This window comes from Eubalaena glacialis, chromosome 3 (assembly GCF_028564815.1).
Source record: "Eubalaena glacialis isolate mEubGla1 chromosome 3, mEubGla1.1.hap2.+ XY, whole genome shotgun sequence".
NCBI classification, from domain to species: Eukaryota; Metazoa; Chordata; class Mammalia; order Artiodactyla; family Balaenidae; genus Eubalaena; species Eubalaena glacialis.
The window spans coordinates 35,741,470-35,852,108 of NC_083718.1; the positions used below are offsets into that span (position 1 = coordinate 35,741,470).

The 110,639-nt window shown below is 41.6% G+C and overlaps 2 protein-coding genes and 1 pseudogene across 2 annotated transcripts; 1 reads left to right on the top strand and 2 right to left on the bottom strand.

The window, feature by feature from the left end:
- Window positions 1-49,629: 49,629 nt before the first annotated feature.
- On the bottom strand, window positions 49,630-77,339 carry LOC133086960 (centrosomal protein of 78 kDa-like; annotated as a pseudogene).
- A 1,385-nt stretch (window positions 77,340-78,724) lies between these two features.
- CHIT1 (chitinase 1) lies at window positions 78,725-90,349 on the top strand. Its single transcript, XM_061185515.1, is given in 13 exon segments — window positions 78,725-78,749; window positions 79,814-79,843; window positions 82,070-82,271; window positions 82,856-82,912; window positions 84,283-84,448; window positions 84,655-84,779; window positions 85,449-85,522; window positions 85,525-85,571; window positions 87,539-87,569; window positions 87,572-87,723; window positions 88,034-88,147; window positions 89,453-89,579; window positions 90,105-90,349. Coding segments are annotated over 13 exon segments (1,395 nt in total).
- Window positions 90,350-93,085: 2,736 nt separating this feature from the next.
- LOC133087849 (transmembrane protein 80-like) lies at window positions 93,086-93,788 on the bottom strand. Its single transcript, XM_061185516.1, has 2 exons — window positions 93,696-93,788; window positions 93,086-93,379 (listed from the first exon to the last, which is right to left on the bottom strand). The coding sequence occupies exons 1-2, from the start codon at window positions 93,771-93,773 to the stop codon at window positions 93,086-93,088; spliced, it is 372 nt and encodes a 123-aa protein (XP_061041499.1). The 5' UTR covers window positions 93,774-93,788.
- Between the last annotated feature and the right edge of the window lie 16,851 nt (window positions 93,789-110,639).

A 110,639-nucleotide genomic window follows, 5' to 3' on the forward strand; every position in this document is an offset into this window, starting at 1 on the left:
AAACACACTCTAATAAATTTGAAACATCAGAAATCATATAAAGTCTGTTCTCAGACTGCAGTGAGGTCAAACTGGAAATCAATAACAAAAGCAAAGCTGGAAAATTCCAACTTGAAGATCAAATGGTCTATTCTAAGCAATACATGGATTTTGCTGTCTGTATGTGAACTGAGTAACATGCACAGTGACCAATCACCTACAGACGTTGAAAGAAGGGACCTGATTCTTCACTGACCATGATACACATCTGTTATATCCCAGGTGATTTGTGGAGTTAAGAACTAGCTGTGAAGTTTGTACTTTATGCCCTTCCTCACAGTTAATATGGCAGTAACTGAAATTTGATTGTTTTGTTGTGGTCCTGGGATTGTTTTACTAAATCATGGCAACTGAAATTCATGCATGGGTAAACTGTTCAGAGCGAGGACTGCATGTGTAGCATACATTGGGTAATATTCCATTGCAAGAAACAAATACCTAGAAGAATGTAAAATAGGATGAGAAATCATACTCTTGTTATGAGGAAGTCTGTCCCTAAGCAGAACATGAAACTGAGATATCATAAAGAAAAAGGAGAGTTGATTCGACTTCATAAAAATTAAAGAATTCTTCACGGCAAAAGGCAACCCAAACATAAAAATAACTGACAAACTGGGAAATGTAATATAAACATTTGACCATGGTTTTGGCCAACAATTCCTTTTCTGCACAATAGTATGGGAGGGGAACTCTCAGTGAGCCAAACCTCATGAATCAATAGATGAGAGGTTAGACTAAAGTTCTCATATGGTGTGGATTTAATTTTATGGAATGCAAAGTACCTTCCAACAGAAAATGTGGAGTATTACCAGTCTTATCCAGATCCTTGGCAATGCAAGTAGAGAAACCTTGAGTAACTGTGTGATAGATGAATCTCTTTTCTGTTCTATAAGAGAAGGAGAACAATTAACAGAATGTCTATTTCTCCAGGGCAGAATTCCAATATTGTCTCTGTACCACTGAGCTTTGTAAAACATCGAAACGCACAGTCTTTAGCAAATCACTCTTAAACTATCAAGAGGGAAAGAAATGGAAAGGCTAATGAACGTGCCAATTACCTTTGTAGCCCTGACTGTTGAAAATAGCGATGATGGGAAATATGTGATGCCACGTATGTGAAACTTAAAGAGCACAGAGATTCAAATGGAGTAGAGTAGGGAAGAATGCCTCTGATAGCCCACCCAAGTTGAATTATTTATAGTCTTAACTGGGAAATGTTGATTAAGAAATGAGAGGAAACAGGCAAGAGCAGCCCCTGAAATTGTGCCTAAATACCTCCAATATTCCTAAGGAATCCCGTGGACAACTGTGTCAGAGCGGAGCTGACAAATGGAGTATAGTAAGTGCAGAGATCATGGCCTTGTCAGCCAGCATACGGAGAGCATTACTGATCCTCAGCAAATCATTACTGATCCTCAGCAAATCATTACTGATCCTCAGGAAAATGTACTGCGGCTGGGTCTAAAACCTGACTGGAATTTTCCATAGCTGTGTGATACTGGAGATGGGTTTGCAGCTCCACTTGCCAAATCACCTTTGCAAAGCACAGTAGGTCACAGTCAGAGGAGCAAAGGCTGCTCTGCTCTTTCTCAAGCAGAAAAGGATTTTAGAAGTGCCCCAGTTCTGTCCCACAAAGGATGGGGATAGCAGATTATGAAGTAGTGATTAGTACAATATCTGTGATCCCTCGGCTAATTTCCGTCTTGAAGCTGGGATATAAAGACTCAGGTGTTGGGTGATGAGCCACAAGCTCTCTGAACAGGTGCTTAATCAGGAGTGGATAGGAAGAATTCAGGCCTGGCATCTGGCATCTGGTTCCAGCCCTTTTTCTGGCAGGTTGCCTTTAGACATGTCCCTGACACCTTTGCATCTGTAGCTTTTCGTTGTTGTTGTCTGGTTGTTTAAATACGTAAAATGGCGATAACACTATTTGGTGGCATATTTTATTTTAAAAAGCCTTCCGTTACTCCGTGCACATCAAACAGTAAATGCTTTCTCTTAGTAAACCTGCATAACAATTTTCTGAACTCTTCTGCTCTGGGCAAGATTCATGAATACACCAGGCAAATAAAGTGAAAGAGGAGACAGTACATAGTGTTGTATTCAATTGGGTCTTGATACCTAAGTGTGACTCTTAACCAAGGATTATGCAGTAGTTAAGGACACAGATTAAAGTTGTTTAGAGTGTGTCCTAAAGTCCCACTGGCAGAATTTCAATCTCTACTCTGGAAATTGTAGACCTGAGACAAATTACTTCCCTAAACTTCATTTCCTGCATCTGAGAAAGATGATAGTATCTACCTTGTAGTAGACTGAATAATACCGTTGCCCCCAAATAGCAACATTCTAATCCCCAGAACCCGTGAATGTCACCTTAAACGGCAGAAGGGACTTTGCCAATGGGATGAAAGTAATGGTCTTGGGATGGGGAGATTCTGCTGGACTACCTGGATGGGCCCAACTGTAACCACTGGTGTTCTCGTAAGAGAGAGGCAGAGGGAGTTTTTACTCCAAAGAGAATGTGATGATGAAATTGGGGTTGGATTGATGTGGCCAGAAGTCAAGGAATGCTGGCAATGAAACAGATTCTCCCTTAGAGCCTCTAGAAGGAGGATGGATGGCCCTGTCAACTCCTGGTTTCAGCCCAGGGAAACTGGTTTTGGACCTCTGTCTTGCAGAACCATAAGAAAATAAGTGTGTTTTGTTTTAAGCAAGCACATTTGTAATAATTTGCTACAGCAGCCATAGGGAACTAATGCGTACCTCATAGGAACTATTTCTCCAATTAAAATGTGTGACTGGAAACACACTTAGTGGCATGTCTGACACACGGTAGGTATGCTACCGTAGGTCGTTCTTGGAAACTGAAGCCTTGGTTTTGAGGGATCATCAAAACCAGTACAATGGTTGCCATGTTTCTCCTTGTTCATCCTTGTGACAAACTTGTAGAGAGAGCTCCATCCTTTCCCACAGGACGCCCACCCCTAGTACTTAGAGGGAAGAGGTTATGTCTCACTTAAGGCACCTTCTTCTTTTCCTTTCTACTTTTTTTTTTTTCATTAATCTTCATCCAACTGGCCTTTCTAAATTTTAAAGAAAACAAAACCATTTCTCAATGGATTCAGATACTATCCCAAGTTAATATTCCAACCAAGTTCTTGTTCTTCCGGGTCACATCATCAGAAATTTCTGGGCCTAAATCCTGTCTAGTTTCTAGGATCACTCATTTTCTCATTTCTCCCTTCTCCTTTTAGTTCAGAGTCTTGTCAATTTAGTCGCTTCCCTAAACACAACTTATAATAAGGGGACACAGCAAAGTGATGAAAGTCTAGACGGTCTGGTTTTAATCCTGGGTTTTTGCCACCTACTTACTGTGTGACATTAGACAAGCTATTCATCCTCTCTGGGTCTCAGTTTCCTCCAAAAAAGGTGAATATTATGAATAATACCTACCTATAGGGTTGCCATTATGAGGATTAAGTGAGTTAATATTTGCTAAGCACTTAGAATAGTACTTGTTATAGTCTAAGCACTACAATTGTGCTTGTTAAGAATAATAAATGCAATTCCAAGCATATAAGTTACTCAACTTTCTGTCATAACTTTGAGATATTTATTTGGTGAAATCAATAAAATCGTGTTTCAAGGGAAACAGAAAAGTATTTTTGAGAGATTGTCCACGTGGCTAGCTTAGATATTTCACCACAGTCAGTGTTTCCAAGTTTCTATACAACAGCCTGGGCGAGTCCTGTAGCAAACTAGAAATTGCTGGAGCTCGTGTTTTGAACCCTTTATCTCAGTGTCCCCCCCAACCCCAACCAATCCCCATATCTGTAGACATAAACTTTCATTTGTCCTCTGTCTTGTGAAAACCTACTTCTAAGAAACTCTCTGATCTCCAACTTAGCGTGAATTTAAGGCAAAAGTACTATTTACCTCAGAGAGACAACTTTTCAAGAGTGGCTGTGTTTGGTTTGGTCTTTCTGTCTCTCCCAGCCCCTCAGCCTTGGACAAATCCAGGAGATGCGTATTATGGCTCTACCACTTAGCACCTGTGGGATTCTCCGAGCCTCGGTTTTCCTACCTGGGAGGGGCATCTGAAAACCATCTGGATTTCAACCAGTACTCCAGGTAATTCTGAGGCAGGTAGTCCTTATTCCATATTGAGCCAAATACACTGGTCTAGGCCATCAGTGAGATCTCACCAAGGGCCTCATGTGTCTTGTAAGATTAAAAATTTTGTATGGCACTACTTCAGGCTAAAACTCTGGTTAGTAATAAGCAGGGTATTTTCCCTGCATGTGTCTCTCAATAATTAGAGAAAGTTCCTGTCCTGGGACTGCTGAGAGGACCACGCCCAGGTCTGTCTCAGGTAAAGTATGAACTGCTGGTCAGGCAGCCTCACTACATCACATCAACCTGGGTTCACGGCAGTGACTGGCTCAGGGAGGGCCTGGGCAGTCTCATAACAGTCAAGGGCTGTTTCTAGATCTCTAAAAAGAAAATATTTAGGACAAGAAAGACATGCATCCATGAGTCTGAAATTCTCAAATCTTCCCCAAGCCACCTTCTAATTCTTGAGAGACATATGCAGGGAAAATACCCTGCTTATTACTAATCAGAGTTTTAGCCTGCAGTGCCTTACCAAATTTTTAATCTTACAAGATACATGAGGCCCCCCCTTGGTGAGATCTCACTGATGGGCTAGAGCAGTATTTGGCTCAATATGGAATAAGGACTACCTGCCTCATAATAACCTGGAGTGCTGGTTGAAATTGAGATTGTTAGCTGTCCCACAAAGCAAAGAAATTAGGATGATGGAGCCAGAATTACGCATTTTCCATAATTAGTAATTAGTCATTATTTCCGGCCTAGCCTAAAAGCAAGTTGGTCCCCTTTCTTTTAAGATCTTATCCTTACTTTGGTCTTACAGCTTCCAAACTGAGTAAGGGAGGGACAAGCGTTCTGGCACAGGATGGGACCCAGCCAAGGAAACAATATTGAATTTGAAAATTAAAAAAATAATTTATTATGGGCAAATAGTGCAGGGAGAAAAAAAGAAGAAGGTGGGTCAAATTTTAGGAAAAGTAATGAAATCTTGGGAGAAGATAATAGTTGAAGTCAAAAGCAAACTAAAATATAGCATGAGTTTAAATAATTGATAGTAACGACAGAAGTAGGGGCGTCATACCTAGAGAGAAGAAAATACAGTCCTACCATACTCTTGTCCCCAGGACTGAGCGAAACTTAAATAGTTAATGTAACTTCTTGGTTTTCAACCCTTGTTGTCAACCTGTAGATAAAACACAGGACCCTTTGCTGAGATTGCATAAGAAAATGTAAATGTGATCAGCACAGACAAACGAAACAAACATGGTGTTGACAGAAGGTGAGCTGTACAAGGGGAGAGGAAAGACAGAGAGCTGTGGGGACACAAATAGTCTCAGGCAGAAAGAAAATGATGAGATTAGGGGGAAAGTTGATACCATAAGAAAGTTGAGAGTATAGCTATATACTAGAGCTAATATTTCTTGAGAGCTTCTGGGTGTTGGATACTAAAGGCTGCAAATGCCTTATTATTATTTGCATCGTCATGAGCAACTCCGTGCGATGGGTATCATCCATTTCCTCGGTTTACAGGTGAGGAAACAGAGGCCCAGGAAGGTTATATGAATTACTCAGGATTGCAGAGCTAATTAACTGAGGAAGAAAGCTTCCAAGCCATGTGGTCCATGTCTAGATCCAGTGCTTTTAGCTACTATGCTACCACTTCTCCCATCAATACAGCTAGCAAAACTCCATGAAGTTACAAAAGAGAAGCAGCATGAGTAATGACATGAATATGATGTATTGGAAAAGAAGAGTGATGAGTAGTAGTGGGGGTAGGAGCTTATCTTCCTCCTTCATGTTAGGGTGTTAAAATGGATCTAAAATGGATATAGCAGGATAAGCATAATGTTTAGAATTATGGGGGTGACACTGAAGTAGCGAAAACCTGTCTCTGGAGAGGGGAACTGGGGTTAGACGGGTTGAATTTCAGTATTATTTGAGTTGCTATCATGTTCATGTATTATTTTCATAAAAAATACTTTAATTTATTTAGAAATAGCTTCAACTGTGTAAATGCATCAAAACATGAAATTCAAAATTATCTTTAAATCTCTCATACATTTGTTAAATGCTTGCCTTATCAGGATCGTTCTTATCAGCTTTGAAGGCCATTTTTTAAAAATAAAAAGCCAAGAAGTATGAGTTTTTAAAATTAAAAATTGTCCCTGATAATGTTGCCAGGCACCCCAGAGAGAAGGTGTGGAACTATTAGAAGCAACCTGGATATCAACCCTGCTTCTGGGAGGCAGTTCTGACTACAAGGGCAGGAGATTCTCTGAAGCCAGGTAGCAGGAGTTTGTTTTTTATTTTAACATTTTATTGGAGTATAGTTGCTTTACAATAGTGTGTTAGTTTCTCCTTTATAACAAAGTGAATCAGCTATACATATACATATATCCCCATATCCCCTCCCTCTTGCGTCTCCCTCCCACCCTCCCTATCCCACCCCTCTAGGTGGTCAGAAAGCCCTAAGCTGATCTCCCTGTGCTATGTGGCTGCTTCCCACTAGCTATCTGTTTTACATTTGGGAGTGTATATATGTCCATGCCACTCTCTAACTTTGTCCCAGCTTCCCCTTCCCCCTCCCCGTGTCCTCAAGTCCATTCTCTACGTCTGCGTCTTTATTCCTGTCCTGCCCCAGCAATCTCACTACTGGGCATATACCCTGAGAAAACCATAATTCAAAAAGGGTCATGTACCACAGTGTTCATTGCAGCTCTATTTATAATAGCCAGGACATGGAAGCAATCTAAGTGTCCATCGACAGATGAATAGATAAAGAAGATGTGGCACGTATACACAATGGAATATTACTCAACCATAAAAAGAAATGAAATTGAGTTATTTGTAGTGAGGTGGATGGACCTAGAGTCTGTCATACAGAGTGAAGTAAGTCAGAAAGAGAAAAACAAATACCATATGCTAACACGTATATATGGAATCTAAAAAAAATCAAAACAGAAAAGGTTCGGGAGCAGGAGTTTTGATCCTCTGGAACCGTAACAAACAACTTAGAGTAAATGAATCAGGCGCCTGGGTGCCTGGAGGAGTCTGGAAGCCTCTCTGTGATGGTGTTCTTTGTTTTTACAGGTCTAATCTCATAAATGTTGCATTAGGCTCAGTGCTGTGCATTTTTAGGCTGTTATATTTTTCCACGTGTGTACTTCATAATAGTAAGCACTTTTATGCTTCCTTTAAAAAGGGGATCTCCCATTTGAATTGCCAAGTGAAAGCTTTAGAAGGAATTCATTAAGCATACATATATGTGCAGTATCTCCATCTGTCATTGAAGTGAGTATGAATGTATGTAGATCGATCTATCTATCTATCTATCTATCTATCTATCTATCTATCTATCATCTGTCAATCATTATCTCCCTGTTTACCTATCTGTATCAGTCTGCTTAGGCTGCTATAACAAAATATCATAGACTGAGTGTCTTAAACAACAGATGTTTCACACAGTTCTGGAGTCCGGGAAGTCCAAGATCAAGGCAAATCCAGTTCCTGGTGAGTCCTCCTTTTTTGGCTTGTAGAGGGCCACGTTCTTGCTGTCTCTTCACATGGTGGAGAGGGAAAGCTCTGGTGTATCTTCCTCTTCTTATAAGAGCTAATCACATCATGGCAGCTTCACCTTCATGACCTCTTCTAAACCTAATTACCTCCTGAAGGCTCCACCTCCTAATTCCATCATACATAAGGGGATAGGGTTTCAACATATGAATTTGGTTGGGGGGGGCACAGAAATTCAGTCCTTAATTTATCTATCTATCTATCTATCTATCTATCTATCTATCTATCTACCTACTTATCTATCTATCTGTGTATCTATCTATCTCTCTATCTATCTCTCTATCTCTGTATCTGTCTATGTTTCTATCTCTCTCTATCTATCTCTGTATCTATCTGTCTGTCTATGTATCTATCTATATCTATCTCTCTATCTATGTCTCTGTCTGTTTATCTATCTCTCTATCTGTCTGTCTGTCTATCTATCTCTCTATCTATCTCTACCTATCTATCTGTCTATCTGTCTATCTCTCTATCTATCTGTGTATCTATCTATCTATCTGTGTGTCTATCTATCTGTGTATCTCTCCATCTCTCTATCTATCTATCTGTGTATCTATCTATCTGTGTGTCTATCTCTCTATCTCTCTATCTCTATCTCTCTCTCTCTCTCTGTCTATCTCTCTATCTATCTCTCTGTCTATCTATCATCTATGTATCTATCTATCTACATATCTGTCTATCTATATCTACCTGTCTATCCATCTGTCCTTATGTATAGAACAGTAACAGTGGCTTATAAGTCACTTCCCTACATTATTTTATCCTTCCAAAACTCTTGAGAGGTCAATAGGCCATAGGAAAAGCACTGAGTTCACTGAAACACTTGAAGGTTGAATTAACTGTTTGTGATCACTCAGTCAATAAATGGTGATGCAGGGAATTCTACACACATCTTCTCTGTCCTCCTTTCCTCCTTCCCTCCCTCCTACTTGCTGACTCTATTCCAGCCACATTATTTACTAATTCTTCCCTGAGGACACTGGCATCCTTCCTCTGGGCCTTGCAGAGGTTATTCCCATGATCTGGAATGCTTTTCCCTCAGATGTCTGACTCACCTGCCTCCCTCTAGACTGTTCAAATTCCACCTTCCCAGTAAGACTTATCCTGTCTACCGTTTACGTTGAAAGCCTTGCTCCTCTCTGCCCACAATCTCACCTCACCATATACTGCATAATCTCCATAGCATTTATTCCTGGGGAACCTACCAGATAATGTACATGGGTTTCTGTTCTCCCTTCCAACTGGAAGATAGGCTGCACAGACTCAGGAATTTTGCCATCATTAAACCTAGTGGAGGCCCAGTAGAACTCTAGGGTCAGCCAGAACTGGGCACAATTGTAACTCCTGTGATTTGATATTTTAGTGGGTTAGCTCCGAGCCAAGCCAGTTATTAAAGAGGATCTTTTCTGCTATTTTAAGCAGCATGGTACATTTGAGGTCAACTTAAATTTTCAATAATTACAGAGCAGGTATGAACTCTTCCTTTGTTTCTCTAGACACATGAACCTGGATGCCAAATCCGTCCTCTCTGGGTGTAAAGGGAATATATGAAGATGACTGGCCGAAGTCTCAATTGAATAAAAAGATGCCCCAAAAGACATTTCAACATTTTCGAAAAGTACAGTCATTAAGTGTGGTTCCTTATCACACATCAGGGATTCTCTAGCCTCCAGTGTGGTCGGAGTGGTGAGGGGACAGAGAGACATACAGAGAAGCCAGGGTGAGTCACCCCATCTCTCCCTCCTCTGGATCTTAGTTCCTCCTGATTGTCACTCGTTACACTGAAAACAGATTTCAGGAGTCAGCACATGCAGCCATAATGTGTGCCTAATTCCACATCCCAGTCACTGAGACACAAAATTTTGGTGTCTTAAGTCTGGCTCACACATCACCACTCACATATGTCCGTTCTTCCTCTACAGCTGAGTCAGTGAGTAAAGACACATTAACAGAAGCAGATTAATATGAACAAGGTTTTATTGACATATATATATGTACATAAAGCTAGGAAAGAGAAGGGCCCATTGAGGCAAATGCATAGGGGGAGAGGAAGCATCTGAAAACAGCAGTGGGCATCCCGCCAGTTCCAAGTCTAGGGAAAACTGGCCAGGAGCTTGGGTCCACCAAGTTAACAGTCAAGCCAGGGATGGCACAGTGGATGATACAGCCAGCTCTCTTCCATTCTCCTAACTGGAACTTCTCAAGTCTGGTGTAGTTCTGAAGTGGGCTCATATGCTCCTCACCCTCCAACACACACACACACACACACACACACACACACACTCTTGCACACCCCTGAGGTGTGGTCCTCCGGCTTGCTGTAGGAAGAGAGGAGGTTAAGTTTCACTTAAAGGGGCTGAGCCGCTTTCCAGTGAGGCAAAGTCCATTCATGGTTACACACAGTTTGCAGAATAAGATCTGCTCTTCATTTGTTGAGTTTCTTCATAGAAGAAAGGAATTAGCTGATGGCTCCTATGAAGCCCTGGGCAGGTTATGAGGCTGCCAGACTCCTATGAGCACAGGCACAGCTGCCCTGACCAGGAGCCTCCAAACATAATGCTGGCTCGTCTAAGTCAGAGGGGTGTCCTGATTTGGGGACCCCAGTGTTCTTCCTGAGAGTAGAGGTTCCTCTCTAAATATGGATGGTGCTATCCCCCGTGGCACCACCTGGGTTTTGACCGGGGGGGACCCAGGTGCTTTGTATGAATGTGGCACCAGAAGTGTATCCAGTCACAGCAGGTGTGGTGCTGTCCCCCATGCCCCCACCCCCGGTTCTCTGCACAGATGGGTTCCAAGTCTAATGGCAGTTATTGACACAGGGCCTCCCAGCACCGGTGAGATGTTGTGCCCTCCATCCGCACCACCTGTGTATTGGCCAGGTGGGTCCCAGTTGTAAGCGGGAATACCAGGTCCTCCAGTCATGGGCATGATGTTGTTCCCTCCTAGATGGCCACCACCTGGATTGTGGGCAGGTGGGCCCCTTGTGTTTGGAAATAAGGTAGAACTAGAAGTGTGTTGAAACCCACGGGTGGTAAGCACACTTGCAACTCCAACAGATGTGGTGTGCTCTGATGGAAGGTGGAAACTGACATGTCCCTTGACACAGATTTCTTCTCCTTGGTGATGGAACTTTTAAAAGTAGATTTTCTACGTCCAGATGGGCGCTGTGTGCAGTGACGGCAAGTGGAAACACTAGGGCCTCCCATCGTGGGGATGGTGTTGTCCCCTGCCATCACCGTACCCCCTGTATTCAGCCCAGGTAGGCCCCAGGTATTTGGATTTAAGGTGGAATCAGGTATGTTCCCAAATGCTGAGATGGTGCCTGCCCCTCCTACTGCAGCAGCCTTGCCGTGGTCAGGTAGATGGCAGGTTGTCTGGCCCAAAGTAGGAACAGAAGCGGTGCTGCGTGCCCCACTTAGTCCTGCCCCAAAGTTAAGTGGTCTGGATGCCTCTGAATGAGTGAGGCCTGGGGCTGGCACACCAACTCCAAGGCTCCCACCGGCCGTAGGGGCTGCAGGTCCCATGAACAGTGGGCCCGGTGTGGTATCGGCAAACAGTGAGCTACTGTCCCCAGTACTGGGCATCCTGGTGGCAACTCCAAAGCCAGTAGCAATGGACACAGCCCTGGGGAGAATGCCTGGGTTGTCGCCAAAGGCTGGCTGCGTGTTGCTGGTGGTGGCGAATAGGGAAACTGGCAAAGCTGACGGCATGATGCTGACTCGCGGTGGCTAGGCTGCAGGAGCAACTAGGACTTTATCTTGTGCTGAGGCTGCTGCGTTTCCCAATAGAAAATAATCGTTAGGCCTCTGCCCATCGTTGGCCTAATGTGGCCTGAGACGGGAGACCTGGGTCTAAGGAAGCTTGAAGTGTTGGTCTATCTGTTGGCCGGCGTTGCAGGTAAATGAGTCGAGGCATGGGCTGAGTCATTGCTACCACTGGGTGGTGTGTTCCCAGAACTAGGAACAGTCCTGTTAAATGCCTATTGGTTCTGCCTGGAGACAGGGGCAGACTGGAAAATGACAGCCTGGGAAGGAGGTGTAGTGTCCATAGGTACAGTGTCAGAGCTGCTGCCTGCTGAAGCACCGGTGACGGCCGAAGTCGTAAATGGGGGACTGCGGAAAACAGGAGCCGAATGGAAAATGACAGCCTGGGAAGGAGGTGTGGTGTCCATAGGTACAGTGTCAGAGCTGCTGCCTGCTGAAGCACCGGTGACGGCCGAAGTCGTAAATGGGGGACTGCGGAAAACAGGAGCCGAATGGAAAATGACAGCCTGGGAAGGAGGTGTAGTGTCCATAGGTACAGTGTCAGAGCTGCTGCCTGCTGAAGCACCGATGCCGGCCGAAGCCGTAAATGGGGGGCTGGGGAAAACAGGAGCCGAATGGAAAATGACAGCCTGGGAAGGAGGTGTGGTGTCCATAGGTTTGGTGTCAGAGGTGCTGCCTGCTGAAGCACCGATGACGGCCGAAGCCGTAAATGGGGGGCTGGGGAAAACAGGGGCAGAATGGAAAATGACAGCCTGGGAAGGAGGTGTGGTGTCCATAGGTTTGGTGTCAGAGGTGGTGCCTGCTGAAGCACCAATGACGGCCGAAGCCGTAAATGGGGGTCTGGGGAAAACAGGAGCCGAAGCTGTAAATGGGGGGCTGGGGAAAGCAGGACCTGAAGCCATAAATGGGGTGCTGGGGAAAACAGGAGCTGAAGCCGTAAATGGGCGGCTGGAGAAAACAGGAGCACCAGGGAGAGAGGCCCTCTGCTGCCCATCAGAGGTCCCAAATATGGGCTGAGGGTTGGTTTGGGGGCCAAAGGGATGGTTAAAAATTGGGGTGGCACAGGGGACCATCGGCACAGGTGGGCTGATGGACACTGGTACCCCTGCAGGGTGCCTCTGCTCCACCCTGAAACCTGGGGGAGACCTGAAAATGATAGCTTGGGAAGGGGCAGTAGTGTCCATGTAGACACTAGGCTGCAAGGTCAAACTTCCAGATGCCGTGACCACGCTGGTGGAAGGGATTGCCATAGAAGTCATGGGCTGCCCAGTTAAAATAGGGGGATTGATGGTAGGGACTGGAAGAGGGGTAGGTAAGTATAAAGGAGGGGTAGAATCTACACAGATGGGTGTTGGGGGTTCTTTTTCATGGGACGGTGGCTGGACCTTCCTTATATTCTTGGGGATCTTTTTCCAGCGACACTGAATGTTCTTTTCCAAGGTGCCTGGGTTTTTGGCAGCAGCTAAGCACGGAAGCTTAGGAGGAGGGGGCAGCTCACCTCGATCCCATGTCAGTGCCTCGTTCCCCGACGGGGGCGACCTCAGCCCTGGCAGCGGCAGAAAAAGCGGCAGGGGAATCTTCCGCTTGCAGGGCCTACTGCTGGTAGATAGCAGGGAAGAGGAGCTTCTTGTTGGGATGCGTGAAGACTCTTCACGCTGCAGCTCCTTCCCAGACATCAGTGAGCCTGGTGATTTGGGCCGGTGGTCTTCACCCAGCACTTTTTTTGTTGGCCTCTCCAGCAGCAGGGAGCAGCAAGCGGTTGGGGCAGAGGACACCACGGCATGGTATGGGACCTTCACCTCCCTCTTCTCACCTCCTTCCCGGGCTGTCATTTTCCATTCTGCCCCTGTTTTCCCCAGCCCCCCTCTCCTCAGTGGGAGGTGACTGGATGGTACCGGCTTCCTGACGTTGACTCCCTGCTCAGGGCAGAAGGCAGGCGCTGGAGCAGCAGGGTGGTCCCGGTCAGATGTGGCAGCCTCCCAGGAGGGCAAAACCAGCGGGTGACAGCCCACCGGGGCCCCACGGCGGGGCGGGCGGCGGGGCCGGCGGCGGTGGCGGAGCCAGGTACGAAATTTGCATAGTAAATTGCCCATGTAGGACCGGTTGTGCGCCAAGCGATCTGAGAACAGAGTGTGAAACTGGGAGAGCTTCTCCTTAGCTTCACCTCCTCTCAAGGTCTAGCACGCACTGGACACTGGATGGCTCAGCCTGGCGCTTGTGACATGTCCATTTTACCTGTCACAAAGAAAGGGTGGGTGGGGCAGGGGGTGGGGCGGGGGGCGCATGCAAGCCCAGCCCGTGGAGAAACCCCGGCCCAAGGGCAAAGGGCGGGGCCCCAGAGCCCGACCCCTTCTGGACTTTCTAGTGGCTGGGACTTCTCGCTGTGGGTGGCAGGTGTTTAGCACCGGATGGGCCACCATGCAGAGACTGTTGGGGACTGTGGAAGCCTTCTCCTCCAGAGCTCACCCTGCCTGGGCACCGGCTCTGCAGGCCCCTCAGCCCTGCGTATGTATCGGCCAGCCCTTCCCCCACAAGGGGCTCAGAGGCCAGAGCCTGCTCAGAGCTGAGTGCAGGAGGCACCCAGAGCTTGCCAGGCTGTGGCCAGCCTCCTCCAGGGACCTCCCTAGCTTCTCTGCGAGGCCTGATGACGGGAGCACCTTCTCCAGGGCTGCTCAGCTGCCAGCATCACCGTGAGCCAGGTGGCGAAGGTTTCTGAGCAGGGGATGCAGAGCCCTGACCCTACTGGATGCTGCACCCCACAATGTCCCTTCCTGGCAGATAGGTTCTTTCTTCACTTCTTTTTCGAAATTTGGTAAAACAACATTTAAACCTTCGACTGTTCTTCAGGTTATACAGATGGTAGTGGCTTAGCTAGGATTCGAAGCAAGCCTGTGTGATTCCAGAGCTCGTGCTCTGGACTGTGGCGCGTCCTTATCATATATGCTTCATGTGTTACTTTTTTTTTTTTTTTTCTTGTAGCCCTTATGGTACGTAGCCCTAAGTGCCATACGTGTAATGAACACATACACTGCCCTGTAGGAGGTCTTCTTTTGTTCAACTCATGAATTGGTCATCCACCACACTGGGTTCTAGTCTCAGAATATACAGGTCAGGGAGCACCAGTTGTCAGCATAGCAGCATCCCACATTTCTAATTGAGGCTTGCAGCCCAGATTTTCCCTTTGGTCTAGTTTGAAGGATCCAGATATGTAAAGATTATATTCTAGATAAATCATGGGCTATCCGGAAAAAAATTCACCAGTAAATTATTCCAGTTTCTCTGGCCTTCCTGGAGTATATCCAGTAAGGCATCTCATTCATGTCTGGAAAGCAAATATATCATTTATTGCAACTTCATCGTGGAGCGACGTATTGGTTTAAAGTACGATCAACACAATTTGGTCATTGTGAGTATGCCAGCTGGGTCCACTGTTTACTACACATATGTAACTCTAGCGATTCTTATGCCCAAGAGAGGAGACATACTCTTGGGTGTCTAGGGCAAGGGAAACGTGTTGTTATTCAGGAGCTGGAAGCTTCAGCATGACAGGAAAGAATTGAAAAATCCTGGTCTACACATCACTTTACCTTGTTTGAAACTTGTTTCTTTGGCTTGCTTCATTGGAGTGTTTTCTCTCTCCTGGGGCTGACATTGTGTGTTATGTATCACGCATGTGACATGTAGAAGTTTCAGAACCCAGAGTCATATAGATCAGTAAAAATTTATTTATATATTTTAGTTTAAAATCTATTGAAAGTAACACTGGGCATAATTCATATATTCCAAAATTAGTTTGACCCTCTGCCCATGAGATTCTTTTTATGATATGTGACAGCTAATTTGGACTTCCATCCCCAATAAACTTTGAGGTTTGAGGACACAAAAGGTTTTGCTCAGACCTAAATTCTGTCTGAAAGAAAAGGGTAAATATTATAAGCCCTTTCTAACCTCTCCAGTAGCAGAAATGATTTACAGCTGTGGCATTGAACCATAATTCCTTGATCTCATTTGAGAAGAGTTCAGTAAGAAACAATGTCTTGATTCTTGTTTGTTTTGTTTGTTCCCTGTTTTCTTGTCTTGCTTACCAACAATCCATTGTAATTCATGAGTTAGTATGGCAGCAGGCTGAGTGTTCCCTGGAGCTCATTAAATGAACTTTTGTTCCTAAAATGATTTTTGTCTCCTTGTTTTCAGCCCCTCTTCTTTCCTCTGCCCTTTACTATAACCAGAGCTCAGCAAAAGCTGACTGGCTTTGTGCAGACCCTACTTAGGGTAGTCTTTTCTTAATTATTTTATTCATGGCTCCTCCATTTCATTGTTTGCCTTCTCAAAATGTGTTGAAATCTTTCTGTGGTTGATGACTTCCACAATGTCTTGGCTTTTATTGGTTGCTTAATTTTGGTATTTCTACAGTTTTATTTAAATATGGTTTCAGGAGAAACAGAAAGTAAATGTTTCCTAGTCTGCCATCTTGAGCTGAAAATCCCTGTTGATTTTAGCATCCAATGTTCCCATCGGAAAAAACCCAACCTTGGCATTAATAGATGTAACACTCAAGATTTCAGCTTTTCTTGAGCAATCACTAAGGATTTAATATGTGGTCATTTCTAATGGGAAAATAATAACTATCTCATGGAGTTGATTTGAGGATTAAATTAGATAATGAACATGAAAATGCTTTGTAAGGTTTAAAAATCTAAAAAAATGTTTTGTGTTATTATTTGATTTGTTGCTATTTCAACTTTAGCTGACAGTTGTTTATGACCTTGCTTATGTGAGAAAATGCCTTCTGGTTTATTGTTTTGAAAGCCAGATTATATTTTTCAATAGCTCAATGGAAATGGCATCATTTGTGAAGGTTAAGGGTGAAGGCATAAATGTTTCTTACACCTATCACTTTACAATGTTTTCAGGAACTAATTGACTCATGTATTCCTCTTCCAAATTTTGCTGAGGACCTCCTACCAGCCAGATGCCTTCCATCAGGTGTTGGAAAGCATTTTCTGGATTTTAAATGTCTTAGGCTTTGTGGGCCATATACAGTTTCTGTAGCTTCTCCTCCCCTTTCTTCTTCAACAACCTTTGGAAACGTGAGAACCATTATTAGCTCACAGTCACACAGATCCATGCTGAGCGCCTGATTTGATTTGTGGCCAGTATTTGCCGATCCCGGCTCTACATCCTCACTGAGGGGGAGGGGCATTTTTGAGTAAATCACTTCTTTGAATCAACTGTTGGTCTTCTGGGGCTTGTCCTTATTCTCCTACAGTCTCTAATCAACATGGCATCCAGAGAGATCCTGTTAAAACATAAGTCAGATCACGTCACTCAAGTCTCTTCAATGGCTTCTTCACAGGAAAAGCAAAGTCCTCAAAGTGCCTCCACAGCCCTAGAAATCTGGGCCTCTGTTTCCTCTCTGACTGTTTCCTTCCCCTCTCCACTTTGCTCCCTCTGTTTTCCACACACTGACATCCTTTCTGCTCCTTGGATACTCCAAGCCCACTCTTGCCTCATTGCCCTTCCATCTGACTGTTCCCTCTGCTTGTACTATTCACTTCCCAGATATGCACCTTGCTCCCTCTCACAACCTTAAGTTCCCTCTTAAATTTTATCTTCCCCAGAAAGCCCTCATTGATCACTTAGTTTCAGATCGCAGCCTCCTCCTACCAGCTAACAATCTCCATCTCCCTTCCCTGCTTGCTGTTTTTCTCCAGCACTTACCTGATATACTAGTTATTCTACCCATTTATTTAATTTTTATTTACATATTTATACTTATGATTTTATATTTGCTTCTTTACTTTTGTCTCTCCCCTCAGCTCGAGAGAGGCTATATTCATCTGTGTTAATCACTGCTGTGTTTCCTGAACATGCCTATAAAACATACTGAAGAAGGGTGCCTGAAATTTGGTAAGGGATCAATCAATTTTCTTGGCTGAATGAAGAAATATGTTCATAAATTAATGAACAAATCTCTGGGGTTTCTGAATTAAGGACTAATGGGAAGAGGAAGGCAAATGGTTGGGACAGGGTACTGCAAGAAGTAGTATTTGGAGTACTCTGATAGCTATCCTAATAGATAACATTTTGTTCATTTAAATAGTTTTAATGAGAGATCTGGGAACTAGGGACACACAGCATCAAGGTTTTTATAATGCATTCTGTAGAGTTCTTTTTAAGTGTGTACAAATATCATTGAAAACATATGCATGCATATAAACCTCTGTTACTTTATTTAGTGCTTTACAAGAGCCCCTAAATGAAGGGGTAGTAGCAACTATCAGTATCCTTCCTTTATGATGAGCTTAATTTATTTGAAGTTACATCGTAATTTATTTGTAACTGAGAAACCAGACTTAGTTATTGAGTAGACCCTCCCTAGAAACCTATGACATTAATAAAACCAACAAAAATTTGTTCAGTTTCCAATGATACACACACTACAGACTCAATTATGGGTCATCCATTTTAATGAAGGGAAGAAGTGATTTAACAAATACAGAGCAAACAGAATATTAAGTTTTGTCCTCCATTAATATTAGTAACGGATAAAGTGGGTTCCAACGCCTTCAAGATAGCTTGAGACCATCATCTCTGTGTCATGGGCAGGGGGATGTTCAGCCAGGATGTCTTTCTCTGTCACTGAGAAAAATTTCCATAATATATAATGATACTTACTGAAACAGATATGGGGCATTTGGGTAATTAGGAATCCGTTAGCATATTTTTCCGGAAGCCTTGACTACAAAATGAAGATAGCAGATTTGGACACTTTCAGCTATGAAGAAGTTGTTTGGGTATTCATCTTTACGCCGAATGAAATAAGCTTATTTCATCTCTGCAGCTTCCCATATACCATTTTCCAACCTCTGTTTTGTGTTTGGAAAGACTTTTAGAAATTAAAAATCAAGTTAAAAAGTGAGTGACAACTTAAATGATATATGGAATATTTTGCTGACTTACAGGAGCATGCAGAGTTAAATATGACCCAGTTGAAATGTTAATTTTATTTTAATGTGTATGTTGGGGTGGAGTCTTCAAGGTGCCAGAAAACAAGAATTCACCCATCCTGTTTGGAACTGCAGCACACAAACACCTTCAGTTACCAGTTCTGTTCATTCCACAGAATCATCTTGAGAATACATACTGTTTTTTATGTACCTGGTATATATCTCAATTAGTTTGAAGAATTTCCCAGGTACCTGTTAATATGTAGTTCTCTAATTCCAATCTTGCCACGTCCTGTACCAGTGACACAGCACATAGGAATTTTATTTCTCTTTCTTTCCCTGGGTTGTTCAGAACCCAACGAAAGAGCAGTGGAATGGCATCAAAGAGATCAGGGTTCTTGACCCAGATTTACCATAAAATAATTGTGTCCTCTTGGGAAAATTATAGTTATTCTAGGCCCCTTTCCTTTTCTTTACTTTGACAGAGCTGCACTAGATGACCCCAAATAACATTGCACTCTTTCAGTCGTAGCTTAGATGTTATTGGTTCTCTGAAACAAATGAAGACAATGACACATGAAGCTGTGCAACATCTCTGTAACTATGTTTTCTTAGAGTTGCCTCCATTTTACAGATGATAAGATGGCTGAGCACAGAAGTAGATGTTTTGACCAGAGGTTCCAGAGTAAATGGAACTAAACCACAAGTTTCCTTTTTTCCTGACGCTCACTTAGCCAAAACATAGGCTTCTGAATATTAAGCTGTAAAGCATATTATCAGTATAGTTTAAAAGAAGCTATTGTTCTAGGATTTCCAATTAATAGCAGGAGGTTTTGAAATTCTTAAAAGATCATCTAATTTTGTGAGATTTACAGCTCTATTTTCCTGTCAAGCAAGTTGTATTAGTGCCAGACAACATCTGAGCTTCTGGATGCTTCTCTGAACCGCCTGAATTTTTCTTCTTGCTATCTGAAATTCATGCCAGATAAGCCTTTTTGTAGAGAGTATGTACAGACTTGTCTATTTTCATCTAAGAAAGCGATGCAGTGAGTCAGGATGGGGGTTAAGCCCTCATTCTCAGAGTGGTATTGAGCTCCTGGTGAAATATAATCATCATTTCCTCAGAATAGAAAAGCAGTTATCTCAAGTTTTTAATGCCATTAACTATTTATACATTTACGTATAATACATATATTTATTGTACCTACGAGGTGTGTTCTCTTCGGGAAGTACAAAGCTATTTGAGACATAGGTTGTTCATTTTTTTGTTTTCCCACAAATACTGTGACCCTTTGAGCAGGAAGGTCTATATTTTACTAACATCTAGAACAAGCAGCTAACACGGTGTCTAAGATGTAGTTAATAAATATGAAATAGATAAATGAACACATTTTTAAGGAAGGGCCAGGACATGAACAAATAGAAAATTTTCATGTTCAGTCACAAAGCCACAACAGACATAAAAATGATACAGACAACAAGTGCTACGGTCATTCAAAGAAGGCATAGAATAGATACAACAAGGATCTCCTCTATGGCACAGGGAACTATACTCAATATTTTGTAATAACTTATAAGGGAAAAGAATCTGAAAACGGAATCACTGTGCTGTACACCTGAAACTGACACGACATTGTAAATCAACTATACTTCAATTAAAAAACAAACAAACAGACAACAACAACAAAAAAACCCCAAAGAGGTCGTAGAAGTTCTTATGAGATTCCATAAGAGAACAGAAGCCAAATGAGGACAGGAGAGAAGGCTTTTGAATCAGTTCAGAGGAGAAGTCACAGAGGAACTAGTCTTTGACCTGAACTTGAGATTAAGATTAAGATGAATTAATCTTAATTAATTAAGATTGCAACCCAGGGATATTACAGATGAAGGTAATCACATAAACTTACTATACTGAAACTTGCAGAGGTTATGAGTGTTGTTCAAGATCCCAGCGCAAGTGCATTGTGGAATCAGAATTTTAAGTGAGGCCTAATGAACTAAAAACAAACACAAAAACAAGCCCTTCCTGTGATAACCACATTGCCTTTGAAGTCGTTTTTTTTGGTGGGTTGGTAGAAACTGGTTCCAGTGTTTTGCACAACTGTACAGTGTTTCTTGCAGGAATGACTAGTTCTGTCCCCCCGCGGCCCCCCACCCCCGAGTTGATCCTCAAAGTTTCCTTTAGAATGGACTTGCTAAAATGCAGACATGCAAGTATTCATGACGCCTGTGTCCACTCATTTCTCCTGCCATTGCCTACTTCACTTCTGGATTATATGAACAATTCACTGTCTTCATTTATGCTTTTCCCTCCTCCAAGAATTCCTTTCTCCCTATGGGGCACCTGGGAAACCCACTTCATTTTTCAAAACTCAATTTACATATTATGTCTTTTGTGCACTCTTCTTTTTAGTGTTGTGATCACACGCTCCTTTTTGCTACCCTTGCACTTCTGCATGCCTGATTGTTGCACTCGCTACACTGTATTGTGATTGTATTTTTTACATATCTCTGTGTTCTCCTGGGCAACATTCCTTGGGGCCAGGGACTACCTTTTTTCATCTATTGATGCTGCCTTAGCATGTTACTTGTTGTGAAGTAGTTAGTTATAAAAATGAGATTTGAATAAATTAAAAATTGTTATGTACATATTACTTATTATCATTATCACTTTACAGATACAACAGGAAAAAATATTAATGTTGGTGCTGAAAGTTCACTTCTAGTAAATGGTGGTGGTACTTGACTCTACTTATAATATTTTTCCCACTATTTTATATCTTTCTACCTGATAGCTCTTCTTTATTTCCATCTATGTTTCTTTATTGCTAAACCAAGAAAAACTGGTATGAGGGTAGGACTAGGCCATACTTGGCTGGAATAGTAAAGAAATTGTGTGGGGTTTTGGTGAGAAAATCCTGAAGCATACAGGTCTGCATCTTCCCTTTGAGGCATGTGGAGGGGTCTACTTCTAAAGAGTTTTGTTAGCAACTAATCAAGATGCTTTTGCACAAGGCTCCTGATTAGCTGTTGGTATACTAAGAGTGAATCAGAGTTAGCGTAGTTTCTGATTTCTTTTACATTGTCAATGTGGATGATCATTTTTTACTGCTGGGGGTGGTGGTGGTGGGGAGTGAGGGAATGTTCCTTTCCTGCTCCTGATGTTTCAGTCCTGTCAAGAGAGCTCTTAGTGTCATTTCAGCCCTGCTTCTTTACTGACTCTGCCCCAGGGTGATCAAGTGACTTATATAGAAAGCTTGAAAAGAATTAAGTGAGCATGCTTGCCTTGACTAATTCTGTTCTCTCCCTTGAGAGTGTGAGTGAATGTCTTCTGTTTCTCTCATTCTGTGTATTACTAGTTAGTAAATCTGCCCAATTCTGGGGTTCTGTTATGTGATCATTTCATTGAAACTGGATTCTCAAGCCAGGGTTATCAACAGTAACGGAATATTTGGCCCTCCATCTTTTCTCTTTTATCTTATTTCCTAATTTATTCCAAACCAAATGGAATTAAGGCATTGTACTTGCTGGAAGGTAATTAAAAGACCCTAACATTTGGTGCATTACCTGGGAACACTGAGAAGTAAAAAGAAAGGAGCAGACATTTTGGAGAGGAAAATGTCCATGTGGAAAATATTTTGGTACTGCCAAGGAAGGTAGTCTAGTGCCTTGGTCTTTAATGTATGGTGGGAAGTTGAGACCTTTGACTGTTTGAAAATATTTAGGTTTGTGCAGTAAACTGCTGAAGCCTAGAAAAGGTTTAATGCATGCTGTATAAGTGTCCTCCGTGCTTGCTGGGAGACTAATAAACTTGGAGGCTTAACACAATAGAAATTTACTATCTCACAGTTGTAGAGGCCAGAAGTGTGATATCAAGGTGTCAGCAAGGCTGCTCTCCCTACAGATGCTCTAGGGGAGATTCTATCCCTTGCCTCTTTCAGCTTCTGGTGGTTGCCAGCTTCCTTGGCTTGAGGCCACATCACTCAGTTTTTGTCTCTGTCTTCACATCACCCCCTTTCTGTGTCTGTATCTTCTCTTTTGTCTGTCTCAAATGTCCCTCTGCCCTTCTTGTATAATAAGGACAATTGTCATTCTATTTAGGACCCATCCAGATAATAGAGGATGGAAATCCCATCTCAAGATCCTTAATAAAATTTGCAAAACCTTTTTTTTCAAACGAGGTAACAGTCAAGGATTAGGATATGGATATATCCTTTTGGGGTCCACCATCCAACCCACTATACCAGCCGTATGATACTTTGATTTTGGCTGATGGCTGCAGCTTATGGCGTGGGAGAGTGGCTGTTTCTTTAGAGCCACTTAAGTAAAGGTCTGACATAAAGAAAAGGGGCGTTAGGGAGTTGCAGGTGGCTGAGCAATACCTGGAGCGGAATGAATAAGGCACCTGGAGGGTCTTTAGTATACAGACACCTTTACCTGGCACTTGACTTGAGAGTGTGCAGGAGTTTACAGGGCAGGAAAGTCTCAGGCAGCCGTCCACCTTGCCTTACTCTTCAGGTACAGTTTTTCCCAAGCAGGCTTGACTGAGACAAAGACTCAATTGTAAGGAAAACATGTTTTGTAGAACTTGTCGGCATTGACACATATGGTCTACCGTAGGCTCAAGTGACTCCCTTTACATGTGGACCCAAGCTGACACTGGATTTGTCAATTATGTTGGAGAAAGAAATGTTCTCTTAAAGGCAGCCGCCTTTGGTCTATGCAGTTCCATAGCAGGAGGCAGTGAAAATGGCCATGGCGGCATAGGACTGTCAAATCTACGCATCAGAACTGGAGGTGTAATGTCACTCGACAGAAGCCATAATCAGTTCAGTACTGCAGTGTGAACCACAAGGTCATCAAGGAGGAAGGATAACTCAAGAGTCCAGTGTGACAGATGCTCAGGGCTGTGCACTGCACATGGCAAATTCATAGTGACAAATCAATGTCAGGCTTCAAAGATTCCTCCTGGTTCGAAGTTCGCAGGTCAGAAATTTCAAATAAATGGCATAGACTAATGGACATGCTAGTGAGGCTAAAACGAAAGAGACTTTATCTTTCTCTCAAATGCCATTGAGTTTCTGCTATGTTCTTTGGTCAAATTCTGTACTGGATTCTGGGAACAAAAATGTGGCTAGTTTCACTCTTCTAGGAGTGGGGGATTGGCTTGCTTTTGAGATTGTTTTTAAATTTTGGGGATAGTGCTGTAAAATCAAATTGTATCTTAGTAACTCTTTAGACTCTTTAAAAGCATGGTTTGGGGCTTCCCTGGTGGCGCAGTGGTTGGGAGTCTGCCTGCCAGTGCAGGGGACACGGGTTCGAGCCCTGGTCTGGGAGGATCCCACATGCCGTGGAGCGACTGGGCCTGTGAGCCACAATTGCTGAGCCTGCGCGTCTGGAGCCTGTGGTCCGCAACAAGAGAGGCCGCGATAGTAAGAGGCCCGCGCACCGTGATGAAGAGTGGCCCCCGCTCGCAGCAACTGGAGAAGGCCCTCGCACAGAAACAAAGACCCAACACAGCCATAATAAATAAATAAATAAATAGATAGATAGATAGATAGATAGGCTTTACTTTAAAAAAAAAAAAAAAAAAAAAGCATGGTTCGTGAGAGACTTGATAAACTGATAAAACAGCCAAGGCCCTAAGAGACCCACACCCGTGTCAGTGACAGAAGTCCAAGCTACAGATACTGAAGGAGCCCTCAGTCCCATTCAGGCAATGAAAGCCCTGTCACTGAGAATGAACCAAATGTACATTTGGGAGGATTGTTTATGGACATTTAGGACTTTGGATTTTTAACCCACAGTAACAAGGAAACTTGATTTCAAAATTGGGCTTTAATACTTTGGGACCTTAATTCATAAGAGCGTTTAATGTGTGCCCTTTTAACTTCTCTGTGAAGAATTTGATACTGGCAAAGGTGTACTTTCAAATTTGCAACATTTCTATGATTTCTGAATTGTATTACTGGATGCTTTTATGTATTTAACCTTAGTGTGTCATTTAACCTCATCAACTTTCTGTGGTTAGCTGTGCTGTGGATGGCTGGTAGAACAAAAAGTTGTTGCTGATCATTGGATATGAGTAGCCCTGGAGTTAATTTAAATTAATGCAATTTCTCACCCATATCAGAGACTTCTGGGATGAAACTCTAAGTCGTCCACCAGCAGTTCCCGGAGGCCACTCAAATGAGTAGCCCCATAAAAGTGTGAGCAGGACTGTCCTATAAAGGTCTGTTCTTTTTCCTGAAGGGAGAGCGATATTGCGTTAATTACAGGCTTAAAGGCATAGTTGAGTGGGTTAAGAGATTAAAAAAAACAGGGAAGCATTAGTGACAATTTCCCTTCTCGTTCCTAATGGTACCTCCATGTGAAGGGAATTTGATTAGTATAACTTTTAACCTCCCTGCTCTTATATTCACTGACACTGGCTGGGTGAGGTGACCTACTTGACTGGCAAAGTTAGGAAGAATAACTGGCCATGCTTTGCTAAGCTCTTCTTTCCTTCATCTTGGGAGTGAGTCTGGTGATAGAGAGACAAAAGTTCTCTGCTCCACTGTGGACATGCCCCTTTCACATGGGTTTGCCTGGAACCAACTTGCTGCAACAAAGTGGGTAAGTCTGGATAATTCTAGAATTCAGTTGACAGACTCACTTGGCTGTCTCATGAAGCTCCTTTTTCCAACATGGGCTCTAACAGTAAAAAGTGACATAATGTGTGGGCTCCAGTGCAAAATGAAAATATAGTGCCTCTTGTTCAAACTGCAAAGAAAAAGTGTTGTTGAAAGTATTTGCACTGGGGTGCATAGTGTCCTCCCCAAATTCATGTTCACCTGGAACCTGTGAATGTGCCCAAGTAAATTCTTTTTTCAGATAGAATCGAGATAAGATGACATCATACTAGATTAGGGTGAGCCCTAAATGGGTTCTATGGGTTGTTCTCTCTTCTCTTTCTCGTATATGTCATCTTTTTCAGCAGAAGTGTTTGGCTAATATTGGGAAGTAACACGAGTAAGAAAGGATATGATAAGATTCCTTGGACATTCTTGTTTCTTAAAAAACAACTGCTTTCTTTCTGTGTTAGAAGTAAGTTCAGATTCAAATGGAAAGCATGGCCTTCCGGAGCTGTTAACACCTTCACTTAGTCTTGGATGTGACCAGTAGCACAGAATTCTGGTGGAACTCAGTAAGACTCCAAATGGGTACCAAATAAGCATGTCATGGAAAGCACAGCATAAGCAGGGTGAAAACTATATGTGAATGGGGCAGCAGGAATGGTGGCAGACACACATATTGCACATGTCTCCTCTGCTCATGCGTATATTTTATTGTCCCATAAACCTTACTTACAAAATGTAAGTTCAAAGATAAAATCATTAAGAATTTCAAGACAGCAATAGCAGAGCATGAAAGCAAGCAAGCGTGGGGCCCTTCTGAGCATGGTTCATGCGGGACTTGATCAACTGGTAAAAGAGCCAAGGCTCTGAGATACCCACACCATGTCAGTGACAGGAGTCCAACCTAGAGATATTGAAGGAGCCCCCAATGCCACTCAGGCACTGAAAGCCCTGTCACTGAGAATGAACCAAAATGTAAATTTAGGAGGATAATTTATGGACATTTAGGACTTTGGATTTTTAACCCACAATAACAAGAAAACTTCATTTCGAAAGAAAGTGTGAGGTCTTCAAGTTTGCTTTGGTTATTGAGGGTCCTTTGTGATTACATATCAATTTTGGAGTTGTTTCTTCTATTTCTGCAAAAATAGGGGATTTTGATAGGCATTGCATTAAATCTGTAGATAGCTTTGTGTAATATGGACATTTTAACAATAGTTCATGAACCTGAGATGTCTTTCCATTTATTTATGTCTTCCTTAATTTCTTTCAGTAACACTGTAGTTTTCAGTGTACAAGTCTTTCATGTCTTTGGTTAAGCTTATTCCTAAGTATTTTATTCTTTTTGATGCTATTATAAATGGAATTGTTCTCCTAATTTCTTTTTCGGATTGTTCATTGTTAATGTGCAGAAATGCAAGTGATGTGTATATGTTGATTTCATATTCTGCAAACAAACTTTGCTAAGTTGTTTTATTAGTTCTAATAAATTTTTTGTGAAATATTTAGCATTTTCTACATCTTTTTCAATAGTTTCCCTTTCAGCATAAGTGTATCCTTCAATCTAGGGGACATTTTGACCTCCATCTTAGGCTTTCATCTTATTTCTCAACTTATTCAGAGTCTTAGTTGGTTAGTGTTCTCCTTATTGTTTGCCACTTTGGAGAATCCAACAAAATGTTCTTCTCAAGGTGAGACCTCTTTTCTCTTCCACCTCTGAACCTGAATATCACTTATTACTTACTTAATTCTCTTAGAACTTAGCATTCGAAGTTTCAATGGTGATCTTTCTTAAAGGAGGTCAATATGCTCACCGAATTCAAGACCTCTGGTGAGTTGTGTCAAGTGTGTAGGAATCATATTAACTTGTTGGCTGTTAGCACCCCTGGAAACATTTCTAAAGTGGCGTTTGAGCTTGATATTCAGGTTTATTGGACACTGCATTAAAGAGTTTAACAGAATAAGAGTAGGCTGGTCTTTCCTAAAGCAGAGTTTATCCAAGGGTGACCTTTTAGCCACCTGCATCAGGCTCATCCCCGTTGAGTCATTCAGTGCCCTCAACCCCCCTAAACTGTAAACTCCTTATAGACAAGAATTATGTTTTATGGCTTTTGTTCCCCTTCCCTATACCTAAACATGCCTGGAATAGAAGGTGCCTCTATGAACAGGTGTTGCTTTATTTTAAACTACATTAAGTACATGTATATGTTCATTTCCCTGTGGGAAAGGAGGCTACATTCCACAGGATTCAAATATCAAGCCTTTAAACTTCCTTGAACCCATAGATATATAAATAGTTGCATAACTATCCTCCCTCTATACAACTCTAAGATGATCATATCAAAGTAGGGTCATTAATTGTTTTTCATTGCAAACAGATAATAAGCAAAGTGAAAGGAACTTTTTCCACCAAAGTAAAGGCCAAAGTTCAAAAAGTCAAATTAATATGGGATTTGTTACTATTCTAAATAGTAAAGAACACTGACAAGAAATATCACAGTGCTGGTTGCTATTATCATCTTTTCATTTTCCATTACAGTTGTTTATATTATCTTCATGGGATTTCACTGAAGTTATCAAGGTTTTTTAATAGTCAAATTAAAAAACGAAATCCCTTGAAATGCCAATACAAGGAAAAATGAGTCAGAACATGAAAAAATGTTTTAGACAAGTTGACAACATATATTCTTTGCTCATTTCTCTTTTTGAGATAAGTTCCATCTTATTCACACCCACATGTACAATAGACTGAATAAAATACAACCCCATCACTCGATGGTGATAAAAAAAGGAAAGACAAGCTGGTTCCAGAAAATTCCTCTATTTATTCCTAGTGTCTTGTTGCATCTGGCAAAAAAGAGCATTTTGAAATATTCTCTAAAGTTTTGTATTTTATTTTATAATAATTTGCTTATTTATCTCAATGTAAATATTAAAAACGCATGAGAAATATTTTAACATTTGGCATTTGACTATTCCTATCTATTTCCTTAATGTTTCCTTTGCCTCGTATGATGATCTTTTGGGATAGACAGCACATACCACTCTCATACTCCCCAGACTCTACAGCCCCATACACATGCAAAATAGCTCGTGGGGATGTGTTAACATACACTTGGTTGAGGCAGGAAGGCTGTAGAATACATCGTTTTTACACCTCAACATTTTAAGTGTTTTTGGAAAGTAACCCTAGTTTGAGTGCAAGATCCATCGATTTATCAAATGCATTTCAGGTATACCTAAGTATTTCCAGTCAAATGGTAAGGCTATATTACTGGGAGACTATTTACATGAGCAAGTGAAAAGACATCAGTGAAAGAATATATTATAACCAAGAGTCAGATATAATATGTCAGTCAAATAGAATGTAGATCCCAGAAACATATCCACACATATAAGGACAATTGATTTTTCAACAGAGCTGCAAAGCCAATTTTGAGGAGAAAGGATAGTCTTCTTGACAAATGGTGCTGGAAGCATATAGCACACGGATATTGTGCATAGATAGCCATATGCAAAAGTATGACCTTTGATCCCTACTTCACACCATATAAAGAATTAACTAAATGTAGATCAAAACATAAATCTCTAAAACTTGGACAAAATCTTTTTGACCTTGGGTTAAGCAAAGATTTCCTAGAGATGACACCAAAAACAAGATCCATAAATGAAAAAAAGTGATAAATTGGGTTTCATCTTTGGAAGCCATTATTAATAAAAGAAAAACCACAGGTTGGAAGAAAATACGTACAAATTATATACCTGAAAAGATTTGTGTCTCTAACACGTATAGAACTCTCAAAACTCAGTAATGAGAAAAAATTTTTTAAATTAACAATATGGGTAAAAATATTTAAAAAGAGATCCTGCCAAGGAGGTGTACGGATGCAAATAAGCACATGAAGTTGCTCAATGTAATGAATTATTATCTAAATGAAAATGAAAGCCCCAGGAGATGCCACTACACACCTATTGAATGGCTAAAATTAGAAAAGTCCAAGCACACCAAGTATTGGTGAGGCAGTGTAGGAACTGGAAGTCTTTTACACTGCTAGTGGGAAGGAAAATGGTACAGTCACTTCAGTCAACAGTTTGGCTGTTTCTTTATAAGTTGAAGATACATCTACCGTATGATCCAGCCTTTCTGCACCTGGATATTTATGCAAGAAAAATGAAAGCATATGTTCATACAAAGACTTGTACGTGGATCATCATAGCATGTTTATTTTTAATAGAATTGTAACAACCTCGAGCACCCATCAACAGGGGAATGAATAAACATACTGTGGGATTGCCAACGGACACATGAGGGAATGCTCGACATCATTAATCGTTAGAGAGATGCAAATCAAGGCTGCAATGAGGTATCATCTCGCACCGGTCAGAATGGCCATCATCAAAAAATCTAGAAACAATAAATGCTGGAGAGGGTGTGGAGAGGGGGGAACACTCTTGCACTGTTGGTGGGAATGTGGATTGATGCAGCCACTATGGAGAACAGTATGGAGGTTCCTTAAAAAACTAAAAATAGAACTACCATACGACCCAGCAATCCCACTACTGGGCATATACCCTGAGAAAACCATAATTCAGAAAGAGTCATGTACTAAAATATTCATTGCAGCTCTGTTTACAATGGCCAGGACATGGAGGCAACCTAGGTGTCCATCGTCGGATGAATGGATAGGGAGGATGTGGCGCATATGTGCAATGGAATATTACTCAGCCATAAAAAGAAATGAAATGGAGGTATTTGTAATGAGGTGGATGGAGTTAGAGTCTGTCATACAGAGTGAAGTAAGTCAGAAAGAGAAAAAGAAATACAGTATGCTAACACATATATATGGAATCTAAGGAAAAAAAAAAAAAAGGTCATGAAGAACCTAGTGGCAAGACAGGAATAAAGACACAGACCTACTAGAGAATGGACTTGAGGATATGGGGAGGGGGAGGGGTGAGATGTGACAGGGTGAGAGAGTGTCATGGACATATATACACTACCAAATGTAAAATAGATAGTGGGAAGCAGCCGCATAGCACAGGGAGATCAGCTCGGTGCTTTGTGACCACCTAGAGGGGTGGGATAGGGAGGGTGGGAGGGAGGGAGATGCAAGAGGGAAGAGATATGGGAACATATGTATATGTATAACTGATTCACTTTGTTATAAAGCAGAAACTAACACACCATTGTAAAGCAATTATACTTCAATAAAGATGTTAAAAAAAAAAAATACTGTGGTATACTCATACAGTGAAACACTACTCAGCAAAGCAAAGTGATAAACTATTGATACCCACAAAAATATGAGTTACTCTCAAAATAATTACATTGAGTGAAAGAAGCCAGATAAAAGAGTCCTCACTGTGTGAATCCATTTATATAAATTTCTAGAAAACTGCAAACACATCTCTAACGATAGAAAGCATATCAGTGGTCACTTGGGGATGTGGAGGGGTGGAATGTGAGGGGAAAAAAGGGGCTTTATGAATGAGGCATGAAAACACTTGCAAGTGATGGATATGTTCCTTTTCTTGATTGTGTTGGCAATTCCATGGGTATATGCATATTTCAGAACTTAAATTGTGTTCTTTAAGTATGTGCAGTGTACGGTGTGTCCGTTCTATTTAACAGAGCCATTACAAAAAGGCTAAGAACAGACGTTTGTCTCAACAAATAAATGTAGCAAAGAACAGAAAAGTCAAGTACAGTATGATCTCTGTCAGTTGAATTTTCCTATAGTTTATTTCCCTCAAAAAATATATCCCAGTTCTTAAAAGAGATGGGACTCTTAATAAAAGGTAAAAAAACCCGGAAAAGCCATCAGCAGGGTGAGCTCCAGCTACTTTTCAATTGTGAGACCCTAGGTGCACGGTGCAGACATGCTAGGATGTTTGTTCTTCCTGCCCAATATTTTAGAGAGGATATTAAACACCCCCGTTAAATGCCTGCAAGTGATGGCCAGAGTGGAGTTTGGAGAGTGATGGCTGTGATCTTTAACATGGTTGTGCCTTTGTAAAGAGTCTCACTCAGAATTTCCAGGGTAATTTTGGAGTCAACTTTTTTTTGTTTTTTGGATGATATATATGTCTAACTCACCTCAAGAATATATCCACGTAGACTTGAAGTTAGGGACCAGCTGGTGTAAATTTGTGTGGTTATCTCCTGACCTAACCTTTTAGCTTCTCTTTGTTCCTTGATTGTAGTTAAGCTTCATCTTGCCTCAGGGCCTTTGTATTTGCTGTTCCCATGTTTTGGAAATATTATTTCCAGAAAAATTGTCCATAAATGATTCCTTTCTATTTGGCACTCATCTCTTAAAGATATTTTTTCCTTGATTGTCCTACTAGCCTAACTTAGTCCCAATTTATCAGATTACCTTACTTCTTTCACAGAATAATAATAAAAGCAAATATTATCTTTGGTGTCGCTTTGTATTTAGATGAACTTCTTCCCAAAGAACTCAAGCCCCACAGTGACAGAGGTTGTTACCTTTCTTATCCCTTATTCTGTGTCTTAGAACTGTGTCTGGCATGTAGTAATCACTCGAGGCCTGTTGACTGTGTAAAGAATATGTGAGTAGATGAACAGATTTGGAGTTATTTGAGGTCGCTCTTAATGATGGCTGGTGTTGGTGATTAAATTAAAATTGTAGGTTTTAGAGTTGGAAGTGATCTTGCTGAGTCTCACAGCTATGGCAAAACTCTCCCTACTGTAGCATCCCTGACAGATGATCAAGTCTGAGCTTGAATAACTGTATATGAAAGACCCTACTCAGGGCAACCTCCAAGCTTTCTTCCAAGCAGGTCACAACCTTCCATGGGAGTTTGCTCCCTATTATTCAGCTGTAATTAGGAGAAAAGGGTTTGATTTACCCAGAATCATCTTCTCTCAGTCTCCTTGTTCTAGTTCCTAGAGAATAGACAGGACAAAGTTTCCTCTAAATTACATCCTTTGGGTTTGCATTCCTGCTTGTAACAAAATAAGCACCGTGCTATGGCAAAATTCCCCTTGATTGTCTGCCACTTGTTGCTACATTGCTTGTTAGTGTTTAGAAATAATTTGTGTTAATGTTCCACCTTATAATTGATGGAGTACAGAAATAAAAGAGATCTCGGGGTTATGTCAGAAGCAATCAGACAGATATTTTAACTTACCCTTTTAATGTATTTAATGCTGACACTGTGAGGAATTGAGCAGTATAGTCACCGCGTTATTGCCATTGCTGAAAAAATGTATTTATGGTGAAATTTATGGTAATTTTGAAAGCATTAGCTGATGGGGGAATTGTCAGCTACATCTTAGAGCTCTGAGCATTTCTCAAAAAGTTGTGATACGAAACACCTCTGCCTTTTCTTGTATTTCTGTTATGTTCAGCTACTTCACAAAAAGCATTCTTCATATTCCTGAAATAATGATGGGCTTAGTTGAGATTCTTTTGGGTCCTAAGGGAACAACATGTGTGCATAATAGTGTCGAGTTACACAGAGCCTGGATGTTTGGCTCCAGACTGAAAGCCCCATGGAGTCGTTTTTTCACATCTGTTCACCAATGTGTATGAATGGGAGAAAACCGAAGTTCTGGTTTGTTCGATCAAGGGGAGCCACACTCCTTTTACTTTTGTTGTGACAAACAAGTAAAAAGGTGTAAAATATCTGAAAAGAGCCTTTTAGGGTTTGGTAGAATGCTTAAGTGGGATGTAGAGAATATACAACAAAAAGAAAAGCAAGTGAGTACTGCTGGCAAACTTTTTCAAGGACAGCTAACAAAATAATAATAGTAGTAACAACAATAGTAAGATTGATTTTAAAAGACTTAAGAGTGGCATGGATTCCTAAGCACTCTACCTGTATTAACTCTACGCCACAGCTCTGTAAAATGGGTGAGGTTATTAAGCCCTTGTTTTTCAAAGAGGAAGTGAAACACAAAGAAGTAACACTCCTGAAGTCCCACCACTAATAAGCGGTGGAGCTGGGGAAAAAAGATCCAGGCAAATTAATTTCAGAGTTAGTGCTCTTAACCAGTAGGTTATGTCCCACAGGTAATATTTGCACATTTTGAAATCACTTTACAAATACTATTTTTACCCCTAAAGTACACAAGGAATACCCAGGGAAATTGGCATTATAATTATTTTTATATCTTTGCCAATAATCTGTTAACTTTTGGCAGTTCAGTATCCTTCCACAACTTCTTAAAAATTCAGCCTACAATCCAAAACAATAAGGGCTAGTGAAAATAAATGTCTTGTAAATCCAGTTCAAGAGAGCAACTTAAAACTAAGGCCCCCAAGGATGTAAAAGAGAAAGCAAAAGAAAAGAAGAGACAAGAAGCCCAAACCCTATGATTAAGCTCCACGTTGTTAGGTAAAGGGGCATTTAATTAATGCTTCTTTAATACCTTGTGCACAGAGGCATGGCTGTACAGAAGCCAAGGAGTCTCCCTTTCATCACTGATTCATGGTATGCTTCTGGCAGGGTCACTTCCTTCTTTGAGCCTCAAAGCTTTTCATCAAGACAGTGAGGGAATTGGAACAAGGTTAGCTCTCACAAGCCAGCTCTCATGTTCTCTCATGTTACCTGTGAGTCTAGGTAAGTGCCGAATGTCTTTAACATGACAGATTATATTTTTTCTTAACCATTTCTCTTCTCCTGATTTTTATGTAATTTCTAATACATAGTAGAATAGTAGAAAAGAAAAAATACCACACTGAAAAGTAACTGATACACTAACTTTCCATTCTCATTTCACTGCCAATTCAGCCAAAAGCCTTCTGTAGAATTCTGATGCAGACCATGAAAACACACTGTAAGTGTTCCAAAGTCTTTTCCATATTTGGTAGTCCTGTGATTTCCATTGGCAGAACTATCTTGGACTGTCATCTGAAAATCTATCAAAAAGAAATTAAGTAATAGGAATTCATATAAATGGTATTGGAGAAAGAAATCCTTGAACTTATCTTACTGTGTGAACCTTCATCCATGTGCAAAATCAACAAGAAAGGTTAAACTTTAAAGGCAACATATTCCCATGAATAGAAGGGAGAACATAACACAAATAATATACAATGCTAACATTATGTACATACACATATATACAAGTGGTCTTGAAATATATTCCCAGATATTAATTGGATTAAAGTTTGGGGCAATAAAGCATTTTTTCTCATAGAGAACATTATTCTTTAAGGCACATACAGACACACATATCTGCCCTGCTGGCCTCTCACAGTTTCAGCTGATTCCAGTCATGTCCCCAGTTCATTTCCCCATATATTTATTCTCGGATTAGTGATTTTTGAACAGGTGTTCATCTCTTTAGAAATACCTGTGCCATGACCGCAGAGTACTCAGATTTCTTTTTGGCATTTGGTGGCATATGATGGGGAAAGTGACGAGTTGTATGACAGGAGAGGTACAAGGTGAACCTTAGAGTAAGTAAGACTTTATGCATAGTTCTTAATCCCAAAAGGAAAAGAGAAGGATAGCAGCGAAAGTCATTGGAATAAAGGACCTCTCAGATGAATCAGCATTAGGATAATTCATTGGTTACCGACTGTCCAGTCGTTTTAGGTTATAAAGTATTCCTGAGTGACTGCATCACTTTATGAAAGGATCTACCTAACTATAGCTTTCTTTTGCTGGAGTTAGTTTATATGGCAATAATATGCTTAGAGAATGGCAATTGTGAATTCCTGTCTTCCCCAAATTGAAGACACTCGTTAAGGTACAAGTTTCCCCAAGACTGCAAATGATTTATCCGTACTATACTGACCGAGACTGTGTCTTACCATTGTTGTTTGTTAAAGGAGATAACAAGGCTAACTTTGAGTAGAGTAATAGCAAGATACTTAGAAAATACTTTCAGGTTAAGTTTTGTATACAAAGTTCAGTGTTTACCCACCAAAAGGAAATCAGCTCATTTAGTATTGCAGGAAATGCCTTCATACTTTTTCATTGCCCCTAAAGGAATTTAAAACACCTCTTGGATATATTCCCTCCTAGAATGCCATTTGTACACTTATTCCTAATAGGACCTGTTATTTTAAATGCAAACTCATATTAGAAAGCTCAGAATTGACACTCAGTATTTTTAGTGATCACATGGTTTAGGGTTCTCAGATTTGGGCTCAGACTTGCATTTCAAGCATTGCAATCTGGGCTTGTTAAATGATTTCCTTGCAACCAGGAAAAATTGTTTATCTGAATCTAAAGTCCAATTAAAGAAATGTGATAGTGGTGATAGTGGTTGATGAAGCAGACTAGCATAGCAGCTAGGGCAATTATGGACAAGTTACATTTAACCTCTCTGTGCCTCAGTGTCTTCCTCTGAAACTGAGTTTCTTCATCAATGGTGATAAATACAGGTACCCATCTGACAGAGTTATTGTAAGAAATGAAGGAGTTCACAAATTTCCTAAAGGCTTAATGTTTGGCTTGTCATTACTAAATGCTGGTAATTATTAGTAAAACAATATCCCTCTATTATTTATTATATCAAAATCATAATGATAAGGGCCTGTTATTTTAGTAGTTCTATTTTTTGGTCATATAGTTTAGACTAACTCATATTGTTTAAATGTGAAACCAAGAAGAAAAACAGTTTTGTTTTGTTTTTTTAACCTGGTCAAGGAACCCAAATCACCTAATTCAGAAATGTTTCTAACTTGGCATCTGCTTTGAATCTGTCCCAGCCAGAGAAAGTTTATTGTCTCAGAAAGTGACAGCCTTGTATTTGTGTAGCATAAAAAAGAAGATACATGCTAGATAAGATATAGACCCCTTATCATAGTCATGCCACATAGAGTGCAAAACTATTCCTGCTGAGTTCAAACATTGTGATCCAGAGCCTTCCATTGCCTATTTTCAGGAGCAGGAAAGCGTAAGAACCGTATGTGTTTGCCCTTAAGTTGGTCTACAACACAGATACTGTCAATCAGCCTCTGATAGTACCCTCCCCGTGGACAACCTTCTGTGCTCTTTTGAGCATGCTCAGATGGAGTCTACCATCAGTGTGGTGGGAGTTCACTTCGCTTCAAGTGTGTCCACGTTGAAGGGTGAAATGAACAAATACTAACCAAATTTGTGGCTGTCCAAACTAGGAAAATAGTTAAAGAATCAGGACATGAAGAATCAGGCAAATACTCATTTGGCGTCAACCCAATAAAAAAGCTTCTTGGTGAGAAAAAACTTGCCAAAGATGAAAGCCCAGAATAGTGCTACTTTAGCCTAACCACAGTGTCAAAGCAAATAACACACATACACACAAACGCAAAAGGAAACCCTCTTCACACTAATGCCCCAAAGTCCTTTATGGGTCTTCAAATTGAGCAGATTAGGTAGGTTGATGGTTGTCCTTTATGGACTGGGTCCACCTAACAAGACTGCTTACTAACAGAATATCTCTGTTTTGTCATTTAATAGACATCCCAAACTTAATATACCTTGCAATCAAATACACACATAGTCACTCATGCTTTTCCTGTAGACTTTCCGAAACAGAAAAGGGCAGCTCCATTCTTCCTGGTGCTCAGTTACAAAATGTGATTCATCTTTGACTTTTTCCTTTCTCTCTCCTTTCACATCCAATACAGAAGCAAAATGTGTTGGCCCTGTCTTTGAGATAGAACCAGAATTTGACAGTTTCTCGATTTTTCCACTATTACCACTCAGGATTAAGATTTTGTTGTCTGTCATCTTAATTATTATCCCTCTGAAATGTGTCCTTAACACAGTGGCCGGAGAACCCTTTGAGAATCTAAGTCTGAAGAACTATGTGACTTCAGTGTCTTCCCCTTCATCATAGTTGAAGCTGAAGTTCTTAAAATTCTGGAAAGTTGCTACATGATTACCCTCCACATTATATATTTGATCTCATCTCCTCTGCCTCTACTACTTGCTCACTCTTTTCCAAACACCTTATACTCTTTAGTCCTTGATGTTCAACAAGTATAGTAGGCAGACATTTTCCCTTGCTGTTCCCTTTACCTGAATTGCTGTTCTCTTTACTATCTACAGTACTCATCCACTCACATTTTTAGGTCTTTTCTCAAATATCACCGTCTCCATTATGAGGCCTTGCTTGGATTCCCTGTAATAACCTGCAGCCCCACTAATACATGCTACCTCCTTAGAAGCCTCCCTTCTGCTGTAGAATCTGTTGAATGAATGAATGGAGTGAGCTATGTCTAATTTCCAAAAAAATAAACATCAGCCGTAAACACTTGTTGAGAGACGGGTTCAGGGTATAAAGAATAAAAGAAGTGTAAATTCAGGCCTTACCATTCCCCATCCATTCCCTCAGGGTTCTGCTATGGTGTATCTTTGAATAAAAAGCGCAATTTGATAAGACTAATTAATAGCTTAAATTCGTTAGACTCCCAAACCTTTTATAGTAGAAATGTGATAAAAATTGTGTCAGAGATTCTCAACAAAATGTTAGCAAATTGAAGCCACAAAAGTATAAAAACAATTATATACCATGACCAAACGGGATTTGTGTCAGGTAAGTAAGGCTGGTTCAACATTTGAAAATTAATTAATATAATCCATCCAAGACAAAAAAAGGAAAAAAAAACACGTATAAATACATGCGGAAGAAGCATTTGACAAAATCCAGTGTGTACTCATGAGAAAAACTCTCAAGTTAACTAGGAATAGAGAGGGACTTTCTTAACTTGATAAATACGATCTACAAAAAAACCAATAGCTAACATCATACTTACTGGAGAGAAACTCAATGCTTTCCCACTAAGATTAAGCACAAGGCAAAGATGTCCTCCTTTATTATAACTTTTCAGTATTGTGCTGCAAGTCCTTGCTAATGTAATAAGGCAAGAAAAGGAAATAAACGGTGTACAGATTGAGAAGGAAGACATAAAGCTGTCTTTGTTCACAGGTGACATGATCATCTATGTAGAAAATCTTAAAGAGTTGACACAAAACTCCTGTAACTAGTAAGTGATTATAGCAAGGTTGCAGGATCCAAGGTTAATATACAAAAGGCAATTGCTTTCCTATATACCAATAATGAGCAAGTGGAATAGGTTTAAAAAAACCCCACACTATTTACAATAGCACTGCCAAAAATGTAATACTTCAGTATAAATCTAATAAAATAAGTACAACCTCTATAGGAGGAAAACTACAAAACCGTGATGAATGAAGTCAAAGAATAACTAAATAAATGGAGAGATATTGCATGTTCATGAATAGGAAGACTCAGTATTATCAAAATGTCAGTTCTTTCCGACTTAATCTATAGAAATTCAGTGCGATCCCAATCAAAATCTCAGCAAGTTATTTTATGGATATTGGCAAACTGATTCTAAAGTCCATATGAAGAGGCAAGAGACCCAGAATAGCTATCACCTCATTGAAGAAGGACAAAGTTGAAGGGATGACACTACCCAGCTTGAGGACTTATTATGAAGGTGCAGTAATCAAGACAGGGTGGTATTGGTGAAAGAACAAATAGATCAATGGAACAGAATAAAGAGCCCCAAAATAGACCCACATAAATACAGTCACCTGATCTTTGGCAAAAGAACAAAGGCAATACAATGGAGCAAAGATAGTCTTTTCATCAAATAGTGCTGAAACAACTGGATGTCCATAGTAAAAAAAAAAAAAAAAAAAAAATCTAGACACAGACTTTATATCCTTCACAAAAATTAACTCAATATGAACCACAGACCTAAATGTAAAACACAAAACTGTAAAACTCCCAGAAGATAACATAGGAGAAAACCTAGATGACCTTGGGTATGGCAATGACCTTTAAAATATAACACCAAAGGCACAATCTATGAAAGAAAGAATTGATAAGCTAGACTTCATTAAAATAGAAAATTTCTGCTCTGTGAAAATCACTATCAAGATAATGAAAAGACAAGCCACAGAGTCGGAGAAAACATTTGTAAAAGACAGATCTTGGGCTTCCCTGGTGGCGCAGTGGTTGAGAGTCTGCCTGCCGATGCAGGGGACACGGGTTCGAGCCCTGGTCTGGGAGGATCCCACATGCCGCGCGGAGCAACTGGGCCCGTGAGCCACAACTACTGAGCCTGCGCGTCTGGAGCCGTGCTCCGCAACGAGAGGCTGCGAGAGTGAGAGGCCCGCGCACCGCGATGAAGAGTGGCCCCTGCTCGCCGCAACTGGAGAAAGCCCTCGCACAGAAACGAAGACCCAACACAGCCAAAAATAAGTAAATAAATAAATAAATTTATTTAAAAAAAAGACGCATCTTGTTAGGATAAAGTGGCAACTTGCAAGCTTCTTACATGTGCAACTGGTGTAATTTATTTTGGTGTGTAGTGTGAGGTACAGACTTTAGTTTTCAATGGGTGTGTAGTTTTCTAGGCATCAATTTTAAAGATTATAACTTGACTTTATCACAATCAAACTTCCCAGACATACTTAGAACTATTTGTGGATATTCTTTTCTGTTTAATTTGTATATGTGTTCATTCATGTAGTAATGCTACAATGTTTGAATTGTAGTGGCTTTATACTTAAGTTATATAGCTGCCTGCTAATTAACAGATACTCAACTTCTAATAAAATTTATGACTTCTACCTGAATGCCTCCAGATTATGTTCTTCATTCAGACTCTTCACTATTCACTCAATATAAATTCAGAGCTGATATACATTAAAAACTGAACTAAGGTGGCTAACATTTTTTAGTTTTCATCTATATTCCTAGATTTAAAATATGAGAAAGTAATAGAATGCAACATTTTAAAAAACCTCTAATGACTCACATTTTGTATCTCTAATTAAAACAGAATACTCTGTGGAATATCTTTGCATCATTTACCCGGTTTCATTAATTCTGGCTGCTGAAGTTAATTTAAATTCACTCTGGTAAAATGAGAGCTCAGTATAAGCTTTTAGCATACTCAGAGAGACTTACAAATAGTCATCTGCTAGGTGGTAAACAGTAAACAGTCTTGTTTATTGCAAATAATCTTAGCCAATAAATGTTATTTATGCTCCATTTAAGAATAAAGATGTTAATCTGAGATCACAAAACGATCTTTTTGTTAAAGCTAAGAGCAATTCTGCTTTGATTAGTTGCAAATGCAAATATTACCCAACTTCCTTCTCCTTCTTTGATAGTTGTTTAGAAATAAAACTAAACATAAGAATGTAAGCCAAACCCACTACAAATGAAACTGCACTACAGGCCCAGTATCTTCAGTGATTTCTAGATGATTTCTATGCTCAAACCTTCATTCTGTCCTCTCTTCCTAAACAGAATTGGGTTTTTTTTGTTTTGTTTTTTGGTTTTGAGTAACTTTTATTACACAAGGGATTCATATTCTTTATAGAGAAATCAAGTAATCAAATAATCCAAAAATAGATTAAAAAGCAGCCATAATTCCACCTCTCAGATATATTATCACTGTATCTATTTTATAGTATAGCTTTCATATATATATTTTTAACATCTTCATTGGAGTTTAATTGCTTTACAATGTTGTGTTAGTCTCTGCTGTATAACAGTGCATCAGCTATACGTATATATATATCCCCATATCCCCTCCTCTTTGCGTCTCCCTCCCACCCTCCCTATCCCACCCCTCTAGGTAGTCACAAAGCCCCGAGCTGATCTCCCTGAGCTATTTGGCTGCTTCCCACTAGCTATCTATTTTACATTTGGTAGTGTATATATGTCCATGCCACTCTCTCACTTCATCCCAGCTTCCCCTTCTCTCTCCCCATGTCCCTAAACAGAATTTTAAGAAGATAGCCAAGATAAAATGAGAAACTGATTTAGACTTAGGTCCCAAATTTACAGCTTCAATGATTTAGGAAAATTTCTTGACAGCTATACTGAGCCTCAGTTTTCACATTTGTAAAAGGGTGAGGATTACAAAAACTGATACTTCTGGAAATGCCTGTCATTCTGATTGGATATTTTTTAAATGTTAACTGAAATTTAAATGTATAAATTATAAAAAGAAGATGACAAAAAGGCCTATTATCATTTTATTACCCAGATAAACCCTGGTGGTCCACTGATAGGAGAAGGGGCTTCTCTAAGTAGTTTTCTTCATCCTGATTTCTGGACATTCCCTTCTTTAATCTGCTTTTGGAGGCAGCAGGTGACATTTTGGCAAGTTTTATTCAATTTCTTTATGCCTTGCTTTTAGGAAAGAAGAATAGTAGCTGTGCTGAGCTCTGCCAGGTCAGATAGAATTTTGGAGTATTCTTTATCTCTCTTGTAGACAGCCACTGTCATTTGGTAAGCCATAAGCCTTTCTTTGCTTTGACTGTGGTTAGTGTGTTTGCTGGATTTCTAAAATATATTTTTAGTGTTTACTTGTTTAGATTGAAAAGATTGGGCTATATTTTTTAAAGTTTATCCCTTCATTTTGGAAGACCTTTTAAGTTGTGATATTGCATGCAAGAGAGCTAACGGAATTCTGGACTCCATATTTTCATTTTTACCTTTTTTTTTTTTTCCCCCAGACTTTGAACCAACAATGGCTAAGAATGAAAGGAACTCAGACCCAAATATTTTTTTCCCTTGTAAAGCACAGAGAATATGGGAAAAAATGAAATTGGGAAATTGTTTTGCTCTCTTCCTCCTCCTTTTTGGTCAGTTACCTTAGTCGTCCACCTCACTTTGTATTTCTAGCCTGGCTTCAGAAAGACCTGAATTTGATGAACTACACACCGTTGGAGTAGTAGATTGCTAGAAGGAACCAAGATCCAGACAACCTTAAATGGCGGCTTCATGGAATTATATTCAAGAAGGATGGTCCAGCCAATTTCCTCACTTCCATTGTGAAAGGAGTTCCCTATTCCTAAGAAAATGGACCTATGTCCGACTGACACAGAAGATGGAGATTTATCCCAGTGCATTTATATATGTATATATATTAAAATTATGTATATTTATATATATATAATGCCTAATGGAAATATCTCAGATGGTGTATTTTGTGTTTTTTCTTTAATTTTACTTATAAAATTGTGACCATTTTTTAACTCAAAAGAGGAGAACCTTAAAAATTAATTAAAAAGACATTCTCAGTAGTCTAAGGTTCAGAGTGACTTGGCAGAGAAAATTGCTGAATGGTTAGATAACAGTGCTGGTATGCTTGGCTATTGTAACACTTTACATTTGAGTTTCTCTTCCTTGAAATTACAAGAACTATATGACTCAAGAGAAAGATTGATAATTAGGAATATTCTGCTTGCTTTTTATATAGCCGATTGAAGAACATTTTGATTAATTATTTGGAGGTCATAGGAAGGAACCTTCATGATGTAACTTTTGAACAAGTAGTGTTGCAACACAAAGCTATGACTTCAAATTAAAAAGGAAATTTTAAATGACCTATTTCTTTTGGCATCTCAATCCATATATCTGTCAGTAAAATGAGTCACTTTTCAGTCAAATGGGTGGTCAGCAATATAATTTTTTATTGGGAAGCTGAAAGACACCATTGCCAAACAGAGCATCTGCAGTGTTAACATCTATATTTGAGCATCTTTCATTTTCCCAAGGGGTGCGGATGAGAAGAAGGAAGGCAGAGAAATGCACTTGAATAAAGCTTTTCAAGATGGATAGAACAGAGAGCATTCCCAGAGGCAGGTCAAGTTCAACCCAAGAACAACTCAGTGCTTTCACAACTAGTTAACTCAGCTCTCAAATCAGTAACTCAGCTCTCAAGTCAGTGCTGAAATCAAGCAGAAGGTTGTTAATATTGATATGGTTAACATACATCAAATAGGATTACTGAATTTTCTGAATCCAAAAGTTCTCCACAGTGTTGACATTTCCTTACTGAACTCCCAGGATTGTTTGGTTTCAAAGGCTGTTGGGCTCAAGATGCATTTTGTTTTAAATAATCCTTCATAAAAAGTTCAGCTTTCAGTCTAATATGATTGAAACCCAGCTTGAGTGTGTTTTATAATGCACTGAACTGGAAAGACTATGGGCATTGAATTATTCAAAACATGGTAGGCGAAGGAGTGATATGTGGGGAGGAGGTGATCAAAGAAATCAGTGAGACTTGATATGTCTTGTTATCTCATTTTATTTACCTTTTAGAACTCTTCCAAATATCAGAGGAAAGAAATCAATATCAATTTTCACCTGTCACGTTCCACACTTCAATTATTAATGAATGTCAAATTTGACCACAGTTTTCTGTACCCCCTGCTCTGCAATAATATTTCTGAGCCTTTATTAAAAATGTAAAATTGTCATTGGATTTCCAAATATGATTCTGCAGTGGCTAATTCAGCTTGTTTTATTAATAAGCAAGTTCTGATGAGTAATACTAATTTAATACGCCTGCATGTAAGGTTAAAGTGTAAATTATTCCTGCCGAAGGTGATGAGATATGACTGCGATGTGGTGGTAGGGCACTCACCTTCCTGAACGAACCCTGCGAGCACACAGCTCTTGGGAGAAACCAGTACTTCATATAGTAGCAAATCTGATATTATTTTGCATGTCTCCTGTAGCAGTGGAATGCACACACACACACACACACACAAACATGATCATGGGTGAAAAAACACACATGCGCACCTTAGATGCTTGCATTAATTTCTGAATATAGTTCTCTGGAAAGAAAAAGCTTTACTGATGATTTGTATTTTTATAGTTTATTATTTTATCCATACTAAAACACTTCATGAAATCACTTACTGTTTTGTTGTCCATGGAATCCTTTCAATTTTGAGATGCTAAATAGAAATCGAAATAATGATTATAGTCCTTGGCCATGAAAGACTTAAGTTACAGAGAGCCCGGTGACTGGAGGTCAGAGCTGCCACGGAATTATTCCCTGCTCCAGAGACCATTAGAATATCACTGTGTACTCACTTAAGGATAGAATGCTGCTATTGAGAAACTAGCTCTCTTTTATTTATGCTAAAAGGAGAGAACAGTAGGAGACCTTGGCTGTGTGAGTGTATGAGACTTTCTCTGTTTTGTACAATAAGCCAAAAACTATACATGAAATAGCCTCGGGCCTTTTGTCTTTTGTACCCAGCTCTTTCCTGTATTGCTCCTGATCAATTACACTTAAATCAACAAGAGTTGCTTGAACATTTTGACAGTTATGTTCCCCATACCCTGAAGCATTTTTAAAGGGTTACTGAGATAAAGCTATTTCAAAAAATACTCCCTCCAAATTTTTTCAGGGTGGCATCAATGAAAGTAACTTAGAGGAAAAAAACTCCACCTTGAGTTCCTGGCCTACCACGCTAAGGCCAGGCAAGCATAAACCTTCATAGCAAAACCTAAGTTTGCTCCCAGTTGAGAATTTGGTTTCCATGGTCTTATATAAAAAGTATATGGAGACTTTAATTCCCTAGAAGCCCTTTCCAAAGAGTAAATACAGTTCATCATTCGTAAGAGATGATGAAAATTACAATTTTGTTGAATAAGTGGAATATATATTTATATATATATATATTTTATATATATATATATAATATATATAAAAAAATATATATAAAAATATATATATATTTTTTTTTTAAAAATATATATATATTTTTTTTTTTTAAAAATATTTTTTTTTAAAAAAATATATATATATTTTTTTAATATATATATAAAATATATAAAGTTACTATTCAGAGTCCTAAAACATGGATTTTTCTTACTTACCAAGAATGAACAGTAACTTGATCTCTAAACACAATAAAGCACCTGGTCATAGCAGAATCATAACAAATATTTGATATCAGAATGAATTCACTGTTCAGGTGTAAAGAGGGAATACCTTCAGTTTTCCTCTTTCTTGTACCCCATTATTGCATCCTGGACAGGGGATTTTCTTGATTTTAATCTAAAGGAGAAATGTCACTTTTGTTAAGATGGAAATTGACAACCTCAGTAGGCAGAGGCACTGTTTTTATTTGGCTGAATTCATGTTTCTAGTGATAATTCAAGGTGTAATAGGGTTTTCTCTGCCACTCCAAAATCTGAAAATGATAAGCATCTCACCAGAGTTTCAGGACGGCCCATTACCTATTCTGTGGAAAGGATATTCAAAGTACCATGCTTCATCAGTGTCTTCTTTGACTTATTCATCAATGGACAACTACTGAGTTAAGACAGTTCTTATCCTTGCTTCAAAAAAATAAAAACAAAATAAACCCACAAACACAAAAAAACTGTTAACGATGAAAACTTATTATGCCAGGCCTTAGTATGGCCTGACTTGGAAATTTAGTTTCAGAGGCTTTTGTGAATATACCAAGGAAAGAGGACCTAGGTGTATCTTATTCCCACAGGCCGCCAATAAATATTTGCGTAATGGAGAAAAAATTAATATATAGTATAGGAGAGAACCTGACAGATGCTTAACATTATTGAGTGATAGCAATGCCCAAACTCATCTGTGATCAAACACTATGAAAGTATCCTCCTAAGGATAAACTGATTACAAATAAGAAGTGAAAATTCAATTATGGAGATACTTTCAGTTCCAGCTCCGATATGAAAAAGCTTGGAAGTTGTCACTGTATCTTGTCCTTACAAGATAGTGCTGTACAAAATGAAAATCAATGACTTTTCTCAGACATGATTAATAAAACATGTAACTGTGAAAGAATTTTAAAACTGTAATTATGTATGTGTATATATGTGTCTCTGAAAAATCTGTGTCAAAGAAAACTGAGCCTATCAGTATAAACTCATTTAACTTCTATCTCTTCTTACCTTTATTTCCTCCCAAACTTACCAGTATCCATCCAACTCGAAGGATACAAGTGATTTTTATATACTGTGCAAGGTTTTTTTCTTATTCATATGTCCATGTTTCCCCAGTTCTCTAAATTATTATCTACATCTTCAGGATCTCCTTTATTGGTTCCTTCATTTCAACATATAAGATATAAGTCCTTCTCATTCTAAAAAATTCTTTTTTGCTAATTATTTTCTCTTTTCATCCAAGCTCCTTCAGAGTAGCCTATTCCCACTGTCTTCACTAGCCCCACCTGGCCCCCACAGGCAGCCCTACACCCTCAATTTATTGCAATCTGGCTTTCTTGTCCACCACTTCACTGAACTGCTCTAAGGTCACTGGGGACCTAACTGCCCAAATCCAATGGACACTTACATTCTCTGAAGGATGACACTGTCATCTACTTCCTCCTTCTTGAAACTCTATCACCTCTCTCCTTCCCAGAATTCTTTCTCTGCTTATTACTTAAACGTTGTCAGTACTCACAATTCTCTGAAGTCTCATCCATTTTCATGATTTTAATGACTGCTAAGTGCTGATGACATTCAAATTTTTATCTTTCCATGTCTTCACATGCAGGTCCAGTTATCTACCAGTTTGTCTCCTGAATTCTACAGGTGCTTTAAAATTCTACATGTCCAGAACTAAAGTCTTTTCCCCAATTCAGTTCTTTATCCCCTATTTCCGAACTCTGATACCACCACCCAACCTTAGTCGCACAGATGGGGGTTCACCCTCCGCCTCCTACTTCTTCCTTACTTCCCAAGATCAAGTCTTGCTTGTAATTTCCTAAATACAATTAGAACTTATTTCCTCCCTTCATCTATACCTTATTTCAGACCCCTTTCTTCTTGCTATTACCTGGTCTAGAAGTTACCAAATTGCTGTTTGCTGGAACCAGTTGTTAGACACTTCTATTAAAAAAGGACTCTAGAGTCAAATAGCTTTGAGGATGGCTGTGTACCATACGCCTGCTGTGACAATCCAGAATGAACATTAGCCTACAACAGCCCCGAGAAGCTGTGCAGTAAAGAAACCTGATTACCTTTACTTAAGCCAGGTTCTCCCTTCTGCCGGCCTATAAACCTTTCAGTAGGGACAGGAGAGGAGGTGGCAGCGTGAAAGTCCCACTCGAAAATAAAAAACACTGCTCCTCAGAAGAGTGGGGCATAATTGTCTCCAGGCTTCTTCAGATTCCTCATCCATACTGACGTCAGTGGTCTAAAATGCCACCTGAACTTGTCCTTTCCATTCTTAGCTATTTTTTGAGGAAACCAGCTCCACGCACATGGATGGCTAAGACCCGCTCTCCTCCTCCTCGCTGCCTCCTTTAGGGGCGCTTGCCACTGCCTGGTGACACTGCACTGATGCTCCAGAGCCTGTGCCTGTGGCTCCATAACACACCCCTTGCACACTCACGGCTCTGGACTTCCGCTGTCCTCTCTGCCTTAAGTGTCCTTGCCCTTCACCGGCTGACTCACCAGTTTTTCACAAGTCCTTTAAGACTTAGCTTAGGGACTGCCTCTTTCGATGACTTTTCTTTGCCTCACAGCTCCCCCTCTTCTTCCACAAACACTGACGAAACGCCCTGAATGTGCCCGTCACAGCATGTCACGTGCAGGATGAGACATCTGCTGTGTGTCTTCCCCTCTCACTCCACTGCTAAAGGGCCAACGCTACATCTTGCTCATTGTTTCGCTCCTCTGACACTCAATCCATGACTAATGAACTAACTAGTACTGTAGTAGCCCTCTTAGTAACAATCAGGCAGGAACTTCTAGAAGAAATCTGACACTCCAGCTCTTCTCTGATCTCACCTTTCAGTCTGAATGAACTGAAGACTTATCTGTACATGTTTTACCAGGGAGACATAATTTAATCCAGAGATGTGTCATCACATACTCTTACATACTCTGCCGTTTAAAAATTCAGCTCAGATGGGGGAAGGAGACAGGTGTGCTTTCTGATAGCCCCACTCTTTTGCACCTCTAGTGCTCACTGGCTTCTCTCTCGGTGCCTTCCTTAAATCCTTCCTCTCTTAACAAGGAAACAGGATAACAAAGTAATTAAGAGCCTGGGTTCTGCCTATCTGTGAAACAGAAACATAACCAAGGACATAGAGAATAGACTGGTGGTTGCCAAGGGGGAGGGGGTGGGAGAGGGTTGGATTGGGAGTTTGGGATTAGCAGATGCAAACTGGTGTATATACAGGATGGATAAACAAAAAGGTCCTACATGGGACTTCCCTGGTGGCGCAGTGGTTAAGAATACGCCTGCCAATGCAGGGGACGCGGGTTCCAGCCCTGGTCCGGGAAGATCCCACATGCCAGAGAGCAACTAAGCCTGATGCCACAACTACTGAAGTCCATGCACCTAGAGCCCGTGCTCTGCAACACGAGAAGCCACCACATTGAGAAGCCTGTGCACCGCAACTAGAGAAAGACCGTGTGCAGCAACGAAGGCCCAACGCAGCCAAAAATAAAAAAATAAATAAATACATTTATTTTTAAAAAAGTGGATGTATTTAAAAAAAACCAAAAAGGTCCTACTGTAGAGCACAGGGAACTATATTCTATATTCTGTGATAAACCGTAATGGAAAAGAATATGAAAAAGAATGTATATAAATGTATAACTGAGTCACTTTCCTGTACAGCAGTAATTAACACACACTGTAATTCAACTATACGTCAATAAAAAATAAAATTTAAAAAAATTGCCATAAAAATCATCACATAAGGGGGACTTCCCTGGTGGTCCAGTGGTTAAGACTTCGCCTTCCAATGGAGGGGGTGAGGGTTTGATCCCTGGTCGGGGAGCTAAGATCCCACATGCCTTGCGGCCATAAACCAAAATATAAAACAGAAGCAATACTGTAACAAATGCAATAAACACTTTAAAAATGGTCGACATCAAAAAAAATCTTTAAAGAAAAAAATCACATAAATCAGAAACAAATGAAACATAATAAAGTCTGTACATTTTAAAAAAAAAGAGCATGGGTTCGGGTCAAATCGCAGCTTACCACTTACTTATAGCTGTGTAATTCTTGGCAACTCACATAATGTCTCCTCAGACTCCTCATCTATAAAATGGGGATGGTAAATGTACAATAGATAGCTAGTGGGAAGCAGCCGCATAGCACAGGGAGATCAGCTCCGTGCTTTGTGACCACCTAGAGGGGTGGGATGGGGAGGGTGGGAGGGAGGGAGATGCAAGAGGGAAGAGATATGGGAACATATGTATATGTATAACTGATTCACTTTGTTATAAAGCAGAAACTAACACACCATTGTAAAACAATTATACTTCAATAAAGATGTTTAAAAAAAAAAAATGGGGATGGTAATAGTTCCCAACCTCATAGCGTTGCTGTAATCCATAAACATGGTTAAGTGCCTTGGTAAATGTTTGAGGCTCTCTGGTTATTGTGAATTAAAATACGTCAATGGCTTCTGGCCATGTAATTTATAATAGTTTGACATTTAACCAAATGGTAAAACTATTCCATTTATTATTCCCATCTCATTTTACCCCTTACCCTGTTTTGTTGTTTACGTTTTGTCCCACCACAGAGGCTAGTTCCAGGAGAGTAAAGGCTTTATTTTGTTCACTGAAAGCAATAGCACCCAGAAAAGTACTGTACATATGAAGACCTCAGTAAACACTAGCTGAATGAATGGTGCAAAGTGTCACAAGGAAAAATACACCAAAACTTTCATTATAATAAAAAAGTATAGATAAATCTTTCTCTAATGGCTTCCAGTCAAGTAATTGAAAACACCATATGCTATAATAAAAACATAAGTAATTTATTAAAATTTGAAGGCAAAAACATAATTTTAAAAGATTTAGTCCTATGTTAGGCGTGATAGAGTATGGATGCTTTCTTAAAATTCACAATCAGATCCAAGAGTATCACTTTCAGAATGTTCTAGTAGACTGAGTTTACTTTTAGTTGTCTTTGATGAAACAGTCACTATTCTACTCTCTTTCTTAACAGAAATGTGTTTTTTCGAAGACTCACTTTTAATTGGTTTATTAACCAAAGAATTCTTTTGCCCAATTCCTTTGCTTTTCTGCTTTACAGGTGAGTCAGAGCAGGAATGCAGGTCCTTCCCAGGTTGTTTCTTAGCAGAGTATTTTTTGGTATATTCACCTGCTTTGCTCATTTTCTCTGAAGAAGACCTGCTATTTCTAGATAATTCCTCTTCTTTTCTTTGACTTCCAGTTCCAGAAATGACATCTGCTGAAGGGAGAACATGTTCTAGCAATGAAATCTTCAAAAGACTCCTGCCGCTGACAACCCCCAGGTTGTCTTTGGAAGTTTCTAAGGCCTCCTGAGTAGAGACTGGGACATGGAAGGAGTTGAGAGGCAAAGGAAGCCCAGCATCACCTGTAATTTTCTGAAGCTGGAGGGAAAGACAAAAGACAAGACAAAAATTCAGTGATGAACAAAGCCAACCATTAAAAAGTAGAGTTCAAAACTTCAATGTTATTCTGTGATCTTATTATTAACACAGTAATTGATTATTCAGAAGATTTCAGAGCCAGTTTTTTTCTAATTGTATCTTGCCAAGTGATTCTCAACTTAACCTAGCTATATCCAAGGCTATGTCCGCTACATTTTCAGACTTTGGTGATTGGGGTAGTTATTACCCATTTCCTTTCCCTCACTAAAAATGAAACCCTACTCTGTAAGAAAATTAATTTCTTTTCTATCCTCCAGGCACATGTAAACAGTGTATAGTTTGTGACCAGACTGTGTTCTCAAGCTGTCAGTTCCCAAGACCAGTCTGAGATTGGCTGAGGTGGGCGAAGGGGGCTCCAAGTAAGGCTAGAGAAAAAGCTGACAGGTTTCCCCTCCCATTCCCATGACCAGGTGAGTCACTATAATATCTTACGTATTAGCTATGTCAAGATTACTCATTTTTAAAATTCTGTCAGTACGTGTACCTTCATTAGTGTTCCTTCATTGTAAGCTGACTGCATACAAATAGAAACCTAGATAAAATATGAATAGAATAGACATTTATACAATTTAAAATTTGGAATATTTTCTGTAATGTTTTCTTTCTTCATTAAGGAGAGTTTGCTTTAACTCATAAATTTTCTAAAGAACTTCCAGTTTTCTTATATACAACAATACAGTATCATGAAATGGGCCCACATTTACTAATCTCAGATTTGGAGAGGACTCCACAGTCTTCTAGCTCCCGAGCATGTGAACTATTAGAGACTGACCATTATTATTTTCTCTCTGACTTGGTCATTTCCTTTTTGCTAATCACTCTTAGAATCATTAAGTGCTGTCCTGTCCACTTACTTGGAGATTTTGCGTTTGTACTGGGGCACTCTGCTTTGATTCTGATTTATCTTCTTCAAGTGCCTTCTTTTCTTCTGTAGGTGGACTAACAGTAGAATTCATCTGGGGACGACCTAGTAAATGAAATTCATCTACTGCTAACAGTAGAATTCATTACTAGGGACGACCTAGTAAATGAAAATCTGACTGATCTATACCAGCCATTGTGGCCAGCTGCCCAAGCCTGGACCAGAGGAGGAAAGGAGAAAAGACAAAGGTTATTATAATCACATAAGAGCAGTTTAGATTTCCCCAGACCTACAATCATGAAATACTTCTAAAATCTTAAAAGCCAACATCCTACTCCAGACTACAAGCCTCTCTCTCCCCCAAATTCTCAGCCCTTTCCAGATTCATCCTCTAGGAGACATCCCACTGTCTCACTAGCAGCTTCAACAAGTACCACGCACCTCGTCCACTGCCTGTCACACCTCCATTCCCACACTTCTTTACCACCTTTCCTCCAGTTTCCAAGAATGTGTTTGTTCCTTCCTTCCCAACACCAATTCATTCACTGACAAAACACCACTCCATCAACTGTCAATCTCTACTTCCCTCTTTCAGCAAAATTGCTCCCGGTTGAGAACCACTGACCTATATCTTCCCTGAAGATTAATAATAATTTTTATGTCTAAGACAAAAATAACTTTAATTCAAACTTATCAAACAAGCAAAATAAATGAAAGATAGGAAAATTCTTATCCATTCCCGAATATTTTCAATGAAAACTGCCTTCAATTTAGTCTTTACAAAAAACTATACCTACTAATTACTCTGTCTACAGGTTACTCTTTTATAATGGGCTCCCCACTCTACCAAAGCAGGCTCCCCTATTTGCATTTCTTAAAAAATTTAATTCCTCATTTTAAAACGTCAACTATATTACCTATAATTACACTAAATTTGGCTAAATATGGCCACGTAAGTGATGAAAATTGCTCCAGTTCCTCAGCAAACTACCGTTATAGTCACAAAGAGAAGAACGCCATGAAGAGAAATGAACTAACCTAGCATCTTTAAGGAGATCCAAGAAAGCATGGAACTTCTGAAAAGAATTCTCAGTGCTGCCCAAAACACCTTCATCATCCAGGATCATGCTTGTCAATGAGTGGGCATGAAGGCCTTCAGACAAAGAGAAATTTATATTTCTTAACTGGGCGTTTTCATGTTCCAGCTATAAAAGGAGACTGAAAATGTCTGACACGATTTTTTCTCATTGTCATCAAAAGTAGTCTTGTCTAGTTTCAAGGAACAAAACTAAAACACTCAAAACGTAATTAATCTGTAATTAACCTAACTCTCCACCAGTAAAGACAGAGACCATATCACATAATAACCAAAACCCCCAGGCACCCATCAAAGTTTCCTATATAACACTTAGGTTGTATATAAATAAACCAAAGTTATCATTTTATTAATGATATTTCACAAAAGATCACATTTCTAACTGGTTAAATTCATAATGGAGCCTCATTCCACATTAGAAAATTACCTGCTTTAAGTTTCCCTTAAATTAGAAAATGAATTATAGAATCTGATTTGAACAAAACATATTACAACTCTGCTGAATGTTAAGAATTAACTTTAGTGAGCAAAATATCTAATGCTTACGTTTAAAAGTCCTAAATCATACCCAACCCAATTTATTAAATGTACGACCACCAATATTTCCTTTGGCTTCTTGAAAATATTCACTCCCGTGCACTCTTCCCCTTCCGCTCATCACCTATGCACTTAAAACCCCCTATAAGCTCAACTCTAGTATTTCTCAGAAAGGCTGTTATGTTCATGATGCCCCTTTTGCCTTATATTAGCAGGTGCTCCACATTTATTGAATGAGTGTCCGCCAATCCAATGGATGCACTTTGAAAAATTCCTCCCTACGTTCAACCTATGATAAAGTATATTTAGATGGAACTTTTAAGATTGTGCCCTGCTTTCATGCACATTACCTAATGTAATTCTTATAGTATATATTTTTATCTTGCATTGCATTCGTACAAGTTTTCCAATATCTTAAATTTATTTAAATGATTCACTTTCCTAATTCATTGCCAGGAGAGTCTCATCATGTCTTTTATGCTACTGTATATACAGTATATGCACAAAAAGTGCTTTCTTGAATCAAAGAATCATGAACAGAAAATAAGCTAGTGTCATATGAAAGCACACACACACACACACACAAAACGAGATTTTCACATTTTTAAAAACATGCTTTCTGGAATATAGATCATATGATCACTAAATACCAGTAAATGCAAAAGTCCATATGATACAACCAATTTGCAATGTATTACAGTTTTAAAGTTTACAAACTATGTGTATATGGCTTAAAATCAAATCAAAATAAAACGAAAACACTCTCAAAAGTATAAGAAATTGTTTGCCTCATTGACTCATTTATCAGCCTTAAGTCTTATTACTCTTTCCTCCTTTAACTGCTTTAGGCACTCCTCCAGTTTTTCCTAAACAAACAGAGTAAATATTATAACTAATTCGTAGTATAATATCCAAAAGCCTTTCCAGCTATAGGACTCATCAGGATTTAGGGGCAGAGCCAGAAGTGAACTCAGGTTTTAGTCTGCTACTGGTAATATCATACCATGCTAGTGAAATGAATTATCAAAATCTATCAAATTAGCATAGTAAAGATTTATTTAAATTCCACTTTTTCCAACATAAATTTGTGGCAGCCCACCATAAAAGGCATATGCGTATAACATAGCAAGTCAGAAATAAATAGTTAAGACCAAGAAAGAAAACTTCTATTTTTATTTGTGGGTCTCTTTATAGTAGGAAGTCCTATTAATGAACATGCTTAACATACCTGAATTGCATAATTGCAGATTCAAAAGCATTTTTTAAAAAAGTAATCACTTTTAAAGCAATTTACAGTCAAGCACTGTTCCTGAAGTTCCCTGGGCATTAAATAATCTAATCACCAAAACCCTAAGAGGGGGGCTTCCCTGGTGGCGCAGTGGTTAAGAATCCGCCTGCCAGTGCAGGGGACACGGGTTCGAGCCCTGGTCCGGGAAGATCCCACGTGCCGCGGAGCAACTAAGCCCGTGCGCCACGACCACTGAGCCTACGCTCTAGAGCCCCCGTGTCACAACTACTGAAGCCTGCGTGCCTAGAGCCCGTGCTCCGCAACAAGAGAAACCACCGCAATGAGAAGCTCGCACACCACTACGAAGAGTAGCCCCCGCTCGACGCAACTAGAGAAAGCCCGGGAGCAGTATCAAACACCCAGCGCAGCCAAAAATAAATAAATAAAATTAATTAATTTTTTTAAAAAAACCCTACGAGGAAAGAACAATCACTAACTCCATGTTATTTTACAGATGAGGGAAACAGAGGCAGAGAAGTAGAGTAAGTAGAGCAGCACAGCCGAGGTGACACCACCAAGTAGCAGAGCCACACTGTGGACTCAGGAAGCTGGGTGCCATTCCTGTTCACGGAGGTGGTAGTCTTCCCATTCACCAAGGTCAATCAAATAAAATGAACACTGATAAACTCTCTTAGGAGTTTTAGGAACTAAGACACTTCGGTCCTTGAAGTGGGGGACACTGCTTGCAATAGGCTGAATTCTAACAGAGCCCCTAAGACTCCTACTTACTGAAGTACACAAACCTTCCACTTACCCAATCAAACCCTAAATCTGGGTGCTGTAGTGAAGGGATTTTGCAGACGGAATTAAGATTCAAAATCAGTTGATTTTTTAAGATAGGGAGATTATTCTAGGTGGATGTGACCTACTCAGGCACCCCATGAAAAGGACTTGAACTCTTCCTGAATTGAAGTACAAAAGGGACAAGAGGGAGACTCTCCATTGCTGGCTCTGAAGAAGTCCAATGCTGCGGCAGGGAAGGCAAGCGAGAGGCCTCTAGGAGCTGAGACCGTCCCCCGACTGACAGCCAGCAAGGAAATGGGGACCTCTGTCCTGCAACTGCGGAATCTGAATTATGCCAACAAGCCGAAGAAGCTTGGAGGCATTCTTTCCCAGAGCCTCTGGATGCTAACACAGCCAGACTGACATCTTGATTTCAGCTCTGTGACCCACACAAACTATGGTGAACATCCAACGTTTGGGGCTCAATGTTTACACTTAAATTTCACGTGCTTTAACATTCTCAGGAGGGAACCCACATGTTCCAGTGTGTATCTGAGCAGGAAACCCAGTCACGCTGTGCCTGGACTTCTGACCTGCAGAACTGTGAGCTAGTCAAATAGGTATTGTTTTCAGTCAGTGAGAGTGTAGTAAAAGCATTAATATTCTACTCAACCTCCAGGTTCGTGGACAAAATAAATGATTGTAATTGTTTTGGGCCACTGTTTCGGGGTGGTTTCTTATGCAGCGATAAACAGAATACCTATACTTATGAAAACAGTAAGGTATATTTATACATTTTAACTGCTTTGAACAATCACTTAAAGAATGAGGAACTCTATTATATGCCATCATTGGGAGAGGAACTGGTATCACTTTCTGGAGAGTAGCTTTTGGTACCTAGCAACAATCCTACATCAGGAGTTTACCCTAAGAAAATTAAAGATGTGGGCAAAGATTTATCTACCAACATGATGTCATAAGATTGTTTATAACCAAACCCTAGAAGAAAGCTAAGAGCCTCCAAATTGGGATTGGTTTCAATAAAAATAGCTCACCGTATGAAGGAATGCGCTGTGAAGCCACTAAGAAAAGAATGACAAGAGGTCTCAACCAGAGTTAATGAACGGGCTTCAGGAGTTCTACATTCAAAATATATCTGTGCGTTTCTCCTGGGAGATGATGCATAAGCTTAATCAAATTCTCTGATGTAGAAGAGCATTTAGTGACATGGCAAAATATTTTTGATACTTTTTTAAGACAAAAGAGCAGATTAGGTGTGTGTACATGCAGAGGTGGCTTTTATTTCCTTCAATAAGTTGTTCACTGTTTTCAAAGATTTGCTCAATGAACATATATTTTTATATTCAGAACATGTTTAAAAAATTGAGTCTAAGAACTTCAAATTCTTTAATGTTTCATTACTAAAGCCAGTCAAGTTTTCAATGGGGAAAAAGGGGAAAAAATTGCAAAATTCCTCTACTTTTAATATAATGGTTTAATCAATCTTCTAAAACTGATTTCAAAGAAATTCTAAACATGAAATAGTTATTTACATGAAATAGTTTCTCCCTCTAATGGAGGGAATTAGAACACAGCGTGAAATTTTTGTGAAAAAGTGTACCCTCCTCCTACAAAGTATTAATAATTCATGTCCCTTACATGGAAATATGGAACCAAAAAAGTTAGAAAGTAAAATTGCTTGATATTCTATTACTTAAGTAAGACTAATGATAAGGCTTTGGAATAATTTTCCTTCCAGTCATCTGCTCTCCTTCCTCCCTTCTGTACACTGGCTAGGGTGATTTTTCTGGGACAAAGCTCCCATCATATTGGATATCAAATTTTATGTTCAACTTTTCTCCATTTAACATTGAAATCAATCATTTCTCATATAATCAGGGGATTCATAACCTTGATTTTTTTTGTGGGCTACAAAATATTCCACTGAGTGGGTTTACTGGTTAACCATTTTACACATTTAAATTCTTTCCAACTTTTCAATATTATAAGACAAAATAACCGTTTTTATGCATGAAGGCTTTTTTCCATATTGAGAATAACATTCCTACAATAAATCCATAAAAATGAGTTTGAGACCAAAGCAAATGAATGTTTTTAAGGCTCTGAGGTACCTATCTCCAAACTTCTTTCCAAAAGATTTCTGAGATTTTATACTGCCATCAGCGATGTATCACTTGGTATATAACCTCTACTATAACTGTTGGCTTACTTCCTCACCTAGAGTGCAAGTTATTTGAAGATAGGGGGTGTATTTTATTAAGTGTTTATCCCCAGCACCTGTGCCTAGCACAACGTAGACGGCCAATAAATAATTGCTTAATAAGGAAAATCCCTGCCTTTACAAGATGTACGTGTGTGAAAGACAGACTGTGTGTTTTTCCCTAACTGGATAGATGAAAACTTGTCATCTTCTTTAATGTGCAATTTTTTTGCTTATAATTAGTAATTAAATTTCTCTTTTATATTATATTGTAAAAATTCAGATTCTCTGAGGCAAATGGGCCTGGCACTACCCATTAGCTATATAACCTTGGACAAGTTCTAGAACTCTAGGCCTCAACTTCCTCATCTATAAAATGGAGATAAGCTCCCATATCACAGAGCTCTTGTGAGGATTACATGAGTTAAAACACATATAAAATTAGAAGAGTGCTTGGTACACAGCATATGTTCAATTAATGCTGAATGAATGAACATGTGAACGCAAGCAGTAGTGAAGGGCTTAAAATGAAATAGTCTCATCCCACTCCCACATCCAGCACTCAAGAAGCGACCGATTCTGTATGGTTTTTAATTGTAAAATACGATATGTATGGTTTTCTGTAGGTTTTTAATTGTAAAATACGATATGTGTACTGAGAAGTGCACAGGACAAAACTGTCAATGTGACAAATAAAAAGAGAATACTTACATAACCACTACTCGAATCTGAAAGTATTGATACTTGTCAGCATCTCAAAAACCCCCCATATCGTTTTCTCATCACAAGCTCCTTCCCTCTTCCAGGTTAAACACCATGCTCATTTCTCGACAATCATTTCCTTTAACCTGCATGCATCCCTAACAAAAGAGTTTAGTTTTGTCAACATCTAACTTTATGTAGAGGATCATAGTATATGAAGTCTTTTCTATCTTATTTCTTTCACTCAACATTGGTTTAAAAAATTCATCCACATTGCAGCCTGTAGCTCTAGTTCATTCAATTTTATTGCTTGATAGTTTTCCCACTGTACGAATACACATAATTTATTTAATTTTTGACTCTTAATGGACATTTGGTTTGTTTTCAGTTTGTGCTAATGCAAATCATGGACAGGAATCCTGCTGTACCGGTTATTCTGGTGCACTTACACAGGGCGGGGGTGAGGGCTGCTGGGTCACATGCTATTTATATACCTTCAGCTGATGGAGAGTGCTAAACGCTTTCCAAAGTAGTTGTGTCGATTTATACTCCAGTATAAGCAGGGTAGAAGATTCCCATAGTACTCCAGGTCTACAATACCTGATACTACCAGACTTTATTTATGTATTTGTCAATCTGATTGGCATGTAGTTTCATTGGCTTTGACTCACTTTTCTCTTATTACTTAATGAAGTTGTACACTTTTCTGTGTTTACTGGCTGTTTGGATTTCCTTTTTTATGAGGTTTACGTCAACTATTGTTATTTTTTATTCTTATTTTTTTAATTATTATTTATTTATTTTTGGCTGTGTTGGGTCTTTGTTGCTGCGTGCAGGCTTTCTCTAGTTGCGGCGAGCGGGGACTACTCTTCATTGCAGTGGCTTTTCTTGTCGTGGAGCACAGGATCTAGGCATGCGGGCTTCAGTAGCTGTGGCACGTGGGCTCAGTAGTTGTGACTCGCAGGCTCTAGAGCACAGGCTCCGTAGTTGTGGTGCACGGGCTTTGTTGCTTCGCGGCATGTGGGATCTTCCTGGACCAGGGCTCGAACCCGTGTCCCCTGCCTTGGCAGGCAGATTCTTAACCACTGCACCACCAGGGAGGTCCAACTATTGTTATTTTGCATTCTTCTCCATTTCCAAGTAATACTCTTACATGACTATTTCCTGACTAAATTTGAGGCATTATCTGTTCACTTTCTGATTTACTAAGTAAGGATTTAGTTCCTTTACACTCTTTCCTATGTCCACACTGCTCAGTAAAGTTATGTCATCATTAGTTATTCCACTGCTCATGATCTCTTTGACTTGTAGTGATATACTTAAAAACCTACACTGTTGATCCACTATAAACTCTTTCAACGTCACGCTTTGTAAAATGAGGATATTCATACCATCTTCCCTTTTTTCTACCTCCTGTCTACCTTCCAAACCTAGCTTTTACGTTGTCAAAGTTGAAATTTATATTCTATTCTATGTGCAGTTAAGTCTTCTGTTATTTGAGAGTCAGTAGGGAGTAAGGTTTAAGAGAACAGGCAGAGAGCCTAAACTCAAAGCCTCGATCCAACCCTAAATTCGGTACAGCCTGGGCAAGGTCCTTCCCTGTCTCAGCATCCTTTTCTCAAAAGTGGGAATGATATTAGCACCAACCTCATAAGGCTATTCAGAGGATTAAATGAGTTAATATATGCAAAAACACTTAGAGCCTAATATATACTAAGTACATACTAGTACACAATACATTTCAGTACATACCAAGTTAATACTAATACATACTAAGTATAGTTTAGGTTAGTTATTTGTTATTACATGCAAGTTGACAATAAAAGCTGCAAACCAAGACAGTATTGCCATTATTACAATTAAATTAATATTGCCCACTGCAGATGTACTGTGTCTCTGTGTACAGACTACACCTCGTTCCATACTGTGTCAGTGTCACTGCCCTTGTGAAGGGTGACCACATACCCCAAGCCGTCTTGGGCTGTTCCAGTTTATACCTGTTGTCCTGATGTTACAGCATTAGAGCGCCTCCTTACACTATTGAAGTGTAAGGAGTTTGGACAAGTTCTGGTTTGGACAACAAATTAGATAGGTGGTCATGACCCCTGTGTGTCACTGAAAACGGGGGCATCTATAGTGTCAAGTTTAAGTGGATTCTTCTCTTCCTCACCAATAGTAGGTTAAAAATCAACCATAGTTTAGTTTGCTTCATGTTTATGTCAGTATAGCCTTTTCTCCTCTGGAGTTCAAGTTCCTTCTCCTCTTCCTCTCCCTCCTCCCTTCCAACAGTGCCTAATACCTAGTAAGTACAATATGCCTCAAGGTGTTTCTAAGCTCTCAATCACGCAATCAATAGAAGCCTCTCCAATCTAGACTAGCTGCTCTCTGCACTGAATCCCCTATTACCTTCCTTCTTGGTTTATTGCCTTATTTTGCTGGATTATTTCTATAAATAGCTTAAGGTGTAGCACAGGAGGTAAATTTTTCAAATTTCTTTGTGTACAAAATATCTCATTCAGCCTCCACTTATGACTGATAGTTTGGCTGGATACAAAACCCTAGGGTGAAAATTATGTGCTGGAAAAATTTGGAGGTATCTTCCAGCATCCATGGTGCTGATGACAACTATGATAAAGTCAGATTTTAACTTTTTTTTTTTAGGTGACCAGTATTTTTCTCTCTGGAATGGATGTATCCTCTCAGTATTTTATTCTATTTTAATTTATTTTTTCAGTATTTTAAAGTTTCACAATGAAGGGTGCCTAGGTATGAGTCTATTCTTGTTCATCTTGCTCAAAACTTGAGTAACTATTTTCAATCTGAGGCCTGATGTCTAGTTTCAGCTGTGGGGAATTTTGTTGCCCTTTGACAGCTTCGCTCCATTTTTTGTCTGGGTCTGGAGTTTCTAATAGTAACATGTTGGATCTCCCAGATGCAACCTCTCTAACATATTGCTATCACATTTTCCATTGTGTCGTTCTTTTTTATATACTGAGAAATTTTAAAAATTCCTACTGAATTTGTTTCAGCAACCATATTTTCATTTCCAAGACACCTCTCTTGCTTTCTGACCATTCTCTTTTTAATTAACACCCTAGTCTTATTTTATAGTTGCTAGCTCTTTTTAAACCTCTCTCAGGATACTAATTAGGGTTTTTGCTTAAATTATTTTGTTCCCTAAATTGTCCCCTGTCCTCCCAGGATATGTTTTCACTCTTTTCCCCCCTCTCTCATGTTGTAAGCTTTACTCAACTATCAGGCAAATGACAGTTATTTTCTATTTAAGAATGAGCGCAGAAAGCTCCCTGAAGTCAACGATTGATTGGCTTCTTATGCAGGAAGAAGTGGGGAGTGACTGTAATAGGATCCCCCCCAAACACTCTTTTCTAGGGTGTAAAAACTCACACTAGCTGCCTTAGTTCTCCCCAGTTTCACTGTTTTCAAAATGAAATCATCTCATTTCAGGAGCGTGAGGGTGGGGCTGGGAGTCCACTCCTCCAAACACAACCCTTCAATGAGCTCCCCTATTTCAGTGACACTTTTAACTAGCTCTACCCTCTCTCCTACATGTGCATCTAAGCATGGGGGTACTTCTGCAGGTGGGGTCAGAATCCTCCTCAGTTGCAGGTGGTCCCTGTACATATTCTAGGTGATGCTTTTCCTCTGTTCTACTGCTTCAGTTTCACACTCTTCCACTTGTCTTCCGTCTTTCAAAACTATGTTGAAATCTCTTGACTGTTGTTGGCTTATGTACTTAAACACTTTGATACCATCCTTGTAGTGTCTTGTCAAAACGGAGAAGAGCTGCAAGGGTTCTCAGTGCATTCTGAATCTGCTATTCTGTGGTCCCAGTGTTGTTTAAAGTTCTTGGTCTTCCCCAGTCTATCACTGCTTTTAGAAATACAATCTCCTGTTCTACTCATGAAGGAAATGAATACAACACATCTAAAATGACAAGGAATGCGGCTTAGATGCTCTAGGGTCTTGTCGTACTCTGCAATTTACTAAGAAACCACTTATGTGCTACAAATTGTAGGTGCTCATTTATAAAACGAAAGGGGGTAACTCTACATGAACTATAGATTTCTCCTACTGTAACATTTCATAATTTTCTAAGTTTTCTTAAAATTTCTCTATATTATCATTAATTTTAATTAAAAACATAAAAATCTAACTTTCTCTTTTGAAAATCAAAGAGTAATTACCATAGTCCTACAATAATGGGATAATTAGTTCTGAAACCTGTCAAGTTTCATGTTTCATACGAAAAAAGAATCATATTAAATAATTTAAAAAAATTAAACGTGGACTTTGTAGCACAAAGACAAGGTTCCCCCAAATGGTATTCCCTTATTTACTAGAAATGTTCAGCTCTGCATTAAAGTTGAAATAAAACAAATATATTATTTTTGAGGTGCAAAAGTTTCTTATGAAAATCAATTTTTTCTTTTCTGTCCATACAAACAAAAGTATGGAATCACATTAGATGTCAGGTTTATTAGGGAATATAATGTAGCTTCTTGATGTTTTTTATTTTAGGAAAGGAGAATATTAACATCAAAACTTTTTTCAACCTTACTTTTATTTAAAATGAGACCATATTTTCCTCTTATAAAAAGAGAGTTCAACTAGAACTGTCAATTTTCTCATTTGTAAAACAAGAGCACTGAATCAGCTGACTATATTCATTCAGAACTCAATTTCTTTACCTTATGATCACTAAGGTTCTCCCTAAATCGAATATCCTAAGGTTCTAAGGAAAGGAAACTATATTACTAACGACATGTTTTGATTTTTATTTCTTAGAGTTCAAATGTCCACCATTCACCTTGGTCTAAGCTTAAGGAACCATTCAAGGGGATACAATGCAGATGGGAGGAGAAAACAGAACCCTCACTCAAGCTGTGCAGTGTTGCAATCAGGCTTCCATTTGAAAAATAATCTTCTCTATAGCTTTAAAGTGATAACTTTGTACCGGCAATGCTTCTTGTTTCAAACGGATTTTCTCTGGCTCTTCCTGAACACCTTCTGAGGAAGCACCAACCTCTTCGATTTCTGAGGAGGAAGGACTCTCTACTGTCACAGTCACAGGAAATTCTGATGGACCTGAGTGTCACAAGAAGAAGATAGGAAACCACAGAGTTGTTAAACTGAAGTGCAAAGAAAGAAGACAAGATTGTATAAAAGATAACACAAGCCAGATACCAAATATCCAAATATTAGAGGACATTTAACAAAAGTGATCTGAAGTATCATTATTTATAAATGTCTCTCACTGCTCCTTAGTCTAAAACAGGCAATGACTAAGTAAAAGTACAGTAACTTATTTTTGCTATGTTACTGTACAGACCTCTGTTGTACATGGTTAGGATTAGTAATGGGAATTGCCCATATTATTTTATTAAGTTTCTTTCACAGAAGCCAAGTGAAGAGCCAAGGTAAACATTTTTTCTCAGATCAACTTTATACTGCAAATGAAAAATTTATTCTTTACCATCAGACGAAAACAGTCTGGAAGAAAATGTAGTTTTTCGGAGGAAAATACATCAGTAAAGGGACTGATGAATAATCAGAAAGTCAACATATCTAAGCTGTGAATAACAGACTTTAGAATTTTAAAAAATAAATCACATACACATACACAACTAAAACTGACCCATCAAAAATTTCATCTTCTCATCACCCTTAAGCCAAAACTAGGGTAACAGTAATACAATTCTCCTGTCAAGCTTCACTGCCACTGCAATGTTGTTCCATAGGACATTTCCAAACATTTAAAAACTGACCTGGCCACAACCCCATAAAAGTCTACAGATCATACAGAAGTGTGCTGGGATTATATAACTACGCAGAAGACAAGTCACTAGGACATCATTTTCACAACAAGCAGCAAAACTGCAGCATAGGAAATTCCCAACAGGAGAGCGAGGCGCACACCCCTCCCTCTGGGCATGCAAGGGCAGGACTGACACCCAAGGTGCTCTTCTCTCAATCTCAGCAGTGGTGCCTTTCACAGAGCAACTATGCAGTCTCCCAAGACCATGGGAAGGAGAATCTGATACTGACAGTATTAGCTTGCCATGAGGCCATAAGCGAGGGAATGTGTGTGGCCTTGGTGAGAGAGCAGAGGTTTGGGAGATGTTGCTTTATATTGGCTTTCAGATCAGGAATTTGTACATATAGCCTGCAAACAACATTTCTTGAAAACATATGAACATTCTTGAGTATGACAGCTCCATGTGAGGGGTCAGAAATGGCAGTCAGGTTCGTTTCACTGGGTAACAGCTGATTTGCGGACTGAAGAACAGGCTTCCTTGTTTACAGACATAACCACAAGGCTGCCAGTTGTGTGCAAAATCCACACAACTACACAGTTGCATTGGGAGAGCGACCAGACAAGTTTTACATGGATTTATTTCAGAGAGGGAAATGCTTCTTGTAAGGCTCTGTCAGTTTAAAAAGCAAAAAGAATGACCACCCACCTTTCCCAATTCGACCCCTACATATCATAAATATGATAGCTACATACCTGCACCTGACTACATACATCACGAGTTTGATGAATGGAAAGCCGCTAAAAGGATATCAGCAAAACGAAGTTAGATCTTGATGTAAATACATCACCAGTTAAATCCAGTTAATACAACTATTTAGTATTATGTACAGTATCCATACAGAATTGTGTATAAAAATAAATAAGCTCAAAAGAAGGACCTGGAGGGCTCTGCTACAGAGAAAACTGAACAGAATTCAGCCGACTGGCTTGGTGATAATTCTCTGAACTGCTGAGAGGCCCCTTCTGTTCCTATGTTCAGGATGGTTGAGATTTCAGTCTCACTTCTTTAAATGGTGATATTAATCGTTCTCTAATTTACCACTCTGTGTGACGAGGATGGACCTGAGATTGTCTCACCAAGAAGATAGAAAACCACAGAGTTGTTAAACTCAAGTGCAAAGACTGGGGATTCAACACTATAGTTTATGCAACAGCAATTCACATTACCATTTGCAAAAAATTAGTTGGTTGTCCAATAGGGATTATAAACATGTATTTAACATGAGCTACTGAACAGATACTTTACACAGTAACTCCTTCAAGTACTATTTAAAATCAATTCTCTTTGTTTTCTGAAGCAATTGTTAACCCCCAATTTTGTGAATACTACCAAGTAAGTCACTTGAAAATCATCTAGAGCAATCTATTTCACTTAGCAAGACTAAAGCTATAATTCAACAATTTTATTTACTGTTCTATGACAAAAATTACTATGAACAGCTATCCCCTGGATAAGTAATCAGCTAAAGCTAGTTTGACTCACTAAATCTGATTTACTGAGTTAATAAGCCAGTTGATTTAGAATAGGTCTAATGCAGATTTCTCATCCATTCTGCATTAAACTACTTCCCATGCCTAAAATGTCTTTTTTCCCATTCGTACATATCCAAATTCCTACTTCTGTGCTGTAGGGCTTGGCTCAACTACACCTGCCTTTAGTGAAACTTTTCTCACCTGAACAATTGGAGATAATTTTAGTCTCCTCATTACTCCCACGGGGTTACCTCTGTTGTGACATTTGAGAAACAACTTGAAACTCCCAATTACTTTTTGTTTTTCTTCCTTAGAGGGCTCATTAGGCAGAAGCCATGTGTGAGTTATCTTTTTTCCTCTATAGAAAGCACCAGAGACCGCCCACGTAATAGAAGTTCCAAAATAAAGAATTCTGAACGATTGAAAAAGACAGGGAATGCAAACACATTACCTGTTGCTTTTTGCACGTTCTGCAGTACTCCACGGCAGGAAACCAGACACACCAGGTGGTAGAGGTTCAGGACCATAACACTCTTTACCAGCAGAGTGTTTCCTTCCATTACTTACAGGTTTCTTTGTGGCCAATCCTATGTTTGACAAAGCACGAAAGAAGGAATCAAGATGCACCAAAGGTCTACAGAGCAACTCTCAAACGTGTACAGTTTGAAAGGAATCAAACAGGCACTGGACAATGATGCCAAGGCCATTAAAAAAAGGATCGTTTTGTAAAAAGGTTTTACATAAGCCAGCATTTTTAAAAAATGTAAGTTCTCTACAGTAACAAGTTATTTTAACTAAAACAAAAGTATTGAGATGTGCAGAAATGGAAAAATAAATTTTTAAAAAATCCCAAAGTATGATACATTTTATGTATCATGCAGAAACACTCAAGTTTATTGAATCTTAGAACACCTTTGGCATTTCTGAATCTCAAGGATAGCGAAACACAGGTACACCCATGACTTCTGCCAAACAGAATCTTCAGAATTAGACCAAAATTTCAATTTAAGATGAATTTTTCTGTGTAAAAACAATAAAAGTTATAAGACTGCAAGTTGCTGGGTGGTAGGTGAGTCAATGTTACTCTCCTATAAGCCTGTCAACCTTCACTGCTCCTTTGATTTCATATAGAAAACACACAAAAAAACAAATGAAACCCACTGGATAAAAGAGTGAAATGTGGAGACTTATCCTATATTTCAGTAGTAAAGAGGCAAGTATCTTTATATGAAATATTTGGTTGCAAAAACTAGACCTACGTGTTAATATTTTATTTAGAACAAGCCATATATTAAAATTCACATTTAAATATTTAATTTGAATTTACTGAAAACAAACATCATAGGTTAAAATGGTTATATTTATCCTTCAAATCTACTATATTTCATGTTATTTTATTTATTTATTTTAATAGATCTTTATTGGAGTATAATTGCTTCACAATTCTGCGTTAGTTTCTGTTGCACAACAAAGCGAATCAGCCATATGCATACACATGTCCCCATATCCCCTCCCTCTTTAGCCTCCCTCCCACCCTCCCTATCCCACCCCCTAGGTCATCGCAAAGCACCGAGCTGATCTCCCTGTGCTATGCTGCTGCTTTCTACTACATTTTAGCAGCATTAGGATGGAGTGTAAAATAGAGTGTATGTGGTAATATAGGATAAATATTTCATAGAGTGTAGCTTATTGATAATCACCACATGATCCTGTGTGATTTAACATGCCTCTTAAAAATATATAGGAGCTCAGTTCATTTTGTGCTATTTTATTTTGTTTTTTAACTTAAGTACCCTCCAAAAAAAAATGTCTGTATGCATGTGGTTTGTATGTGTATACCCTTCCTTTACTTTCAGAAACTAATGCAAATACATTTGTATTAAAATTTTTTTTAATTACACTTTTCGTGTTAGGAGATAAAAAAAAATTTCTAACAAAAGTTCCCATCTTTTTTAAGCATACATAATTACAATATAAATGTGACACAATTCACACCATTATCTTACCCCTATACTCACCTGGATCTAAGTATATACCCAGCTATTGATTTGGCTTACCTCTATGTCTCCAAATAACTGAGGCAAATACAAAAAATAGCCCAAGAAATAAAATTACTCTTAAAATAGCTCAATGAGCTTGTATACTTCAGTTACATTTCCACTTTGTTTAATCACGCTAAACAACAACAAAAAATTTTTAATTGTTTTATTCTCATTCCATGATGCTGTATTATATACCACCAGGTACTAATATTACAGAATTCCTAATATGTTTTACATATACATGTTTTATTTATATATATTTCCATTTCTAATATTATAGCAAAAGGCAACTTAGCTATTTTAAGAATGCTTTACATATCATATAAATTTTAAATGATAATATGTAATTAGTGTGATACCACAAATCTTAACTTCTTTGTATGTACTATTTGATTATTAAAATATCACTGTCTTGAAATAACAATTGGCAGACAAATCATAAGCTTTTTTTTTTTTGACTTCATAAACACTCTTAACAACTTCTATTTAATACACTATTGTCCAAGCAAGTTGATTAATGGAGAATCAAAAACATACAGCTTTAAGTAGAAAAAGAAAAGTTGTATTTATGAAGATGTTTACAATAGTTTATTTTAGGTTATTTCCAATTTTTAACCAATTTAAAAAATGGACCGGGCTTCCCTGGTGGCGCAGTGGTTGAGATTCTGCCTGCCAATGCAGGGGACACGGGTTCGAGCCCTGGTCTGGGAAGATCCCACATGCCGCGGAGCAACTAGGCCCGTGAGCCACAACTACTGAGCCTGCGCGTCTGGAGCCTGTGCCCCGCAACAAGAGAGGCCGCGATAGTGAGAGGCCCGCGCACCGCGATGAAGAGGGGCCCCCGCTCGCCGCAACTGGAGAAAGTCCTCGCACAGAAACGAAGACCCAACACAGCCATAAATAAAAATAAATAAATAAATAATTTAAAAAAAAAAAAAAAAAAAAAAATGGACCAACTCAATGAAACCTTCTGAATCCAATGTTAAAAAGTATAACTATGAATCATAAAATTTAAATTTAGTATGAAAAGATAAGAATGGCAAATTATATTGAAGCTATGTGGAATTATGTTTATAGACAACAGGAAGTAAAAATAAAAATGTAAACAATGGGAGGAACCAAGATGGCGGAGTAGAAGGACATGCTCTCACTCCCTCTTGCGAGAACACCAGAATCACAACTAGCTGCTGGACGGTCATCGACAGGAAGACACTGGAACACACCAAAAAGGATACCCCGCATCCAAAGACAAAGGAGAAGCCACAATGAGATGGTAGGAGGGGCGCAATCAGAGTAAAATCAAATCCCATAACTGGTGGGTGGGTGACTCAGACTGGCAAACACTTATACCACAGAAGGCCACCCACTGGAGTGAAGGTTCTGAGCCCCACGTTGGGCTTCCCAACCTGGGCGGTCCGGCAACGGGAGGAGGAATTCATAGAGAATCAGACTTTGAAGCCTAGTGGGAATTGATTGCGGGACTTCGATGGGACTGGGGGAAACAGAGACCCCACTCTTGGAGGACGCACACAAAATAGTGTGCGCATCGGAACCCAGGGGAAGGAGTGGTGACCCTGGGGGAGACTGGATCAGACCTACCTGCTAGTGTTGGAGGGTCTCCTCCAGAGGCAGGGGGTGGCTCTGTTTCACCGTGGGGACGGGGACGCTGGCAGCGGAAGTTCTGGGAAGTACTCCTTGGCGTGAGCCCTCCCAGAGTCTGTTATTAGCACCACCAAAGAGCCCAGGTAAGCTCCAGTGTTGGGTTGCCTCAGGCAAAACAACCAACAGGGAGGGAACCTAGCCCCACCCATCTACAGTCAAGTGGATTAAAGTTTTACTGAGCTCTGACCACCACAGCAACAGTCAGCTCTACCCACCATCAGAGCCTCCCATCAAGCCTCTTAGATAGCCTCAACCACCAGAGGGCAGACAGCAGAAACAAGAAAAACTATAATCCTGCAGCCTGTGGAACAAAAACCACATTCACAGAAAGACAGACAAGATGAAAAGGCAGAGGGCTATATACCAGATGAAGGAACAAGCTACAACCCCAGAAAAACAACTAAATGAAGTGGAGAGAGGCAACCTTCCAGAAAAAGAATTCAGAATAATGATGGTGAAAATGATACAGGACCTCGGAATAAGAATGCAGGCAAAGATCGAGAAGATGCAAGAAATGTTTAACAAAGACCTAGAAGAATTAAAGAACACACAAACAGAGATGAACAATACAATAACTGAACTGAAAACTACACTAGAAGGAATCAATAGCAGAATAACTGAGGCAGAAGAACGGATAAGTGACCTGGAAGACAGAATGGTGGAATTCACTGCTGTGGAACAGACTAAAGAAAAAAGAATGAAAAGAAATGAAGACAGCCTAAGAGACCTCTGGGACAACATTAAACGCAACAACATTCGCATTATAGGGGTCCCAGAAGGAGAAGAGAGAGAGAAAGGACCCGAGAAAATATTTGAAGACATTATAGTCAAAAACTTCCCTAACATGGGAAAGGAAATAGCCACCCAAGTCCAGGAAGCGCAGTGAGTCCCATACAGGATAAACCCAAGGAGAAACACACCGAGACACATAGTAATCAAATTGGCAAAAATTAAAGACAAAGAAAAATTATTGAAAGCAGCAAGGGAAAAATGACAAATAACATACAAGGGAACTCCCATAAGGTCAACAGCTGATTTCTCAGCAGAAACTCTACAAGCCATAAGGGAGTGGCATGATATACTTAAAGCGATGAAAGGGAAGAACCTACAACCAAGATTACTCTACCTGGCAAGGATCTCATTCAGATTTGATGGAGAAATCAAAAGCTTTACAGACAAGCAAAAGCTAAGAGAATTCAGCACCACCAAACCAACTCTACAACAAATGCTAAAGGAACTTCTCTAAGTGGGAAACACAAGAGAAGAAAAGGACCTACAAAAACAAACCCAAAACAATTAAGAAAATGGTCATAGGAACATACATATCTATAATTACCTTAAACGTGAATGGATTAAATGCTCCAACCAAAAGACACAGGCTTGCTGAATGGATACAAAAACAAGACCCATATATATGCTGTCTACAAGAGACCCACTTCAGACCTAGGGACACATACAGACTGAAAGTGAGGGGATGGAAAAAGATATTCCATGCAAATGGAAATCAAAAGAAAGCAGGAGTAGCTATACTCATATCAGATAAAATAGACTTTAAAATAAAGAATGTTACAAGAGACAAGGAAGGACACTACATAATGATCAAGGGATCAATCCAAGAAGAAGATATAACAATTATAAATATATATGCACCCAACATAGGAGCACCTCAATACATAAGGCAACTGCTAACAGCTATAAAAGAGGAAATTGACAGTAACACAGTAATAGTGGGGGACTTTAACACCTCACTTACACCAATGGACAGATCATCCAAAATGAAAATAAATAAGGAAACACAAGCTTTAAATGAAACAATAGACCAGATAGATTTAACTGATATTTATAGGACATTCCATCCAAAAACAGCAGATTACACTTTCTTCTCAAGTGCGCACGGAACATTCTCCAGGATAGATCACATCTTGGGTCACAAATCAAGCCTCAGTAAAGTTAAGAAAATTGAAATCATATCAAGCATCTTTTCTGACTGCAACACTATGAGATTAGAAATGAATTACAGGGAAAAAAACTTAAAAAGCACAACCACATGGAGGCTAAACAATACGTTACTAAATAACCAAGAGATCACTGAAGAAATCAAAGAGGAAATCAAAAACTACCTAGAGACAAATGACAATGAAAACACGACGATCCAAAACCTATGGGATGCAGCAAAAGCAGTTCTAAGAGGGAAGTTTATAGCCATACAAGCCTACCTAAAGAAACAAGAAAAATCTCAAGTAAACAATCTAAGCTTACACCTAAAGGAAGTAGAGAAAGAAGAACAAGCAAAACCCAAAGTTAGCAGAAGGAAAGAAATCATAAAGATCAGAGCAGAAATAAATGAAATAGAAACAAAACAATAGGAAAGATCAATAAAACTAAAAGCTGGTTCTTTGAGAAGATAAACAAAATTGATAAGCCATTAGCCAGACTCATCAAGAAAAAGAGGGAGAGGACTCAAATCAATAAAATTAGAAATGAAAAAGGAGAAGTTACAACAGACACCACAGAAATACAAAGCATCCTAAGAGACTACTACAAGCAACTCTATGCCAATAAAGTGGACAACCTGGAAGAAATGGACAAATTCTTAGAAAGGTATAACCTTCCAAGACTGAACCAGGAAGAAACAGAAAATATGAACAGACCAATCACAAGGAATGAAATTGAAACTGTGATTAAAAATCTTCCACCAAACAAAAGTCCAGGACCAGATGGCTTCACAGGTGAATTCTATCAAACATTTAGAGAAGAGCTAACACCCATCCTTCTCAAACTCTTCCAAAAAATTGCAGAGGAAGGAACACTCCCAAACTCATTCTATGAGGCCACCATCACACTGATACCAAAACCAGACAAAGATACTACAAAAAAAGAAAATTACAGACCAATATCACTGATGAATATAGATGCAAAAATCCTCAACAAAATACTAGCAAACAGAATCCAACAACACATTAAAAGGATCATACACCATGATCAAGTGGGATTTATCCCAGGGATGCAAGGATTCTTCAGTATACGCAAATCAGTCAATGGGATACACCATATTAACAAATTGAAGAATAAAAACCATATGATCATCTCAATAGATGCAGAAAAAGCTTTTGACAAAATTCAACACCCATTTATGATAAAAACTCTCCAGAAAGTGGGCCTAGAGGGAACCTACCTCAACATAATAAAGGCCATATATGACATCATTCTCAATGGTGAAAAACTGAAAGCATTTCCTCTAAGATCAGGAACAAGACAAGGATGTCCACTCTAACCACTATTATTCAACATAGTTTTGGAAGTCCTAGCCACGGCAATCAGCAAAGAAAAAGAAATAAAAGGAATACAAATTGGAAAAGAAGAAGTAAAACTGTCACTGTTTGCAGATGACATGATACTATACATGGAGAATCCTAAAGATGCCACCACAAAACTACTAGAGCTAATCAATGAATTTGGTAAAGTTGCAGGATACAAATTTAATAAACAGAAATCTCTTGCATTCCTATACACTAATGATGAAAAATCTGAAAGAGAAATTAAGGAAACACTCCCATTTACCATTGCAACAAAAAGAATAAAATACCTAGGAATAAACCTACCTAGGGAGACAAAAGACCTGTATGCAGAAAACTATAAGACACTGATGAAAGAAATTAAAGATGATTCAATGCAATCCCTATCAAATTACCAGTGGCATTTTTTACAGAACTAGAACAAAAAATCTTAAAATTTGTATGGAGACACAAAAGACCCCGAATAGCCAAAGCAGTCTTGAGGGAATAAAATGGAGCTGGAGGAATCAGACTCCCTGACTTCAGACTATACTAGAAAGCTACAGTAATCAAGACAATATGGTACTGGCACAAAAACAGAAACATAGATCAATGGAACAAGATAGAAAGCCCAGAGATAAACCCACGCACCTATGGTCAACTAATCTATGACAAAGGAGGCAAGGATATACGATGGAGAAAAGACAGTCTCTTCAATAAGTGGTGGTGGGAAAACGGGACAGCTACATGTAAAAGAATGAAATTAGAATACTCCCTAACACCATACACAAAAGTAAACTCAAAATCGATTAGGGACCTAAATGTAAGACCGGACACTATAAAACTCTTAGAGGAAAACATAGGAAGAACACTCTTTGACATAAATCACAGCAAGATCTTTTTTGATCCACCTCCTAGAGTAAAGGAAATAAAAACAAAAATAAACAAATGGGACCTAATGAAACTTCAAACTTTTGCACAGCAAAGGAAACCATAAACAAGACGAAAAGACAACCCTCTGAATGGGAGAAAATATTTGCAAAAGAATCAACAGACAAAGGATTAATCTCCAAAATATATAAACAGCTCATGCAGCTCAATATTAAAAAAACGAACAACCCAATCCAAAAATGCGCGGAAGACCTACATAGACATTTCTCCAAAGAAGACATACAGATGGCCGAGAAGCACATGAATAGCCGCTCAACATCACTAATTATTAGAGAAATGCAAATCAAAACTACAATGAGGTATCACCTCACACCAGTTAGAATGGGCATCATCAGAAAATCTACAAACAACAAATGCTGGAGAGGGTATGGAGAAAAGGGAACCCTCTTGCACTGTTGGTGAGAATGTAAATTGATACAGCCCCTATGGAGAACAGTATGGAGGTTCCTTAAAAAGCTAAAAATAGAATTACCATATGATCCAGCAATCCCACTACTGGGCATATACCCAGAGAAAACCATAATTCAAAAAGACACATGCACCCTAATGTTCATTGTAGCACTGTTTACAATAGCCAGGTTATGGAAGCAACCTAAATGCCCATCGACAGACGAATGGATAAAGAAGTTGTGGTACATATATACAATGGAATATTACTCAGTCATAAAAAGGAACGAAATTGGGTCATTTGTTGAGATGTGGATGGATCTAGAGACTTTCATACAGAGTGAAGTAAGTCAGAAAGAGAAAAACAAATATTGTATATTAACGCATATATGTGGAACCTAGAAAAATGGTACAGATGAACCAGTTCACAGGGCAGAAATTGAGACACAGATGTAGAGAACAAACGTATGGACACCAAGGGGGGCAAGCGGCAGGGGGGCAGGGGGGGTGGTGTGATGAATTGGACGTTTGGGATTGACATGTATACACTGATGTGTATAAAATTGATGACTAATAAGAACCTGCTGTATAAAAAAATAAATAAAATAAAATTCAAAAATTCAAAAAATAGTGAGCTATATACACAAAGCTTTGGCAATGCTAATTAAAGAAAAAAAAAAAAAAGGAAAACTCAAATGCCTAGAAATGGGAAGGAGAATTATAAACAAGTATATATGGGCACAGTGTACAATGAGTCCTGCCAGACCAAGCCCAGCTCAGTTTGGAGCCTGTGATAGCGCATCCCATGATGATATTGGGGAGCTCACGGGAGAGGAAGCTGATACTTATAGAGTCCCTCAGTCAGCAGTCAGTGAGTGGGTGGAAGCACCCGAAATAGAAGCCTGTGCACCGCCCCTGAGTGGGAGATGAGATTTCATATTAATGGGGCAATGGGCCAGAGCCAAGATGCTCCCACAAGGAGCATTTTTTGACCAGCCTTCCTTGCCAGGCTCTCCAGAGGCCAGGTGGAACCCATCTCAGGGGGACCAGCAGACCCTGGCCCAAGGCCCCAAGCTAAAGTCCACTGCTCTTGCACATTTAAAGCCTTGAGTAATGAGGAATCTCAGCTTCAACACGTTTGGGGGAAGATAGAAAAGGCTCAGGGCCCATTGTGGGGATGGAAAATTCTCCCTGCCACTGAGAAAAGGTTGAAGCGTGAGTGATTCTCAAGGGGATTTGCATTTTGAGAAATGACCCCAGTGAGAAGCAGTACTTAACCTTGTAGGCTGCAAGCTCCACAGGCACAGGGGCTGTGAATTCATCTCGGGGTCCCCAGTGCCTGGCACAGTGCTTGTTATCTAGAAGGTGTACAGCAAACAGGTAGACTAAATTTTTTAAAATAATAAAAGTAAAAAAGTAAAAGTAATGTGTGCTCATCATTAACAGTCAGAACATAATTGTTTGAGGTTAGAAAATCAGAAGCCCTCACTGCCACTCACTCTGGTTTCTCCAAGTTCCTTTTTTTTTCTGTTTGTTTGATCTATCTTTCATGTAGGGACTCTTTCCTCAAATGTCTGGTGATCCTGCATTTCTTCCATCTGCAATAGTGAGTCATCGCTACTGGAAGCTCCAGGGGCTTGGTGGCTTTTTATCTAAGGGCCCCCACTTTGGGGTGATGGGATAGGGACATGGCTATTCCATTCAAGATGTCATTTGAGTTTCAGTAGTCTGAGTTTTGGTAACTTTTCTCTTAGGCTGGTTTGTTTTCCTGAGAGGAGTTAATGATCTGCTTGGGGCTCTAGTGGAGGGAAGGGCTGGTTGGTCTGAGCATCCCAGAGACTTTCAGAGACTTTCATTTAATTCCCCTGTCATCAGTCTCAGTCTTCAGTCTGGCATCCCCCTCACCCCATTCCCCTCCACTCTCTGCTGGGCAACGTGTTCCCAAATCTACAGTCACTCTGGTTCATCTTGTGTTTTATGGGGATGGAGAAGAAGATCTGGGGGTCTAAACAGTTCACTCATACCTACTGTTGTCAGCTTCACTCCACTTCACAATTTTCTGCTAACTCCTGTGCCTTTCCAGGGTGCCTTGGCATGAATCCCCTGCTTCCTGTGCATTCCCCACCTGCTGGCTGAGGTTTCAGCTTTTTCAGGTCTGCTGAGTGAGTTCCACTTGTTCATTCTGTTTCATCTTCCAAACAGCTGTTGATATCTCTCATCTATTTTGGTCCCCTCTTCCATTTACCTCGTCCTAGTTGATTTATACCATTTTAGTCCTTTAACTGCTATTTTGAGGGGGTTTCAGAAGAGAGTGGAGATAAACACCTGTGTTCAATCTGCCATGTGCAATGGGTACACTGTGCTTTTTCCTTTTAACAATATATTGAGAAAATGTTTATTTCTTTGTAATTGGGTATAGAATTCCAGGCTCCAATAGGCAACACATAAATCTATTTTAAGTTTATGTTGCTTAATGCTGAAAAGTATACAATGAACATTATTTTACACTAATAATTATGTGTAGAAATAAAGGAGAGAAGAATAGAAGGAGAGAGAGAAAGAGAGTGAGAAAGAGAGAAGGAAGGAGGAAGAGGAAAGGGGTCTACATGGAATGTCAGGCTCTGAAGGAGGGAATGGGGGAGAAGCTCAGGGAAATGAATGGGCTGTAGTTCTGGCCTTGGCCCATACTACCTAGATCCAATCCTCGCCTCTCATTTCTGGTACCCACTGAATGCCAACTGCCTCAGACTCAAACCTGTTGTTATTTGTGAGAAAAGCTGCTTCCACTGGGATGTGGTCTACCAGGATCAGGAAACAAGCTGACGTTTGGACAGGCAAGGCCACAACCTACATGGCCAGAGAGGGCTCAGTGTGCCCTTTCTTGCCAGAGGGTGGGAGGGGGCTCCCAGATGTGCGTTTCAGCATGACTGAAGGCCACAGTGGCCAGCATCCACAAGGTCCACCCCTGCCTGGGGCTCAGGCCCATCAGAAGATGCCCAGATAGGAAAGGGAAGAGCCTGGGAACCTTCACTTCAGTTCTGGCTCCTCTTTTATCCAGCTTTGGGCAAGTTTGCAAGAAACAGAAACTTTGGCTTCTGTTTCTTCAACTGCAATATGGGAGAATAGCTTCTGCTAATAGTTAAGAGGTTTTATGGGGAGGTTTGCACTTCTCACATCAACCAGATACTTTCTGAGCACTTGACATTGAGTGGTGAGAGGACTGAGGAAACAACATTCAATAATAAACTCAATATTTTCAGATATTTGTTGATGACTATTCTATGTGCTGGCCACTGGGGTTGTCAGTGCACAGTAGTGGACAAACAGACATGGTTCCCACTCTTGGGGCTTCCAGTCTAGTGAGAGAGACACACATTCAATTCATAAACTCACAAAATAAGTACAAAATAATTTCAAATTAGGATAAGGGCTAGGAAGGAAAAGAGCATTCTGCTTCAGGAGAGAGTAGCAGGAATGAGGTAGTCAGGGGGAAAGAAAAGAAACAGCTGCATAAACCAAGGTAGTGATGCTAATGGTGGGGCTACTGGGCACAGTGGAGACCCCAGATGATTGGGAGCATGTCAGCACTTAGAGTGACTCAGAATCCTGGACACCACAATGCAGGGTCCTTTTGGTGACATGAAGCTGAGTCAGAAAAGCTCAAAGCTGACAGGTCAGCTATGTGTACGGGAGTAGGGGGCAAGATAAGGAGGCCACCTGTCTCCCTGGAGAAGCCTCTCAAAGTCTCCTGGTTTTCACTTCCCACCTTCACCCTTCCCCTTCTGCCCACATTCCAAGACCTGAGGCAGCTCTATAGACCTCAGGTGATTCTGAACAGGCTCCTTGGCAGGATCCCTAAGTGAAAGAGAAGGCAAGGACACAGGGACTGTCCATCTGGGCACAGAGCTCTGGCCGCCTCAGAGACCTCACAGAGGTTACCAGAGCCCTGATCTCTGACACCAACAGAGACTGGGCAGAAGTGTCAGGGCCGGGCAGCCCCAGGAATAAGAGCAGCCAGCAGGCAGTACATTCATAACCATCCTCTGAGAACTTCTCCTTACAGATGAAGAAACTGGAGTTCAAAGGAATCAAGGAACGTGCTCGAGGTTACACAGATAGTAAATGACAGAGTTCGGATTCAAACCCAGGCAAGTTGACTCCAGAGTCTGCTGCCACTGGACGTTCCCACTCAGCCATTCAGGCCACTCATATTAAGGCCTAGGACCAAAGAGAAGATCCCCTAGAAGCTCAGAGTTTTGCCAAGACCTTGGAGTTCATGTACGCACTGGCTATTGTCTGCATACAGAATAAGTAACATGTCCCAGTAGGTCCTGCAGTGGCTGAATGCTGCCCCCTCCCCCAATATCTCCACCCAGCACCTCAGAATGTGACCTTACTTGAATAAGGGTCTATGCAGATGTAATTAAGGTGGGAATCTCAAGATGAGATCACCCTGGGTGGGCCCTAAATCCAATAACAAGGGTCTTTATATGAGGCAGAAAAGAAGACATGCAAAGACACAGAGGAAAAAGCCTTGTGAGAATGGAGACAGACATCGGAGTGATGCTGCCACAGACCAAGGAACACCAGAAGCCATCAGAAGATGGAAGAGGCAAGGAAACATTCTTCCCTAGAAATTTTGGAGGAAGCATGGCCCTGCCAATACCTCGATTTCAGACTTCCGGCCTCCTGAACTGTGAGGTAATAAATCCTGATGCTTTAAGCCGCCTAGTTTGAGGTTATTTGTTACAGCAGCCACAGGACACTGATAGAGGTCCCTCTGATTCTTCATAAGAAACACAGGCATTTAAAAATATTACTAAGCTCATAGTTGCTATTTATCATTATGTATTTTTCTCAATGGATATAAAATATTACTATCACATGGATAGTAATAAAGACATTACTATTGTAAAATATAGATTATACTTGCAACACTATCATCTTACAGAGAGATTACCTAAATTTCAGAGAGGGCCGTGGTAAAGCAAGCAGGCAGGCTGGTCTGGAAGCCTGCTCCCCTGACTCATGAGGTGTTTCTCTTCCTCCAAAGCCTGGGGCTGCTCGTGGTCCTCACCAGCCCACACAGAGAAAATCAGAATCAAGCTTGCCCAGCAGAAGGTTTAGAAACACTTCCCTCTTCCCTCCCTTTGCCTCCTGGCTTGGCAATGATAAGAGCCCAGGTTACACCCTGTGATTGTTCCAGAAAACCAAGCATTGCTAAAGGGCATTGTGTCAGGTGTCCCCAGTCCGTGCTACTTGGCACCCTAGACCTCCATACCACATCCCCTGCCCCCTGTGCCCTCCCGCTGCCCCTGTCTGACTTCAACACCCTGGCTGTGGTGGGACAGGGAGGCCTGATAAAAGGAGGGCAGGACCTGGATAGCTGGTTGCATGGGCTGGAGTCTGTCACTGATCCAGCACCATGGTGTGGTCTGTAGCCTGGGCAGGTGAGTGGGTGCTGTCAGGGAGCATGGGCTGGGCCCCGGGAGCTGTGGGGAAGTGGGGATGTGTATGTGAAATGGCTCCTTGGTGCTGTCTGTAAGGAAGCAAAAGCTTTCAGGAGAACTTTGGAGGGTCATTCCATTTCTCCTTCTGCTGCCAGGCTTGCAGTCCCTGTGGGTTCCCCCCTGAGGTCTTTCAGCCCAAGAGGCTTTGTGTTGCAAGGAAAAGCTTTTCTCAGCAGGCTGAAAATGACTTTTCCTCCTGTTTTGCAAGCCCAGAGTCAGTGAACCCCTCGGCATTGGGTGGTTTTGTCTTTCCTGTGTTCTGAGGCCCCCTACTTTCCAGGGGTGCCCACTGCCAAGGAATTCTTCCCCACCATGATGCTGGTTGCCCTGCAAAGGGCAGCCTGGGAGCCATGACCCTGAGTGGCCTTACAAATTTTCATGCAGGTTTTATTAGGTTAATGGGAAAATCCAAGGTCACCAGAGAGGTGAAATAAATACTTTAAAAGGAGTCCCACTGAGCCCTAGGTCTCCGAGGATATTGGTAACTCAGTCAACCTCTTGTGGGGTGTGGCAGGAAAGCAGCAAAAAGTAGTCAGTTGTGGCTGTGAGCAGAGGTACAGAGACCTCACCTAGAGATGAACTCTCTGGCCTAGTCCTTCCAAATTGGCTCTTTTCATCCTAAGGACAGGTTTTCTGCTTATTTCAAAAGAGAAACTTTCTCTCTAAAAAGCTTAAAAGTCAGTGGTTTTCCTAGAATCTTTCTAAATCCACACTGCCCTCTACTGATGTTCTAGAGAGGGAGCAGTCTCAGCTCATGGAGATTTCCATCAGCTCTGGGACTAGCCCAGGCCAGGTAGGGGCCCCTGCTGCCTGGCCTGGGTAAAGGGATGGACACAGTGCCCTCCTGGGTCCCTTGTGGGCAGAGGAAGCTGGATTTGTAGGAAACTGTCCTGAACCCACCCCCATCCCTGACCACTTCTCGCTCCTACACTTCAATAGCCATAGAGGGCCTGGGAAAGTAAGAATGACATCTTAACCTCTGCCTTCTCTTTTGTGCTGTTCAGGTTTGATGGTTCTGTTGACGATCCAGTGGGGTAAGTGGTGCCTTTCTTGAAGCTAGCCCAGGGTTCCCTCAGCCCTATTCCCTGGGCTCTGCTACCCTCTCCCATTCACTCCCCCAACACTTACGCCCACCTCAAGAGCTCTTGCCAGATTTCAGTGGGTTCTCGCCTCCAAAGCTCAGGCCCCTGCAAGTGTCCTTGTCCCCATAATGGCCTTGCCATTCCTTCTTCTGGGAAGGTTCTAGCCTCCTAACCCACTAGCTGAACTCCTGTATGTCCGTGGGGCCAGCTTAAATGTCAGCCTCTCTCTTTTCTTTCCTGAGGTCACTTGCTCCAACCTCTGTGCTCTCATAGCACTGGAACACATTTTACAGTATATATCACAGTGTTTCTAATTACTGGCTTAGGTGTCTCCCCTACCACCAGTAGGGGAGCTCTGACCTACTGGAAGTAAGAAACCTAAGTCTTCTCCAGCTCCATGTCCTAGCCCCTTGGCTCAGCAAGGACAACACACTCTTTCCATGTCTGTTGAACTGATTGCATGTGGAGCTTGGGAGAGCCAGGAGGGATCCTTCCTGTGCAAGACAAGAGAGAACTCTCTGGGTGATGTTTAGCAACTTGGACTCCTGGGTTCCCTTCCTATCCCACACAGACCCTCATCCTGAGCCTGGGCTGTGGCACTGGACACACATTTCCCCTCTTCATCTCACAGGAGGGGACAGCCAGGTCCAGAGAAATAGCAAACATGGGGAAGAGAGAAAAGTTGAAGATTTCCTCAAAAGCTTTAATCCAAGCTACTTCTGGGCATATGGTGTGCTATGGTATGGGATGATATATATTTATAATAATAGAATTTTGTGTGGGCTAAGGGTTAATGTATGCAAAGCACTTAGAACAGAGCTTACTTTCTGCCAGCACTGTTCTGAGTGTTTCACATACATTAACTCTTCATTCACACAATAGTCCTTAAGATAGGAACAATCATCATTCCCATTTTATGAAGGAGAAAGCTGAATTATCTGGCTAAAAATTTGCAGAGTTGGGATTTCAACCCAGGCATGAAATTCCAAAGTCCCTGCTGTTAACCACCAGACTTTGTTGCCTCTATAGTACAAATATTCACGCACAATATTCAATATGCTATGGCAGGATATGATACAAAATAAAAAGAGCCTCCTGGCTCCTTTCTAGATGGTTCCAGGGATGTGTTCGCTGGGTTAATCCCCTGTTTCCTTCTTTTGCTTTGGGGAGTTCACCAATCCTCCTTCTATGTCACTCAGGCAACGCCCCAGTCCCATCGGCAAACTTCACTCCCGGGTGACCTCTAGTTAGGGCCCAAGAGCTACCCAAGAGCTTTGACTCCTCCTTCTGAGAGCCATCCATGGGCCCAGGGGTGTCTCAGCCAGCCCTTCATGCTCTGGGTTCCTACACACTCTCCTATAGCCACTTTGCACTGCTCTCCCTCCTCATCCTCTCACTGGCCACATGGGGGCTGGAGGAGGGTGCAGAGAGACCCTGTCTGTGCAAAAGGAAATCCTAGGGTCTAGACCATGACCACAGACATGCTCCAGTCCAAACTCATCCTTCTGCCAAGTCCCTGGCATAAAATGCTGGTGTGTGCAAACCACACGATCATAGTCTGCAAGGCTGGAAGAGCCCTCGGAGACCACACTGTCATTTTCAGATGGGGACCCCTAAGCCAAGGCTAAAGAGAAGATCAGCCCAAAGTACACTTCTGGCAGCTGCAGGGATGAAGATGAACATCTTTGTGTTCTGGTGTTCTGGTCAACTTTGCACAGTGCTGCCCTCAGTGGGAGCCATCACTGCTAGACAAGCCCCCACCTGGGAGGAGAGGCCCTACACACAAAGCCATTCTACAGGGTATGGGGATGACAGAAACAAGCTGCCTTTTCCTAGAGAAAATATTCTCCTTGTTAGAACCTTGTCAGTGATATTAAACCAATTCTCTACAAGGGATAATAGTATATAAATGCAAACCTCTTTAAAGCAAGACTAAAGAAACATAAACCCAGGCTGTAACTGGGGCCTCCTCTCTGCCACTTTATATATTTGTATTTTAATTAACATTCTGAAGTATTCCAAGCTGTGATTTGAAAGTTCTGCCTCCCTGCCTCCAGCAGATGAAGGGCCATGTTTAACGTCTTCTGGCATGACATAAGTTCTGCCTCTGGGCAGAGGGGGCCAGTCCACAGCAGGCCCTTCTGATTGCCATTTCTTTTCTTTGCCCCAACTTGCCAGGCTCTGTGGCAAAACTGGTCTGCTACTTCACTAACTGGGCCCAGTACAGACAGGGGGCTGCTCGCTTCTTGCCCAAGGATGTGGACCCCAATCTGTGCACCCACCTCATATGTGCCTTTGCTGGCATGAACAATCACCAGCTCAGCTCCATAGCGTGGAATGATGAGACACTCTACAAGGAATTCAACATCTTGAAAAAGATGTGAGCTGCAGTGGAGGAGGTGGGGATGGGAGGTGGAGAAGACAGGCGCCTCCTCTCAAAGCCAGAAACCTTCTCCATTACTGCAGTCTGGCTGCAGACCCGCTGTGTGGCTTTGGGCAAGTCTCATCACTTCTCTGGGCTTTCCTGTGCTTATGTGGAAGAGGTGGGGGTAGATAGTGACTCCTTAAGTGCCCTTCCAGTTTAGGTCTAAGTGGAATCTGAACTGTGAAACTGTTTCCCTCCACTGGGAATGAGTGCCCTTCTTTCTCCTAAAATCTATCTATCCTTCAGCTCAAGTGTTATCACTACCTTAATACAGCCTCTCTGAAGATCTGTTCTGATCTCTTGCTTTCTGAATTCCTTGAGTGTACGGCTCCCCAACCAGATAAGAAGTCCTCAAAGGCAGGAACGTGTCTTTTCTTTCCCAATCTAGAGCTTCCCTGGTACAGAATCTGAACATAGGGATTTATATATCCCCTACCTCACCCCACCAGCCCTGCCAGGCTCCTTGCTTCCTTGTTAGTGAGGTGAGCCCCCCCAGGACCTGGCTGGATAAACTCTGGCATTTCTCTTTTCTTTCCCAGGAATCCCAAGCTGAAGACGTTGCTGGCCACTGGGGGCTGGAGCTTCGGCACTCAGAAGTGAGTTGTCTGTGGGCACCAATGTGGCAGGGCCCCTAGTGGGGAACTGGCTCACTGGCCAGAGAGACCCCCAGTCAGGGAATCAGCCAGGCAGAGGTGTAGCCAGGGTGAGGGGGAGTGGGAGAGAAGAGTGGACTCTGGGGGCTGACCTTCCTTCTGACTTCTCGGTATCTCATCAGGAGGCAGTGGAGTGGGCTTAGCTCCAGGCCGTTATACATCCAGTCTTGCTTTAAATGCAGCACAGAGAGTCTGACCTCTTTCCAGGCCTCAGTCTCTTCCTCCATGAAATGTGTAAAGGGAGGGTCTCAACTAAACCCAGACAACATATAATGTCTATATTTTCTGAGCTCTGGAACAGTATGTCTGAGAATTTTTGTTCCCCTTCTGGGTGTCAAAGGCAGTCTGTGAGATTGAGCTTGGATGCCAGAATATTGACATTTCCAGGACATTTTTGATGATTTATGGAGATAATGGAATGGTATATTTGGAACCATACTTTTCCTAGAAAGTCCTAACTATAAGGTCCCTGAAATTCTAAACCAGTCTTTCTAATACTTTTTTGGATCATGAGCCTTTTTGAGAACCTGATGAAATTTATGACTCCCCTTCCCAAAACACTGCTTATACACAGATTTTTCACTGAAATTCAGGATTCTTAGCCTGGGGTTCCCAAGCATACAAACCCCACTTAAGAACTGATGCTATTAGCTAAATTTAAAAATAAATTAAAATAGAAACAGTCTATAAAACTCAAGACCCCCAAGAAGTCCAGGGACTTCTTGAGAAAGTAAGATGTGGGGAGGTTGTTCTTGGGCACCTCAGAAATTGTAAAGAACTCTGGACTAGTAATAGTAATAACAATAGCACAAAGCACTCTACAAATGTGAGTTAGAAGAATAGTAACCATGTTAACCTGCCAGGGAAGTAGAACAGCAGGCCCCCAAGATTACCCAGATCCTCACTAAACTGCCGTGCTTCTCTTCCTCTTCATCTTAGAAACTGATTCCTCTTCTTTTTTCAATCTCCATGCTGGGTTGACAGACAGCTCTGATTCAGGTTAGAACAAATCCCTGGGCAGGGATGTGGCAGTAAGCTTCTGGAGGGAATTTTGGGAAGCAGAGCTCCTAGTGAGTCAGTGTGCCCCTGGTGATGTCAATGTTTGGGGGCACTTCTACATTGTCCCTTTCCCTTAGCCAGGCCCATAACCCACCTGCAAATATCCCAGCAGTCTCTGAAGCAGCCCTTCCGGTTCCCTTCTGGCCTAGACAGCCGAGCACCAATATCCTGAGAAGTTTCTCACTTGCCTCTGAGGGAGCATGACCCACTGTCCTGTGTGAGACAGGCCCACACTGCCTTTTATCAACCCATAGATTCATGGATATGGTGGCTATAGCCAATAATCGACAGACCTTTGTCAACTCAGCCATCAGGTTTCTGTGCAAATATGGCGTTGATGGTCTCGACCTTGACTGGGAGTACGCAGGAAGCCGGGGGAGCCCTCCATCAGATAAGCAGTGCTTCATAGCCCTGGTGCAGGTACAGCTGGGTGAGATAAGGAAGACCTAGTTGGCCAGGGGGCCACATAGGTGCTGCTCTGCCCCCAGGCTCAGCTGCTTCATGTGTCTGCAGAGCACAGACCAGCCCTGTGGTCAGTTTTCAGGCTCCTGTGTGAGAACATCTGCTTGGAGCTCACAGGGCTGCCTGTTCCCCGCCTGTGTGTTCACTCTGAGCTGCCCCTGCAGGACCTGGCCAATGCCTTTCAGCAGGAAGCCCAGGCCTCAGGGAAGGCACACCTCCTGCCGAGCACAGCTGTACCAGCAGGACCACACTGCACAGAAGCTGGATATGAGGGGGACAAAATTGCTCTGTGAGTCTCAGCAGATGGCATGGACCCTGTGTTCTCTGCAGGGGAAAGAGACCAAGGGCAGGCTGAGCTTCCCCCAGAATGGAGCAGGGGCTCGCCTGCACCACCAGCAGACCTAAGGAGGGTTTCCTTAGCACATCTGCTACTCCATCACTCTGGAGTCCCTCTCTTTGGAGCCTTGCCCTTTTCCTTAAGAATTCAGTCTTAAAGTGAATACCCCTGGAGGAGGAAAGAGGGAAGCACTTAGCATCTCTGAGAGAATGAGTTCCCACCCCAGGCCTACTGAATAAGAGCCTGTACCTGAATGAGATTCCCAGGTGATATATGTGCACAACTAAAGTTTGAGAAATGCTAAGCTAGATTTCCCTTCAAAATAGCAAAATAGCAAGAGGTGTCCTTGAGTGGACTCTGTCCTGAGGGTGCTGAGGGGACAGCTGGGAGGAGGACGCTGAAGACGTGAGCTGCCAAGAATGAGAATGGCCAGGATGACGGGGGCCACTGGAGGTGTTGCCTATGCTGCTGCGTCTCCCAGAGCAAGAAGGGAGCCCACCCCCACCATGCAGGTCTCTCCCCAGGCCACACAATGCGTGTGAGGGGAGGGAGGAGCAAGGAAGGGGGAGGGCTCCACCCTGCTCACTAGCCCTTCACTCCCTCTTCCCATGCCTCATGCAGGAAACTGGAGTTCCTCAGCTTCATGGCCTATGATTTCCATGGCTCTTGGGAAAAGAACACAGGGCATAACAGCCCCCCCACGAGAGACAGGGAGAGAGTGGGGCCATGGCCGAATTCCATGTGGTAAGGGGCAGGACGCCCCTGGCACAGGCCCTTGCCGGTGGCCCTTTTTGAGCCTTGAAGAACCTAATGGAAAGGAAAGGCAGGATACCAAGCAGGGCATGGAGAAGCCAGGATTTTTTTGTTTCTTTTGTGTTTGTTTGTTTGTTTTATTTTCCTGTTCCATGCCACTGCTGAGGAGAAACCTCACTTCTGTGTAGCATCTCGGCTGATATTAGACACAGCCAACCAATCTAGCAACATCAAACAAACAAGTGACTAATTGGGAGGCTGTCTTTGAGCTCAAGTTTCCAGCCAAAATGGCTCCTGCTCCCTTCATACACCCTCAGCCCCATTTCCTTCAAGATAATGGGTAACTTTTGCTCCTTGGCATTGAATGTCCTTCTGGAAAGAGGTGAGAGCTTTCCCAAGTTGATAACATCTCAGGGGATGTCACTCAGGGCAGAACCCCCCTACGCCACCCCAGTCCCTGGAAAGGGCAGGCTTCGTTGTAGACTGGGGTGGGTGGAGGTTTCCTGCCCAGCTCTTCCTCATTGAGTAGGCTAGACATTTTTTTATAAGCCCATTCTATATTTTAAAAGTCAAGATTGACCATATCATTTCTCCTTCTTAACAAACAACAATAACAAAAAGCCCTAAATGAAAATGTTTGTTAATTTTGGGGAGTCCACATCTTTGTGTGTCAGCTGGGTGGAACATCTAGGACTTCCGTGGCTCTTTCACAAATAAAGTGCACTTCTTCAGGCACTTGAGCCAAGCATCTAGACCTCACATTGCACCTGGCTCCTCCACCCTCATCTGGGAAACTGTGTGGGTCCCAGGGGAAGCCAGCCAAGTCAAGTGGGGAGACATACAAAGACATTCAGCTGAGAGGTGAAGGGGTTGAACTCCCACTGGCACAGTGCTCTCCAAGCTGTGTGCCCTGGATCCATGTGGGGGAAGGGAGGCCTTTATCCTCCTACAAAGAAGCCTTCTACTCTCCATACTATGTGCCCTGCATGTTGCTTCTGGCCAGAGGGGTGACTTTTCCAAATTTGCACAAAAATGCCACAGAACTTAGCAGGGTGCTCTGACCTCTGCCCTCAGAAAACTCCAGTCTGATCAAAGATAAATCATATGGACCAGCAAAAAGAAATACACATAAATCAATACAGTGAAAATACCTAAGTGCTAAGAGGTTGCAGGGTAACTAGAAAACCTGGACTCAAACAGGGTGGATTCTTGGGGAAAGTGAGCCTACCATCCTGGTTTGAGGGAAGAGTCTTCATTACTTGTTTATTCCACAGAGTTGTATTGGGTACCTCCTCATGTCACAGGCCTGGGAGTGTCATGTCAAGTAATACATGGTGGGGGAAGGTCTTGTGCAGAGGCGGTGAAGAAGCCCTATGCTCATTTGTTCTTTCTATTTGCACATCTTAGTGTCAAGCATTGTTCTAGGCACTGGGGTTACAGAGATAAATAAAATTCCCTGCTCTTGTACTGAGGGTGAAACAACAGTGATGGTAATGATCACGATCATAGCTCCCCTTTATTGCACTATGTTAGACTTATACATGCATTATATCTTTTAATTCTCACAGTGCCCTTAGTGACAAATATTTTTATCATTTCCATTTTATGGACAGGAAGCTCGAGGCTCAGCAAGATCAAATAAGTTGCTGAGTAAGGCAGAGATCTTTGTTTACTGAGGTATCCCAAGCGTCTAGGACAGTGCCTGGCACACAGCTGGCCTTCAGTAAATATTTACTGAGTGAATGACTGTTTGATTCCAGAGCCCATGCTCTTGGCTATAGGGTCATGCAGCTTCAATCACTGTGGTTCAGGGTCTAAGATAGGATCTAAAGAAGATGGGGCAGGGTTGGAACACTAGTAAAGGCTCATGAGACTCCTCTGGAGCCCCCAGGCTTGGATGATCTGAACCAGTCTAAAGGCAAAGAAAATTAGCCCTGACATTCCTCCTTCACCACCAGGACTCTGCCATGCAACGGTGGCTGCAGAAAGGGACCCTGCCAGCAAACTGATCTTTGGCATGCCCACCTATGGATGATCCTTTACCCTGGCCTCTTTGTTGGACACTGGAGTGGGGGCCCAAGCCATGGGGCCTGGAACTCCTGGCCCCTTCACCAAAGAGGGAGGACTCCTGGCTTACTACGAAGTAGGAAAACCGACAGCCACCCCGAGTATTGTGCAGAGCAGGGGCTTCTTCTCCCATAATTTCTGAATGAGGATGCTAGGCACAGTGAATTCTGGTCGGGTAAATTCCATCCCATGCCTGTCATCTTGGATTTATCCTTAATCCCAGGTGCCTCATTGAATCAACAGTTCTAGGTCACTCAGTCTAGAACTTCCTAGAATCTCCAAGCTTCTCAGACGGGAATTTTTCAGTCTCTAGTCTCCTCATGACAGGGAGAAGATGCTTGCAGTGCCTCCCACCTCCTTCCCAGCTCTGCCCTCTGCTCCTCCAGGTCTGCTCTTGGAAGGGGGCTGCTGAGCACAGAATCAAGGACCAGAAGGTGCCCTATGCCTTTCAGAGCAACCAGTGGGTGGGTTTTGATGATGTGGAGAGCTTCAAAATCAAGGTGAGGTTCAGCCCTGCTGGGAAGGTGTGGTCCTGTGTGGACCCAAGGCCTGTCAATAGCATTCAATGACAGCATTCAGAACCTCTTCAAGGAGAAATATCCCAGCATTTCACAGATCTCCATGTGATAGCATTTTGTACCATTATCACCTACTAGTTAAGAAAAGACACAATGGCAAAAAAAATTGCTCTACATTGAGTATCTCTCTTGAAAGTATTTGTATTTTATTAAACACAAATTCTACAGATATATAAGAGGAGAAATATATACAGTAAGGCATATCATTTTATTCAGTCCATTGACAATATTTGGTGCATGTTCAAATTATAGATCCTTTGATTTACTTATATGACACCCCCTCAATTCCTGCCTCAAAACTTGAGTGTGTTTACCTGTTTCCATGTCTCTCTCCCCAGTGAGGTCATTGGCACCTGCAGAGGGACCTGCATTTGCTCATCTGCTTATCTCTTGTCAGTTATGCAGGGCAGACAGTGGCAGGTTCTTCTGGAGGTGTAGACAAAGTGCTCTGGAGAACTGAGGAAGCAGCATGATCCTGGCTGGGGGAGATGAGAGAAGGCATCATGGTGGAAGGGATTTTGAGAAAGTCTTAAAGCAGAGAAGATGGGCCTTCTTGGGAGGAAAGCACAGGAGAAAGACTTGATGGAGAGGAAAGGGGAAGCTAGCCTCTGAGAGCAAGTTGTACCGTAGCTGAGACCTTGAGTGGGGACTGGTGTAGAAAGGGAGGTAGCTGGGAGGGAGATTGGGGCCCTCAAGGGTTCCGACCACCCTACCCTGTAACCCCAGCCTCACGCCAGAGGTGAGCCATGGCCCACGGCAGGGCTAGGGCCAGGGAAGCCCACTCGGAGGGGACACACAGCCATACCCTAAAGAAGCCTCAGGGAACTGGTGGAGGTGAGAAGGCCCTCAGGGTGGACAAAGACATGAAGACAGCGAATTGATTCAGATCTCTGGGGAAGTTAGTCGTTCCCTATGGTAACTGAACTCATCACAATCAGCAGACAGTACTCCAAACACAACAGCTCAGCCCAGAAAATGCTGGGAAGTTAAGGCTTCCAACCTAAGGAAGGTCACACATCCATGTACTCCTCACACCTCCACCCTCATGCCCACCCCTGGCCATGTTTATGTCAGGGCAGGGAGATTCCAGAATGAATCATGCCCAGCAAGGATCAGGACTCATGGGTGTTGGAGAAAAGAGGTCCCTGCCTGGATGAGGAAACCGGCTCTGGGGCTGCTGGCCGGGCTTCCCTGGGCTCCTCCACCCCCATCTCGCTCCTCAAACAGGTCAGCTATCTGAAGCAGATGGGACTGGGTGGGGTCATGGTTTGGACACCGGACATGGACAACTTTGCTGGTTTCTTCTGCAACCAGGGCCAATACCCCCTCATCAAGACTCTGTGGCTGGAGCTGAGTGAGTATGGGGCCAGGGCACCTCAGGTACTGGCTTCTTCTGAGGAAATGATTTTGCCCCAGTACTGTGATTTCCCAAATTTCACCCCCAGGAGCTGAGGAAGCCGTAGAAACGATTCTCTTTTCACACTCTTCTTCCTCTTTCTGATTGTACCAATGCCTCCCCAGGGTGTTGGTAACCAGGGCTTTCCTCCAGAGGGCCCTCAGCCTCTCTTCTCAAGGCCTGCACTCAGCCTTCATTGTGAGACCCCGCTGGCCCTCACCATTACTTGGTTGGGCTTTGCAGATGGTAGGTAGCCATTCACTGCCTATGACACTTGTAGCCCTGGTGTTTTCTCTTGAGCTGTGCTCCAGCTGTAGGTGTGGTTGTTGTCTGGCTGTCCTCTGCCTTGGGTGTCTGACTATGCCCTGCCTGTAAGGTATGGGGTGTTGAGCTGCTGCTGCCTATGGTTGCTGCCTGTGTGCTTGGCCTATGGGTTTGGGATCTTTTGGAGGAGCCTTGGTTGAATCATCAATGTTTTCCCAGGTCTTCCATATATGTCTTCAGGCCCCCCAGAGCCTGAAGCTCCTGCACCAGGCCAGCCCTCTTAACTTGAGCATGGCTCCAGCCTCAGACGAGACACATTCTGCCAGGGCAAAGCTGACGGGCTCTACCCCAACCCTCTGGACTGGTCCAGCTACTACAGTTGTACAGGGGGGTGGTTGTTCCAGCAAAGCTGCCTGAGGAGCCTGGTGTTCAGCTCCTGTTGCAAATGCTGCACCTGGAGTTGAGTCTCCAAGGCCCCTTTTACCCCAGCACCTGGGCAAGGGCCCAGGACCACTCCATAGCCCACCTCCCCAGCTCTCCCTGGCAGCTGCAATCTGGCTTCTTGTGTCTTTCCATATCCAAGCTTTCTGTTCTCAGCCTTGGTTTCCTCTTGTTCTGCTCTTCCTGGGCTGCCTATTTTACTTGAAAAATAAATCTTTGGTTTGCACCCTACTGCCCCCAGATGTGGTGGCTTACAGAGGCTCTCTAAGCACTCTGTTAGTTCAAAAACTACCCTGAGGAAGGTAGGGAGCCAAGAGGGGAGGGTGACATAAGGCATGACTAGGTCAGAGCCAGGTGAGAAGGCGGTCCATTCAGGGCGTGTCGGGCTCTGCACCAGGTCTCGCCTTGAAGACTCCACTTTCCGGTGGGCAGCTTCCAAGGCACAGATGACCACATCTGGGGCATGGCCCTGGATCTGACACATTCTTCATTGGCTCAGAACCCCTTGGAGAGAGAACTTTTCCTGGTGACCTCCGTTCAGGTGTTATTCCCAAGATGCTCACTAGATGGCAGCAGAGAAGAGTTTTTCCCCTGCCTTAAGGGCTCTGCTCACGGCCACTCTGCATTAAAATGAGAATCCAGACCCCCTGCTACTAAGCGCTCATTTGACAGATGAGGCAGGGATACTTATTACCCTCCTTTAACAGGTATTTAAACTGAAGACCTATTCTAACCCAGTTCTGAGACGAGAACCAAGGCCTAAATGGGCCAATATGGGCCAGAAGGGCATGCACATACAGTACCCTGGACAAATAGAGTAATCCAAATAGTCCTTGAAGCTTTGAGTTGAATCTTGGTCAATTTGAAGAAAATCTGCACATAATCTAATGGTCCAGCTTGCCATGCACTCACCCAAAGCTGGTTTTTTGGGTGGGACTCGGGCAACTGGGGATGGGGACAAGTGGGGAGAGAGATGAGCTGGCCCTTCACATGAGTACAAGCAGCACCAGATCCCTCTAGCAGTGACTTCCCCTCTACACCCTGCCTGTCCTCAAGCCTTTTGAAATCTGCTCTTCTTCAGTCCAGAGCACAGGTCTGCTTTTGCCCATGTTCCTTCCTCTGAGGTCTCAGCTGAGACCTGTCTCTGCTCAAAATGGAGTCTAGGATGGAAGTCTCCTTACGGCAGGGGCTGCGGGAGGCTTAGTGCCAGACAGCTGCAGAACCGACTTCCGGCCCCACCACCTACTAGCTGTGTGACTTTAGGCAAAGAAATGGAGGCTCAGTGTCCTCATCCGGCAGCTGGGGACAGCCTCCTCCTATCAGGGTGGGTGACGATTAGGGGAAGTAAGTGCGTGTTAGCTGGGTCCAGCGTGATCAGCACCACCTCTCACTAACCTTCTCGCTGGGCTCTCTGCTTCCTGTACCTCCCTCATCCAGTGCAACCTCCACACTGTGACCAGCTTGATCTCTCTAAATAGGAATCTAACCCTGTCATTTCCCATGCCTAAGAACTACCAACAGCTTCCTCCCGCCTAAAGAATAAAGTCTCTGTCATCAGCACAGTGTCAAGACACTTTATCAGGCCCAGTCTCTTCTGCTCTCATTCCTATCATCCAACCCCAGTTCAGGTGCCAGGTACCCCAGCTGTTGGTACTAACCTCAGCCACGCCAGCTTCTCATGTGGGACCCCCAGATGTCCACCGTCACTCTTATGAGGTTTGAGCCCCTGTCCCAAAGCAAATACTATTGTGTACTTTAGACAAGACTGTCTCCCTTTACCCACCTGTCTGCCCTACCCACCCACCCCCAACTTTATAACCTAGGTGATGTACCCTTGTATGGAGTAGGCCTTTGAAGTCAAGTGCAAATATTGCCTGGATTGTTAGGTTTGCTTCGCTTTGAGCAATACAGTGTTTTTTTTTGAGGTAGAGAAGCTTCTTTATTTAAAAATACTGTGAAGAGAGAATATCCAGATGCTCAAACACAACATTACTCCAGACGTAGAAAATGTGAAATTGAGACCAAGGGAAGTCACTAGAAAACATGGCGAAGACTCCTTCCAGGAGCACTTGCAGAGGGCCTGGGAGCCGGACAGCACCCCTACTGGGGACTCTCCAGTTCTCCTCCCTCCCCTCTGCGCTGGGGCTTCCAGGTCACCTTCGCCTTTCTCCAGAATCCCCTCAGTGTCACCGCTGAGGGGAAACCCCCCAGCCCCGAGCTGCCTGGCCTTCGGCAGGTGCCTCCTGTGCACGGCAGAGTGCACCACTTGCCCGGGGCTCGGCCCGCAGAGCAGGACCCCTGATCCCTGTGCCACCCCGAAGCTGCAGGGAGAGCAGAGATGGCCGATCCCTGCCTGAGAGGGAGGTGCCATGGACACCGCGAGGGCACTGGCCTGGCTGCCTGCTTTCCGAAGGCCTCGTCCCCTTCTGCACCCCGGATGTCGGTGGCTGCTGAAGCCAGATCCCCACCAGCCAGAGACGTCCCCACGATTCCCCGCAGACCGGCCGGGACAGCCCCACCCCTGCTTCCGTCGCACCCAGCCCCTGCCCAGCACCTTGTTCTGCCCTGGCTCCCGACCCCACCTCCGCCTCATAGACCCTCCACACCATCTGACCCTCTAACAAACACCGAGGCAGGTCAGCACGAAGATGTCCTTCCCGCTCAGCAACCGTCAGCGGGGGAGGTGACGGCTGGGGCACAGTCTGGCTCTGAGGAGGGTCTCCTGTCCAGGGCTGTCCCGCGGGCCGGGCACCGCCTACCTAGCTGTCGAAGGCGGCTATGGCCACCGCCTGCAGGACGGCCTCCAGGCCGTGGAGCGCGAAGAGCATGGCGCTGAGGGCTGAGTTGGCCCACAGCACCAGGGTCTGCCAGAGCAGGAAGTAGACGGACAGCAGGGCACCGCCCACCGTGAGGACCAGGCTGGCGGCCAGCGGTATCTCGGCTTCCATCAGGTTGCCCTTGGTGCCGAAGTATAACCGAATTGCTTCCAGAATCCCCATCAGAAAGAGCAGAGTCAGGTCGAGGACCAGGTAACTGTGAGGATAAGTGAAAACCTGACTTTTTTTTAAAAATTTATTTTATTTATTTATTTATTTATTTTTGGCTGTGTTGGGTCTTCATCTCTGTGCGAGGGCTTTCTCTAGTTGCGGCAAGCGGGGGCCACTCTTCATCGCGGTGCGCGGGCCTCTCGCTATCGCGGCCTCTCTTGTTGCAGAGCATAGGCTCCAGTCACGCAGGCTCAGTAGTTGTGGCTCACGGGCCCAGTTGCTCCGCGGCATGTGGGATCTTCCCAGACCAGGACTCGAACCCGTGTCCCCTGCATTGGCAGGCAGACTCTCAACCACTGTGCCACCAGGGAAGCCGGAAAACCTGACTTTTATATACGGCCAGCAGGAGCGTAGCTAGGAAATAAAGGGCATAGTACGTTCCACTCAGATAGAGCAGCATCTGAAGAGGGAGTTATGAGAGCTGGCCAGCGGTTAAGGACTCTCAGGCCCAGCAAATGACCCTGCCCGAGGGCACCCACCTGGGGAGGGTGGACAGGAGAGGTTGCTCTGCCACCTGTCCAGAGGCCCTGCAAACACGTGGGTCCAGCCCAGGCACCTTCGGGTGGCCACGGAGACCCGGCCGACGGCCCCCTGCCTGGCTTCCTTTGACACCCCTCCTGGTGTCACCACACCTGGCAGGGCTCCTGTGGGCTCCGGGGTGGGGCTGGGGCTTCCCCCCAGGGGACGTCCTAGCCTGGAGCAAGAGGACCGGGCACATCCTTGGTGACTGCAGGCAGGACGGCCTCGGCACCCCGGGCTTCCTCAGGTGGCATCACCCTGACCTAGGTCCCCGTTATAACACTGAGAGCAAAAAGTGACCTTTTTCACTTTCTTCAAAGAAAATGTCTTTCTCTCTTTGGGGGGGCAGTTAAATACCCACTAGCAACTTTCCTGAGCTCTGAACACTTCGTATTTGTTTATGCTAAAACAAGTCTGTAAGTTTTCCAAGTGGGGGGTTTTCGTGTTCCTGCCCCCCAGGGCCCGGAGGGAGTCAGGCAGCCATCCCTCAGCGTGGGGCTGAGCAGGAGGCACCAGTGGAGAAGGTTATATCAACTCTCTCCACCTGTTAGTGGACGCCCTTCCCACTCAGGTGGAATGACTACTCAAAAATTATAGGGAAGGTGGGGCTGGGGGCTGGGGGCTTAAAGCAGTAAAAAGCAGGAGCCAAGAGCCGACTTCAGGTGCCTGGGAGGTCTGGGTCTTGGGCTGACGGAGGGCCACAGGGATGCAGCAGCGGGATACCACCCTGGAGGAAGCTCTCCCTCGCCATGAGGCCGCCATTGTGCCGCGCCCCGCCCCGCACCCCCGAGCAATATAGTTTGTAAAGGAATTTTGGGTCACTTATGCTTTAGTGGCTTAGTCCATGAATGTCTGGCCACTCTCTCTAACAGCAATGACCACTTTCAGCCCCATAGAGGAGAAGTTCCTCTGGTCTTCTCTCTGAGCAGACTCAGAGCATGCACCACCATGTCTAATATACCTGCTGGAACACCAGGCAAATCCTCAACCCCCACCCCACCCGAGGACCCAGCTCTCCTGGTGGGCCCACAGTCCCCTGCTCTGACATCATCCACTTCTTAATGTACCACACCTTACCTGGAGCCATGGGAACTGAAGCGCTGTTGTCTTTATTTTGTTTCAATTATGAAATCTACCACATGGGCAAAAGAGTGTTTAAAAAAATACGTATGTTCAGTATCTCCCAGGAATCCATCACGGGAGTAAGGAAACAACACTACCAGCAACTTTGAAGTTACTCATGTGCCCCTCCCTAGTCCCACACCCTTCTAGCTAGACTTTGGTTAGTCATTCCCTCTTTTTTCTTATAGTCTTACCAACCGTGTGTATGTTCCTAAACAAGATACTATATAGTCTGTTTTGAAACTTAAATAAATAGAAACATACTGTGTGGTACCTTCTGTGGCCCACTTCTTATGCTCCACAGAGCTGTAACCCACTCATCTTCACTGCTGTACAGTATTCCATCATATGACTATACCACAATTTATACATTCTGCTATTAATAGGCATTTGGGTTGCTTCCAGCTTTTGGCTAATGTGGACAATATTGCTATGAACACTCTTGAGCATGACTGTTGGTAAGTATGTGTAGAATTTGTCCAAGAGTGGACTTGATAGGATGTGGGGCATATGCAAATTCAGTTTTACTACGTGCAGGCAAATATTTTTCCAAAGTGGTCGTACAGGTTTTCCCTCCCATTGCAAAGTTCACACTGCATTCCATCCCCACCTTTACTACACTATACTTTATACCAACCCAAGAGGTGCAAAATGGTATCTCATTATGGTTTAAACTTGCATTTCCATAATTACTCATTATTTTAGCATCTTTTCCTGTGTCATAACTATTTGTGTTCTTTTGTGAATAGAGTGAGTGTGCCTTGCCCATTTTTCTGTTGGGTTGTTTGTCTCTTTCTTATTGAAATGTAGGAGTTCTTTACACATTCTGAACACAAATCCTTTGATAGTTACAAGTTTGGCTATATTTTCTCCTAGTTTGAGGTTTGGCTTTTCATTCTTTTTAGGTGTTGTTTAATGTAATCTTATACCCTTTATTGTTTGTGCTTCCTGTGTCTTGTTTAAGAAATCTTTCTTTAGTCCGAGGTCAGAAAGATATTTTCCTAGATTGTCATTTAAAATTTTTATAGTTCTTTTTCTTTACATCTTTAATCCTTCTGAAACTGACATTTGAGTATGCTGTGAGGTAGGATCCAAAATAATTTTTTTTCCATTTGGATAACCAGTTGTCCCAGCACCATTTATTGCATAATCTATCATTTTCATTTTGATACTAATAAATCAGGTTTCTATCTATGCATGGGTATCTTTCTCTGCCTTGATCTATTTTTTTACCCCTGCCACAGTAACTCACAGACTTAATTACTAAAGCTTTACAGTATGTCTTGGTATATGGGAGGGTAAATCCTTCTATTATGTTTTCTGTTTCAGGAATGTCTTGGCTAGTCTTAGCTCTTACTTTTCCATGTACATGTTAGAATCCTTTTGCCAAGTTCCATTAAAAATTCTGTCTAGGTTTTGACAAGAACTGCATTGAATATATAGGTCAATTTGGGGAGAATTTACATTTTTATGATATTGAGTCTCCCATTCTAAAAACATGGTATATCTCCTTATGTAGTTATTTCTTCTAAAACATATCTTAATAAAATTTTGTAATTTTCTTCTTAAAGAGCTCATACATCTCTTATGATACTTATACCTAGATTTTAAATTTTTGATAAATTTTATCCTTTTTAAAAATTAAATTTTGGACTTCCCTGGTGGTGCAGTGGTTGAGAATCTGCCTGCCAATGCAGGGGACACGGGTTCAAGCCCTGGTCCGGGAAGATCCCACATGCCGCGGAGCAACTAAGCCCGTGTGCCACAACTACTGAGCCTGCACTCTAGAGCCTGTGAGCCACAACTACTGAGCCCGTGTGCCACAACTACTGAAGCCCACGTGCCTAGAGCCTGTGCTCCGCAACAAGAGAAGCCACCGCAATGAGAAGCCCACGCACTGCAACAAAGAGTAGCCCCTGCTCGCCATAACTAGAGAAAGCCTGCACCCAGCAACGAAAACCCAATGCAGCCAAAAAATAAAGAAATTTATTTTTAAAAAAAATTAAATTTTTTCACTAATTGTTGCTAGTGTATAATAATGTCATTGATGTTTGGATATCAGTGTTGTACCCAGAAACTTTTCCAACCCTTTTATTAATTTCAGTGATTATTCTGCAGAAAGTTCCATGTAGACAATCATATCATCTCCATTAATGTTTTGTTTCTTACATTCCAAACCTTATGACATTTTTTTCTTGTCGACTGTCCAGTACAGTGGTGAATAAAAACAGTAGCAGTAGGCATCTTTATCTTGTTTCTGGCCAGAAAGGAGATGTTTGCAACATTCATCCTTAAGTATGCTATTTATTGTAGGGTTCTCGTAGATGCCTTTTATAAGACAAAGGGAGTTTCCTTCTATTCCTAGTTTGCTGAGAGTTTTCAAGAGAAGGTCTGTGATGCAAAATAAATGAGTCACCAGTATGAAATGTACAGTGTCAATAACTATGTAGTATCTTTGTATGTTGACATATCATAACTAGAATTATCATGGTGATCATTTTGAAATGTATGGAAATATCGAATCACTATGTCATATAACAGGAACTACTTTAGTGTTGTAAGTCAATTATACTTCAGAAACACACAAACAAACTCATAGAAAAAGAGATCCGATTTGTGGTTACCAGAGGCAGGGATGCGGGAAGAGGGAATTGGATGAAGACAGTCAAAAGGTATAATCTTCCAATTATAAGATAAATAAGTACTGGGGATGTAATGAACAACATAATACATATAATTAACACTGCTGAATGTTATATATGAAAGTTAAGAGACTAAATCCTGAGTTCTTATCACAAGGAAAATATTTTTTCTATTTCTTTAATTTTATATCTATATGAGATGGTGGATATTCACTAAACTTACTATGATAATCATTTCATGATGTAAGTCAAATCATTATGTTGTACACCTTAAACTTATACAGTGCTGTATATCAATTATATCTCATAAAACTGGAAGAAAAAAATCTAAGGAATAAAGCTGAAACATTGTAAAGCTCTAGAAAATAAAAGAAGGGCTGTGAATTTTGTCAAATGGTTTTTATTTATAGTAACTTTTTGTTTTTATTCTGTTAACAAAGTAAATTACAGTCATCAGTTTTCCCCTGTGAAATTCATCTTGCATTCCTAGGGTAAATCCAACTGAGTCATGATAGATTACTGCTTTTGTACATTGCTGGATCTGGTTAATATTGTGTCTCATGTTTTTGCACTTATATATTAATGAGTAAGATGGGCCTGCATGTTTTCTTTCTTACATTCTAGGATGTCCTTGCCATCCCTTGCTGCCTTCCAGGCTTATAATAAACTGATTTGGGGTACCGAGGTTTTGCTAACCTCATAAAATGAGCTGGGGAGGTTCCCTCTTTCTACTCTCTAAAAGAGTTGTATTGAAGGACTTATCTGTTTGTTTTTCTTTTTTCTTTTTTAAATTAATTAATTTATTTATTTTTGGCTGTGTTGGGTCTTCGTTGCTGCGCACAGGCTTTTCTCTAGTTGCAGCGAGTGGGGGCTACTCTTCATTGCGGTGCACAAGTTTCTCATTGCGGTGACTTCTCTTTGCTGAGCACTGGCTCTAGGCGCCTGGGCTTCAGTAGTTGTGGCTCGCGGGCTCTAGTGCACAGGCTCTGTAGTTGTGGTCCATGCGCTTAGCTGCTCCATGGCATGTGGGATCTTCCCGGACCAGGGCTCGAACCTGTGTCCCCTGCATTGGCAGGCGGATTCTTTTTTTTTTTTTCTTTTGCTCAGAACCATATATTTTATTGCTAGGAATATTTTTTATTCCATCTTTCACATAATCAATTCCATTTATTTATTCAACCAATAAAAAAAGAATGATAATTTCCAGCATTTCCCCTTTTATAAGGCTATTCAAATTGGAATCTACTTCTTTTTACCAAAAATTTTTACAATTTACAACTAAGGCTTGTAAACTTTTTTCAGGCATTTTATTTTTTTATTTTTATTTTTTGAATTTTATTTATTGTTTTTTATACAGCAGGTTCTTATTAGTTATTTATTTTATACATATTAGTGTATATATGTCAATCCCAATCTCCCAATTTATCCCACCACCACCACCCCACCACCCCACTTTCCCCCCTTGGTGTCCATATGTTAGCTCTCTACATCTGTGTCTCTATTTCTGCCTTGCAAACTGGTGCACCTGTACCATTTTTCTAGATTCTACATATATGTGATAATATACAATATTTGTTTTTCTCTTTCTGACTTACTTCACTCTGTATGACAGTCTCTAGGTCCATCCACATCTCTACAAATGACCCAATTTCATTCCTTTTTAGCGCTGAGTAATATTCCATTGTGTATATGTACTACATCTTCTTTATCCATTCGTCTGGTGATGGGCATTTAGGTTGCTTCCAGGACGTGGATATTGTAAATAGTGCTGCAATGAACATTGGGGTGCAGGTGTCTTTTGGAATTACGGTTTTCTCTGGGTATATGCCCAGTAGTGAGATTGCTGGATCATATGGTAATTCTATTTTTAGTTTTTTAAGGAACCTCCATATTGTGCTCCATAGTGGCTGTATCAATTTACATTCCCACCAACAGTGCAAGAGGGTTCCCTTTTCTCCACACCCTCTCTAGCATTTGTTGTTTGTAGATGTTCTGATGGTGCCCATTCTAACTGGTGTGAGGTGATACCTCATTGTAGTTTTGATTTGCATTTCTCTAATAATTAGTGATGTTGAGCAGCTATTCATGTGCTTCTTGGCCATCTGTATGTCTTCTTTGGAGAAATGTCTATGTAGGTCTTCTGCCCATTTTTGGATTGGGTTGTTTGTTTCTTTAATATTGAGCTGAATGAGCAGTTTATATATTTTGGACATTAATCCTTTGTCCGTTGATTCATTTGCAAATATTTTCTCCCATTCTGAGGGTTGTCTTTTCGTCTTGTTTATGGTTTCCTTTGCTGTGCAAAAGCGTTGAAGTTTCATTAGGTCCCATTTGTTTATTTTTGTTTTTATTCCCATTACTCTAGGAAGTGGATCAAAAAAGATCTTGCTGTGATTTATGTCAAAGAGTGTTCTTCCTATGTTTCCTCTAAGAGTTTTGTAGTGTCTGGTCTTACATTTAGGTCTCGAATCCATTTTGAGTTTATTTTTGTGTATGGTGTTAGGGAGTATTCTAATTTCATTCTTTTACATGTAGCTGTCCCGTTTTCCCACCACCACTTATTGAAGAGACTGTCTTTTCTCCATTGTATATCTTTGCCTCCTTTGTCATATATTAGTTGACCTTAGGTGCGTGGGTTTATCTCTGCGCTTTCTATCTTGTTCCATTGATCTATGTTTCTGTTTTTGTGCCAGTACCATATTGTCTTGATTACTGTAGCTTTGTAGTATAGTCTGAAGTCAAGGAGTCTGATTCCTCCAGCTCCGTTTTTTCCCTCAAGACTGCTTTGGCTATTCGGGATCTTTTGTGCCTCCATACAAATTATAAGATGATTTGTTCTAGTTCTGTAAAAAATGCCACTGGTAATTTGATAGGGATTGCATTGAATCTGTAGATTGCTTTGGGTAGTATAGTCATTTTCACAATATTGATTCTTCCAATCCAAGAACATGGTATATCTCTCCATCTGTTGGTATCATCTTTAATTTCTTTCATCAGTGTCTTATAGTTTTCTGCATACAGGTCTTTTGTCTCCCTAGGTAGGTTTATTCCTAGGTATTTTATTCTTTTTGTTGCAATAAAAGATTTTTCATCATTAGTGTATAGGAATGCAAGAGATTTCTGTGCATTAATTTTGTATCCTGAAACTTTACCAAATTCATTGATTAGCTCTAGTAGTTTTCTGGTGGCATTTTTAGGATTCTCTATGTATAGTATCATGTCATCTGCAAACAGTGACAGTTTTACTTCTTCTTTTCCAATTTGTATTCCTTTTATTTCTTTTTCTTCTCTGATTGCCATGGCTAGGGCTTCCAAAACTATGTTGAATAATAGTGGTGAGAGTGGACATCCTTGTCTCATTCCTGATCTTAGAGGAAATGCTTTCAGTTTTTCACCATTGAGAATGATGTTTGCTGTGGGTTTGTCATATATGGCCTTTATTATGTTGAGGTAGGTTCCCCCTATGCCCACTTTCTGGAGAGTTTTTATCATAAATGGGTGTTGAATTTTGTCAAAAGCTTTTTCTGCATCTATTGAGATGATCATATGGTTTTTATTCTTCAATTTGTTAATATGGTGTATCACACTGATTAATTTGCATATATTGAAGAATCCTTGCATCCCTGGGATAAATCCCACTTGATCATGGTGTATGATCCTTTTAATGTGTTGTTGGATTCTGTTTGCTAGTATTTTGTTGAGGATTTTTGCATCTATATTCATCAGTGATATTGGTGTGTAATTTTCTTTTTTTGTAGTATCTTTGTCTGGTTTTGGTATCAGGGTGATGGTGGCCTCATAGAATGAGTTTGGGAGTGTTCCTTCCTCTGCAATTTTTTGGAAGAGTTTGAGAAGGATGGGTGTTAGCTCTTCTCTAAATGTTTGATAGAATTCACCTGTGAAGCCATCTGGTCCTGGACTTTTGTTTGTTGGAAGATTTTTAATCACAGTTTCAATTTCATTCCTTGTGATTGGTCTGTTCATATTTTCTGTTTCTTCCTGGTTCAGTCTTGGAAGGTTATACCTTTCTAAGAATTTGTCCATTTCTTCCAGGTTGTCCACTTTATTGGCGTAGAGTTGCTTGTAGTAGTCTCTTAGGATGCTTTGTATTTCTGTGGTGTCTGTTGTAACTTCTCCTTTTTCATTTCTAATTTTATTGATTTGAGTCCTCTCCCTCTTTTTCTTGATGAGTCTGGCTAATGGCTTATCAATTTTGTTTATCTTCTCAAAGAACCAGCTTTTAGTTTTGTTGATCTTTGCTATTGTTTTCTTTGTTTCTATTTCATTTATTTCTGCTCTGATCTTTATGATTTCTTTCCTTCTGCTAACTTTGGGTTTTGTTTGTTCTTCTTTCTCTACTTCCTTTAGGTGTAAGCTTAGAATGTTTACTTGAGATTTTTCTTGTTTCTTTAGGTAGGCTTGTATGGCTATAAACTTCCCTCTTAGAACTGCTTTTGCTGCATCCCATAGGTTTTGGATCGTCGTGTTTTCATTGTCATTTGTCTCTAGGTAGTTTTTGATTTCCTCTTTGATTTCTTCAGTGATCTCTTGGTTATTTAGTAACGTATTGTTTAGCCTCCATGTGGTTGTGCTTTTTAAGTTTTTTTCCCTGTAATTCATTTCTAATCTCATAGCATTGTGGTCAGAAAAGATGCTTGATATGATTTCAATTTTCTTAAATTTACTGAGGCTTGATTTGTGACCCAAGATGTGCTCTATCCTGGAGAGTGTTCCATACGCACTTGAGAAGAAAGTGTAATCTGCTGTTTTTGGTTGGAATGTCCTATAAATATCAATTAAATCTATCTGGTCTATTGTTTCATTTAAAGCTTCTGTTTCCTTATTTATTTTCATTTTGGATGATCTGTCCATTGGTGTAAGTGAGGTGTTAAAGTCCCCCACTATTATTGTATTACTGTCGATTTCCTCTTTTATAGCTGTTAGCAGTTGCCTTATGTATTGAGGTGCTCCTATGTTGGGTGCATATATATTTATAATTGTTATATCTTCTTCTTGGATTGATCCCTTGATCATTATGTAGTGTCCTTCCTTGTCTCTTGTAACATTCTTTATTTTAAAGTCTATTTTATCTGATATGAGTATAGCTACTCCTGCTTTCTTTTGATTTCCATTTGCATGGAATATCTTTTTCCATCCCCTCACTTTCAGTCTGTATGTGTCCCTAGGTCTGAAGTGGGTCTCTTGTAGACAGCATATATATGGGTCTTGTTTTTGTATCCATTCAGCAAGCCTGTGTCTTTTGGTTGGAGCATTTAATCCATTCACGTTTAAGGTAATTATAGATATGTATGTTCCTATGACCATTTTCTTAATTGTTTTGGGTTTGTTTTTGTAGGTCCTTTTCTTCTCTTGTGTTTCCCACTTAGAGAAGTTCCTTTAGCATTTGTTGTAGAGTTGGTTTGGTGGTGCTGAATTCTCTTAGTTTTTGCTTGTCTGTAAAGCTTTTGATTTCTCCATCGAATCTGAATGAGATCCTTGCTGGGTAGAGTAATCTTGGTTGTAGGTTCTTCCCTTTCATCGCTTTAAGTATATCATGCCACTCCCTTATGGCTTGTAGAGTTTCTGCTGAGAAATCAGCTGTTAACCTTATGGGAGTTCCTTTGTATGTTATTTGTCGTTTTTCCCTTGCTGCTTTCAATAATTTTTCTTTGTCTTTAATTTTTGCCAATTTGATTACTATGTGTCTCGGTGTGTTTCTCCTTGGGTTTATCCTGTATGGGACTCACTGCGCTTCCTGGACTTGGGTGGCTATTTCCTTTCCCATGTTAGGGAAGTTTTTGACTATAATCTCTTCAAATACTTTCTCGGGTCCTTTCTCTCTCTCTTCTCCTTCTGGGACCCCTATAATGTGAATGTTGTTGCGTTTAATGTTGTCCCAGAGGTCTCTTAGGCTGTCTTCATTTCTTTTCATTCTTTTTTCTTTAGTCTGTTCCGCAACAGTGAATTCCACCATTCTGTCTTCCAGATCACTTATCCATTCTTCTGCCTCAGTTATTCTGCTATTGATTCCTTCTAGTGTAGTTTTCATTTCAGTTATTGTATTGTTCATCTCTGTTTGTTTGTTCTTTAATTCTTCTGGGTCTTTGTTAAACATTTCTTGCATCTTCTCGATCTTTGCCTCCATTCTTATTCCGAGGTCCTGGATCATCTTCACTATCATTATTCTGAAATCTTTTTCTGGAAGGTTGCCTATCTCCACTTCATTTAGTTGTTTTTCTGGGGTTTTATCTTGTTCCTTCATCTGGCATATAGCCCTCTGCCTTTTCATCTTGTCTATCTTTCTGTTAATGTGGTTTTTGTTCCACAGGCTGCAGGATTGTAGTTTTTCTTGCTTCTGCTGTCTGCCCTCTGGTGGTTGAGGCTATCTAAGAGGCTTGATGGGAGGCTCTGGTGGTGGATAGAGCTGACTGTTGCTGTGGTGGTTGGAGCTCAGTTGGCAGGCGGATTCTTAACCACTGTTCCACCAGGGAAGTCCCTTATCTGTTTCTTGAATGTTTGGGAGCAGTTCCTAGGAATGCTGCCTTGGTCCCATGCTTTTGTTGAGGATGATTTATAACTGCTGATTCAATGTCTCTTTGTGGATACAGGACCATTGCATTTTCTAATTTTCCTTGAGTAGATTGAGGGCTGAAACTCCCTGGGCCAAAGATTCTCCCTTTCCTCCCCAATGGATATAAGGGTTATAGCTGGTGGCACTAGAGCTTGCTTTTGTTTTACTCAGAACTCAGTATCCTTGTGCTCCTGGGTAGAGCCCTTATTTGAGATAAAGTCAGGGAGGTTGGTGGTTCTCTCTTCTTCCCATATGTCCCTCCCAAGTGGCCCTGGAGAGGGTTGGGTCAGGCTGTAAACCCACAATTTTCTCAGAGGTCACTGGAGTGGACTCAGATTTTTGAAGGTCTCACGGACAGTTATGAACCTCCTGAAAATGTTGTTCATCTAGAGGCGCCATTCTTATATCCTCCCACTAAGGGAGTTCTCAGATACCCCCAAGGATGTCCAGGGAGTTCAGGCTCAACGAACCAGCCTCCTCCATGCCTCTCTGCCTCCTTCCTCTGCCCTGATCCCCACCCCCATCCCACAAGGCAAAAGCCTCAGAATGCCACTCTCCCTGCATTGTAAGGCTCTCATCTGGGAGATACATGCATTTCCCTTGACTCTAGGTCCTGCTATCATTGAGTTTGGGGGAAACTGGAAGGGATCATGGCTGAGGGGGCAGTGCCAAAATGGAGAAGGATGGCAAAGCATTTTAGATGGATCTGCCTCTGAGAGGTTGGTGGAGGGTATATCAGGAGTGGGGAGCTGCTAAAGGATCCCTGGGCACCACCTGCCATGTCATGCTGTCCGGGCAGCTACTTTTTCTAAGCATCTTCACTGGATGCCACCACCCAGTTCAGTGTGGAATCACTGCTAACAAGTACTCCTGGAGCTCATTCCACCGTCCTCTGCTGTAAGTAAAACCCATTTCCTCGTGTTCAGAGCATGGTGCCAAGAGAAAATAGCCAGTCATATATTAATTAATTAATCCAATAATTAATTCTGTCATTCAGCAAAAAATGTTTTTTAAATACATCTCAAGTAGAAAAGCATAGCTTCCGAAAGCTCACTGTTCAATTTCTCTTGGGCCTTGCCTCATTTTGTTCAGCATAGGAGTGGGGACAAGAGAACATACAGACATTCCTGGCATTCCCCCTCTCCTCGTTGGCCTCCACCATATGGCATGTGAGATCTTGGGAGTTTAGGATGGCACCAGCATTACACGGTCCCTCCTTCAGAGTGTCCTTGCTATTCCCAGCTGTCGCCCAGGCCAATAGGAAACTGACAATGCCAGGCAGCCAGGACCCCAGGCTTAGCTGAGGATACCCTCTTAGTCCTCCCACCCCCTCAGCCCCTTCATTTCTTGGAGACCACACTCCAAGAAAGGACACTGAAAGGGCAACCTGAGAAGGGGAGGCATCTGGAGGAAAAGGGCAGAAGGACTCAGTGCCCATAACTTCCATCATCACTACAGCTTGCCCTTGGCCTTCCTCTGAAGCAGAACAGCTGGGGTACTGAGGAGCCAGACCAGTCTAAACCAGCCCAGAGCACAGGCCCTTGGTCTTGTTTTTCCTAAGCTCCTTCCTAGCATTAAATTTAAGAGTGTTGTGCTGTAGCAATAGATCACATGACCTTATTTGGACCCCTGTAAGGATGGAAACCTCCACCCTATTCATTTTTTTTTTTTTAAAGATATTCGCCATGTATTTCTTCTTTAGGTCTTTTTATTTTATTTTATTTTTTTTATATTTATTTTTGGCTGTGTTGGGTCTTTGTTTCTGTGCGAGGGCTTTCTCTAGTTGCGGCAAGCGGGGGCCACTCTTCATCGTGGTGTGCAGGCCTCTCACTATTGCAGCCTCTCGTTGCGGAGCACAGGCTCCAGACGTGCAGGCTCAGTAGTTGTGGCTCACGGGCCCAGTTGCTCCGTGGCATGTGGGATCTTCCCAGACCAGGGCTCGAACCCGTGTCCCCTGCATTGGCAGGCAGATTCTCAACCACTGCGCCACCAGGGAAGCCCTACCCTATTCATTTTTAAAGTTAGCTCTCAATTTGCCAGATATGACTTTTCTGTGTCCATGGTTAAGTCTTGGGCTGCCTTCCAGTGTACAACCCAATGCTCCTTCACTCAGCCCTGCCCCACAGAAAGACAGACTTCGAATATGAGGGGCTCAGACCCTGTAACATGAGCCAGGGCAGGACTTGAAGTTAGACATCTGGGACCCATAAAGTCAAAGTACAGAGAGGTTGTCACCCTATCCTATTCCTACCACCATCACCCAGACTCAAAAGTGACTTGATAAGGAAGAAAGTATACTAGGCTTTTATCTCTGCCTCCCTGTGTGGCCTTGGGCAAGTTGCTTCTTATCCTGAGTCCTCAGCTTCCTGCCGTACAGTGGGTGGGTTGGATTTACTGGCCACAGCCAGCCACAACCAACCACTGAACACCTCTTCCCAGGAAACAGGAAAGCAAGGGAGGGCCTGAGCCTCCCTTTGGCTTAAGTATTGCCCCTTTACCCTGCTCTCCCAACTGAAAGGCCCCTTTTAGTATAAATCTTGAGCTGAATGTTGGGGGCTTGCTCTGCGGCTCTCTCCTCCACACACACACACACACACACACACACACACACACACACACACAGGAAACTTGTGCTTTCTTAGCTAAGCAAAGGGAGTTGCAACACTGGGATGGAGAATCTTATATTACCCTTCATGCCAGAGTGTGTCTTTACACATTTCTCAGGGCCTCCATCTCCACTAGCAGACCTCAGCCGGGCCTTCCTTGCCCTCTCATCTGCCCACATCTGCAGGAGCAGCCACAGAGCGAAAGCCAGCTGGCAGCTAAGCATGATGTTCTGGCTGTGTTCCAGAGCATCCTTGGAGTGATTCAGAGGTCACTGGCCTTTGGAGGGCATCAAGACCTCCACTCCCCAGGGGTGGAGAGATTTCTTAGCACACCAGTCCTCAAATGCCTTGAAACAATCTCCTTCCAATCCTTTAATCCAGTAGGTTGGAGCCATTTTCTATTAAGAGACAGTGACCTCAGTGGAAAAAAACAACAACCAAGGGTCATATAATCATATAAAATTACTTAATTTAGGTGTGGATGCTGCTGCTGAGTTTTAACTTAGAGGAGGTGTATGAGCATTAAACACACCTGATTGTAAAAGGAAGACAAAACTATACAGAATAAGCAAATTTTAAAATATGTCTTTAATCCAAATTTTGGGCAGTTGCAATATGACTTGAAATAATGTGAAGGAGAGCAAAAGTAAGAAATTTATGCTGGGAGAAAAGAAAGAAAGATAAAAAGATAAGAAAAAAGGTGAAGGAGAGAGAAAAGTCAGGGAGAAAGAAAGAGATGAAATTAGGAGAGAGCGAGGAAGGCTTATTAGGACAACTGCTAACTTGTCATCCTCTGGACTTCATGCTCCTGGTCATCCCTAACCTTGTAATGCTTGTTTTTAAGTTATTATGTGGATTATAGGTTACCACTTATACGGAGTCAACATGATAGGTGCTTATTTCTATTATATCATTTAATCTTCACAAGAGCTCTAAAAATGAGATATTTTACAAATGAAGAAACTAAGACCCAGAAAAGATGCCCAAGTTCACACACCACTAATAATTAGAATCAGAACTCAAATTCGTACCTTGTTCCAAACCTCTACATGCCATGCCATCTCTTATTGGCTATCTCACCATTGCCTCCCTACTGAACACTTGTTCCCCATGACCCAGTCACTCTTTCCTTCCTTCCATTCCTTGCACCCATTAAACTCATTCCATCTCTCTCCCCACCTTCCCCAACCTCAAAGCTTTGTGTTTCCCCCTTCACAGACTGCTCATACACAGACCTTTCCATGGTCACCTGTGCTCATCCTTCAGGTCTTTCCTTAAGTGTCACTTCTTCAGAGAGCCCTTTCAATCACTTCCCAGTCACACTATCACATCACTCTGACTTATTTTTTTTTTATCATGGCACTTACCACTACTTGATGTTTTCCTTGCTTATCATCTGTCTTTCTGGGCTAGAACAGAATCTCCACATGAGCAAGAACTTATCAGTCTTCTTACTATATCTCCAGCATCTAACGCTATTTCTGGCACATAGTAGATGCTTAATAACTGTTTGTTGAATGAATGTATGGGTGAATGAATGGATGGATGGATGAACAAACTGCTCTCTATCCCTTTATGGACTCTGTTCTTAGCATAGAGGTGCATTTTTCCCAGAGAACCAATAAAATCAAGTCCTAGGTTGCATTTTCCACATCAGTTTAGGTTCCCCCCTACAACTTTAATCAAAACTCATCCATTCCACAAGCCTGTCCAAGCTCTTTGCTGAGACTGTGGATGGAGATAAATGATATTTGGACCCCAGACTCAAAGCTTGATCTCCTGGAGTTTATAGGGTCTAGAAGGGGCAATAAGCATGCCCATGAAGCATTATAGTTCAAGATTAAATGAGCCATAAGCAGTGAAAAAAGAACAAACTAAACATGTTCAAAGGAAGAAGAAATCTTTGGTTGGGTGATTTTGGTGAGGGCTTTAACAGATAGAGGTGCCAGCACTGAGACTGAGACTTGAATGTGGGTTCAGACCTTCCTCAATCTCAGAGGCAGAGCATTACCCAGGCAAGGACTGAGTGCCAGGATCCCCAGGGCACGTCTAGACTGACTGATCATGGCACACAGGAAGGAGGCAGCATGAGACAAGGACGGAAGGAGAGGTTGGGGCCAGATTGTGCAGGTTCATGGACTGAACATAGCCATGGGAGAATTAGCCATGGGGGCACCTTGACCCAGGCAGCAAAGTGAACAAGTGCAGCCCAGCCCCCTGCACTCAGCAGCAGATGGGAGGAGGGAGGGTGGTCAGTGGAGGGTCCTCACCTGCAGTCATGAGGGGGCTGACCTGGCTTCTCTCTGAGAAGCTCAGTGAGACAGGTTTCTCTCTTTTCTTCAAACAGTATGAAAAACAAGTTGGTCAACACACATGATTTCTCAACAGCAGGAAATTAAGCAACAGTTTTTGAGACAACATCCTGCCTTGATAGAGGGCAAGCCTCCAGGCTGTGGTCATTTTGCTCTGAAGTTAATCCTGTTTTTGAAAACTGTTCTCCTCCTAAGGGTGCTAGCCTGTCTGGGAAGGGGTGGAGACCTGGGGGACTGGAGACGGGGATGGAAACGAAGAACGAGCAGGGCTCTGTGGTGTTGGCATGGACAGTGGGCATTCTGGTGGAGGAAGACCAGGGCGTGGAGGGTGGAAGAGAGGTGAAGCTGGGTTCAAGGAGACTCAAGGAGTCTCAAGGGAGATCTACCAGATCTGGAATAATTCCAAGCCTCTGCATCCTTTGTCTTCATCTTCTGGGGGCCCATGGCCCCTCCCATAGACTCGGCCATACCCCCAGTTTCAGAGACCTGAGACCAACAGCCCCTTCTCCTGGGTTCATCTCTAAACTACGTTACCACATTGTACTGGAGTTACCAGCTCATACACTTGCTCCTACACACTGTGAGCTCCTTGAGGACAAGGGCCTTGTCCTACTCCCCTGGTGTCCCCAGCATCTGTGGCATATGCAGCCAAGCCTGTAGGCTTGATAAATGTTTGGTTGAATGAAATAGTTGCAGCTGCACCTTCTTGGTCTCCTCCACCTCCACCTGATCTCTAAATGTCAGTATCCCTCAGGGTTTGAACAGGGGCCTTCTGCCCTTCTATCCCTAGATGATCTCATCCATTCCCATGGCTTTAAATAGCGACTTTATGCTAATGACTCCCATACTTATACTGGGGAGCTCCAGTCCCAGGCTCCCCTCTGAGCTCCAGACACATATATCCACAAGTCTTCTTGCTATCTCCACTCAGATGAAGTGTAAACAGTTCATCTTTACTATGCCTGAAATAGAACCCCTTACTCTAGAGCCTATCCTTACCCCAAGTGTTCCTCTCTTTAAAAAATTACCACAATCCTCTCTAAGTTGCTAAAAGTAGAAGCCCAGTGTGGTTCCTGATTCTTCCTTTTCCCTCATCCCTTTACATCAGTAAGTTTGTTACTTTTCCTCCAATAAATGTCTAGAATCTGCCCACTTATCTCCATCTCCATCCTCACCACTATATCTCTTGCATGGACCTCTTTAATAACTATTTATATTCTCACCTCTTCCCGCTCAATATCTATTCTCTACAGAGCAGCAAGAGTGACTTTTTAAAACAAAAATCCTATCATGTACCTCCTTCCTTAAACATTCAGTGGCATCTGATAGCACATAGAGCAAAACCCCTCCATGGTTTACAAGGGCCCCCTGACCCAGACCTTCTTCTCTCTCCACTGGGCCCCCTGCCTCTCTCCCCCTTGGTTCAGTCTACTCTAGCCACACTGGCCTTCTCTTGCATTTTTTTTTAAATGCCCAAAGCTGTTTCTCACCTCT

Excerpts from the sequence above, each read along its gene's own strand:
- LOC133087849 (XM_061185516.1), bottom strand. The coding sequence starts at position 93,773 with ATGCTGCTCTATCTGAGTGGAACGTACTATGCCCTTTATTTCCTAGCT. Across the intron at positions 93,380-93,695 it reads TGGCCGTATATAAAAGTCAG|GTTTTCACTTATCCTCACAG; the intron begins GTTTTCCGGCTT and ends AAAAAAAGTCAG.